Source organism: Clytia hemisphaerica, unplaced genomic scaffold (genome assembly GCF_902728285.1).
Source record: "Clytia hemisphaerica strain Z4C2 unplaced genomic scaffold, Clytia hemisphaerica genome assembly, whole genome shotgun sequence".
NCBI classification, from domain to species: Eukaryota; Metazoa; Cnidaria; class Hydrozoa; order Leptothecata; family Clytiidae; genus Clytia; species Clytia hemisphaerica.
The window spans coordinates 109,435-253,613 of record NW_027103793.1 but is presented as its reverse complement, the minus strand read 5'-3'; the positions used below and the strand labels follow the sequence as shown (position 1 = coordinate 253,613).

Sequence of the window (144,179 nt, the reverse complement as noted above, 5' to 3'; positions counted from 1 at the left end):
GTTGTGACTGTAACATCAGTCTGATTGTGTGCTGTGGCTGTAGCAGCAGTTTGATTGTGTGTTGTAGCTGTAGCATCAGTCTGAGTGTTGCGTGTGATATTTTTGTCTATTTCAATTTCATCAAGTCTAAATTCGATAAGCCATGGTTTGTTGGTACTTTAATGGGATAAATTTTCGCGGGGATTAAATTTCGCGGTTGAGCTCATCCGCGAAATTTTAAGATTTCGCGGGGATTAATTTTCGCGGATGGCACTATTGGGGGGCATTATTTTCTCAATTTTGTGACTTTTACTGTCAAATCATGCATATTGGTTGTTGAAATACACATTATTTGCGCCTCTTTGACGCAAGTAACCATTCAAATAGTATCTATTTGACATATTTTGAGTTTTGTTTAGAAATATTTCGCGGATGGGCCTTTTTCAAATTTCCAATGGGACTTATTTTCGCGGATGACACCCAAATCCGCGAAATCCGCGAAAATTAATCCCCGCGAAAATTTATCCCATTAAAGTAGACGTGCCTGAATAAGTATCTTGAACATTCATGATGTCAAAGAATTTATCAATCATTCTGATGAATTTTTCAAGCTCCTTAGTGGTGCTAAATCCTTGTTTCTTTAAAGCATTTGCCATGCTGGTGCTGAGTACCTGAAAAGAGAACATAAAAAAAGCTCACAATTATAAGTATTGAAAGAAAATTAACAAATAACTAAAATAAGACCAGAATAAAGGGTCCAACAGGGAGGGGAGGTCAGTGCAAAACTTTTCAGCAAATTTCTTTTTGCAATTTTTTGGACACCATAATTTTCAAATTTTCAAAATCTTTCTCTGAAAATGGCAAAAATGTGCAAACTTAAAAATAAATGTAGTAAAAAATAGGCACCTGAGCAGCAAGATTAACTCTCATGCGTGTTCGAGGACCAAGTCGAATGTGATCATTAGTTAATCGTGGTAGTCTCCGCAAACCAGGTGACAGGGAATTCTTATTAAGATCAAGCTCATAGACAAAACGAATCTGATTCCATGATAAATGCTGGCCATTGACCTGAAATGCAAAATACAATAACTCATCTTGAGATCTTCTTGATCTGACAAAGGAGTGGACTTTCAAGCCAATAGCTTCAGTTACATGCGTTGCCTCCCAGATAATTGTGAAAAGCTGTTCAGAATCAACACTGTTAGTTGGGTAAAGACCAATTGGCAGGTTGAAATGCTTAAAGTAACCTCTGATCATGATGAAAAGCATGTGTGTTGCTAGGGGTTTTTCTTTTAGAGCACCATCCAAACTTCTCTCCAAAACATATATCTCTTCACTAATCTGACCAAGCTCTGTGAATCCAACCAGTTGTCCAGTATTTCGACTAAAAACAAGACCTGATTTGATTTTCATTTCGTCAAAAAAGATTCCACAGCTTCGTTCGAAAGGTTTAAGTTCTGAAACCTTTAAATCAGTTGCATGTTTACGAATGATATCTGGGTTGTATAGGACGATCTGATATCAGTAAAACCAGTATACAGATTCAAAGTAGATTAACATGGTAGTTGCAAAAATCCACTACTCCGTAGTTGTTCGTATGTACCTGAAAAAAAGTAAAATGATTAAATTATTTGCCTGGTTTGGTCTGGTATCTAACCCTACTTGTAGATCTGGAGGGGGAAATTTGGGTAATTTTTGAAACTTTTTTCTCCAGTGCTCCAAAACTTATTATTATTAGTTGCCCATAGAATTTTCCTTCTTTAAAAGTATTCCTAAAATCATATTACTGTAGCATCATAAAATATAAAATTTGGTTAACAATTTTTTTCCACTCACCCAAGGTATCTGGATAGTCAGGGGTATAATAATTGAAAAATCGTAAACACCATAAAACTTGAAATGGTCGTATAAAAATGAGAAACTAACTTTGAGAGTCTGGGCTGGAATTCAATCAGTGACAGACTATAGTCGATTTCAAGATGGTGTCTGGCAGTTGGCCGATAAGTTTTGACATTTTGGGCCACAGAGGTCCAATTTGCTTATAAAATAGGTTTTGAAGTTTTAAGTTTCTTGTATATTGGCTACCCCAGAGTTTTGTACTATTTTGTGTCTAATTGTAGGGGGTCTATTAGCTAATAAGTGGAGGGGGTGGGTATTCTGGGAAAAAATCCACAAAATGGGGCAGGGTCACGAATGCAGAAAGATAGAAAATATAACCTAAAATACCTGAAAAAATAAGAACAGAAGGCTGAAAGTGCTAAAGGTTTTAAGAACAGCTTGAGCCTCTACTCAAATTTCATGGTTCTTATAAAAAAAAAGAAGAGTGTGAGTGGTGAGTGGGGGTGAAAAATCAGAAAAATTGCCAAGTGACCCCCCCCTACAATTAGGGACGAAGAAGTACATGGACACAAACAAGCTGCTAGACATTCTATATACCTTTTTTGTACTAATTTTAGCAGATTTGACAAAACTGTCAAATGTTCCAGACTTATTCAATTTTTTTCATTTCTAATCCAATTTTTCATAATTTTGGCCCTAAAAGGATGAGAAATCTTGAATTTTTTTAGAACTTTTGATGGTAGAGGAGATAAGCCCCTTTTAAAAGAAGCAGACCAACTTTCACTGGGTCAGTAACATATCAAATTGCATCAGATTTATAAAATTGCTCCGAATTGTGATTTAAAATATTTCAGTAAATATAATACCAAATAACAGATTTTCATATGTATACCTGGACTTCGTAGATATAGGCTCAAAGCCCAACGTATCATAACAGGATGCCATCTCATTGACGTCGATTTTTTCAGCTTTGATGCTTTCAATTGCTGTACCCAAAGCAGCTTCATGGGTGAGCCATCTGTAAATTCAAAATCAGGCTTAGATTCAACCATTTTATGCATAATTAATTCGGGTTATTTTAAAAAGCATGGTACTACCAATTGGGGTACTTGTTGGGGTACCACTTTCTCTCCTTAATTTTGTTAAATGACACTTAATTTCATTATAATATGGTGCTACAATCTTTCATTGATGATTTAATAAAGTTAGATTTAAGATTGTCACAAAACTTTTGTCACAATTGCCGTTTTCCGACACGAAGTGAAAATCTACTGCTTTTTAATTAAATCAGCCGCCATCTTGCTTTTCTCCTTTCCTACTTCAAAAATTTACAGACCAGAATAAGTAAGACCAGAATAAATTCAGTAACCAAACCAAACAGTATTCCAATCCAGTAACCAACATCTTATTATAGCTTAAAATCAGGAGAATTGTAAGGTACTGGCTAGTAACATCTTGTTAATATCTTTTCTTTTTACATGTCAGAATGCTGACAAAAAATGACACTTTCTTGCAAAAATATTTAAAAAATATTGAAATATAATAATCGTAAGTCAAATTCCTCCAAAAAGATTTATTATAATGAAAGTGATGCTCATTGTACAAAAGGATACAAATTGACAGTCATTTTAGCCTTGGAAAATCTGTAGAGATGCTTTTAGAGCAAGAAAAGCAGTAACATTTTCTTTTGTCATTTTTATCACTAAATTGACACTTTCTACCAAAATTTTTGATGACATCATAAAATACAATAGTTCTAAGGTTGCCTTGATTAAGAATTACATATATACTCTTGTATTACATGTTATTATTACATGTATTAATTATATCACTCTACATTTATTTTTCAAAGCGTATGCTATTCTTTTTCACACGATTTAATTCTGGTCAGTAAATTAAATGGGTACCCCAATGAGTACCCCAATTGGTGCACCAATTGGGGTACCATGATTTTTAAAATAACCCCATAAATTCTGAAGTTGCCTGGTCTTTGATAAAAACACCATCTCTTTTCACCAACGTTTTAATCTTTTTTTCCAATCGTTTGATGCTCAACTTAAGTTTGGCATTCTCTTGAGAGACATCACTTAACCTTATTTTCAATTGTTTCTTGGACAGTGAAGAATGGGGTCTTTTCGGTTTAGGCTTGGTTGACGTTAATGATGGTCGTTTTTCAATTATCAACAGCGATTTTCTTGCTACTGAGCATTTCTCACATCGTTCACTTGTAGCAGGTCCAAAAATCAGCCCAGGACAATCCTTGTGACGTATGGTTTGCTGGAGCTTTTCAAATGGTGTAAAATCATTACACTCTAGCCGAGTGTTATCACGTTGGTCACTGTGACCTTCTTTACGTTTCTCTATAACCTTTGGAACATCATAATTTCCTTCACAGATCCGAAATTCCCCAACAGTTTGAAAAAAGATTTCCACAGTGTTAACGATGAGAGCTTTTGGTACATCAATATTTAAAGAGGCTATATCAATGTTTTGTTCAAAAATGGATATGGTCCATGAAAATTCACCCATCTTGTTTTTCTGCTGCTCAATAAATATTGTCAAGTGAACAAATGCAGGTGAAATAACTGATTCGTCTTTACCACCACAACGATCACATATACGTACAAATGTATGTTGTTTTAATTTTTCTGCATAAGAAAAGTTGAATTTTTTCCCAACTTCTATCATCTTTGCAAGAGTCAAAAATTCAATTGTGATTAATTTGAACTCACATGGCTCCATACCAGTAGCGGTCTGGCTTAATTTTCTTGGTGGTGCAAACTATGAAATTGGCGCCCCTGGTATTTTTGTCCTTATTTGCGCCCTCCAGCATTAAGTGAAATATTAAACTGTAAGAGCAGTGACTGGTTGAAAGTAACGCCCGGAATATCTGAGTTAACAAACTTTTATTTATACGAAGGTGGTGGTAATGATAACTTGATATCTATTTCCTTGTTATTTCCTGGTCTTACTTTACTCTCCATTAAAGATCAATGGTGGAAAGAGGCCCCAAAAATTCGAAAGTTGGCAGGAATAAGGGTTCTTTGTAATTATGGCGCCGCAGGCAAAAAATTTGGTGTAAGAAAGGTCAAACAGCTTAAAAGATATTTTAAAAAGGAGAAAATTACAGTTAGTCTGCATTGGACCACAAAAACCACAGCGAGCAGTTTCGATCAATCTCTCATTTTGGGGGCGAGCATCCTTTTTAACCCCTGGTGGATACACAACACTTCTCTTGCTTAGACTTTCCGCAATTCAATGTTGATAGTACTTTTGAAAAAATTCGTAAAAAAAAACGAAGCGCCGCAGGCGAAAAAAAATTTACATTGCACTTTATATAGAAGGCGCTAAAAACGTGTCAAAGGGTGCCAAATCGCCCAACCAAACATCAAAAAAAATTTGGGCGCCCCCTTGAAAAGCTTTTTTGGCGCCCCTCTCAAATCTTTCTGGGTGGTGCACTGCACACCCTGCACCCCCTGCCAGGCCGCCACTGCTCCATACTAAAACTGCAAACTTTGCAATCTGTGTCCGAATGATTTTCAAACATAGCTATATACTTTGCAGATGGTGGTGGATTGGATTTTCGATGTTAATTTTCCTCATTTTACGTACACATTTACTGCAAAGATTTGGTGGATGCAATTCTCTCATATCCATTCCAATATCATAATTAAAAAAAGATTGTATTTCTCCTTTGAATTTGTGTGCAGGTAAAACATTCTTGTAGCCATATCCTGTCTTTACTTTACCACAACAAAGTCTACGTGTCTCTTCAAGGTTTTTTATATGTTTTTCCATGTTTTTAAATCAACCCTAAACCAAATAATTCAACAAATAATTCATTAAACGACCATATACAAGCACAGGTGCGTTAGATTTGACTCGTGATGGTTTGATTGCAGGTTTATCATTACGCAACTGAATTTTCAAACCACGTGACTCTTTCAGGATTCTGCACGGCATTGGAGCAAACAACGTGATAATAAAAATTTCAAAAGATGCGACGTTGATGAAAGCAGAATTTCCTACATCTTTTCAAGATGGCGCTGGTAGAATTTTAATATTGCAAGGTGCAGTCAGAAAACTGCCAAGCCGCGTTGAGCCGCGACTCATACATTGCTATTTTTTACAAAAATTGAAAGAAGAATAGTTCAGTTTTATATATTTGGAAGGGCATTGCAAATGGGTCCATATATCTCAACAGCTCAAAGGTTCTGATGAAAAAAAATGCACTATTTTGATGAAATTTTCCTATAAAAGAGCTTTCTTATATTAAAATTTGAACTAAACAAGCCTATAGACCTACCCTCTTTACTCAATAAAAAGATTTAAAGTGCGGGAGCTAATAGCAGCAAAAATATTAAGGGAAAGGGTATCTGTCATCCGTCATTTTTAATATCCGGTACAACACAGATCTGACGCTATTATTATGTTCGCAAATAAATAATTAGAACTAGGTCATAGTTTGCACTAACTGCCACCGCTCTCATAAAGGTCATGTATTTAAAACAAAGCTTAACAAGACGATTTAAGGTCGAAAATTTCGCCAATTGTATGATGAGTTTTGAGATGAAATAAATGTCTTCGAATCTCCGAAAAAAAAAATAAAAAAAAAATAGATATACCTTTTTTAATTCATTAATTCTAATAATCATAGAATCTTTCGTAAATCTTTTCTAAAGAAGTACAAGCAATACATTGGAGAGACTGTCGATATTGAGTAAGTTACGGATTACGCATTTTGATTTTGACTGGTTGAAAAATTTTAAGTTCATAAATAAGAATTGAAACCTTAGCTTACAGTACAAGATTTGCAAAATCGCAACTAAAAGTTTCCTTATTTTAACAGAGTCTTGTAAAGTAGAAATAAATATAATCATCTTCTTTGCCATCCATTGTTTACTTTGTAAGAACTAATTACCGAAAGATATATTACCTTCAATAAAGAGTTATTGATTTGATTCTTATAAAGTAGATGCTTATAAGAAAAATAAATATGATCATCTTCTTCGCCATCCATTGTTTACTTTGTAAGAACTAATTACCGAAAGATATATTACCTTCAATGAAGAGTTATTGATTTGATTCTTATAAAGTAGATGCTTATAAGAAAAATAAATATGCTCATCTTCTTTGCCATCCATTGTTTACTTTGTAAGAACTAATTACCGAAAGAATAAAGTTATTGATTTGATTCTTATAAAGTAGATGCTTATAAGAAAAATAAATATGATCATCTTCTTCGCCATCCATTGTTTACTTTGTAAGAACTAATTACCGAAAGATATATTACCTTCAATAAAGAGTTATTGATTTGATTCTTATAAAGTAGATGCTTAAAAGGAAAATAAATATAATCATCTTCTTTGCCATCCATTGTTTACTTTGTAAGAACTAATTACCGAAAGATGTATTACCTTCAATAAAGAGTTATTGATTTGATTCTTATAAAGCAAATGCATATAAGAAAAATAAATATGCTCATCTCCTTCGCCATCCATTGTTTACTTTGTAAGAACTAATTACCGAAAGATATATTACCTTCAATAAAGAGTTATTGATTTGATTCTTATAAAGTAGATGCTTATAAGAAAAATAAACATGCTCATCTTCTTCGCCATCCATAGTTTACTTTGTAAGAACTAATTACCGAAAGATATACTACCTTCAATAAAGAGTTATTGATTTGATTCTTATAAAGTAGATGCTTATAAGAAAAATAAATATGATCATCTTCTTCGCCATCCATTGTTTACTTTGTAAGAACTAATTACCGAAAGTTAACAGTTAAATTGTCCAATTGTCTGGTATAGTTAAAGCAAGGAAAAGCGTCCGCCGCGCATGCTAAAAGGGAAAAGCTATGAAACTTTACCGGGAGGCCAACTTTACGGGATATCAATTAAGCCGGAACATACGATACTAACAAACGCAAACAAACAAAAAAAAAGGCGCGCGCAAAAATTCGAGATGCGTGTCCAATATCCTAGCGTGAAGCAATGACTGCCATCCTCGCTCGCCCTCAGGCTCGCTCCGGTGGCAACAATAGAAAAATTGGGCGCGGCCACTTTCCCGGCCTTCCAGTTCACTCTATCATTTCCCTGTTAGAGCAAATATACCCTTTGTTTTAGTTCTTTATCAGGATTTTAGTGCAAAAATTCTTTGGTTCAACGACGAAAATTGCATTGAAAACTGCTCTGGTTACAAGAAATGACTAAAATCTTCCTTTTCAAACCCAGTGTCAACACTGGTATCAAACAGTCAACAACTGGTATCGAAGTATTAAAGTCAAACGTTTCTAATAAACGCCCCTTTCCTAAAGGGGGTGATTATTCGAAGGGGGCGTTTAAAAGAAGGGGACGTTTATTCGAAGTAATACGGTATAACTGTTTTTCGACGGAAACATCGTCATCAGTTGGACTCAAAGTCCCGCAAGACGTCCATAAACTGCTTATAAGAGAAAGCCGCCATTTTGGTTTGTTGTCGAAAGACTGTTGATTCTGCACAAAACAAAGAAATGCTGACTCTGCAGAAATTTATATATATGATACTTCCGACCGTCGAGATAAGATACTTCCGACCGTTGAAAACTGCGAAAACAAAGTTTAAGATACTCCCAGTCGTCGAGATGGGATACTACCGGTCGCCGAGGTGGGATACTACCGGCCGTCGAGGTGGGATACTACCGCCCGAGGTGGGATACTACCGGCCGTCGAGGTGGGATACTACCGGCCGTCGAGGTGGGATACTACCGGCCGTCGAAGATGCTTCTTACCATTTACGGAAAAGAAAATCGCCTCGGCGTCTGCTTTGGACAGATCATTATTGCTAAACGGAAGATGAACGAACAAAAGCGAAGTCCCATGAATCGGTAAATCATTGATGCGGTTTTTATTAGTGTTATTGTCCTGGATACATATTTCCAAAAGATGCCTTCAGAAAACAATCAACACAGCAAAAGAACTTTTTGGTAAAACAGCTATGACAGAAATGATTGTACAGCCCCTAAATCTGAGTATCAAGAAAGAATCCAGAAAACAAAATGGATTGTAAAATGAAAGAAAATTAAGAAATATATAAAGTTGATTGTATTTTGCAGTGGAAGGAAAATTGGACATCTTGTTTTACAAATAGTGCAACAGTGCGTCCTACGCGAGTACTCTGTTTTGGCAGGAAAACAAAAAAGTAATAATAAACGAAGTCTCGAAATTTGTTTAGAATCATGTCCTTTATATTCACTTTTTGAGAGTATACATTTAAAAGTGCAAGAGGACGAGTGCACTTTTTTGGCAAGAAAACAAAAAAGTACAAATCAAAGAAGTCTCGAAATCTGTTTAGAATCATGTCCTTCATATTCACTTTTTGAGAGTATACATTTAGAGAAGCCTTATTATAGGAGCATTACAGGTTCCGGTTTAAACCATAAAATTGGCTGAAGTCAGCACAGGTAAACGTTGATCGGTGCAAACTGTGGAATTTCAAATAATAATTTAGTTTTATTAAACAAAAATAAAATTATGCAATAAAAAAGAAACAAAGGACACTCATAGAAGCAACTTGGTTGGATTTTCCAAATATGTTTTCAACAAACCTAACAAAGTGTGACCAATCTCTTCTGGTAAAACATTCCCATCCATGGTCAAACACACTACACCATTTTGTATTTTTGTGAGAGTTTGTGGATTCAATGACGTTTGACCACAACTGTATGAAATGTGAAGGATTTGGTATGGCTTTAGAATAGATGATAGCTGGATGACGTCACTTTTGGATATTCTGATGCCAATGTTTGGGGTGGTGGTTTGTTGATCATTCAAAGTATCCTACAATAGGCAATAATATTAAACAGATGGAATTCCTTTACTTAACAATCAATATCAAACGACTTTTTATGCCTTTTGAGCCACTAAAATTGTACTATTTTTGGAAAAAAAGCACTCCAGCAGACACTGCCCTTCCTTTTTAAAATAAGGCCCGATCTTTGATCTTAATCTTTTATTGAAATAATTAAAGTTGTGAATCGCAGTCGCCGTTTGCTAGTAAACTGTGTTCGGCCGTTTTTTAATCACATCCGTGGTTGCAGGAAACCTTTAAGATAAAAAGATTTCATACCTCCACAACTATTTGATGCATATCTTCCATGGTTTTACGAGACCAGTTGCTTTTAATTTTACAAGTCTGACCCTCAATGTCAAGTTCCACATCCAGACTTTCAAATTGTATACCAGCTTTTAGGATGCACTTAACTATCAGGTCAGTGAAGAGGATATCGAAAGCCTTGTCACTGTAACTTTCTTGAAACGAATCGCTAAATTTTATGAAAGGTTCAATATTGCATTTGCTTGTCATTGATAGATGAGGTGAATGAAATTTGCGATGGACATTATTCGATGCTTGTTCTTTGAGTTGGTCTGAAACTTGATGATCAATAAAGTTCTGTTCGTATGATTCTTTTACGGTTGTTTTTGTTGGTTGATCTGGTTTCATTTTCTGTGTATGTGAAACGTCTGAAAAGAAGAAGATAGAGGTACAAGTTTACATTATAAAGTAATCAGAAATATATTAGAGGAATTATAACATTTTATCAAAAGAATGAGCTGTCTACTAATAAAATTGATAATGTTTAGGCGAGGTTTGAGATCCAAGAAACCACAAAAGAAACATTAAAGTTTTAAAATTATCTTTTTCCCATCATTTTTAAAGAAAAGAAAGAACAACTTTCTCCTCTTTAGGCAGCGTTCGAGCACAAATTTTGAGAAATTATTTTCTGTATTCTGCTTTTTCAGCATAGAGACATTCCTTCTTATATAATACCTATATCTTTCACATTATTAGTGCTGCCTTTCAATCTGCAATCAGTGATATTTAATTCTACCATGAAAGCCAGTACATCTCCTTTTAAAACACGTCCTTGTGGCCCAGTACCATCCACATCAAAAAAGTTTAATCCATAAGTGTCTACTAAATGCTTGACAGATGGAGAGAGGGATGTCGTATGGCGTACATTGACTTTTGGAATTTCGTTTACAAAAGTGTGCTGTAAATCAGATGTGATAATCTCATTATCTTGCAATGATTGAGCTATTTGAGGTTCATATTGATTTGTTTCCAGCATGATTTCATCATCATCTTGTTCTAAAATGCAAACGATTCATTCAGATGTTTCACTCTTGTGTAATCATTATTAATAGGGTTTAGAACTTTTATTTTAGACCGAGGTCCAAATTGAAGTTTCTTGAAAACCATTATTTTCAAGCTGGATTTTAAAATGGCTAGATATAAGACACAGACAGTACATAAGTGCAACATAAATGGTGTGCAGACCTCACCCAAAATTTAATCAACGGTATGAAATAATTAACGATCAATGAGCAAAAACCTCTTGTTGGTACATATTTTGGGGATACACCCCTCAATAAAACATAATATTAACAATCAAAGCACTATCAACATCTAGCTGGACCATATTCAAGAAAATATAAAAATCACACAAAGAATAATTTCATGATACACAAAAGAGAATAATGCTTTTTCATGCAAAAGTCATGATTATTACTTCTCTCATTTGACCGAAATTCAATCCCACAATCCTCCTTTTCGTCTTAATTCAAAAGTCGTGAAAGTTATTACTTGTTCTTTGTAATTGAGTGTAATTTGCGTGCAAGCGTAATAAACACAAAGGGTGATGGGATTGAATTTCAGACAAACATAAAAATCAATATCTATTTTTAGATTCGCGACGGTATGCTATTAGGTATGCTATTAGGTATTACCTTTTTGGGGTTCGATCTCTTCGAAAAATTCATCAAAATTTACAAGGCTGAGAGCAACCTGTTCTAATGATTCATCTGGTGCATATTCTTCTTGTTCTTTCTTCTTCCATGTTCTAAAAAAATCTTTTAAATATGAGATTTGAACTTGATCTTTAACAGAATTCAATAATTGCCCTTAATAAAGCACATCTTGCTCAATATGGTGACATCAAGATACAAGAGAATTTTTTCTCCCTTACACATTTGAATAAGTGCAAAATAAAGAAGCCATGCTGAAAAGAGAATAATTTTCATTTCTAGAACATTGCACTGTAAATTGGTCTAATGTCAACATCCGTTATCTAATTCTGACCCTTCTTTAAAGATAGAATAATAGGATGGTCAGAATCACTTATTGAAGAAATGCTAAACAAAGAAAAGATTTGAAATTAGTGATTCTGACCTTCCTATAATTCCCACAGCTTTAAAAGAGAGTGTCTAGGATGAGATGAGGGTTGTCAATATTAAATCAACTCACATTAAGGTCTTTATGTCAGCTATGGGATATACCCTAACTGACACAAAAAATGTTTCCTGCCTTAATTCTTACGTCATTATGCCAGAGCCCTCCAATTTGTTTTAACCAGTGGACACCACGAGGAGGAGAGGGTTGACTTTTGAGTGAGAGGCTTTTTGAGACGCCAGACCTTTGTACCCTCCATATGTACTCTAAGACAGGTCTATTCACTCAACTTGACCACCAAAAGACAAACAGGTTTTTATAAGAAACAGTCATGAATTGAGAAGTGATTTTATTTAAATTTCGATTTTTGCTTGATCCAGACACCAGCATTAATTGCAGAGGAATTTTCAATACCAGCAGTTTGCACCAAAACTACACATCAAAGTTTTGGCTCTTTCATTAAGAAAGAAGATAAAGCTTTAAGTTATTTCACTAAAGAGATTTGTGCGAAACAGCTTCCCTGGATGTAAAAAATGTTGATAAGAATTTAATCAATCCAAATTTTTCTCTAAAATTCTACAAAAGTACCGGGTGCGCCACAAAAAAGTTTCTCTCTTTGAAACTGATTTTTTCAAAATCGAAAATTTTTAAAAGAATCATTCCTATTCCATTGGAAAGAAGAAAGATAAACTTAAATTTTGAGGTGTAATTTAATAAATTCACTTCATTAGATCAAAAGTTATGCTCAATTGAAAAACAAAGTTACTTTCAGAAAGTGCCCGAAAACGTTAAAAATCGACCTATCAAAGTTTTATTTTAAAACTAGCAATCGCAATAGGCTTTACGTGATTAAGAACATTTTTCAGTAATCAAAAACATAAATTTTGAAACTAATGGGTCAAAAGGGTTTAGAGTCTTCATCAAAATCATTTTAATTTACTTTTACCGAGATTTTCTTCAGATTTTCTTCAGATTTTTGGTTGTAGACTGGATAAAGTCTATGAAGGCTGGATGTACCTCGAAACCAATATTTGATGTATTTTTCTGAATTTTACAAGATCTTTTGGCTTTTTTCGACAAATTTTCTTCCTTTTCATGTACTTCAATCATCCTTTATATAACAAAAGGTCATTTAGACAACTAATTATAATTTTTGATGACTAAAACGAAATTACTGATGCATCATGTAATTATGCTTCTTTTTGATTTGATAGGTCAATTTTTAACGTTTTTGAGCACATTCAGAAAGTAAATTCTTTATTCGATTGAGCATAACTTTCGATCTAATGAACCAAATTTAATAAATGATCCATCAAAATTTAAGTTTATCTTTCTTCTTTCCAATGGGATAGGAATGGTTCTTTTAGAATTTTTAGATTTCGAGAAAATTAGTTTTAAAGAGAGAAACTTTTTTGTGGCGCACCCGGTATTAAAATTAGAATATCAAAAATGTTTATTGCCTTTCGACTTTTGGTTCGTCTGTTTTTAACAAAACTATTGGGTTTGTAGCTCCTTCCTTCACTAACCATGTGTTACAATCAAACTTGAAATTTCGACCTCTGTTGTCAGTGATATTTACCTAAAGAAAATGAAAATTTTACTGCTTGATAAAAGCTTGTTGCCATATTTGAGTTAAGAAATCGAAGTAGAAACTCACCAACCCAAATACAACTTTGTTTGGTGATGAACACTTTAAAAGCAATATTATCTTTCCATACCTTATTTAAAAGCCAAGCAGGACCTAGACCAGTGTTATCATGTCTTACAATAACTTTCTTCAGTATTCCAATGTCCTCGTCAAGAGAAATTTGATAATGGTTTGTCCTGAAATGCATTTTAATCAACTCATTAAAAAATCAACTTTGAAGACATCAATGATATAAATCTATTGAAGAGTTCCTGCTGTTGAGGAACAATAGTTCCTCATGTTGAGGAACAATAGTCTTTGATTTTAAAATTCTAGATGTATACGTGAGAGAGAGGCAAAGTAATTCAAATCATACTCACATTCCCTTCTCAAGTTCAGACTTTTTAGTTTGAATGGACAGTTCATCTGAGGACCCACGTTCACCAATCAGTCTAATAAAAATGTTTGCATCCGTCCCAGCTCCGAAAGCTTTGCCAGTTGTTAACGAAACATCGTAAATGTAAGAAACTGTATAGAAGAAGAAGAATGTGAAGTTGCAATGTCAATCTTAGTGACAGAATAACCTGATAACAGGTGGTCATAATTTTTTCATATCAACAGTAAACCTCTGAATGCATTTGAAAATAAACCATCTGAGGAAAATAGTCACTTTATAACAATCATATTGTTACGTGCCTTTTAATGTCAAAAATTGAACTTTTTCCAGTATTTCTATATAAAAAACAAAGTAAGATAAAAATTATAAAGTTGATCAAATTGATCTATCATCAGGTTGTCATTGTCACAATTTTTTGGAGTCATTACCTAATGTTTAATAAAGTCAAACTGGATTTGTTGTTTTTACAATTTTTAAATGGTAGCTTTAGCTGTGGCAGATCATTGCAATGAAATTTGTTTGAAAGTTTTACATGTTTGACAGAAAATATCTTGTTTGATTGTCAAAGAATGATATTGCTGTTATTATTTTGTTATAGTACGGTCTAATTGTGTAAAAATTGTGCACAAAGGCGTACAAGCATGAGACTTTGCACAATTGTAGTTTAGGGGTTAAAAATGGATTTAAATCTCAGACCCAACAAATTGGCACCTGTTTGTGTATTTTACATACCAGAACAGGTTCCCAGGCTAAATTGAATTTCTTTTTCTCCAAAGTATGTCATGTTACATACCGTTGGAAAGCACTTTTCATGCTCGTTTAGAAAAACATTACAACCCATATCTGAAAATGAAGCCAAAAAAAGTTATTGAGGAAGGTTTTTTAAAAAATGACGTAATTGCTGACATCAGCAAAAATTCAAGGACCACCCGAAAAAGTTTATTCCTATCAAATTAAATATGACCTGTATTTCGTAGTCAGTTTTAGTGCAGTGGTAGAGCAACTGGCTATGGTGCAAAAGGTTGTGAGTACTTGATGCCTTTCCGCTTGATATTCAGCAATTATGAGAAGGATCAAAGGTAAGTGGAGCAATCCAGGAGGAAAGAGTGGGACCCTCCCCTAACTTCTGGTATGTAGCTATCAAAAGAGGAGCCTTTGGGTTGCCTCTGACTGCAGTCGCAGACTTACTTACGAGGGGGAGAAAATGCCTACTTCGCAACATTAAAAAGAACTTAACAAATTTCACAATCCACAACCCTGACCAAAAGTGACTGTACCACCCCTACGTATTCATTCCTGTTTGCGTATTGCGTATAATGACGATTAACCGTTTTATAAATACGCGTGTGTGTTAACTTTGTTTTGAGAAAATGAAACAATAGATGCGAAGTAGACATTTTCTCTATGTGTTACTATACTGCTTAATATTTTAATCTCCAAAACCAATTCAATTATCTTTGGAATACTCGTTTAGGAGAATGTAACCTGAGATCAGATTGTGAATGTTTTATGCACACCACGCTATAAAGCTCTAAAGGGATGTGTAAAAACATAACAATCTGACAAATATGTAATCTCGAAATTGTAAAGACTGCATTCGTCTAAAAGGACTAGGAACGACAACAAAGTTGTGTGATTGTGTTTATGAATAGGGCGCCATATCAGTTTTTAACTTTCCAGCGCACAACAAGATTCTTGTTGTATAATTTTCAACCGGAGGACTATTTTCCTCGGATGTATAATTTTCAAGCGCCTTCAGAGGTTTACCGTAGGTTGTGTTGTAAAATCATGATGTTACCATTAACAAAAATTTATGTTTGAGTAATTAGTTATTCAACTATTGATTAGTGTATTGCGTGAATGCCTACGTGTGTTTCTTGTTTGGGAGAGTGGGAGTACTGTCAACTGCTCTAACTTGGGACTATCTGACAAAACATGGGACGGCAATTCGGCCACCATTTCACCGAACCTCCAAAGTCATTTGATTTGAATTAATGAACGGCATATTAAAAAATACACGATTTCTCTTTTGCACCGAGTAGGCTTTTAAATCGAAAAATTAAAAAAATCTGTAGCGGAACACACGCAAGTGTATGGAACGAAGAAGAACAAATTAGTGGCAAAACATTGGAGCGTTTGACGTCACTTGCGCTGCAAGTTACACACTCGTTATTATTTAATCCCATCTAGCAATAGGTGGTTAGGTGCGGGCATTTTCTAATTCTCTAATCGACGTCCGGTCATTTTGAATGAAAACAAAAAGTTAAAAAGGGCGCGCTATCAGAAAGTGTGGTTGATAAACTTGGTGGAAGTTGTATCAAAACAAATTTGTTGTCAAAGAGATTTAACAGTTAGTGAAAAAACAGGCCAGATATCAACAGTTCAATGTTTCAACCAATCATCCCAAGTTAGAACAGTTAATTATATTATTAATTAGAAGTACTTCCACATGCATTTTGATACATTCAATGCGCAAGCAAAATTTATGGAAAAAGCTGACTCAGCAGAGACAAGAAAAACAAATGAAAATGAAAACAAATTTATTTATGAATAAATTGGCTGTTCACTGGAAGTTTCAATTGGTGACCATTCGAAAGCTCTCAAAAAACTATATAGAAGACTTCTGCATGAATTATTTTGAGTTAGGTAATGAAATCGGCTATACCCGTTCAAAAGTCTTCTATATAGTTTTTTTGAGAGCTTTCGAATGGTATACATGATATTGTCTGTTTGAACGAGTTTGAAATTTTCAAAAATTTTTGACTTTAGGGTTTTGCCTGGGGAAAAAAGAAATTGCCCAAAAAAGGGATGTTCCACCAGTGCGATTTTAGGGGATTTTTACCTGAGGCATAATCATCCTATAGAGAAGGTCTGGAGAAAGTTTCAGCTATAGATATTATTTTTTTCCTACAAACAGCCTGTACTTTTGTAAAACGACCACATACATGGCCCAGTCAGTTAGGGAAGCCATCCAAGATCCTACGATCGTATCAGCCAGCAAAAATTAAATGACACTTGTAAACTTAAGTTTCTTACCACTCCCCAAAGCCAAAGACCAAGACAAATTATCTTTCTTAATGAGGGCGTTCGGAATTGCAGAAAGATAAAGGCACCTGCTGCCAAAACAGCCAATATCATTTTTGAGTTTATTGCTCGGTAGTTACACCATAGACCTTTTCGCCTTTCCATCCGCCATCTTGAATTGTACTGTATGCAAAAATAGAGGAACGAAAAAGCCGTGGTTGGATTTAGTTGGAAAATATGCAAAACATATGCAAGTTTACACAAAGATTAAAAAGACAACAAAGCATCTTATAAAGAAATATTATCATCATTAGAACATTAAAAGATGGAATTTCTTAATCCAAAAAGAAATGTTTACAGAACAACAAAAGCCTTTTAGAAATTTGTTCTTAAAGACATTGCGTATTCTGTTTTCCTGCCATTAAAAAATTCCACCAAGACGGAGTACACACATCAAACTTTAAAAACACGCAAACAGAAAGCAGTGATTATGACGTCACACATTCAGAGGGTTCAGATCAATGTTTTGATTTGATCGTCTGACGGTTCTATTCCCAGGTGAATAATTTACTGTCAGCCGAATAAGGATATTTCTGTACCTTCGCCGGTGATTTTTCAGCTTGAGTTTATGTCTGTTATGGTTTTTGAAGTGCTTGTTCTAAGAGATGAGCGAATTTGATTATTTCTAGTTTTCAAAAGAAGCAAATTTAATCTTTCTTCTACAACAGCAAGATTACACTTTAATATAATGCCAATTATGCATGTAAGTTTTATATTAATGCTTTCTTTTTTCATATGTTTTGCATACTTTCTAAGGGAATTTCACCACAGCAATTCTGCCACCATAATTTTTGCATACAATTCAATATGGCGGATGGAAAGGCGAAAAGGTCTACGCACTCCACCAAAAAGCAAAAGCGCTGACAGCATTTTATGGTTATAAGAATATCTTATGTGCTTAATTCTATTTGAGTTTGAGTACTTCACATTGCTGGATAATTTTGTTAAAAAACGTTTGCTCTATCGTTGTTGAAAGTTTGAGAATTTGACAGGTCATTAATTTGAGGGCTATGCATCATGTTAGCCTCCATGTTTTAGAGCTTGTTAAAAAATGGGCGCTAAGTAAAAACCATTGGCCATTTCCATCTAACTAAGCAAAAGGTGTCCCTCATACATCTAGAAAAAACCTTTCCAATCTTCAGCCTACTATCCTAGAAAAACCAGCGGAAAAATCCCAGTCGAAAGTCATTTGGTATCGGGGGAATTGAATCTTAACTTTGCCCTGGATTAATTCACATTGATTCTCACCATATCTGACATTTCCAAATGTTTTCATTAAGCCATGCCATTTTCTGCTGTTCTTCAGACAAGCTGTACATAATGTAGATGACATCTCTGCAAATTAACTTTAGTTTCCCAGTTGAAAGCAATCAGTGGACTGAAGACTAAATGGAGTAAACAGACGTAAACAGTCCAGCTCACCCAGGTCCGTCTGTTTCGAGTGGAAAGAGTTATATCGGATCACCCAAAGTTACCTTCATTTTTTTATTTTTCATTTTTTTATTTTTTTATCCACGGATCGCTGATAGTCACCTTTCCGGGGGTTTTGTTGTTTGGAATTGATTAACTAACAGTTAGGTAGGGTCAGGGTTGCTAGTAACGGCTTGTCACTGTGCCGGGTGCATACTCGGTGCCTTGGGCCCCGCAGGGTTGCTAGTAACGGCTCGAATTTCAGTCAGGTTTAAAAGAGGGGTACTTTTACCCATATTATAATAACATTACCCCCGTCTTTTGCCAGTTCGGTATAATATGTTATGAATTGCTTGATTCTGTTGTGCGGCGATGGCTCAACTGATAGAGCGCTGGCTTCCGAATCAGAAGGTCTTTCTTTGGTGGTGGTTCGAATCCCACTCGGTGCGAAAATTAGGTTGGTCGAAATTGATGGACAAATGATTGACAGGTATGAAAACTCAGTCAGAAATGAGAAACTAAGTCTCAGAAACTCAGACAGTCAGAAAAGAGAAAGACAGGATCAGAGATAAGAAAATAAAATAAAAACATGAAGGTAGTTTAGGCGATCCGATGTAGCTCTTTCCGTTTCGAGTCTGCAATCTACTTTGAAGATTGTTTTTTAGACAAACTTTCACTTTCATCACATATGTGGGACATGGCGGTATTTGGGCGGAGAATATGGGCGCAGCGGTTAAATACGATCCCATCCCAGATGAGCGCCGATCTTGCCCAAGCGAAAGGAGCCTCGAATTGGCTGACTGCTCTACCCCTTCAAAATGAGAACTTTACGTTGACCAAAAGAGAATTTTACGATGTCTGCAATTCTACAATTCGATACCGCTGGAAATTAAAACACCTACCAACCCATTGTGCATGCGCTAGGGTATTTAATGCCTACGCTCAGCGGTACTCTAGGAAGAGCCTCGAAAGCGAGTGTGATAAATTGCGTGGGTTGCGTGCCTTCGTGGGTCGGGAAAAAATTCGTGGGTCAACAAAAAAAAATTCGTGGGTCCATGAAAAAAATTCGTGGGTCCAAAAAAAAAATTCGTGGGTCTATGAAAAAAATTCGTGGGTCAAGAAAAAAAATTCGTGGGTCCAAAAAAAAAATTCGTGGGTTCACAAAAAGAAAATTCGTGGGTCCATGAAAAAAATTCGTGGGTCCAAAAAAAAATTCGTGGGTCCATGAAAAAAATTCGTGGGTCCAAAAAAAATATTCGTGGGTCCATGAAAAAAATTCGTGGGTTTTGGTAAATAAAAATTTTATGTATTGCATTTAAGCATTTTTTTCGCGTAAAATTTCAACATCAAGATCAAGAATCGATCAAGAACAAAAAAGAATTTGAAGAAAAGAAGAAAGACAGATAAAATGATTTCTCGTGTTTTTGTACACAAAATATTTAGGTATGTGATTTTTTTTTTTCGACTTCTTTGACTTTAAGAAAATTCTTATTCATAAAAAAATGTCGTGCACTTTGTATTTTAAACTGTATATATAAAGAAACTATCAAAGCAGTAGCGGCCTGGCTTAATTTTCTTGGTGGTGCAAACTATGAAATTGGCGCCCCTGGTATTTTTGTCCTTATTTGCGCCCTCCACCATTAAGTGAAAATATTAAACTGTAAGAGCAGTTGAAAGTAACACCCGGAATCTCTGAGTTAACCAATTTATACGAAGGTGGTGGTAATGATAGCTTGATATCTATTTCCTTCTGTTATTTCCTGGTGTTACTTTACTCTCCATTAAAGATCAATGGCTGAAACAGGCCCTAAAATTTCGAAAGTTGGCAGGAATAAGGGCTCTTAGTAATTGTGGCGCCGCAGGCAAAAAAATTTGGTGTAAGAAAGGTCAAACAGCTTAAAAGATATTCAAAAAAGGAGAAAGTTAGTCCGCATAAGACCACAAAAACCACAGCGAGCAGTTTCGATCAATCTCTCATTTTGGGGGGTGAGCATCCTCTTTAACCCCTGGTGGATACACAACACTTCTCTTGCTTTGACTTTTCGCAATTCAATGTTGATATTAGTTTTGAAAAAATTCGTAAATAAAACGAAGCGCCGCAGGCGAAAAAAAATCACACTATACTACATTGCACTTATAGAAAGACGCTAAAAACGTGTCAAAGGGCGCCAAATCGCCCAACCAAACATCAAAAAAAATTTTGGCGCCCCCTTGAAAAGCTTTTTTGGCGCCCCTCTCAGGTCTTTCTGGGTGGTGCACTGCACACCCTGCCAGGCCGCCACTGATCAAAGTAAAGGAAATATTTTTAGATAAACACGAGGTTGAAGGAATTTACTTTAGTTAAAAGTTAACAAAAGAAGAAATTTTATGGAAATGACATAGACGACAAGACACGAGCCATAAGGAGTCAAAATATTAATCTTTTTATAATAATACAGTTTACGCTTTAGATTTAATACAATAGAATAGAAACTTGGGCTCTATTCAAAAGATTTATTCCCGGGGGGGCACTGGGTTTGCGGACTGACGGTATGTGCGGGCCAAAAATTGGCTTTTAAAATTGCACCCTTACAGTGCAGCAAAAATCAGTGAAAATCATACCCTTAGAGTGCATTTTCCCCCAAATTTTCGATCCCTTTCGTGCAAAAAATGGTCAAAATTCTAGCATTTTTGGTCAAAATATCTAGATTTTTCAAGAATTTTCTGAAATTTCTACCCTTACAGTGCATCTCTAGTTTTTCCGACCCTTACAGTGCATTTGAGGTGCCTTGAAAAAGACACCCTTAGTGCCCGCACATACCCGTCGGTCCTTTTGCCCAGCTGCCCCCCCCGGGGATTTATTACGAAATCCTAGCTAGCAAAGAGGTAGACTGGAGTCGTTTATAATGCGTGTAATACTAATAATACCAATACTAATAATAATAATAATATGTACGGGATTTAGTTTGTATAAACGACTGGAAGAATCCGGTGTTCCAGCCTTATAGATACAGGGGCTAGCTACGCAGAAACTTGCGTAGCGAGAAAACAATTTATCAAGCAACAACAAACTCTCAAAACGAAATCAACTCAAATGAAAAACTTTCAATACACAAATCCACACATATTTTTTTTTTCAAGAATTACTTTGAGCAGGAAAAAATTATAATTGCAATATTGACACTTTTCTTTTGTTTGGAGTTAGTGCACAAAGGTTTCTAGACGACTAAAATTGTTCCATTCATTACTTTTTGCTTTATTTCTACTATGTATAAATTAGTCGTCTAGCTTGCTAGACTAGCAAAGAGGGAAATTTTTTTCAAAAATAATGCAATTTTTACTATTAAACTTATTTCATGCAATTGAAAAAAAAGATTTCTTCCCATTCCTTTCACCAACTTAGGGCTCAAATTACGGATTAATTTAATGGGACAAATCGCGCGAAATTGGTGTTGCGATTTTTGTCATCTCAGAGAAGAAGTCATTGCATTGTTTTTTCGCGCGCGTTCTATTTTGTGCCAATCAAATTGCGTCACGCATTCGAAAGATTCGAAAATGTTACAATCAAAATCAAAACAAAAACTTTCATTTGAGACTTTGGCTTTTGAAAAGAACACATTGAGCTTTTCAAAAAATAAAACCTTATCGTGCTTTAATTATTACTCTCATTCTCAAAAATAAAACTTGAGAATGAAGGAAAGTTGTAGAATTAATTAAATTGAGATTCGATTGAAAGAGGTATGTATAGAAATGGAATGCTTTGTTTGCTTCAGTTTTCACAGTAGACTTTCCTGCCTTCGAAATTCTGTTATCGAAGGCAGCCTTTATTTATCTAAAATTTATTCTTATCAAATGGTGATTCAATTTTGGATATCAAAAACTACCAAGGATGACCAGTAAGTTTTTATTTAATTTGGAGATGAAAAATGGCAAAAAAGAATGAGTAGCTAGAAACAACTGCCGGCCATTTGTGCGAAAAAGGGATTTTTTTTTCGAAGTTCTTCATCCAGACTATTTTCCAGACTATTTTCCAGTAATATTTGAAAATTTTAGGCTGTTAGTTTGAAAATCAAACCCAGCTCGATGTTTAATTTACTTTTGTTGATCAATGTAAAATATGTTTTGGATTTTTAAATGCTTTGAACTCTTTATAAAACTAAAAACTAAATACTCATGCCAAATTCCTTTGCCCTATGCCCTTTACGTCAAAATCTAGATTTTAGAAAAGTTTTTATTATGCCATCTCTTCTTGTTCGAAAATCACCACATTCTTCAAAAGGAGACCCCATAACATTATACATATTTGGAAAGCCCTTTGATTATACTTTTCGAATGTTTTGACCTCCAAATTTTTTGCTATTGTTAAATGCGGGTTTTCCCTGACAAACATTAGGGGAATTCAAGGAAAAATGTCTCTGTTTTTCAAAGTGAAAAATCACCACATCGCATACCTGAAATTTTGTATTTGTTATACATTTTTGGAAAGGTCTAAGATTGGATTTCAAAGAAAGATTGACCTTAGCAAGATAAAGAAATGCCCACGACTTTCTACGAACCCTGAAACACAGGAAGGTTTAAGAATTTTGTTCGAAAAAGCACTGAAGTTCAACGGCTGACAAAATGAGAAATCCTTAGAGTAAAGAGCTCAAAAAAAAAGTAAATGATAGACGAAGTATTTTACTTTTTAAAAATATATACTTCTTTCATCAAAGAAGTATGAAAAATGAATAAATAAGCGTTGTTACTTAGGAATATCATGACACCCCTGTTTCACAGACCCGGTGGGACCCCTACCCACTGGAAATTCAGGCCCAAAAAATCTTCCCTGGTGAACTAAAGCATAGCAACTGAAAAAAGGCTCATATCCCCATTGAAAAACGTAAAAAATCTTTAAATCCCCACTAAGCTTTGATCGACTTAAATGTCTCACCCCCAAAGAACAATAGAAAAAAAAGAAAAAAAATCCGTTTTGGATAACCCCGTTGAATTTTATGTCTCTTTATTTTCAACCACAAATTATGTCACATTATTACGGCGTTTCTCATTTCGTTGAATTTTTTTGTTAACCCACGAATTTTTTTTTTGGACCCACGAATTTTTTTTGTGAACCCACGAATTTTTTTTTTGGACCCAGGAATTTTTTTCATGGACCCAGGAATTTTTTTCATGGACCCACGAATTTTTTTCATGGACCCACGAATTTTTTTCATGGACCCACGAATTTTTTTTTTGGACCCACGAATTTTTTTTCTTGACCCACGAATTTTTTTTCTGGACCCACGAATTTTTTTTGTGAACCCACGAATTTTTTTTTGGACCCACGAATTTTTTTCATGGACCCACGAATTTTTTTTGTGAACCCACGAATTTTTTTTTTTGGACCCACGAATTTTTTTCATGGACCCACGAATTTTTTTTTCGGACCCACGAATTTTTTTCATGGACCCACGAATTTTTTTTGTGAACCCACGAATTTTTTTTTTGGACCCACGAATTTTTTTCATGGACCCACGAATTTTTTTTTCGGACCCAAGAATTTTTTTCCGACCCACGAAGGCACGCAACCCACGCAATTTATCACACTCCTCGAAAGCGCTTTTGAAGCAAAAGAAAGAGAAAATAAAGCACACTACAACCACCGAATCATCGAAGTCGATAGGGGATCCTTCACTCCACTTATCTTTACCACGAAGAACAGTGGCACAGGAAGAGAAGCGGCAAACTTTATCAACGCTATTGGCCGCCCTACTAGCTGAGAAAAAAGACGATCTGAACTCTCAGACCCTAAATTGGATTAGAACTAAACTTGCCTTCGCTTTAATTCGATCCACTGTGCTTTGCATCAGGGGGAATCGTGTTGTAAAGAGGAAAATCTACAGTGATAACATTCAGATCACCGAGGCCACTTGCTATGTGACCTAAATTGAACTTGTCATGTTTTTCCTACTTACACTCTAGGGTAGTTCATTCATTTTCTAGGTTTTCATTTTGTCTAGTTTATTTCACTACTTTTGTTTAAATACTTTATAAATTGGCGCGAAAAAGTAAAAGGCGGCGTTACGCCGCTGGCTTGTATGAAATCATAGCAAGATGGGCTCTTCCAGAAAATGTTCGTACATGGGGATGGAGGATATAGTGTCCGCGGGTAGTGAAGAATGTAGAAAATTTGCCATGTCCGGGGGAAAACTTGTTTTGGGGGTAATCTTGCTTTGTTTGAGGGTAATTTTGAGTGTCTGGCGCCAGCTAATGCTTGTCCATAGATAGACTAGCACGCCAATCTTACCAGATAAACGCTAGTAGGGCTGGAACGGTATCACGCGGGAAAAGAAAGCGTAAGAGTTAGGTAAGCGTAGGAAGAAATTTTGTCGGCGGCAAGGCAAGGGTTGAAAGCTGTTAATCAGCAGCCTCTCACCAACTTTTGCTCGCTCTCCTACGCAGTTTATGTTCCCGCCCTCTGACATGATTAATTAACAGAATAGTTTGCTAGTCAAGTCCATAGAGAGTTAGACCTGCTGTCCGGGGCGAAAGTCACAACGTCCGGGGATAAGTTTCCAAAAAATGTTAAATCCTCCAGCCCTCATATATTCAAATGTTTTTCTGGAAAAGCCCAATGGTGGATTTTATAAGGTTTTTCTAAATCATTTGATGATGATGATCTAAGATTGAAGAATCACTCCTGTGAAAATGTGGTAATTATACCACATTTCTACAAGAAATTGATTTTTTTCTTCTTCATTTTTCATTTTCCTTTTTTTTCTCAAAATTTTTACTTGATAATATTCCACTCACGAATATTTTTTTAACCAGCGCAAAATCGCAACTTGATTTGAATTTTAATTCACAAGCTTTTTCACATTGGATTGACACAGACGTGGAACAAGATATTGGCCAGAAAGAGGAAAAGAAAAACAATTTTTTGCTTATATCAGCAAAGTATAACAATAGGAAGACACTGTCCTGATATGTGTCTGATATGAAACGGAAACACTTGTAGTACTATAAAATTAAAACCTTTAATACAGCACCTGACCCCGAGAATGTAGGTGAAATTTGAATCAGACCTGAGAGATGTAGATTTGCATTTAAAAAAATATTGAATGTTTTAAACGAAATTTTGAACTCCCAAAATCCTTTCCTAGGGGTTAGTTTCATTACTTTTGATAGATAGGCTATTTTTTTTGGTCCTTGAAGTTGACTCCCATTTTCATTATAACCCCCAGAATGTAGGTTTGGTTTTATGGCTTTAAATCTAGTAATAGTAAAAATGTTGATATTTTTTCGATTGAATTAATTATAACAGGAAATTTTAGAAATATTTGATGCCAAAACAATATTCTAAAGAGCTTTTTTGTTATTCTGAAAATTTTTTTTTTCTCGCTTTTTAACCCCCAGAATGTAGGTGAAAAGATTCGGTTGCTAAGAGCGAAATTTCAGTATTCATCGGAAATTTTTTTGTTCTATAAGTGAAATTCATACTTTAGAAATATACTCTGACAAAAAATTAACAAAGATATTACTTTTATCGTGCTACAAATGATGAAAAGTAAAAGAAAGGACGAAAAGAAGAGACAAGAAAGTTTTATTTTATAGGTTGAAGATTCTTGAAAATATGTGAATAATGTAACAACACCCCTGCCTCACAGCCCCGGTGGAACTTTTCCCACATCGGGTCAAAAAATTTATACTAAATTCCCAATGGGGATAGAAATTCTATTGTTCCAAACTTAGACAAATTTTCTGATTGGGCTGGGGTCCCAGCGGGTCTGGGACACGTCGTAAAAGCTTAAAATGCCAACATTAATTATCTCTCAGGTATGAAAGTACAACAGAAAATATTTGTATAATTTGACAGACTTTTTAAGTCGGGTTATGAAGGCTCCCAAATTGTAGGTCAACTAACCCCAAAAGGTAGGTCAAACATTTTCGTTAAAATATCTAACTTAGAACAATAAGTATTGAAATGGACTACTGTATTTTCCACACTTCCTTAGTTCATTGGTTCATTAGGAATAAGAAAATACCCTATCATCATAACTTAATTCCAATAGATTTCGATTTAGAGAGGATTTATTTAAAAAATGTCTCAATTCGAGTAGTATCCAATCAACTTCGATTCAGATTTTCGCCTGAAAAATTCAATTAAAGTTAAAATTTTATTTCTAGAAATAATCAGTAATATGTAATAGTATGCTCTGAAACAACTTTTTATGAAGTTGAACTATCGTTAGGGCTACCATGCTAAAAAATGAGAAACCTACATTCTCGGGGTTTACTACATTCTCGGGGTCAGGTTTTTTTGTTTTTTTTTGACAGAAAAAAATTAAGTATGATAATTCAACATGATAATTCATAATGATAATTTTAAAGACTGAAGAGAACAAATTTGATAGAAAAGTGCGAGAAGCATTGGAAATCCAATTCCGTCAGACGGCGCCACATAGTGACCATGGTCTTAATTTAGACGATGGTCAGTATGTGACATCTAAGTTTTGGAAGCCAATGCTCTGTCACATTAGGGAGAAGACACTACATTGACTTTTTTGACGTCAAAAAAAGTCAAGGTAGCGCCTTCAACCGTTTGTATTAGAGACTTTCCGCAGTCACAACGAGAACGGCAACGACAACGGCAAAACTTGTGAAATAACATATAGGTGTGAAAAAATAGAGAAGTTGCCGTTGTGGTTCATTTTTGATTCCGCAATTATTTTTCACAACGACAACGTCTATCATTTTTTTAAAGTAACAAAAAACGCAAAATCCTGCAGAAAATCTCTAAGCTTTTCTTTTTCAATGCAAACTAAAAATACTGTAATGATCAGAATTATTTTGTAATGTTATTAGTAACGAAATTAACAAACTGAACAAATTTAAAATCAGGATTTCAAAAATTCAATACTTGAAACTTACACATCTAGCACAAGAAAAAAAGCTAAAAAATGATAAAAAGTTTAAAGATTCTGAAAAATAATTTTCAAAATTGTCTTACTTTTTGCTTGATATTGATTTTTATGTTCTCGTTGTCGTACTCGTTGTGATTGCGGAAAGTGCCTATTGTTTAGACCTGACGAAGACCTGCACCAAGCAGGTCGAAATATTGTTTACACGAAAAAAATAAAAAAAAAAAAAAATATATATATATAAGAATGACCATTAAAATGTTATTTAAATTAATTATGATACCTTTATGCCCATAATGTCAATGTCTATGCGCTTCTAAGCATCAGACCACTGTGACCAATATTTTTTCAAACTTTGTATAAAGATAATTTTATGTTTTTATTTGAGTTTGGCTATCTTTAATTATATTTTATTGTTTTGGAAACGAAATTGAACAATATTCTAAGATGGCGGAATTTTCTACTTAACTAAACTCAGCCCATCAATCACCAGGATTTAAAGTTATGACTCATGAAAATGAAAATGCTTATGTTAAGAGAGGGAATGAAACAGGGACACGTTTGGTTTTTGTATACTCTATTATCTTTTGTTTTTCTGTGGTTAGATAGACAATAAATAAACGAGTTACAAATTCAATAAAAAAACATGCAGACAATATTAAGAGATGTCATAAAATATCTCCAAATATTATGAGCAGGACATGTAACACAGGACTTAAAATCTACTGACGTGGAAATTAAGCCTTAACACGCATGGACAAGGATAATTTCAACAAAGAAATTGAAAATTTATGGGTTTTCAAATGTAGAAAAAAGGACTATGAAATAAATCTTTCAAAAGGAACCAACGAAATAAAACGCTTCAGCTAAAGATTTTAAAAGGAATGAATCTCGATAGCGCGTTTATACAGAAATGAAGACCTGATGACATCAGATCAAAACTAAACCTAGACATTAAAATAGTTTCGTTTTAACAACACAGAAGACAATACACGAACATTAAAATAGACAACTAGACAAACACGAACATTAATTCAACTATGGAACACAATAAAAACATGACAAACACATAAACATATACATATACAATAAACAAGCTACACGAACAGCAATATAAGGGACGGGGTACACAAACAATGAATATTCTTTTTGGGGAACTAACAAGTTCTAAAACGTCAGAATTTTTAAAAACAAGACACATAAACATGGTAAGAACAACAAAATGTCAACATAAAAACAGAAGCAATTCCTAAAACTGAATGCTATTTTCCTGGAATAAGAATATAACATAAATTAAAATATTATCGGAACGTTGAGAAGTGAAAATGGTTGAAAGAAGGAATACAATTAACACAACAAAAATCGATCAACTTCTACTCGAGGATGAGTTAAAAGAAATGAATATGAACAAGACCTTCTCAGTAAGTCCCAGTATACTAAGAAGAAGAAGAGTCTCGAGTAGATGAGAGTCAGTTAGCTGGTGTTCAATACTTTCGAATATCTTTCCAACTACGACAACCCCCAGCGTTGAACTGATTTAATATAAGAATGAGGTTATGAGTAGCAACGAAGTACATCTTTATTTCTGTCCTCTCTCCAGCTCTTCCACCGAGAGAAATTTTCCACTGGGCGGTCCACTTTCAGACTTGGGTTGTGTCTGTTGGAGCACATCATTACTAAACCATTTTGATAAGACGTTTTTGTCATCGCCTAAAACAAAAAAGAACAAATTTGAAAATCATTTCACTCCATTACGAGAAGCTGAAATACAGTTTAAAAACAAAACAAAAAAACTCGTTCGAGGGAGGCTAAACTTTCATGAAATTAAAATTTAAGACCTCGTATGGTACAGGTGTTGCAGATATCCATAAGGCGAATTAAAAAAGTCTAGAGTATTAAGAGAATAACACAGGTCACTCAAGAAATGGAATCAAATTCTTACCATTCTCTGGCGATCCTCCCATTTGGGAGGTTGGAGTTGTAGCATTCGAACCCTGTTTACGTGCACCCTGCTTGTTGGCGTTGTAAGGTTGACGCAGCCCCATATGTTCTGCCATGGCGTTTATGTTTCGGGGGTTCAACATCATAGCAGCCTGTGCTTGTGCTTGACCACGAACCAAAGCAGCTTGAGCCATCAATGCCGCCTGTACCACCTGAAAATGAAACGAGAAAAACGACTAGTATATTACTCTTAGGTTCCAAATAAACGGGCCCCCGAAAATTTTCCAGCCCCCCCAGACCTTATTAGGACCCCCCGTTTATTAATCTCTAAGAAGATTTTCAGCTTTCAAAGAGAAGGCCCCTTATTTTGCTCTAAATAGCCTGATTTTAGCCTATTTTTACCTTATTTTTTGGTTTCAGAAGTACAATTTCCAACCCCCCCGGCAATTAGGTTCCCCCCGTTTATCAAAATCTAGAAAATTTTCCAACCCCCCCGTTTATTCGAACCCCCCCCCGTTTATTTGGAACCTAAGAGTATGTGAAGTTAATAAGTGGAATTCTCATAAGCCAAGTAATCCCTTTTTAAATCGGACTCGTAACCGCATTCCTAAAAGTTCTGCCTTAGCTCAATACCTTGGTTCCATTAATTTCCTTTCAGACTTGGCATATTCTATCATCTCCTATTTGATTCTGCTATTTATTTTTTGTATGCTTGTTCAATCTCCTTATAGAAAATAAGTTGATTCTTACCTGAGGTTGTTGTTGAAGCAGTGAAGCCTGTGCGAAAAGTCGTGCACGTGCGGCTTGATTTAACATTTGCTGTTGAACAAGAGCTTGAGCAGCAAGGTTCACATTGAAAGGAGTTTGAGTGTTAGGCATTTGTGGTTGCACGCCAGGGTTCATTGGCCAACGTGGACGAGGCATACGAGGTTGATTCATTTGGGCAGCTCTTTGTTGATTCAGCAATTGTTGTTGTTGGAAAGCGAGTATTTGCTGTTGTTGCTGCTGTTGTTGTTGGAGATATGGAGATCTTCTAGTATCTGCTGGATGCTGCATTTGAGGATTGTCGTTCTGTTCAGGGTCAGGTAGAAGCTGGCGAATGTTAGAAACAGGCCCTGAAAGATGATAGGTTGTAGGTATGAAGAAGATTCCAAAATTTTAGTTTCAGTAATTTGGGTGTAATTCTAAATTTTACTAAACTTTGAATAGAAAAAGCATACAGAATATTCCATGAATTCCACTATGATTCCAACCTATGCTGAACGTTAAATGAACAAATCGTACCTTGACTTTGTGGAAGGTTACTTCCTTGTTTGCCAAGTTTGGCAATCTCTTGAAGTTTCTGTTGTTGTAAGAGTTGAGCTTGTTGGATTTGTGCCATTCGTTGAGCTTGTAATAGCTGTTGCTGCTGTGATGGGGGTCTTGCACGAGGGGGTATCATTCCACCATGAGGCACCTCATTCTGTCTCGTCTCGAGTTCTCTGTGAGAAAATGATCTGTTTCCCGGGGCAAGTTTAGGATCTGCTGGCAGCTGCCTTGGTGATGTTCTATCCAATTGGATCTTGCCAAGCTGATCAACAAAAGTGTTGTATGCACTCTTGTCTTTGTCTGATGGAGTTGGTGCACCGGACCCAATAGCCCCCAGATCATTGTTGGAAGATGAGTTTGAGCCAACAGCTTTGAATGCTGAAGGTGCCAGTAGGCCTTTGTCTGATAAACCAGGCGGATGAGCAGACATGCGCTTCACTTGTGGAGGGTTTAAGGGGTGACGATCGGGAGTTCCAGGAGCACTTGCACTTACAACATTTGTTTGTGCAACAGTAGGGAAATGGTTTTTGGGCGTTACAGGAGCACTATGGAATGGCATTAACCTAGAAACTTCAGTGTCGTTTTGCCATTTAAAGCGGTCTGGTGTGGTCACTATAGCCTCAAGAAACTGGTCCTCCAAATTGACTTTCTCACTCTGACGATCTTGCTTTTTAACCTGATCTGGTAGTACATCAGGATATTTTCCATTGTTTTGAACACTGACAATTGAAACATCTGGATTTTGAGATTCAAATTCACCATCACCCTATAAAGGTAAGGCATACTTTCAGTTTTTTGCATGGAATATGCTTGAATATAACTTACAGAAAATTTGCTAAACTATAGAAAATGCTTCAGCTATTTGCTGTGTGGAACAATAACCTTGGTATACATTATCTTGTCATCTGGATAAGGCTGTCATTATGTCTCACTAACATTCTGCTGATTAGTAATGTGAAGGTTTTCACAGTCTCGCACCACAATGAGCTGTGTTTAAATTCTAAGAACTTCTAGGCAGGGTGTTAGGGACGCATGGTGAGACTCTCCTCCACCTTCACTAATATTCATTGTTTAGAAATTAATAATCTTTACCTTCTTTTCTTTGTGCATCTTTTTGAGAACAGACGTTGGCGTGAAAGGATTCAATGGCTTCTTTGTTTGAATAGAAGGACTAGCAGTTGTTTCGCGCACTTGTGATTGAATGCTTTGGGATTTGGGTGTCTTTGCAATAGTGTTGATACCTACTGGTTCAGAAATGGATTCCGCTGCCTTGAGAATTGCTAAAAAGATGATGAACAGGTAAATGTCAAATAGAAGGTTTCATAACTAAAAGTTAGAGGCATCATTATACACAGAAAAATAACTTATACAACTGACTAATTTCAAAGAGAGGTCAAAAACCTCACCTAACTCTTGATTGATTGATGGGTGTGTTGAAATTATGGAAGCCACAGTTGATACAGCTTTTGCAAAATCCTTTGGAGAAGGTGATCTGCTCAATGTTCTTTTCAATTTTTCAAACACAGGAGACGTCCTGGATGGTGGTTGTGGCAAAAGGTGAGCAGGCAATCCAGACACCTGAGAAAAATCAAAAGTTTCATTATCAATCATTAATCACTTTAATTTACCTTTTGCATTTTGCAATGAGGCAAATGACTTCTGGCTTTTCTGAGCATACTTGTCTGAGATTATCAGTTCGAAAGAACTCCTTTCTTTGACAGCAGAAAATTTTGCAGCCGGGTGACTCTCAAAAACGTTTACCTGGCCGATATCTGGTGATAAATTATTTTTTATTGTGGCCCTATAAAAGCATCCATATTAGTAAAACTGACAAGGAAAAGTACAACTTCGTTTGTAACTTACAGCAGGACTTGGCTTGTCAGGTAGTTGGCCAGAATTTTTCATACTTTGCAAAAGCATATTGAATGCATTGTTATCATGTTGCTGGTGTTGGTGAGGCTTCTGACTGGGTATGTCGTGTTGTGTCAATAAAGGTTGAGGTTTGGTTGACCGCCCTTCTAATTCATCAACACTCAAACTACCTCGAACTTCACGTTTGGTCTGAAATCAGATTGAAACATACAATAAATATAAATAGAAATACAGCTTTTGGGAGCCACTTTAATCTTCTTTAAGATGATTGACAGTTCTGAAAGGAGAGGACATGCTCAGAGGATGACACAGTGAGCTTTTTGTTATCAAATTAAATGTCTTACCTTATTGATGTTTTCAAGAAGTTTCTCCTGTCTATTCTTCTCAACAATACTGGCAATATTTGATGTTTGACGTGCATGCGCGTTGGCTGCAGCATTAAGCAAAGCAGGCGCTGGTTGAATGGGTGCAAATAAAGCTTGCGAAACTTTTGGACTGACAGGATGAGGTCCTGTAATGTAAAAAATAAAATATGAAAGGGTGATATAATTAGTGATGATCACTAAAAGACAGGCTTGGAGAATGATGCCAGGCAAAAAGAGTTGTTGAAAAAATGTGCAAGTTGCTCTACCATTGATGACATTATCTGGAATAAGTACTCCATCTTGAGACATGACAGTGTTGGTATTTCTTTGAGTGAAGAATTGAGTGAATCTGCTCTTTGTGCCAGTGTTGTCCTTTGGAAACTAAAGAAAAAAAATTAATGAAATAGTCTTTACCCAGGGGTGCAAATATATAATCTTTGTCCTTCAGACAATGTCTGACTGGAATAAAACCAGACGATCAAACTCAAAATCCTCTTAGTCATTCAGTTGTCATCATAATCTTTGAACCAGCAGTATATATTTTCTAACAAGAAGCTAGCTAATAAGCTTCTAATAAGAAGCTAGCTTTTGAAAGTTACCTAAAGTCAAGTTGATAAAAGTGACCTGAGAAATACTCTTGAAAGATTTGTTCACAAATCAAGTTAATGGCTTTTATTCTTAATTTCAAATTGCTTTTCCAGCCAGACATTGACTGATGACTGATGCATATTTGCAGCCCTGTTCACTTATTACTTTAACGGGAATTCAATTTTGCTGGGACTTAATTTCTTTATCTTGGGGATAGCAATATAGGGAGACAATATTTCAACAATTTCTGCCTTTTTACGCCGAATTAGGCAGGTTGGTTGTCATGATATGCATTATTAGCACTTCTTTGTTGCCAGTAAACATTTTAAAAGTAGTTATTTAAAACTTTTCTAGTTTTTATTAAAAAGGCCTTTCCAAATTTCCATTGGGACTTAACTTCGCAGATGACACCATTTATACCATTAAAGTATGCAGTGGTGAAATATTTTAACAAATCTTTCTCTAATTTAAACTCAAATGGTATTAAGAGAGGATTCAAGATCTATTTCAAAAGTCACATACTCACACTTACCTGCTCAGGAGGGAAATATTCCACTTCACCCATAAATTCATTGATATCAAAATTGCCGGTTTTATAAGTAGATTTACCACCATTTTGAACAATTTTGGGAGAAGGAACTCTAGTTTTTCTCTCCTTTTTGGTGACTTGTTGTGTATTGACATCAGGACTTATTCTGACCTTTTTCTTCTTGGATTGAGCAGCCCAAGCTATAATGAATCAGAATCCCAAAAATCCATTATTTTATAATTTTTGTCTTAGAAGGAAGAAGAGCTTAGAACATCGGTTAGCAAAAACTAGGTTAATTAACTAAATTTATCATACTGTAAACAAAGGAGTCAGTCGTTGTATAAAGATAAGTTAAGTCTAGATATGTACAAACATCTAACCTTTCTTATCCTCCTCAAGGTTGATATTGAAGAAGTTGAGTGAGTCTTCAGCATTAATAGGTTCATCTGACATCCATTCAGGTTGTGACTCTGAGTGTGCTATGATAACAAAATATCCTAAACCTTACAGCACACAACCTAACCAGACCAGACAGGGAACAGCTGGTCACAGGTATCTCATTTTAATTTAATAACTTGATTGATTCCCCATTTGGACCAACTTTTGTCTACTCTTTGCCATCAAATCAACGAGGAGAGTTTTTGTCTAATGGTTGATGAATTTTGAAGACATTTTTTGTTTCAGCAATCTATTGGTTTACAACTTCTTTTCATTTTTTTGAGCTGGGCCCACAAGCAATGTTTTCAAAATGAAACTTTTGGCCAAATTGTTTCTATTAGATGAAAAATGTATGTTTAAAATGACCCCAGACCTTTACCATTGCAAAATAAAAGGATTGTCAATGATGAATTTTTTTCCAGAAAAGGACTTCAATGACAGGCATTTCAGTAATCGTATTCCCTATTCTATTTCTTGATCAATTTTAATTCAATGCCAAAAAAGTCCACTTTAACATATCTTACGTTTTCTGGGCTTGTCTTCAAATTTTTCCCTTTCCTGATTCTAAAAGAAGAAGTTATAATATTTATGACACTATTCTATGGAAGCTTGTTTATCATGCTGTTCTACCATTTCCCTCGAAAGAATCTTTAAAATACATCATTATTCCAAAATATTTGAAAGATTGTAATCTTTTTTCTCTCTTTACGAGAGATGCCCTATTTTTGCAGATTACTATGCACAAAACAACCCACTGGCACTATGTTTCTTCCAATAACCCAAGGTTAGACAACAAAACCAGCAATTCTTTAGATGTCCTGCAAGAATGAAAATTAAACTTACATGTTTTGAATATTTATCATGTCGATCATTTGAATAAGACCTGTCTCTTGATTGAAAATCAAGATTTTTGCGCATCCTCTCAAAATCGTGTGAAGCAGCACTTATGGAATCACTTTCTCTTTCAAAGTTACGCCTTTGATTGCTTGCTCTACCAGTCAATCTCCTTGTTTTGTCAGCTGGGAACCTTTCACCAGGTCCAGTTGTTTGAGCCTTCACTTGACATCCTTGCTTGAAACTTTGTCTCTTTGGCGCCAATTCAATATCATCCATCCTGGGCAATTAGAGGGGGAAGTATGTATTTAGATGATAGAATAGCAATCAACTTTTTACTCCAGCCCTGAGATCTGCTTAGATCAACATGTCTATCTAGAACCAACTCAACTTGTAAAACAGTGTTTATAAATTAATTTGACCAATAAAACTTACAGTTCAATCTTTTTGCCTTCAGCAAGGACAGTTTTTCCATTGATGACTTGAGGAGAAGCTGATCGAGAATCATCAGAACGATGCCAAGCCTCTGGATCCCACTTACCATCTCTATAAAACCAAAATTTTATATTTGTATTGGAGTGAAACCATATGTATAAAATTTCACGCTTGTTGCAGCTTGTTGAAGGAAGTCAATTTTTGCACATTTCAAAATTTTTAGTCTTTTTTCAAAATATCTTTCTGTCACAATTTTATTTAATATGATCCTTATCGAGAAGATAAAATCCATATACAATTGATCCATATCAGGCAATCTAAACTCTGCAAATAAACAGGTGACGAAGCATAGAAAAATTACTTGAAATGCTGTTCTTGAAGGTAGGATGGTTTTTTCATGCATTCTTCTTTGATCTTTATCTCCAGCAGTTGTTCCTAAAGTTTAAAAGTAAAAAGAGAATGACAGTTTACCGTCTTGAGTCTTAGCATAAGAGGGCATTTTTATTGGCTTGATAAAAAAGGACATTTTGATTGATTCAAAAGTAGTAATGTTTATTTCAATAACCCCCCTTTAATGGGAATTTGTGTGGAAATATCTGTTCAACCAATCAATGGTTAATGTTATATAATTGGATGAGGTTATAAAAAGAGAATTTCTAATTCTGAGTGTTCTGAACCAAACTTACAATAGTGTAGATGATTCGTTTGAGTTCCTTGTTTTCATCTTCTAAAAAGGACAAAAAGCTGTTGCAATTAATAATGGCTTTAAACAATTGACTTTAATGTTAGAAAGGCAAAGCATATAAAATTATTCCATCTCATACCAAAAGAGTAAGTCCAAGAAGAAGACCTCATAACAAACCTTTCATGATGACAGCTTTCTTCAATTCCGAAACAGGACTTGTTGTAATTGGTGCTAAATTCAATAGAGATAATCTGGTTAAACCTCAATTTCTATACTAGAGTTGTTTAATTTGAAAGACATTTTTCACTCTTTTTGGGCTGGACAAGAATGTATTTTTCATGCAGGTATGGTTTAGAGGTCGCTCACAAATCGATTTTAGGTTAGAAAAACGTCAATTGGCGTTAGTGGGTGGTTTAAAGGCTGTTGACATTTTTTTAATCCAGAAATATTGATTTTCCATGTCAAATGTTACCTTGCCATGTTTATGAGGATGTTTATGCCTCAGGCTCTCTTCATTTGACGGCCTGCACGTGGCCCTGACTTTTTGTTGCTATTGTATAAGTAGATACTTAATTTGAGTGGAATTTGGTGAAAAAGTTCAAAAATTATCTGTTATTTTTCAAATGTAAACTAGACAAGTGGTTTCGTAGCAAAAATAAAGATGGCTGACAAAACAGCAACAAATATCTTAAACACTTAAAATTTCATTGATTTTCAGGGATTTTGGGATTGGGATTTTGGGGTGTGGGTCAGCTTTTAAATGTCAATTGACGTTTTTCTAACCAATCAATTTATGACTGACCCCTTAAGTTTCACTAGAACTCTCAAGGAAAATTTTTGTCAGAAGTGCGGTGTCTTTTTATGAGCCTTCTGGGCCATTGACCCAAAGACAACCCAGTTCTATAAAATTTGAGAACTGGAAATATGCCGTGAGCCTTATTATGGGCCATTATTGGGGGGGGGGGGGGCACATATCCATTCTTCCCACTGCAAACGTCAAATTGGCACTAATTTGAACCCCCCACCTCTTAACATCAAAGTTTAAAAATTATCACAAAATTGATGAAACTCTAAATTTTCTATTTTCACTTTCATCGTTGTTTCGTCAGCCATCTTTGATTTCGCTACGACTTGCTTAGTTTATAAACATTAAAAAATAATGGAGATAATTTCCAAATTTTTCAAAAAATTGCTGGAATTAATTATCTCTGTTATCATAATCAACAGAATAGTAAAGTCAGGGCTGCAAATAAATATTTTTAGTCAATCGGACATCATGTCCGACAGAAATGAAATCCTGTCGGTCAAACTCAAAATCCTATCGGTCATTCAGTGTATATATATTTTTTTAAAGTTATGTAGGAAAAATAAAAGTTACCTTTGAACAGTTTGTTACTGTATATAACAGAGAAATTGATTCGATAAAAGTGATCTTAGAAACACCCTTGGAAGTTACGAAGAAAGCAAGTTGATAAAAGTTAACTTAGAAACACCCTGAAAGCTACAAAGGAAGCGAGTTGATAAAAGTTAACTTAGAAACACTTATGAAAGTTACGAAGAAAGCGAGTCGATAAAAGTTAACTTTGAAACACTCTTGAAAGTTACGAAGAAAGCGAGTCGATAAAAGTTAACTTTGAAACACCCTTGAAAGTTACAGAGAAAGCAAATTGATAAAAGTGACCTTAAAGAAACAAAGAAGGTTACGAAGAAAGCAAGTTGACAAAAGTAATTTAGAAACACCCTTAAAAGAGTTACAAAGAAAGCAGGTTGATAAAAGTGATCTTAGAAACAAAGAAAGTAACGAAGAAAGCAAGTCGATAAAAGTTAACTTAGAAACACCCTGAAAGCTACAAAGGAAGGAGTATTAAAAGAATAGGCTAAGTAAGAGACAGGGGTGTAAGAGATTTATTTTCAACTCTCCAGTTAATGGTTTATTCCTTTTTTCATTCGGACATCATGACCGACACAAAAGATTTTCAGTCGGTCAAATAGCTTTTTCAGTCGGACATTGACCGATGACCGACGCTTATTTGCAGCCCTGTAAAGTAATAGTAGGGCCGCACAGACCGTCTAAACAAAAGATGTCACGGAATTAACTTCTCAAAAATCAATATTTCTGCTGAAATTTCTTAACGTAGCAGACTCTAACCCCCCCCCCCACCGGTAAAGTAGCGAAAAAATGGACACAAAAATTGCAAAATACAATCTTTTTTATGTTTAATTTTTCTATTTTTTCTGCTTGTTGGCCCAGTGCTAGCGAGGGGGCCTTTCAAGAGGAACTTTCTGTGTGTCTGTCCTGTCTGTCCGCAGTCCGTGCCGTGTTCTCTTTTTCTGTCCTCTCTCACTCCTGTCCGTGCCATGGTTGCTCTTTTGGTACGATTCAATCGGGGGAATTCGCATAAAATTTAATCGATTTGCTCGGGTCGTCTTAGGCTACGTGCTGTAAAGAATATCGATTCTACTGCGGCCGTGGGTTTCTTTGCTCCAAACGGAATCCGAGATGGCGCCTGAGAATCGCGTTACCTATGGCTAAATCTTCATGATGCACCGACAAGCACGGAGACTTAGAAATGTTTTTGAAACCTTTCAATACTTTACCCCGATTTGAACCTACATGTTTCCGATTACGAAACACATAGTCTATACCACTGGGCCACGACGGCTGCTAAATTTCCGAAATTCAAGGTTATTTATAGAGTGACATATATAGTATATACGGGTGAACAGACCTCACAAGTTAGGCTAACTGTTATGATCGCCATTCCTCCAGGAAGACCCCACACACGGGTGCACCACCGGGAGGGTGCACAGCCGTCTGGGTGCATGTTAGGGATGAGCAGCTGCTGTCTATCCCTAACAAAACGCTGTGCTCGCCTGTGCGCTTACGCGCACCTTGCATCATGAAGATTTAGCCATCGGTATCACGTTTTGGTTGTCGGTCAATGTTTTGATTTCTTTATGGATCTTGAGACTTATAAAGGAAAGTTTACTGTTTCAAATGTTTTTCAATTTGTTAAGTGTAGCTCTGACTTGCACCCACAGAAGTGGATGCTCATACTTATTGACCAAAAACCTTTAAAAGACTATTTTGAAAGTTGCATTTTTTACACTGATTTTGCTTGAGGGTTTTCATCGATGTTTTATTATTATTGTTCAAAATGAAGGCTCAAACACCAACCAGATTATTACAGGTATATTCTCTTATGTAATGTTTACTACTCTCTTGCTGTCTCCTTGATGATTACTCTCGGGTACCTAATAGCCGCCCCCCCGCTAATTAATTTTTTGAAAATTTTCCACCCATAGGACATTCTTATTCCACCCCCCCCTGCTTATTAATTTTTGGGAAAATGTTCCCTGTTTGCTGGACAAATAACATTTTTTTGTTAGTCTTCGTTTTGTTAGTCCTCTAAACTTCTAAACTGTTTTCAAAGCTATACCACATAAGGGTAAACAAATTAAAAAATACAATTTATTTGTTCAAACAGCTTTACAAAAAATGATATGGGCATATCAAATAAAATTGTTATGTACCGGACAAAAAACCTTGACCGTGAGTAAATTCTGCCCCAACGCTTATTCGTACCAGTTATGAATGATTAGGTATTCAAAATAAAAAATGACACATAGACATAACGTTGCTGTAATGATAGCTTCAAAATTAAGATTTTCCCAAAACTGTCCCGTATGTAACGCAAAATGTCCCGTACGTAACGCCATATCTCCTGAACCGCTTGCATTCTGGAAAAAGAACTGTTCTGTTCTCCATTAAGGGCACCTTCTAGGAACGAAAAAACTATAGTTTAAACCATCTGAGTAATCCCTGTGGCTCAAACCATGTCAAATTTGACATTAGTCGTGGGAAGAATCGATATGAGTGACCCCTAACCAGAAACTATACCATATCTTGAAAATTAGTATTTTTGGCTGGGACCCCTCTGTCAGATATCTTCAGAGCCTAAAAAAGGGACCCTGACCAGCGCAGCAGCACGTCCCGTACTTAATTTTGCCTACTCTCGGGTACCTAATAGCCGGGGGGCCCGCTAATTAATTTTTCGGAAATTTTCCACCCAGGACATTCTTATTCCAACCCCCCCGCTTATTGATTTTTGGGAAATTTTTTTTTGAAAGTTCCCTCTTTTGCCCTAATTCTGCTGTATCAGCCTCCTTTTCGAACATTTTCCACCCAGGACATTTTTATTCTAACCCCCCCGCTTATTAAATTTTGAGATTTTTTCCAACCCCCCTGCTTATTCCAAACCCCCCGGCTATTAGGTACCCGAGAGTAAGTGCACCCCGCCCAGGGCTCTTCATCCCCGCCCAGGGCTCTTCATCCCCCTCCAGTTTTCTAAAAAATGTCCCTGAAAATTACTTGTATGAACAACACTCATTGTAAAAAATTAAGGCCTTGTGTTGTTTAAGAAATCACCTTGAGATCTTTCTGTAAATTAAAAATTATATTTATAGAAAGCAGTAAGGAGCCATACCAAGAAGAGGAGATATCCATACCTTTTTCATCTGATGGGATAGAAACTTTGTCTTTTAGATCTTGCACGACTTCTTGTACGATTTTTTCGTTGCTACTCATATTTGTGTGTATATGAAGTATAAGATAAATTGAACTGGAAGAAATCGTTGTAAATTCGGGCAGACCTTTCCTGGTTTTTCTTTCTGATTCTTGCAAACGACCTCTTCACAGTTCTGATGCTGGTTGTGTTGAATGAAAGCAGGGAAGAAAATTATTTTTGAACGTTTGTGAAAATGGTCTGGGAACGACAATGTGAAAAATGGCGCGTGAAAAAGTTTAAACTTTCACGGCGAGCGGAAAAAATTATAAAGTAAAGAAATTGAATGATTTATCCCGCGTACCATGATCTTAAAAAATGCTCTTGTACTAGGTAGCATTTCGCGCTATTTTTCTTGGAATTCTTTGAATGGCGGCGTGCACCTCCCGCCCAAGGCGTCACGCGAAGTGTGCGTTTTCACTACCCACACGGCCCCCACCTCTACCAAAAACACACATGGCACTAGGCTTCTGCTCATCCTCTCTAGCGAAAAAAAGTTTCTTATACCACGCATAGGTTTGTATTCCCTCACTCTGAACTATCTGAGGACAAAATTATCTTTCGCTCTAACACGCTTGACAGTTTTTTGCATTAGAGAGGCAGTAGACCCCACCCAAAGTGGAACAGGAATAGCCCGAAAAGCTACAGGACATTAATATAACTGAAGCTACTGTACTATCGGGTACATTTGAATTTTCTAATTTTTTTGAATTATTTTTCATTCAAGTTTGTCCACTTATTATTTCGCGTAAAGAATACTTTTGTATTTTATTATAAGATCAATCTTTTAAATTAAAGAAACAACAAAAAACACCACGCATAGGTGCTGAACAAGGTATCCACTCCACTCTGCGATGACCCTGAAAATCAAACCCAGTCCCCCCCCCTGAGCTTTCGCTCACATACACAACAACATAAAACTTGATACTTGGAGTTAGTTCATCTAATGTTTCCAGTTCACCCAAATAGAGACTTACACGCATGCGTAATCTATCGTTTTTCAAACCACTTTGTTAAATACCCGTAAATTACAAAAAGTATTGAATATGAAGGGTGGAAGAATATGTCGTTCTTTAAAAGTAAGGGCTAGGGTTTGTCGTTCTTTTTGTCACTATTTAATAGTTATTTGTCGTTCTTTTGAGATAATCTGGAAACCTTAGATGAACAGTCTCCTAGATGTCGTTTTCTGGCGTGACAAAGGACTTTTCGCAGGACACCCTGTATTATAATAAGCTTAAATTGGAACCCTCCCATTCTCGCATAAAGTATTTTCGCTAACAAAAAGCACGAATCCATGGATTTATTACTGTTCTTTCGACGCTTTATAGTCACGTGATATCAAGCTTTAAAAAGGGTGGCCTGCGAAACTAATCACAGCAGGAAGTTCGAATACTCTTAGGTTCGAATAAACGGGGGGGGGGGGGTTGGAAAATTTTCTAGATTTAAAAAAACCGGGGGGGGCCTAATTGCCGGGGGGTTGGAAATTGTACTTCTGAAACCCAAAAATAAGGTAAAAATAGGCCAAAATCAGGCTATTTAGAGCAAAATAAGGGGCCTTCTTTTTGACAGCTGAAAATATTCTTACAGATTAATAAACGGGGGGGGGGGGTCCTAATAAGGTCCGGGGAGGTTGGAAAATTTTCGAAAAATTAACAAGCGGGGGGGGGGGGGGCGTTTATTTGGAACCTAAGAGTAAGCGAGAGTTTGCTGTACTAAATTATGGTGCAAAAAACGGCAACCATTCCCGAAAATATGTTCTTATTTTCCAATTATCATTCAGGCTGTTTCAAAACTCGCGGTGAGCGAATCTTTAATTTCGCGCACATTTCAGAATGTAAACAACAGTGCAATGACTTCATTCGAAAACAGGCGGCTGTCACGCCAACTGACCCCCTACTTTAGTGGAGTGGAAAAAAGGCTAGAAACTTAATTAAAATCAAGTGTTTTCTGTTTCTTCTCATAGGCGTGGAAATGCACAATAATACACCTCTGTCGTCTCAAATTTCCCTTCAAAAAAAAGCGAGGTCAACGAATCTGGGAAACCAAGATAATTTACTGTCAATAAATTAATAGATTAATATTAAAATTCAACGTTCATTTAACGTTATATGGACGTTGTGAACGTTAGATAAACATTGAAACAACGTTGTGTGCCAGCTGGGAGCTGACACTTTGGTTAAACATACAAACTTTTTTATTTATACCATGGAAATCTTTCTTCTTCTATTGAGAAGTGCTGAAAAGAATTAAATCAAGTTATGTTAGCTTTGTTTGGCAAAAGCTAAATAAGTCAAGTCTGGGTTCCTTAAGAAGCTATTTTCAAAACCTGTCTTTTTAATAATAGAGGATTTTCGAATTATATTCTTAAATAATCAAAACTAAAACACCCCATTCTCACAGACCCACTGGGACCTCTTCCCACTGGAAAAATTGGCCAAAATATCGTCCCCAGTAGAAAATTATTCTCCAATTTTTGTCCCCCTGAAATAAGCAAATAAACCAATCCTCGCTGCAAAGTATTATGCCATTTTTTCACATCTCCAAACAATGAAATTTAAATCCCCAGCCATAGAAAATATGGTAATATCAATCCCCATCGAGTTTCAGTCTGTTATTTCAATCCCCACTGTAGACGATGTTATCGTCCGTTTACAGTGATAATAAAGGCGGGAAAAATGGCGGTATGGCGTTATGGCGGTATACGGAAAAAAATCGGCGGGAGAGTTTCGAAGAAACACAGTTTACACTGTAAACATCTCCGCCACTGCTTACTCCACCCGAATTTATCACGCCTCTCCTAAACTATTCCCTTTTTTAGTGATCTTGTGTAGACGATAGGATCGTCTATCCCCACTGGCTTAAAAAGTCCTACCGGGTCTGTGAGAAGTGGGTGTACTAAAACAGTCGAAAAAACTTCCAATACACAAAACATGCAAAGTGTCAAACGAAGGAGCAGTCAGTTTCTTCAAGATTGATACAATCTGGATCAACAACCAGGGTGGTGATTTGTGCAAGCTCAATTTGATTCTGTAAAGTAAGAGTGTTTCTACTGTAATTGTTATTGTGAATGTCTTCTAACTGACTCGCTACAACGTCAGTTGAGATTGTTGTATCATCAACGGAATGCCGACTACCGTTTGACGAAAACGAAGACTTTCTCATTTGGTAAGCAAAATTATCTTGCGATGTTGTGAATTTCCATGTCTCATTTTTGGTGAACGCTTGAGAGCTGACGTCTGCAGAAATCCTTCTTATTCGATAATTAGGTTTATCTTGTGGTAAGTCTCTTATGGAAGTGTCAATTGAATCTTGACTTTGTTCTGAAAGTTTTCTTTTTTTGAATGATACTATGTCTTGAGGGAGATCACTCATCTCATCTATAGATTGAGTTGAAATTTTCCTCATTTTATAGCCCTGTGTTAACTCTTTTCTGCTGTCCGGTAAATCGCTAATACTGTCCGGAGATTCATCACGGTCTACAGAAACAACGGGTTGTACACGAGTGAAAGAGTTGATAACTGTTATGTTTTTATCACCTTTCATTTGAGAATGTCCTTGATGACAACCGTGTGTTTGAAAGCGTGACTTTAAAACGAAAAATAAATGTTTTGCAGCGTATATGGTCATGAAACAGATTGGAACTAAAATTTTCTCTAGCCATAAAAGCGTGTATAGCAAAATTGAAGGTATTTCGAGACCCAGATGATACGAAATGTACGGTAACGACGAGACAGCGAAAATGATCGTTGTTAAGATTGTCATTGTAACGTTTTTCCGGTTGACGGCAAAGTGGATAAGGTTGTCTAAATCGATTCTGATCCATGTTCTGTAAGCAATATAAACGTTGCCAATTAAATTCAAAACCAAGATAAGTAATGTGATTAAAAGTACAGCTTGAAAATACGTCTGTAGTTGTTTGGAGTCATTGTTTTTCTCCACTTGCATTAAAAGAAGAGGGAGAGTCAAAACGATTGGAATTATCCAGCACAATAATACAGCTACAACCGTGATATTGAGTAACCGGTTCTCGATAACGTTCCGTATTGCTTTAGTTGCCTTGACAATACATTGAAGCGCCAAAATGGTCAAATTTAAACAATACACAAGTAATAAGAAGGCAGTCAAGTCTTTTGATCCAGCAACGATTTTGTCGGATTCAGCGCTTAATAGGACAGAAGTGACTATATTGGTAGCTGACAAGACATGTAGCAGTAATAAATTGAAAAACACAATCTTGATGACCCGGTGTTTACGTCTCTGGTAAAAGAACAATACCACTAAGCATAAAATGTTGACCAAAATGGTAACAATGAAAAAACTAAGATTGAAGCGATCGACATACTCCATTTCTTAATCTGTAAATTAGAGCTTTTGTTGATGTGGATCCGAGTGACGATTTATTCTGAAAATAAAGAATGAAAAACATGTTCAGTGAAAACTGAAATGAAAATGCAAAACATATAATACATCAACTTTATTGTCATCTACAACCAAAGTTTTTACAATGATAATGTTACTCCAGTTATTACGAAATAGAACCAAAACTTTCATCCATCTTCCATTTCAATGACGTGTTAAAATACCCATTTTTTTTTTTTGCTTCTCTCAGCCATTTTCCTACCATGCACAAAGTTTTATAAACTGTCGAAAATAACAGACCAGACAAAACTACCCAATAGGGGATAATTTTGAAATTTAGAAGAGAAAAGAAATAAACCAACTATATTTCTTGAGATGATAATTAATTATCACTTTGAAAATTTCATAATTAAAAGCTTTCGAAACCTGTTGTTACTCATTATTTTTCCGAACATCGCGCGGTTTTTTACTTCATTTCGAGTTAATAAACGTATCTGAAGATATCTTCAAGAGAAAAAAAATGCAGTAAGAAGTAAGGCAATAAAAACTTGAGTCACCTCATTCAAAGAAGTCTTCATCTGTGACCCATTTGGAAAATTAAGTCTTGATTCCTCGTTTTTTCTTTACTGTCTCAAAACTTTTGAATACGGTGTCTAGCTATAAAGTAGAAAGGAAAAACATATTTCAAGCATATATCTTTATATAGAAATTTCATACATTTTTGACAAGTTTTTCCATTTGCAAATAGATTATCTGAAGAATTTTTTTTAAATATTTGATTAGTATAAAAATACAAAAATATCAAACAAGTTGATGAATATTAATGTACTACAGGAAAAATACATAAATGGTATTGAACATTTATTTCGGAACATTCATCCGTTATCTATATATATATACGTACTCGCTTCTTGTAAAAATGTTGAAGCTACACGTTTTTTCTCAAAAGAACATCCAAAATTTTTTAGGCCTTCAGACGTTCTTAACATTTTGAATTTTAAGCCTAAAAAAGTTCTTGACTTCATCACTTTATGAGTATTATTTGTAATTTCCTAAGTTATTCGGTGTTCTAGAGTCCATAAACCCTTACATTGCTCTTAGCTTATTCTTAATATTTTGGCCAATCGAAGCCTTCAAATACGTTCTTATAAAAAAATGTGTGAACTTCGAAAATCCTAAAAAATGGATAGTTTTATAGTTTTATGATTTGACTTGACTGTCTCTATTATGAATACGCAGAATATCGATGAGTGAAAATGAGATTTAGTAGCTAACCGCAAGTATAGATCACTTCAACAAGGTTCAAATTCACAATTTACTATTTCAGGCATTTCAGAGGTATAAAAGCTTGATAACAACGCATTTAGCCAATCTACAAAACATTGACAGTTAAACTTTAAGGTATCCTGAAAAAAAAAAACTTTTCCAATTCCTACTTTGATTTGGTAAATCTTATTTCATTCAATAGAAAATTTAGTACAAAAAATATGTCACTGTTATGATCTTTCTTGAGAAACGCAACCTGATTGGGTGGATCGTATCACGTGCTCTCAGAGACGCGTTCTAATTGGACAATAAGCTCACAGTGAGGTGTCTGAGGGAACAGATCAACTGGCACAGCACGTATGGTTTGAAACGGTTTTCCACGGTATTTCTTGCTTTCTGGGCGACATAAGCTGAAAACAGAGAAAATGATTAATTTTTTTATTGGTCTATAGTCAGAGGGTCAGAGGTGTTAAGATTAAAGGCTCCATTAAATAGCTAAATCAGTTATGGCCCTAAAACTAGTAAAGTGGTCATATTTACCCTATAAAATTATCAGCAGCTTGTTTGGGACTGCACGAAACGTAAACGATCTTTTGAATGGCTTCACATGAGCGCAATAAGTGCAAAACGTCTTTATCTGAAAAAATAACTTTCAATTAGGTATCAATTATGTAAACAATGATCTGGAATTGGTTTACAAGAACTCCGGTCAGCTCTGCCGTCACCCGGCGTCGGCGGCGATGAGATGGATAATAGTCCCAATTCTAGTAATATCATGATATTTTTAACATTATTTTTGTGAAAAAGACTGGGAGGTTGCTACTGGTTCTATAATTTAAATTTGACACTAGAGACAGAAACCCTGGTTACTTCCGTTGTTTTTCTTCCGTTCTTTTCACATTCAGTAAAAGAACTTTTCAATACTAACGTAGTCCAGCTCGTGGAGGGTCAACAACTGCAATGACGTTCTTCTTGTTTAGAGCTCTGATTTCTTTGCTCAAAACTTTCTCCGCTGGTCCACAGACGAATTTATTGTTCTCTACACCTGAAAGAGTGTCAGAGAAAAGAAAAATAGTTAAGGATATTCGTCTTTTTATGATATATAGGAACGAGGCCAGACGAGGCTGGCCTCTTGTTCTGACAAAACAGAATCTACAAAAGACTCCCTCTAAATGTGTCCTTTCGCAGTGCAGAAGGGGAGAAAGTTGTCCTTTCTTTTAAAAAAATACTGTGTATGCAACTGGTAGGAGGCTCGTCAAATCATGTCCAAATCATGTTGATTTGGTAGAAATGGTAAAGTAGGCTGTTTCAAATATTACAGCTAATTTCAAAACGATAAAGCAATGCTTCGCCTTATATTAGAAAATTATCTCAATGATATACGTGATGCAATTTCAGAGTGTTTGTTCCTTAACATAGGTGGGAGTCGTTTATATACCGTGTAATACAGCATATATATTGGACGGAGGATCGAGAGGATCGGAGGATGCTAGAAATTTCGTGTAATACAGAAATATGTTTAAACGTGAGTGTTGCATGGTAATACGATAATTGTTACGGGATAATATCAGTTTGTATATTTTGTAACTGAATTTCTGCCTTCCTTATTTTTAGCTTATCTTTTAATTAATCGTACTCTTTTCATATTCCATATCTAGATGAAAAGGAATGAAACAAACCGTTCAGTATAGCATTGTGTTTGGCATCTTTGACAGCTTGTTCAGAAATCTCAATACCAACAACTGGAATGTCCGAATCCTAAAATATAGAAATTTTATAATCCGAACTTACTCTATAGTCTTCGGGGGGGGGGGGGGGTAATAGGGTTGGCGAATGAGGGGTATGTGCGAACGTGACTCGAAAACTGACCCTTAGAGAGACCAAATCTTTAGTGAAAAAGTGACCCTTAGAGAGAATTTGGATGGTGAAAAAACTGACCCTTATCGTCTACACATACCAAGGACCTATTTTTGCCTTAACAACCAAGGACCTATTTTTGCCTAAGTAACCCCCCCCCGAGTATAGTCCTTGACAAGGTGAAAAGATTTTCATGAAATAAAAGCTTCTTCAATTCAAATATTAATGTAAATAGAAACATTGGATAAGCCGTTCAAGTTCCAGTTAGCCTTTGCACTCAACTGTAATTCTATTCATATTCACCTTTGCAATGAACAGACCAATGGTGCCCGTTCCACAGCATACGTCTAAAAGAAAGGAAAAATCGCGTAAGAAAGGAAGTCATGCAATTGCAATCAGGAGCGCCGAAGGCCCCTCTACCCGAAGGTAGGAGAGGGCGCAACTTTTTCCCTGGATTTCTCCACGTACACTTGATCCTTCTCTATACTTGCTGAGCATTAACCCCCGAGCATCTTCCTGTTTCTTTTCGGGGAATCTTTGGGAGCCTCCTCCTTCTTATAATCTTAAGATTAACAACTGCTACAACTTTTGATCTGTTGTGGATATGGTTAATTGGAGATGATTTGCACAATTGTGTATTGTATTGTATGTTATGTTCGGCCACGTGACTGATTGGTATTTTACAGACCGGAATGTAAATTTGGCTAAAATCACATATATGTTTTCATATATATGCTGAAATTTGTTCCTGTGGCAGAGCAAGAATAACATACCCAATACACATGAATCCTCCTGGTCTTTATCGCACCAATCTTTGACTCGACTATACAGAAGCTCTGCACCTGGAGTATTTACTGTAAGGACAAATGTAGATTGAAAACTGAAAATCTGGAACAGAAACATCTATATTTTATAGTCTTTTATCGGATCGTAAGTTAAGTCGAGTTGTTCAGCCCAGGAGAGCATTGGGCTGTTACGCTTGATATTCGTACAGAGTGGGTCGAAGAACCTTTTCAAGCCAAAAAAAATTCTTGAAATGTGTGGATATGACAAAATTTGCACAAAAAACGCTTGGTAAAACTCTTCTTCATCCTTTAAAATGGGAGTGGACGAACCAAAATCAGTCTTATACCTCTGGAAGTTTTAGTTTAGCAATCCTATGGTAATGTGGGACAATCTGCAGACTAGAACCTATATAAATTAACGACTAGAAATGGTTGAAGTTGATGAAAGTTAGAGAGAGAGTACCTATATAAAGTTTAATATAATTGGAACGCACCTTGAAAGAAAGCGTCGGGAGAAATTCTGAACTTCAAACCATTCAACGTCTCATGAATATGCTGAAGAGAAAGTTCTTAGAGTCAACATTTGATCTGATGCTTATAAAGAGAGTTATATTCCTCTATATACCGAATGAAGGCCCCAGTGTCTCGTATGTTTAAAGGTTATAATACTCTTATTGACCTACCCGGATATCAAAATAAAAACGAAGAGGGATAAATGCACTGAAAATTAAGAAGTCAGGACTTGATTCGGTAATTAAATCTTCATGTCACCAATATTGATGGTTTTGGTTTTTGGAAAGTCTCCGTTAAAAAAAATGTAGATGGAGTCAAATATTTGCATTACCTGCTCGCCATGAAGATGAACAAATGTATCAATATTATTGTTTCTGAAAAAGAGAGGAAGAAATAAAACCACCTGTATTAACGTCAACTTCAACAAATTTCCCTCGAGGCTTTTGTTAATGCGTAGAACTGTACTAACAAGAGTTGGTACCTCTCAGAACCGAAGGCTACCCAAAGTATTGGCCAAAACTAGACTAGTCTAGCAAGCTAGACGACTTAATTAAATATTAGAAATAAAGCAAAAGTAATGGAGGAGGGAACAAACAAAAGAAAGGTGTCAATATTGAAATTATATTTTTTCCCGCTCAAAAAGATTCTTGAAAAAAAAATGTGCGTGGATTTGTGTTGATTTTGTTTTGAGTTTGTTATTGCTTGATAAATTATTTTCTCGCTACGCAAGTTTCTACGTAGCTAGCCGGGGATTCTATTATAAGTCCGGAACACCGGATTCTTCCAGTCATTTATACAAACTGAATCTCATAACATTAATCGTATTATCGTATAGCGCCTATACTACTTTATCACACGCATTATAAACGACTCCAGTCTAAAACTAGACCAAAATTAAGCGAACTAAATAAAAAATTACTTTTGTGTCGACCATGAAAGATAAAGTGACGTCACTTTGACAATCCTTTCTTCCGATGAAAAATATTCGATCAGCTTTTTCTTTAACTCCTCCATTTTATCGTCTTCCGAAGAGTTGGTCTAGAAAAAAATATTACATTCTAGAGACACTTTACAATCACTAAACCAAAAAAAAGTGACGAAGCAATGAAGCTGAAAAGAAACGAGATACTTAAAAGCCAGCGATTGTGGATGAAACATTAGTCACAAGATTAAGTCTTCCAAAGGAGCAAAAGTATCATCACTATTATAGAGAACAGATACATACTTATAGAATATTCGATATTCGATAACAAAAAAGTATTACAGACAAAGTCATTTGAAGTGTACCTCAGTGATATGCGATGCGTTGATTTGAAGTATGACCATGACATCACCGGTTGAACAAGTCCGTACTGTACATTGTTGCCACAACCTGAAATCAAATGAAGGTGTGAAGATTAAAATTTTACGAGGTCTCAAAAGCTATGACTGGGAAAACTGTTTCTTAAAAACGTAAGTGTACATAGGACGGCTTTATGGTGAGTGATGAAAGTAAAGGGAAAAGCCACTCATGATTGGCCCTGCCAGCAATTACTACGAAGACTTTCATAATACTGAGATGTTAGGTTCATACCCTTGGTGATTTGTGAGATTAAACGATGGATAAGATTGCGATTGTAAAAATGTTTCCAATTCCTACATAGAAAAAAGAGAATAATTGCTGGGGATAAATTGCGCTCCTTCGTTCTCCTTTTGAAAGAAAAGGGTCAACAAATAACCATTTTGATCACATTGATGGTCAATAACATTATAAGGATTTGATTTGAAAGGGCTTCAGTTTCTTGGGCAGAGAGGGAGTATTTCTAAATCTACAGAACAAGCTAGAAAATATAGTACAAAATATTTCTATAATAGTTTCTAATTTAAGTCAATGTTGGCACTTTTTACTTCTCCGTGCTTATGCTTCATCCTTCTCTTGTTATTGGCAATTTTTCAATAAACTGTTAGCCAAGATTTTTACATTTTAAGGGAAAATATATTCAGTTTTTCCTTAAAAGATTACCTTAGACACGTCTATGGATTTTTGTGTGCAATTTATACATTTTGTTGGCCGTACTATCGATAAATTGCCATCTGAGAGAAAAATAGAGAGAATTCAAAAAAATTCCCGCTGTTTACACTACTAGGCCTGAAAACATCAATTGTGGACACGGTTGATGTTTTTTATCCACAGTCAATCATTTTTATGGACAGTCAATCATTTTTATGGACAGTCAATATCCAAACATCGACTGACAATACTTTTCATCAACTGTCAATATCCAGATATCAACAGTCAATATCCAGACATCAGCAGTCAATTAAATAATCTCAACAGTCGATCAAAAGTATTGACAGTCAATGTTTGGATATTGACAGTCGATGTTTGGATATTGACTGCTGATGTCTGGATATTGACTGTTGATATCTGGATATTGACAGTTGATGAAAAGTATTGACAGTCGATGTTTGGATATTGACTGTCCATGTTTGGATATTGACTGTCCATAAAAATGATTGACTGTGGATAAAAAACATCAACCGTGTCCACAATTGATGTTTTAAGACCTAGTAGTGTTATCTGGAGAATAAGTTCCTCCTCGTGAATTCCATGCCCGAAAACTACAATATACATACACAAAAACGAAGAAAAAGAAGAAAATGAATATAATTACCTCTGTAAGAGCCAAGTCGAAAACCAACCGCGTTATCTAAATCAAGAAAGATTTTTGTGAATGGCTGGCTGAAGAATTATGTTATCAACAAAACAAAGTATATGTGCTTTAATAAACTTTTACTCGACCTTGGCACCTTGTAAACATTATAAGAAACCCTGGACTAAAGTCTGTCTCGAAATAATTTGCAGCTGGAGAAAAAAATGGCTGTAACTTTTGATAGAATTCGAATCAAGTTGCGATTTTGTGCTCGTTAAAAAGATATTCGTGAGTGGAATATTATCAAGTAAAAAAATTGAGAAAAAAAAGGAAAATGAAAATGAAAAATGAAGAAGAAAAAAATCAACTTTTTGTAGAAATGTGGTATAATTACCATTTTCACAGGAGTGACTCTTCAATCTTAGATCATCATCAAAGTGAAAAAAGTTTTCAAAAATATTCATTCAATCAAAAGATATCAAACAAAGTTTATTGCTGGTTGATCGACAAAAGGCTGTTTTTTGTCGTTTTTTACCAGTTTTTACTATTTTATAGAGTCAACCAGCAATAAACTTTCTTTGATATCTTTTGATTGAATGAATATTTTTGAAATTTTTTTTGACAGTGATGATGATCTAAGATTGAAGAATCACTCCTGTGAAAATGGTAATTATACCACATTTCTACAAAAAGTTGATTTTTTTCTTCTTCATTTTTCATTTTCATTTTCCTTTTTTTTCTCAATTTTTTTACTTGATAATATTCCACTCACGAATATCATTTTAACAAGCACTTAATCGCAACTTGATTCGAACTCTATCAAAAGTTACAGCCATTTTTGTCTCCAGCTGCAAATTATTTCGAGACAGACTTTAACTTATTTTCGCTATCTTTGATGGAACTTTTAGAAAAGTGGTAACCGGTGGATGTGGGTATGGTTAAGTATAGGTACAGGTAAGTTAGGCGATACTATGATTGAGTTAGAAAAATACCTAATATTTCGAAATTCCTGACAAAAAGATTTTGGTTAGCCGGGATGGAAAAATCTAGGGTTAATACATCATATGAAGGTCAGTGGTTGAGACAGAGAGGAAATCTTACCTTTTCCATCTGATCCAAAACCAATGGTGAGCTCTACCTTATTTCTGTAGTTCGTTTGTACTGGCTGGAAAGAAAATAAAAAATTATTACTTCGAAATTACAAAGGCTAAACAGCTACAAAGGCTGCCTCTCTCTCATCGACCTAAGCAATATTTCTGTAGTTCGTTTGTACTGGCTGGAAAGAAAATAAAAAATTATTACTTGAAAATTACAAAGGCTACCTCTCTCTCATCGACTTAAGTAATGCGTTGCTTTATTAGTAATTTATTGATTGAAGGTTTGTAAAAAGACTTTGATTTTCATAAAGCTAATACTTACAGAAGTAATGATGGGAAGCATCTCAAGACACATTTTATCACTGGAAAAAAAAACCGTGAAAAAAGGTATGGTATAAACGATAAAATATTAGGGTTCAAATTTACGATTCAATTCGATATTCATAACTTAAGTAGGACTATAACGACTATTTGAAGATGTAAAGATTAAAACAGCCATTTGTGAAACTTAACGAATCATTTTACAAAAATCAGTCTTACTCTCTTTCGTTGATCCATTTTCTACCCTAAAAAGAAAAAAAAACTAGATGATGGGAAATCTTCCACTATAATTTCTTCGAGTTATGGAAAGTGTTTCCTCGAGTGCATCACTAAAAACTAATAATTTTACCGCACAAGAAAAAAGCCATGAACATCTAGCTTAGACTAAATCAATATTGTTCTCTAAGGAGGATTCAAACTAAACCCAGGGGGGGGGGCAGTCAGGCAAATTGACCGACGGGTCATAGTGTGCACCCCCCCCCCAGAATAGTGGGGGGGGTTTGCTGATTTGGGTCGAAAATTTTCAGGTGGGATTTGGGGTTTTCCAGGTTTTAGGTGGGAGAAACAAGTTAAGGTGGGAGTTAATTTCTTTAGGTGGGACTTTGGGTGTTTTGGAAAAAGTTAAAGTAAAATTTCTTATTTTTTTTATATATTTCATAAATGTATATAATAGACATATTAATATATTTTGGATTTAACACAGGTTAAATTGCGGTTTAACTTTTGTTTGAAAAGCGCTATATACAGTATTCGAATGGCTGGGTGGCCGCCCCCCGCCAACTGAGTCTACTTTGCTAATAGCCATGTGACGTCATGTTCAAAATGGCCATCACATCTCTAACTGAAAGCTGACAGGATGAGATATTTTACCTCCCTCCCTCCCTGCAGTTATGGTTGTAGGCGAATCCTCACTTATTTATACTAATATTGTAGTTATCGGGACAAATTTTCCCCAAAACTTCTTATTCGAGGATTAGCCATAATTAATTTCATGCCAAACTTATATCTAACGACTCACACTTACTTCTAAGCCGTCTGACTACTTGATTGGTTTCTACCCAGGGGAGGGTCCATGTACAAAAAAGCGGCATGCATCATGGGGTGGGTGGGTGTTTTCAAAAAAGTTTTGCTGTTTAGTACTTGTGCACTATACATGGTGGTATCAGGGTCAAATTTCTGATTTGCTGTTTAGTATACATGTACTATACAGGGGTGTCAGGGTCAAATTTCGGATTTTCTGCTTAGTATTTGTGTACTAAAAAGCCAAAATCAAATCAAATTGTAATTTATTTTAGATTTTCGCCGGAAATCTTTCAAAATTCTCAATTGTTTTTGTCAATTTTCGAGAAAATTTTTTGAAATTTTTTTTATGGGAAAGAATAAAGAACTTGCCCCAAAGTTTCAATTTTTTTGGCTTAAAATTTTTATTTTATGAAGAGGTGTAAGGGTATATTTGTTAGTTTTCTGGATATTATATTGTACTATGTAAGTGTGTGTTGGGGTATATTTGGCAGTTTGCTTGATAGTATATTGTATTATACAGGGGGTGTCAGGGTGTATTTGTGAGTTTGCTGGATAGTACTGGATAGTATATTGTAAAATATAGGGGGTGTTGGGGTGTTTTTGGGAGTTTGCTGGCTAGTATTTTGTACATTTTGTACTATAGGGGTGGGGGGGTGTTTAAAATCGAAATTTGCTACAAAGTACTGATACATGCCGCTGTATTGTACATGGACCCCCCCTGTTCTACCCCTAATGTAGGTCATAGGCAAATGGAAAGTTAAACATATGTAATATATTGCATCTTCATATTATGGTAAAGAAGTTTTGTTTTGTTCCTCGAATTAGTATATTTTTTTTGTTTTTAGCTGGGATCTGGGAGTCTGAGCTGAAGGTGGGAATTTTAGGATAAGGTGGGACCTGAATTTTCAGGTGGGACCTGGAACCCCCTTGCACACTATGCGGGTATGTTCGGCGGTTAAGGGTATGTTTTTCAAAATAGCAGAAATGTACTGTAAGGGTGGACTTTTGATAAATGTACTGTAAGGGTGGAAATTTTAGTAAATATAGGAAAATCTTGATTTTTTTTTTGCTCTAAAAGAGTTTAAAATTTGAAAAAAATGCATTATAGGGTATGAATTTCACTGATTTTTTTTGCACTGTAAGGGTGCAATTCTAAAAGCCTTTTTTTTTCGCCGCACATACCGTCAGTTGGCAAACCCACTACCCCCCCCCCGGGGGAAACTAAGCTTCCTCGATGCACGAGAGTCCTTTCCAACTGTCAGTAAGCCCGTAATGATAACGATAAGATTTCTTACCACGCCAGTTCTTCTCATATTTTCGGTCAACCTTTGAACATATGATTTCATCTCTTGTTCTTTCAACTGAAAACGAAAGAAATTTTCATCTCGGGGATAGCAATATCTGGGAATAGGACTTTCGTTTCAGAAGAACAAACTGCTCTCTGAAACACTTAAAACCGCCTAAACATCTCTTAACTTAAGATGTGTACTATAGTACATATTACCCTGCAGAATGGCTGTATGAAATAAGGTTGGGTTCGAATTTGATATTTTCTAGAGACTACGAATGTTTGAAGTCATTAAATTAAACATCGCTCGCCATAGCTACTTAAGGGTCGAAATGAATCATGGGTAATCAGTACTGATCGCGCCTTTATAACAGCTTCCTGTCAAAAAGCATCCAAAATTTAAGACCAATAGAAAGTTGTTAACAGAGCACGAAGGTCCTGGTTACCAATATAATGCTTTATTTCGACCGTGAGCTAGCCAATTATGAATATTTGACATCAATGGAGCCTATAAACTAATACCCATCCACTTTTGATATTTGGGTCAATGGGTAAAAATATATCAATTGAAGTAAATCTGATAAAGTGATAAGAATAAATAAACATCAAAACAAAATACCTTAACTTGCTCTTCATATTCATATTTTGCGTAAGGACAAACCACATGTAAAATCCTGAAATATCAATGACCCAAAATTTATTTACCGCAGAGAACAGTAGAGAATGCCTAGGAAAAATTAAGTAGTTGCTATCAATCTCGCAATGATTATTGCGACTTTAGGGATATTTATCCTGATTCTGTTTATAAGCTACCGTGGATCCAGGTTTCGTCCATTAGTTACAAAAGATTACTTTGATCAACTCCTTCACCTTAACATTTTCTGGTTCACAGTTTATGAGAGCCGGGAATCATGACATGGAGTTTTAGCTTAAAGATGCCTAGCCTTACTAAAAAAGTAGCGCAAATTTGCAGTACCTTCCGTCAAAAAATACAAGAATAATGAAATGAAAATGAAGCGACGTGAAAACAGGAGTATAAAAATGAAACTTTTACTTTTCTTCGGGTGTATCTCCGGGAATTTCTTCAAGTTTTTGTTTCTTTGATTCTACAAAAGGAAAACCGAAACGCCTCTTTTATATCGAATCCCAAAAACATGGTCTATTTTAGAGTGCTATTTTATACACCTGTCCCAGAATGACCTGATATGAATCTCGTATTCGACGGGGATTAAAAAAAGGAAGCAAAGTTTGATAGAAAATTGCCTGGTTCTAATAGATGAGTATTTCAAATTCCATTGTTCAGAGCTCAAAAAGTTAGCCGAAAATAGTGGATGTAACGCAGTTTGATAATAAGAAAGGTTAAGATATATACTGTAGTCTGAGTCGTTGGCTCGTCGTTTGTTTTCACGGATAAAGGGATCCTTAGCCGGTCCAGCTTTCTAAATATTAAGTGAAATGATTTGCAAAGAAGTTTATTTTAGTTGGGGCTTGATTATTTATGACTGGGAGTTGGCATCCAATATCACGGCAACTTGTTACTAACTCAAATCTTTCTCTAACGTGTGGAATATTTTCGGACTTCTTTTTTGAGTGTCGAGTTATAGGGAGCGGCGGATATAATATCTTAAAAGTTTTTCGATTTTTCAAACAGTATCTAATAGCTAACCACAGTTATGAACAATCAAATCATATAAAACATCCAGGCTAAATCTTTCTTGAATCTCACTCAACAGTAAATATTCTTTTCAGAGATAATTTCGTCACTACCTTGCAAAAGAATGTCTTCCCTTTCCACTCGTAACCATTCAATGTTTCCATAGCTTTCTGAAACGAAAGATTTAAGAGAAAACGCTGGATAAATGAGTAAAGTTCAAGAACTTTGGCCAGAAGGAGAAAATCGAACAAATAGTACATTTAAAGCGACATAATGTGAACACGTCTCCATAAACTATCGGATTGTAGAAGCTTTCAAAAGATATACGAAAAACACTTACTAGCCTCTGTTCTTCATCTCTGTTTGATGAAATATAATAAGAAAACGATTTAATGATTGATGGTGGTACAAATCACGCGAAAAAAAAATGAAAGAAACGAAACGCCATCTTGTATTTCGCTCTAGATCTGCGGAGATGGCAACTTTCTCGGCCATTTTTGACGAGGCGCAAAGATAGAAATCCTGAAAATTTTACTTTCGTCACCATAATTTTTCTGAGTGAGAGGGTAAGATACCACACCCTGCTGATCCTTAGAAAAAATAAATAGCTCTTAAAAGCCCTATGCCATAAAAAAAAAAGTATTATTCTAGAATCATTCTGAATGAGAGCTTACTGAAAGTTGACGAAAGCGTAGTTATTGTTGCTGTTGAATTTCAACTTCTTGGGAAGGAAGCCCACGATTTCTTTGATCTTCTGTCTGCATTGCTATGGAAAAAAATAAACATTAACATAGCTGACAGCAAGGTTATGAAATTGCACAATAACTCGAATGCCTGTTTTTACCTTAGATTTATAAAGCCCAACTGAAGTGTGCCGTGGTTAGGTAGGAAATGCTACCTAGGTCACGTGACATTACAATAGAATTTCAGCGCTTGACCAATCAGAAGCTTTGCGGGTTTTCGAAAACAATAGCAACAATATTTTTTCCGATATTCACTTTTTTTGCCTGAGATGGCTTAAAGTACGACATCTAACCCTTCGGGCTTTATAAATCTATGGTTTTTACTTGAGTTACAGACTTTGTTTAACCATTGTCCGAAGTTTCTTATTTCCATTCCCTTACTTGCAACATTTACGTAACTAAATTGCAGGGTGTCCTGTAAAAAAGGTATTTTCAAATAAAATTGAAATAAAATACATAAAGCAATGCACCGCCTGAAGATTGCACCAGCATGAAACACCGTGTAGCAACTGTGAATTGATTCTTTACTTCTCGATACTTAAAGGACCATTAAAGTACTTGCGAAATTTGTAAACAAACTGTATGCAGCGGATACAAAATCAAAACAAATGTCACATGTCAAAATAAAAAATCAAACCAAATATGGCTAATTTTGATTGATCAATTGTTTTACAAGTTTGTTTTGGACACGTGATTTTAATTGTTCTCTCTAATGACACGTGGTCTACGCAATGTTTACATTTTACTACTTTTATGTCCCTTAAAAGAAGTGACCAGAAAAACCCTGTACATTAAAAAAGAGAATTACAGTCGTCAAAGAGAACTCTTACACCATAAGTGACTTTCGAAGGGATGTTCTGCACAACAACTTTAAACATTTCTGAGGTGTATTCACCAGTTTTCGTGTACAGATATTCGTCAGTTGTGTTCTGAGCCTCATTAGTCGAGGCTGTCTCTTCTTTGACCTGATTGGTCAAATTTCCATTTGTTTCTTCAGTTTCCATAGCAACTGTTTTTTGATTGGTTGCGGAGTTTGTTTCTTCATCGATTTTACTGTCTACATTTCCGATCGAATCTTTGGTTATCATGGGGACCGTTCCATCATTAGATTCTGTTTTCACTTCTGATTTGATAGTAGTATCTTCCATAATGTTTCACTGATCTTATTTAAATTTTCCGTATTTTTGCTTTTTACACTGAAAATAAAAGATGAGAAAGGACAGTAATATTTATCGAATCAAAATGAAACACAATTTCCATTTTCTAATTTGTAGTAATTTTCAAGACACATAATACTTTTGTTCTGCTCGTTAAAAACAAGAAGTTTAAATTTGCTGATGAAACAAAATTGAGACTTCTATTCCTAATGGGTGAGAAAGAAATTGTCAACTATCTCTAGTATAGCAAAATAAAATTAAAGATTTCCTTATCCAGATTTGTCGAGAATACAAAGGTTATAAAATTAAAGTCTTTAAGATAAATCGAGCTTTTACTCGAAATTTTATGAGCTTGTTACATGACATTTATTTCTGATTGGTTCGAATTTATTGACACTAATAAAGTTATCAGCTGTAAGTTGTAAAGCAAGTAACATGGGAATAAAATCACGTTAACTTTTTCAAGTAAGCACATGTTTTGACGTGTATTGTTCAAAGTATGGGTGAAAATAAATAGAAACAATTTCATGATATTACTGTTATGTTTTGATCTCTTTTTAAATGAAATACTGTAATGGTAGCTTGTAAATGACAAAAATATATAAATGTACAACTGAGTCCTTCTAAACCTGTTTCTGTATCATAAGACAATATATCGTAAACAGAAATCTCAGGGGCCTAGCTCTACTCAGAACGTGCTATATCTTTCATATTCGATACTAGGCTAATTTCAATATGAAAAGATCTCTATTTCGAAAATTGGGTATGATCAGGACCTTACTTCATATGAGCCTCGATGTGAAATATAATGATATATAGTAGAGCTTGGCCAAAAATAGTTTCTTAAAAAATCTTTTAAAAGCAATAAGTGTAATAAACACAAGTATTTAACAACACAACACCTTAAAAATAAACAGATTATGACTTGTGAAGGTTGGAATACATTTTTAGAGCAGTGTTTCTAATCCAGCAGAACACGAGGTGATAAGAAAGGAGATTTCCGAAAAAAAATGTAAAAAGTCTTTTATTTAGGAACAATTGCAAGACAAAATTTGTGTCTTATTTTCGTCTTTTAATTATGTCTTTTGTATTGGACCTTTCATAATAAGCAAGTCATAAAAACCAAAGAAAACACCACATCAACAAAATGAAAAGCATCAAATACTTAATCTCTATCAATATAAAATTCTGTACCTTTTAAACATTATTATAAACTTTGGATTTTTGATAAAATTTCTTATAAAAAAGTTTGCTGTGATTTGACGTTGATCAAGTAGGAGGTATATGGTCTGTAACGGAGAATATCCTTACCAAGGATTCTATGCAATTGCCAGGGATAATCAAACCTAAAACGCAGGTATCAAAAGGTTAAGTATAAAAAATGGGAGTTTCGAGTGTCAACTCATTTTGTTCTACAATATTGTCCCCCAATATTGTGAACAAAGAATGAAATTCTTCTTGGACTAAAACACTACTCACCCACAAGTTTCGCTCCACTATCCAGCTTTGCACGAATGATCTGCATTTTAGAGTAGGGTCCAGGCTGCGCAGACAACAGCGTCTCAATTTTAGTCCACACGCTAAGTACTGAACCACACAAAATGTGACAAGTTCTCTTACGAGTGCCAACTTCGCATTGGAGACCAACTATTTTCCTTTTGCAGTAACCACGCCTGCAAAGCAAAACAAATGAAACTTAAATGAAAGAAAAATTAAAAAGAAAAGGTTTGAAGCTCAATTATATGACAGCCTAGGATGTATACATCAATGACCATCCTGTTATTCCCAAAAAAAGGTTAACAGAGCCAAAAAGTTACTCTCGGATACCTAATAGCCGTCCCCCCGCTAAATAAATTAATAAATAATAAATTTTCACCCAGGACATTCTTATTCTAGCCCCCCCCCCGTTCCCTCTTTTGTCCGAATTCTGCTGTTTTAGCCTCCTTTAAACCCTATTAGCCCCAGGGGGGGGGGGGTAGAATCTACCACGCTGGAGTTCTTTTATGAATATCTCTGAGAAAAATTTTTCAAACGACTTGAAACTTTCTGACTTTTAACGAAATCTTATTAAGAGTACTTGTGCAAAATTTTAGGGTCATAGGTTGTTCAAATCAGGTTTTATGACTTTATTGTGAAACATGACATAAAACCCAGCTAAAACCGCTTAAAACTCCAAATTTAAAAGTGCTGATAACTTCTGAACAATTTATTCAATCATTTTCAAATTTTGACAAGTGATAGGCATTGACAATATAAATTTGAAAAATTGAAAAAAAAAAATTGAAAATGATGACGTCATCATTTATGACGTCATCAAATTTTGAAAATTTTACTCATCTTCAGCATAGATTTTAAGAAAAAGTCTTCATGGAAATTTCAAAACCGGCAATTATGTTAAAGAACAACCTTTTATCTTTTTGAATCTTTAAACAGAATCTAAATATCTTTATTGGTTCGATTGTAATAGACAGTTTAGTAAACCATATATTTGGGCTTTTTTCCGACAGGTGGAAATTTTGTGATGACGTCATCGGCTTTTGAATGACGTCATTAATTTTTTTTTTCTTCCTGGAAATTTGTTTTATGATGGAGAACATCTGTACCAAATTTCATGACCATAGCTCTTCTAGATCAAAAATAATCGAGGGTGGTAGATTCTACCCCCCCCTGGGGATACCAAAGTCAAAAAAGCTTGGGGCCAATAGGGTTAAAAAAAAATTTCCACCCAGGACATTTTTATTCCAGCCCCCCCCCCGGCTATTTTAGAGAGTACATAGCTCTACAGTACTTACCAGTAGGCATGAGTGCAATTATTTTCAGAGTATTCATATTGATCCATCCAAAGAGGTTCTGCGTCCACTGGTGTGCCCTGAATCGAATGGAGAATATATGATAATATCATAATTAACAAGTGATACTTTAATGGACCTACCTGGTTATGCATTTAACACATATGTGATTGATATCTACGTGAGCGTGACCATTAAACAATCATTCAGAACACAAATAGTGACGATCTATTAAAATTAGTCGTTTGTTTCTTATAAAAAAAACGTTTAGAAACCAAAATTTCATGCTCTTGAAATATTCTTTCATATCGTCGCAGTAGAATAAGAGTGCCTTATGTCCATTTTTTGAAAAAAAATTTTTTTACTTACATTTTTTGGGACACAAGGCTGTGCTCTTTTGAATGGTGACTTTAGATTTCTTGGATTTTATCTCATTTGGGAGAAAGCTGTCCAAATTTGGACATAAGGCTTTTTACTTTTACATGTGCTAGAATAAAGTGGACTTAAGCTAATTTAAATGTTATGAATTGATAGATTAAGAATAGATTCTTGATATAAAACGACTAGAAACTTATTATACCTACCTGCTTTTTGTTTATCAGTTTCTTAATTGAAATTGTGGGATTGTTTTCATCACTTTTATTAAGCAATTTATACTTAAGTCCATTTTCCAGTGAAATTTATAGAAGAAAAATGCCTTATGTCCATTTCTGTTGACGAATGCGCGCCATTATGGTACACTCAATGGCGCACTCATTGATTTTTTTTTTCAAAAAATGTGATACACAACTACCAAAAAGGCAGAATTAGTGAAAACAATAAGTCTTCGTCATTAGGCTCAAGCAAATAATGAAAACTTTAAACTCGATTTCTGCAAAACAGTGATTTTGGACATAAAGCACTCTTATTTTACTGCGACGATATTCAAGACTTCGTGAGCAAAAAACATATCTCATCAAAAAATTCAGTAATTTTAAGAACATTGATGTATGCTTGTTATTATTCATAGAATTATATTTCACAGGTCTATCGACCTCTACGAAATAATTTTAGATTTATAAATTGTCTAATTCTTCATCTGTCGTCCAGTCGTCAGAAGATATGGACAGAAGAGAAGACGTTGTTTTGGTCTTTGTCCTAGATTTTCGAACTAGGCGAAGGTTTGTTCTAGGGCTTCCTCTTACATGCCAAACTAATTATTATAATTATTATTAATAGTGGTTCTTATACTTTTTTAGCTGAAAAATTATTTTTTTACCAAAATCTGCTTCAGCCATCTTTTACCTACTTTCATGCAAAAAGTCAGAAAAGAAAAAACAATAATCCAATATTTCAGCATAGTGTCCTCCCCCCCCTGGATTCAGGGGGGAATGGGTTTTGAGGTCAAAAAGACGTATAGGGGGGAAAGAATTTTTTTTGAAGCCAGGGGGGGGGGAAACGAGGGAGGGGGGAATGGAAAATTTTCATTCTAGGCATGGGGGGGAACTCACCAAAATCAATTCAAAATTGAAAAACATCTGGTTTTATGAGATGATATAGCATAATGCTTAGTTTTATTAATATTATGGTTTAGAAACAACCATCCTTTCCATATATTCTTGAATTAGAACTACCTTAGGGAAAACAATAAGCGTTAAGTTCATCAAATTACAGCTTTTTAATTTTATGCTTGAGGGGGGGGGGGACAGAACAGAAAATTTTTGGAGGCAGGGTGGGGAAAAATGAGGGGGGGGAATGGAAAATTTTCATTCTAGGCATGGGGGGGGAAGAGACCCTGAAGGACACTATGTTCAGTCCAAAATACCCTTTTTTTGCTGTTTTTAGCTAAAACGTACCCCAAAGTTTTTTTCCCAAAAATCAGGCTCCGTCACATTCGAGGGTTTATAGTTATGCATCTTTATGCAAAAAATCATAAAGAATGAAAGAGCCAATCTCGAGAAAAGCTAATACCTAAGTTATTGATGATGTGCTTAAAAAAATATCGAATACGGCCAGTTTTTCTATAAAAACACGCCAGCCAAGCAACCAAAATTTCATGTGACTAAACACACATATTCTTTAAAAGTAAGCCCTCGTGAGCAAAAAAAACATCTACCTCATCATCATCATCATCATCCTTCGACCTAGGTCCGAATGGACCTAGGTCGGAAACAAACAATAACCATCCCTCCACAGCTCTCGATCAGCCATTGCAGTGCCCAGTTCCTCAATCTCTAGCCCTGTTTCTCGTTTCAAAGTATCAAGAAAAGTGCGCTTTCTCGAGCGCCTAGTGCCCGCAGGACACCAAAGTAAGATCTCAGACACCATTTCGTTTTTCGCACGGAAACAGTGACCTGATAAAGAGAGCATCCTGCTAGTCAGGACAGAGGAAATTCTTGGGAGTCCATGATATATCTCTTGAAGGGTTGGGTGGTTGCGCCAATCAAGATTCTGGACTCTTTTCAAAAGATTTGTATAGCAGCCATCAAGGCTCTTCAGCATGGTTTTTGTCATGGTCCAAGTCTCCGAGCCATATAGAAGAATGGGCTCGACAAGACTTCTAAAAGTTTGAAGTTTAAGAGCGTTAGACAAATTAGAGTGCCATATCTTGTTTAACTTATTACAAGCTTTCCAAGCTAGACCTTTCCTAATTTTAAAATCGTTTTCAGAGCTGTTAATATGAGAGCCAAGATATTTAAAATCCTTCACAAGTTTGATTGACACCATTCTTGGAAGTTAAAGGGAGAACAATCCCAGAGGAGCTGATAAATTCAGTTTTTCCAGCATTGCAATAAAGACCGACTTGACTGGCCGAAGTTTCAAGTGAGTGAAGAAGACTTTCAAGATTTTGAAATACTCTCAGAAACTAAGGCAAGATCGTCAGCAAAGTCAGATCGGTCAGAAAAAAAGGCCGCGGTTACGCTTGCGCAGGGAACTTTAATTTTGATTCCCTTGTCATTAGATAAGTCAACAGAAATTCTTAAAACATAATCTAAAACAATGATAAAAAGAAGGGAGCTAAGGTGTCACCTTGTAGAACTCCAGCATGAATGTCAAAAATATCAGTGTCTCCGTCAGCTGTAATGACCTTTGCTTTGGTGGACACGTAGAGTGCCCTGATGGCTGAAATGAGTTTCTCTGGAATGCCGTACAATTTGAGAATTTCAAACATTTTTACACGAGATATGGAATCAAAGGCTTTTTTAAAGTCAACAAAGCAAATAAAAGCATCTTTGTTAAGTTTTCGCATTTCTTCCAAAATACGCCTGATGGCTAAAATCTGTGTAAGAGTACTTCTTCCCTTCCGAAAACCATTTTGGTTTTTTTCTTAGAAAGGATCAAGAACTGGAACGATACGTTGTAAAAGAAGTTTGTTGAAGATTTTGGCGGCGATAGGCATATAAGAGTGATGCCTCTGTAGTTGGATGCTAAGGTCAAATCACCCTTTTTTGGAACAGGAATGATACCGCCAGTTAACCAAGCAGAAGGGGGAGTTAGAAACTCAAATGTGTGATTACAAAAAATCGAGAAGCATTTCCATAAAGACGGGATCTTTCCAAAGCAGAGTTGGAATATCATCAAGGCCTGAAGATTTATTATTTGAAAAAAGTTTAACGCAATTTGAAAGTTCAGCAATTGTAAAAGGAGAAGTTGATATGTCAAGCTCATCAAAAATTTGAGTTAAAGGGAGAGCATTAGTATTTAAAATAGGTTGGTTTCCAAGTAAAGTCTTAAAGTGGTTGAGCCAGTTTTCTCTTCTTTTATCTGGTGAGCCACCTTTGAGCTGAATAGAAGGGTGGTCTTTTCGACCTGTTAGATCATTGATCGTTTTCCAAGCGGCCGATTGCTGATGGCTAACATGAAGATTGGAAATTGAGTTTATCTTACCCTGAATAAACATCGATTCAGCGTTAAGGTAGGCATCATCCAGAGCTTTTTGAGCATCAGAGAGGATTTTTGATGTTCTTCTTGTAGGGCGTCGCTGATGTTTTAGTTTGGCCTCTACAAGTGCATTCCGTGCATCAGAAACAAGGTTGTTTTCAAAGAGATATTTCTTTTTTGACTTTTTGTTTCTTTGGTAGAAGAGCAAGACTAACTTCTTTATTAGCTTTAATCAGATTTTTGGTAACTTTTTCTCAATGTCGTCGTCTGCTTGAGCCAATGTATCAAATCTATTTTTCACTTCAATAGTGTAAGTAGTTCGGAGGTCGTGGTTACAATAAACCTGTTGCCAATCGATGGATTTCATTGGGTCAGGTTTAGACTTTTTAGATGATCTAAGGCTAAGAGAAATGCGACAGGAAACAATTCTGTGGTCAGAACCAACAGAAGAAAAAGAAGAATAGGACTGAGCATTGCGAACACTGTTCCTCCATTTGTTTCTTACAATCACATAATCTAACTGAGAGAGGCTTCCTGAAGGGTGTTGGAATGACCAGAGTTTGGAAGCCTTTTTCATAAACATTGTATTTGTTGCTAGTAATTGAAACCGTTGCATGAAGTCAAAGAGTTTGTTACCGTTCCGATTAGTTAATGGGTGGAAAGAGAAGTTAACGTTGTCTAGGCCAAGCTGAGCATTAAAATCACCAGATATCACCAAGAAGTTGTGGGCAGGGGTGTTAAGGACAGCCCTAGAAAGAGAAGAGTAGAATTCATCAACTTCAGATTAATCAGAAACGTTATTGGTGGGGCTATAGCAAGAAATGAATGTTGTTTTCGGATTGCTATTAAATTCGGCGACAATAATACGGCTTGATACTTTTGAAAGTGAAATTAGGTTGTTCGCTGCCTTAGGAGAGAGTAGTAAACCTATGCCCCTATCTACCTCATAAAAAAATTGAGTAATTTGACTAAGAACATTGATGAATGCTTTTTAATAGTGATTATTATAGATAAACATGCGTTTTTTGAGCCAACAAATGTTTTTTGCAAAAATCTGCTTCAGCCATCTTTTACCTATGATGGTACCCTAACTTTCATGCAAAAAATCAGAAAAAATTAATGATCCAATTTTTCAATGTCCAAAAAAACCGTTTTTTAGCCGTTTTTTGGCCCAAATTTGCCCAAAAATCGGGCTCCGTCACATTCGGGGGTTTATTTGTGCAAAAAATCAGAAAAAACTAATTACCCAATATTGAGAAAAGCTAGTAACTAACGAACGAACGAACGAACGAACGAACGAACGAACGAACGAACGAACGAACGAACGAACGAACGAACGAACGAACGAACGAACGAACGAACGAACGAACGAACGAACAACGGTTAAGTTATAGGACCTCCACCGGGGTAGGTCCAAAAAGTACTTCAATAAATTTATTCCGGAAGTCATACCTTAATGGACTTGTCCATTTTAAATATGTTCAGGGGGTGGACGAACCTTTTCAAGCCAAAATATTTCTTGAAAATAAGAGGATACCACTGGAAAGTTGCAAAATTTTGAAAATATGCCCTTGGAAACATTCCTCTTTATACTTTGAACTGAGGATAGACGAGTCTTTTACCCCCTGCAAGTTTCTAAATAACTCTAAACCCCATGGAAATTCTTCTAAGGAGAAACCTAGCGTTTGCATCAGTAACTTGTAAAGAAATATCATCATCGAGTTTACAGAGAGATTCCCACAAGTTTGACTCATCATTATGCATTAAACGACATTTTATTCGTTTGTTTTTGTGCAAAACAAAGCTTTCAAGACCTACCTGGATTCTTTCAGATAGGCACTGTTTTTTATTAAACTCAATCTCCTATTTAAATAAGACTGACCAATCATAAGAAACATATCCTAGTTATAAGGGGTCGTGCGTTTGCATTAGTTACTTGTAAAAAATCATCATCATTGTGTTGCAGAGATATTCCCAAAAGTTTGACTCATCATTGCACATCAAGACAAAAAGTTTTTCTTTCTATCGAAGAGATTTTCAGCTTTAAAATTTGACTTTGTGCATCAGTAACTTGTAAAAAATCATCATCATTGTGTTGCAGAGATATTCCCACAAGTTTGACTCATCATTGAACATCAAGACAAAAACTTTTTCTTTCTATCGAAGAGATTTTCAGCTTTAAAATTTGACTTTGTGCATCAGTAACTTGTAAAATATTATCATCATCAATTTGCAGAGAGATTCCCACAAGTTTGACTCATCATTGCACATCAAGACATAAATTTTTTCTTTCTATCAAAGAGATTTTCAGCTTTAAACTTTGACTTTGTGCATCAGTAACTTGTAAAATATTATCATCATCAATTTGCAGAGAGATTCCCACACGTTTGACTCATCATTGCAAATCAAGACAAAAACTTTTTCTTTCTATCAAAGAGATTTTCAGCTTTAAACTTTGACTTTGTGCATCAGTAACTTGTAAAATATTATCATCATCAATTTGCAGAGAGATTCCCACAAGTTTGACTCATCATCGCACATCAAGACAAAAACTTTTTCTTTCTATCGAAGAGATTTTCAGCTTTAAAATTTGACTTTGTGCATCTGTAACTTGTAAAATATTATCATCATCAATTTGCAGAGAGATTCCCACAAGTTTGACTCATCATTGCACAACAAGACAAAAACTTTTTCTTTCTATCGAAGAGATTTTCAGCTTTAAACTTTGACTTTGTGCATCAGTAACTTGTAAAATATTATCATCATCAATTTGCAGAGAGATTATCACAAGTTTGACTCATCATTGCACATCAAGACAAAAACTTTTTCTTTCTATCGAAGAGATTTTCAGCTTTAAAATTTGACTTTGTGCATCTGTAACTTGTAAAATATTATCATCATCAATTTGCAGAGAGATTCCCACAAGTTTGACTCATCATTGCACATCAAGATGAAAACTTTTTCTTTCTATCAAAGAGATTTTCATCTTTAAAATTTGACTTTGTGCATCAGTAACTTGTAAAATATTATCATCATCAATTTGCAGAGAGATTCCCACAAGTTTGACTCATCATTGCAAATCAAGACAAAAACTTTTTCTTTCTATCAAAGAGATTTTCAGCTTTAAACTTTGACTTTGTGCATCAGTAACTTGTAAAATATTATCATCATCAATTTGCAGAGAGATTCCCACAAGTTTGACTCATCATTGCACATCAAGACAAAAACTTTTTCTTTCTATCGAAGAGATTTTCAGCTTTAAAATTTGACTTTGTGCATCTGTAACTTGTAAAATATTATCATCATCAATTTGCAGAGAGATTCCCACAAGTTTGACTCATCATTGCACATCAAGACAAAAACTTTTTCTTTCTATCAAAGAGATTTTCATCTTTAAAATTTGACTTTGTGCATCAGTAACTTGTAAAATATTATCATCATCAATTTGCAGAGAGATTCCCACACGTTTGACTCATCATTGCAAATCAAGAGAATAACTTTTTCTTTCTATGAAAGAGATTTCAGCTTTAAAATTTGACTTTGTGCATCAGTAACTTGTAAAATATTATCATCATCAATTTGCAGAGAGATTCCCACAAGTTTGACTCATCATTGCAAATCAAGACATAAACTTTTTCTTTCTATCAAAGAGATTTTCAGCTTTAAACTTTGACTTTGTGCATCAGTAACTTGTAAAATATTATCATCATCAATTTGCAGAGAGATTCCCACAAGTTTGACTCATCATTGCACAACCACAAGCAAATATTTCACTTCCATAATACTTCAGACTTTGAAAGTATCTATTGGACTATCTTTATAGGCTTTTGCATACCTTTTTATATTTCTTGTGGATTTCAGATAACGGTTCTGGCTTGGGAATGAGCCCGATGTTTGGTCGATAAATACTGTACCAGCCACTACGTGAACTATTCTTTAGTACAAGTACTGTCGTGTTCTTCCCATTTCGAAGCTGCAAATAAAAGAAACAAAGTAATAATTCCGAAAAGAAACGCGTCATAAAAAAAGGAAAAGCGACAAAAAAGAAAACAGGTCAAAAAGAGAAAATAAAACGAGCTGTCTCTCCAAGCGGCCGTTCAAATCACCTTAATAATATTTTTACCGTCTTGAAACAACGTTCGATCACAGAACTTCCACTGCACTAGGCTTTGTTCAAACTCCAAACGATTTCAGGCAGGGTGTTAGAGAATCATAGCGATAGACTATCACTGATATTACATTCTCACTTGAAAAAATGTGTTTCACTTAACTTAGCAACAGAAGATTTACAGGGTTCAATTTGAATATGAAATGAATTAAGTAAGAAAGATTTATAGGAGTGAAAATCAAAAGGAACTTACTTGGTTTGAAATATAAAATCCTTCGTTTTCATCTTTGGAAAATGCTATCATTTGTTTTGCTTTGTCGAAAGATAATCCACGTTCTATGCTTACCTATAAAAAGAAAATAGTCGGTCCCGTAACGGAGGAACCTGTAACCAAGGAAAGCCGTGACCCTGTCCAAATAAAAAAGTCCAAATGGATATTTTTTTTTAATTGGGGGTGTATGCGCATTTGAAATCCAAAAATAAACAAACATACGGTATGTAGTTCAGCAGTAACTTGACCACTAGATGATGGTACAGTGAACACTTGCGAGTTCGTTTCGCTTACACATTCACCTTGTGCACCAAGATCTAAAATAGGAAGAATATTCAACCAATAAAGCTAAAATGGATGGCATTGGATCTGGTAAAAGTAAGATCTACGATTATCAATATACTTAAGATCTTGCTCAGTACGGGAAGGTTACGAAAGAGGTTATTCAAGTTAAATCAAACGTTCCAGAGCATTTCGCAAAAAAAATATAGAAAATTCTTGATTAAAAAATATTTTTCCTTTGGAAAGAATAGACCTTTTCATAAATTACGTTACGAGCATCACTTGTTTCGTTTTGAAATTATTGGTGATTAACTCCCAGCGGAATTTATTCAAACTACTTCTTATTCATAACAAAAATCATAATCACCCTGGTAATTGCTTGAATCCGAGGCAAGTGATGTTTGTGAAATGAAAAGGTCTTATTTAGCTAGTATTAAATTTAAGTAATGGTTTATATGGTTAGTCTAAAGACAAACCTAAGATTCCTTCATCGAAGCGACCACTTCGTTTAGCTTCTTTGACAATAGTAGATAGAGTTTCGGTGAAATATTGGAATAAGCCATTCTGTAATTCGACCGTCATCCCCAAGATGCGATTCAAAAATCGTGAGATATTCGTATAATCTAGAGAGAAGGTATAACAAATGATACATCGATTAAAATTTATCATTTCAAATAATGTAGGGATAAAAGTTTGGTTGTGTAGAAATCTGATCACTTTTACAAAAACGATGACTGGGCAAAGCCTTGAATTTTTGAAATCCGTTGTCGTGGTAAATTTGGCCACTTTACCTCGTTTTTCTTATCCCTCATAGAATCCCAAAAACGTTTTGTTTACAAACTAGGCTACTTTAAGAAAGAATTTAAACTTTTCGTGTAGGGAATTGAATTGTCACCTTTATCAGCGATTGTATGGATTCCGTTGCTATCTTGGCTGACGAGTCCGATCCCGATAAGGCAACTCTTCACATCTGAATATAGAAGTAACATTGTAGAAATCGAGACCTTATAGGCTTAAAAAACTAAATTGCTAAAATATGCCTAATAAAGGACAGATGAAGATTGTGTACAAAGCTAAGTGTGGATGAGAGAGAAATTTTGAAAAAAAAAATATCTAAATATTAACAAACCGTCCAAGAAATTTCCAGTTTTAGAGTTTTTGATTGTTGGAAGTGGAACAATGGGTTTTTCATGTCCAATCACAGACTTCAGTACAACATCAAGCGCTTGTCTGCCATACTGTAAAATAAGATGTTACCATTTTATTGTCACTAGTAGCTGTAAAAATAAGAGGCAGTCTTTCCATGATTTTAGAAATTATACGTATTTTCTTAACCAGGTCAGTTAGAAGATCAGACGTTATAATTTTACTTGAGTGTCTTTTCCTCAAGAAGGAAGTTAAAAACGTACAATTAATTTAATAAGAATGATGGTACAATGATAAATCATTTAGTGCAAATCAGTTTTGTATTTAATACAAAATTTACCTTTGTATCGAAGTTATATCTACTCAAGTCTCTTGTTTCTGTTGCTCTCCTGTCACCGTGTGTCAATGCACCCTAACGAAAGAAGAAAAAATTACAGTCCATTCATCTGAAACTTCCTATACTTGTAAACTATTCGTAATTGTAAGTAATTAAATTTAGTTAAAGTTAACGGAAAAGACTAAGTCAAAGATGCAAGAAAAATATTTTCAGAAAAGATCATAAAAATATTAAACAATGCAAACAATGAATGGGTTATAGCTTACCAAACTTTCAAGACGTTTTGCAACGATAGAAGCGAACCTTTGCTCTCCAGCTAGCTCAGATATAAGAAACAAGTATTCCGGAGCTGATACTTGATTTGAACGATGACTTCGACCTAATAGTGATACGGAATATTATGTCAATTTGCATTTTCATATCATCAGAACAAACTGATCAGAAGCAAAGTTTGCGTTTATCCAGATTATAAAACGTCATGTGCATAAAAAGTAGCAGTATTGAGTACAACTGAAATTGAAATGAAAATGATGAGACAGGTTGTCTCCTTCGTTTTGGTCAGCCAAAAAGTGAAGCTTACCAAACTGTTGGATGGCTTTATCAGCACTCCACGGTAGCTCAAGTGTGATATGAACACGCCGACGTTGATTCTAAATCAAGTCAACGAGCATTTTTAGACATAGCAAACAAGAAACATTAGATTCTCTGAAATAAATAGTATTGTAAATAAGTCTTTTTAGAGATTCTAAAAAATATATTGACTGGTAATATGAGTCTAAAGAGAGGATTGCACTCCAACTTGAAGAACAATTGCAATTAAAGTATCTAAGGTGTCTAAAAATTCAATTAAAAGCTTTAAAACCTTTTCTCTTCTGTCAGCTTGTAATGAAATACCAGAACTTGCTGCCTCAGATATGACTGCCACAAGCTGAAATGAAAAATATTAAAATAATTTACATTTTCTTGGGTATATTTTTTTCTGATGCATTTTTTATTCTAAAAATTTGAAAGACTGTGATATTGTCTTAAGTGTTAGAACTTAACACAGTTCAGTTATTTTATATTTCGAAATTCGGCCAACTGATTGATCGTTATACCTTTTCAGCGTTCATGAACCTTTTCTTTTCGGCAACATTTAGGACTTCTAAGGGAACATCATCTTTCGTTCTTGCTTCGTATGCATAAGATCCATCTGTTTTTGCCACCACTCGACCCTTTCTACCTGTCATCTGAAACAAGTAAGAGTTTCATTAATTTGAAATGTTCAAAGTTTCAACCTTAAGGCAGCTTAAGGAAAAGAGTTTGTACAGGTTTATCGAAAGCAAATAGATGGGTACCGGGTTGGTCTAAAAAGCAGGGTAGCCAATTGGGGTAGCCAATTGGGCTAGGTTGTGGGGTACCTAAATATTTTACAGACCAGAATAGAAATACCGAAAATGAATGCATAGAACCACATTTTACTGACCAGGGAGCATGAATCTGACTGATACTTAGATTGATCATGTATGATTCCAAAGATAAACAAAGATATAAATTACCACGTGTTAATGCACGAGGAGTAAGAAATAGAGCTTCATTATAATAGAGCTATTTCAAAAGACTTTTTGTACCTATTATAAGCTGCCATATATAAAAATTTTGAAAGGAATTAATTGTTGAAACATCTAAACATGATTTAAATTAAACAATAGATTCAATAACAAAGGATTGTTAATATATGACAAGATTAGAGATCATTTTGCCCAAAAGTCATTCCAAAGCTATTATAATCGAATTGCAGCTTCACGGAAATAACAATTAAAAACATAAATAAAATCTAAATCTAAAATATTAAAAACTGTTTTTGTATATATTTTTTATTCGGGTCTGTAAATTTTCAAACGTAGCCAAGAAGGAAGACAAAATGGCGCCAGGTCTCTTGAGAAGTAACAAAGTTCAGTACCTTTAGAAAAAAGGCTATTATGGCTGAAGTTCGAAAGGAATCTTAAATTTTATTACGTGGCATCATTAACAAGATGTTGTAATAGTTATTTCCACATGAAAACAGGTTTCAGATTTCAAAAGTTTAGGCAAAAAGAGGTACCTCATAACCTAGCCCAATTGGCTACCCTGCTTTTTAGACCAACCCATGGGTACCTCGTGAGGTTTTGCTTTAATTTGCTAGAGTTTGATAGATAAGAGCTTGCTCAAAGCTGCATAAAGTGCAGTGATAAAAATAAGTAAGAAAACGAAACAAACCTCTGCAACATTTTCTGGTCCACCGAGCTCATCAATTAATTCATCAAGGGTGTTTGGGGGAAGATAAGGTGATAGAACCTCCAATTGGTCAATTAAACTATCTTTCATATTTCGACATTTTTCTACTGCACTCATAGTTGACTGTGACCTTCGCAGATTTCCCATGCTGATCATTCGTTGAGAGAGATCCTGCGGTGCACTAACTTTGTTTTGACGGTTTCCTTTCATATGTTCGGTAGATACTGTGAGAGAAGAAGGAATTACAAAAGTGTTTTAAAAGTAATAAAAACAACACTTTATTAAAGCAAGATTTGAAATTATGTTAAATATTCTATAGTATTAAAATTTGGCTTTAGTTAACAGTCAACTTACACGGAATTCCTTTTGGCACACGAAGAGGGCAAGCCATATACACAGTTTTAACGGTTTCAAGTCAGCATATAGCAGTACTAACCAAAAAGCTTAACCAAAACAGGCAAAACTTGACTTTTTCATTACTTCTTTTACAGAACTGTCTTTAACTTAATCAAATTCACAGAGACGTGAAAATCATGTTTATATAGGCTTGTTAAATTTAATTTACCTCCAGGTTGAGAAGAGGAGGGTGGAGTGGGTGTTGCGTTAGCCCATGAGTATTGTCGTCCAAGATTTAAACCTGCTGCTGCTAGGGCATTCGCACTAGGGTCATCTGGAGTTCCTATTCGAGTGAGTTTCAGTTTGTTGATGTTATTGCTTTTCTTTGGCTTCTTTTCTGATGCTGCTTTAAGCCATGATTCTGAGAAGTAAAAATAAGGTTAAGATTTCACCATGAGTGGTTACTCTAAAGACAAGCCTAGTAAAACCTAATGATATTGGCATCTTTTTTCATTATGAAGCAGCCTTACGCTTTCTGAAATTTCTAGTTAAATTAAGTAGAAAAATGTACCTTCATCATCTGAATCTTCTGATGAGTCAGCAAAAGGATTTCGTTCCTCCTGGTCACTATCTTCATTTTCACTGTCTTTATCAGTTGTCGTAAAACGGTCCTCTTTTTCACTGTTATCCTCTGTGCTTGTTTGTGAACCTTCATCAGAATCCGTTGAATCGTCATCTACAATGGGGAAGATGTACAAAATGACTTTTATTTTTTATTTTCTGTGTTTAAACATTAAAACCTTTCTAGGCCTAATAATATATCAGACTATTTTTTATAAGCAGTAATCAGAAGCTGCCTTCTTGAATTATGGTATTCTTATTAGTATTGGGCTATATACAGAAAACAGATAGTCTTCCTTCAGAAAATTAAAGAAAAAAATCTTCCTTCCACAACGTAATCAAAACGTTTCAAATTCCAAGTAAAGTCAAAAATAGAATTGAGTCATCAAAAGGAATTTCCCCTACAGAATCGTAGTTGAAACGTTTTGAGCAACGTATCTGCAACAATAACAAATACTTTCCCTGCAAAAAAAGTAGAGAAAACGTTTTGGACTTCGACTGATATTCACACTTTGGAAAACACCTGCCGCAAGTACTTCATCATCAAGAAATCGTAGCGAAAACGTGACCAAATCGTAGCCAACACGTTTAGAAAAGTGATGAATTAACAAATCTCAAAAAATTAAAAATACCGAAGAAAATCGAGGAAAGGCAGATCACAATCAGAAGGGAAACTGCAAGATGGAGATCTCAATGGGTGGAGCAAGGACCAAGGACGTTTCAAACGAGTCAAGGATTGGAATAGGATGGAAATAAATTAAAAGCAGAAAAAGACAAAATATATTATGTAATTAAATTAATTAAAGAGTTTGAAAAATCAAGAAAAGAATCTAGGAAAAAATAGTAAAAAGTATAAAGCGAACCCCAAAAGTATTCACTTCTCAAGTTATTGTCTGGAACCCTGAAATGTTTGGAAGTTTGGATAGGGTATTTGTTACAGTACTCTTGGAAAATGAGCACTTTTCACCTCAACATCCTCTAGCAGACGGTGTATTGCCTTCTAGAATTTGGTCTGTATCAATAATATTTGTTTTACTTCTACACTAATAGAGAATAAATGAAATCAAATCTTATTAACGTCTTTAAATCTTTTTAAATGATTTTAGATGTAATGGTACCTGAGCTCATGAATTCGACACCGTCGTTTCCTTTCTTCTTTTTGCTTCGTTTTGTTTTCTTCCTCCATTCTGAAAATGAAGTTTGATAATCATGTTTCAAAATCTTATAAAATAATATTACAGACAATATTCATTTATGGAACAAGACACAATGTACAAATTGATTTCTTAATTCAAATTTGTATCCATAGAAATATCCTATCAATGTATTCTATTCTAACCTCTTTTTCTTTTACGTTCTTCATCATTTATGACCTGCTGAGTAGCAAAATGGTTGGGGTTGTTAGTGGTTGGAAAATGTTTGTCAACTAGTGTGCTGAAAACACCCCTAAAAGAATAGATAAATATCAAGGTGTCAATAGAAAATTTTGCGGAGAACAAAACATTATTTTCTGAAAACACTTTAAAACTGATGCTTTGATAGTCAAGTCCGGTGTAAATATTTTCCCTTACTTTGTGGTTGATATGAAGTCATTAAGCTCTCCTCCCAATTCGTCCAATTGATCAAGTGTTCTTGCTTCACCAGTTGATTGCAAACCAAAAATTACACACTAAATTTAAAGTAGAAAATGCATTGTATATATTGATAAAAACGCATTGTGAAAGCCAAAGGCGGCAGACGACAGCTTTCACTACTTTTTTCGTCAAAAAGTCGGACTCAATTTCAAATCGTTAATTTGATCCCTGGCACAATAACAAAGAAAATATACCTTTCCAGTTTGTAATGAATGTTTTGCAATATCCACAGCAGTTTTCACCTTAGCAGCAATGCATAAATACTTGAAGAATCTCTGAAAAGGAAAATCATTGATTTCAAGATTTAGATTAATTGTTGTGTGGGGGTTCTTGTTAAAATTGTAGCATTCAGAGACAGTTTAGACAAAATAGAAAACAATAATTTAGAGGAAAATATTTTGATAATATTGTTCATGTTTTAATGGTAGGATGAAATCTGATAAGACTGACCTGATGTGCAGACCAAAACTGACCCCACATTGTCTTTTTGCCTTTCCCATCCAAGCCAACGAGATCTGAAGCTTTCTCAAACTTCCCTCTTGCATCCAGCCACTAAAAAGATTTAGAACATCAATAAAACAACAAAGTAAATTGTAGTACCCCAGTACTTCTTTGATAATGGCCTTTGTTTATTAAAACTGCAAAACTTGAAATCAACTTTTGAGTTTAACTTGCAGGACAATAATCCTTGCTTGGTAAACAAAAACATCCAACTTTAAAGCTCTGTATTCTGGCACTGTCAGCCTTTTCAATTCAAACGCATTAAATTATGAGTCCTTATCATTACATACCAGTTTTACAGCTGCGTCATACATTTCAATAAAAGAAGCACATAATTTTACTTCTTTGACATCAAAAGTCACTCCTGTAAAGCTCAGCTGTCTTGCTATATACATTCCACGCAACTGAAAAAAAAACAAAAACGTTTCAAGAAAATAATTCAAACCATACCACAGTGACTAAAAGACTTTAACGCAAACAAATCTTAGTTTCAACAAGTCTTATTGGAGATAAACAAACCTTCATATCCATGGCAACCATTTCCATAGCTCCAACACCTCTGAAAACACAAAATGAAGTACTTATAGATACACTAAATAAATCTTAAAACTTGAAGCAATTTGTTCTGATGACACCGTTTTTTTATTATTGACAATACTTTTTACTGCAAAAGAATGACTGAATAAACCAGGAATGAGGATAAGGTTAGAATTTGGAGGAAAATAAATAAAAATGAACAATTTTGAACCTTTTTTCTACAGATAGTAGGAATTCACTGAAATCTCTGAAAGCTGTTCCAGGGCCCCATAAACCCAGTCGATTCATGTAGGCCATATTCTTTGGCTCAGAAGCACCTGTAAGAAAAAGTGCAAAATTGAGTAGGGTGAAAGAAAGCTCAAAGATAACTCAACCTAATACAGACCGAGTTCAGACAAAGTTTCTTAGAAAATCTCCAAAAGTAGAGACTGGGTTTTATATTTGATTATGTTTGTTTCATTGATAAATCAATAGCCAATGGCTGATTCTGAGAAAATTTATTTACCTGTAGCAGAACAATAGACAACTCTAGCTTTGGGGAGTTTATCTTGTAATTTCAAGACTGTTATTCCTGTTTTTGTTGGCTTGGATGAGCCTACAGGCATCAAATTCTTTGCTTTGTGGCATTCATCAAGAATGATTACACCATCAAAGTCTTCTCCACACCAGTGCAATAGCTGTTCAAGTCTTGATTTGAATCTTGCTTTCACTGTGGTTTCACCAATTAAGGCTGAGTAAGTGGAGAATATACAGCCTTTCTTGAATTTTCCATTTGTTTTAGAGGTGATTTTCTCATCGTACTTGAACTGAAAAACAAAATTACAAATAAAAGAAACTTTTATTGAAAACTCCCTTTATGAAAAACAATCATAATATAATAATTATCTTTAAAAACAAGTTTCTTGATACCTTTTACCTTAATCCCATTAATTTCCAAGTGCCTTTTATTTTCAACCCTAGTCATTATTTTCAGGACTGCTGCTAACTAAGAGCCAGTATGTAGACATGCTTAAAACAAAATAAATTTTTAACCTAAAAGTGAATTTAGTTTTAAACATTTACTTAGATTAGAAACACTTACATAGATTACAACTAGAAATTTATCCAAGATATAAAAAATGAATTATGCCTTACTTTATTAAGAGCAACAACTTTGGCGTGACATCCAACATCTTGTAAATCTCTAATTGCATCAAATCTCAAATCGTTTGACACACTCAACCTAAGTTGTCCAAAATTATATACATTAAAACAACATTGGGCAATTAATAGAAAATTTGTATCATGGTAAGTTGCTGGTAAGAAAATAGAAAATGGTAAAGGAGATAAACTATCTTCCTTAGATAATTGGATAGTCAGTCCAAGGTGCTGACAGGGTGCTCATAGAAAGTGTCTACTGTATAGCTGTACGAATGGGCAAAATAAAAATAGAAACAGGCAACCTTACCATATTGAGCGTTTTCTTCCTCTGAGATAATTTTCATAGATAATTCCTGCAACTGTTCTTCCTTTTCCCACACCAGCACCATCACCTACACAAAAAATGTTTCAAATAAAAAGAAGATAGGTAGAGATGTTGTTAGTATTCACGCCTTTGCCTTATCACAGAGAAAGTTTTAAGGTAAAAGTGGCTTCGAGTCATTTGAATCTGCATACTTTAATTAGAAAAAGATAGAGAAATAAGAAGTCTTACCAATCAAAAACCCAGCTCTTTTTCCATCAGGGAAAAGTTTCTCATGTTGCTGAGATGAGTAGACAATAGACTCAAGTTGAAGCGCAGAAAGTTTTCTTTCATCAATTATATCTGTTGGTAACATCAGGCTGTACCACACATCAGGGGGAGCAACACTTGCCATGGAGCTAAAGTCAATAAAATAATATTATATTCAATTTTGATCAGTGAGAAGGGCTCTACAGTAGTATCTAAATAACAGAGAAGAGACTAAAGGATATGTATTGTAAATAAGTTTAACAAAGCTAGAGAAGACTGTCAAATCAATATAATTACTGTCGTACAGCTAACCTCACTGGGCTCAACTTCAGTGTTTTTAAATAATTTGTCGGCCCAATTGTAAAATTGTAACCAATTTCAACCAAATCAGACCATTTTTGAAGTTTCTAGCCTGCCCCAAAGTTGTGAGGCTAAAAATTATGACCACACCTTCAAAAGTTTTAAAATATTTTGAAAATATAAAAAAACCCTTTGTCAAAGGATCAAGTGTGCAAAATTATAATTCTGATCAAATCCAATCATTTTTTATTAAGTCTCCAGCCTTCCCCAAAGTTTTTAGCCTTGTTTTGGTGCTAAATGCTCATGGCCACGCCCTTAAAAATGGAAATTTTCAAAAAATGAAAAAAATATCCCCAGGAACAATGTGCTAAAATTCAGCCAAATCCGACCATTTTTGTACATACATACATTGTCAGATTCTAGCTCAACTGGAGTTGAGAATACATACCTAGTTTCAACAACAGGATCGGGATGTGTGTAGCCAACATGAACTTTCAAAGGCATGTAATCTGCAAATGTATCTGTATGAATCAACTGCTGGTCTGGATCGTCATCATCATCTTCGTAATCATTGCTTGATGAAATCTGTTTAAAGAATTTTTCAAACAAATATATGTTTCAAAGAAAATGCAGTGCTTCTTCTCATATTTTGATTTACCTGTGAGTGATATCTGTACTCTATTATTTGAATTTCAGTCATATGTTTTGTTTGCAAAGAAGTTGTAAACTTTTTAATAAAAAAATTAACTTACAATATTTGGAGAAAGGCTTCGTTTGTTTAAAGTGGACAGCTCTCTATGAAAAGAAGAAATAATATTTTAATACAGGGTGCGCCACAAAAAAGTTTCTCTCTTTAAAACTAATTTTCTAGAAATCCAAAAATTTTAAAAGAAAAATTTCTATTTCATTGGAAAGAAGAAAGATAAACTTAGATTTTGATGGGTCATTTATTAAATTTGATTCATTAGATCAAAATGTTATCCTCAATTGAATAAAAAATTTAAAACACATAAATTTTGAAACTGAAAGGCCGAAAGGGTTTAAAATCGTCATCGAAATCACTTTAATTTACTTTTACCGAAATTTTCCTCCGATTTTTGGTTTTAGATTGGATAAAGTCTATGTAAGGCCGGATATATCTCGAAAGCCATATTTGATGGATTTTTATGAATTTTGCCAGATTTTTTGGCCTTTTTGAGCAAATGTTCCTCCTTGTATTGAAATTCAACCTTCCTTTACATAACAAAAGGTCATTTAGACAGCTAATTATCATTTTTAATGACTGAAACGAAAATACTGATGTATCATGTAATCATGCTTCTGTTTAATTTGATAGGTCGATTTTTAACGTTTTTGAGCACTTTCTGAAGGTAAATTTTCTATTCAATTGAGCATAACTTTTGATCTAATGAATCGAATTTAATAAATGACCCATCAAAATTTAAATTTATTTTTCTTCTTTCCAATGAAATAGGAATGGTTCTTCAAAAATTTTTAGATTTCTAGAAAATTAGTTTTAAAGAGAGAAACTTTTTTGTGGCGCACCCGGTATAGGTTGGAATTTTTATTAGAAAAGTGTAATGGCTGTCTTGGATCTCCCTCTCACTGTGAGAGGTCAAATCTTTGCATCACCCACCTATACTGGTGCAGCCTTGGATAGGCTACCGTAACTCAGTCTAATGCCAACATCCATCTTCTAATTTTGACACCCTTCTTTGCATATAGGTAATGGAAAGGTATAATTCAAATGAAACATAAAAAAATTGAAGGATTCAAAAACGAAATCAAAGCCTGCACTACTGGGTCAGAAACCGTTCGATTCGGACACACAAACGCTTTTCCATGCGTGACGAACGGGTTAACCGTACGCAAAGAGTGCTTTTCTGTTTGCCGCGAATGCTTTTAAAGAATTATTCAAAAAACCTTAACTACCGTAACTAGGTCTAATGCCAACATCCATCTTCTAATTTTGACACCCTTCTTTGCATATAGGTAATGGAAAGGTATAATTCAAATGAAACATAAAAAATTGAAGGATTCAAAAACGAAATCAAAGCCTCTGTGAGTGAGAATATAACGAAAAGGCAGGACGAAGAAATAAACCATTTGAAAGCACTCCACAAGACGTCAATGTTATGGTCAACGAAATGAAAGAAACTATCAACACCAGAATAACCACGCTTGAAAAGAAGATTGAAAGCATCATTGAAAAGAAAGAAGAGGAAAGACCACCAATGAGCTACGCTAAAATCACATCCAAACACATCGAGAAAAACATTGGAGATGCGATTCGAAAAGAAAAGCAGGATGAGCAGCTGATTCAATCGACAGCACGCAACCTATTTTTCATGGGATTGATGAATCGACAGATGAATCTGAAGCAGAAACAAAAATCGAGGATGAAGAATTTATCCATGACAAAATTATCGGTCAGCGGCTCCATTGAGGAATATAAAGATTACCGAGACGCAGCGGATCGGGAAATTTGCGAAAGAAAGAGAAGATAAAACGAAATACCGACCGATCAAAGTCACTTTTATGAACGAAGAGGAAAAGAGCACAGTGTTGCAAGCAATAACAAAAGAAAAAGGCTTTCCTTACTGAGTGACAGAGGATTTGACCAAAAATGAAAGAAAAATAATCAAAGAATGGTGTAAGGAAGCTGAAAAAATGAATGCTAAAATCAAGGAGACAACACAAAATGGAAAGTCTGGGGGAGCCCGCGAAAAAAAAATTTTTTTTATTTAAAAAAGATCATTGTAAAAAGTACAAATAGTTTATAGAAGCCCATTGTGTCTTCACGGTGGCCTGCAAACCTGTAAAGCAATATTGTTATTATTATATATTTTTTTATATTTGATTTATTAATAGTAAGATAGATCTTTTGAAATTACTTTAGGCGTACAAACTTTCGCGATTTTCGCGAATTTTGGCCCTTTTCGCAAAAGTAAATGTCTTTAAAAATTCTAGGAAGGGCCATTCGCGAAAGTTTATGGTCGCGAAAAATTCTTGACAAAATAGAAAATCTGTAGAACTTCAAACTTTGAATAAAATGTAACTTTTATGGCACCTTTTAGCCTGCTAAAAGACTAATAAGTCAAAGGACAAATGTTTCAATCCAATACGAGAAGTATTTGTCCCTCTAAGCCATTTTTTCACGTGAAAATTCTCAATTTTACGTCTTAATTCGCGAAAGTTTATGCCCGCGAAAAATATTTTTCCGTTAAGTTCGCGAAAGTAAATGTCTTGAATTTCGCGATCTTTCGTCCTCGCGAAAGTTTCTGCTCGCGAAAGTTTGTACGCCTTAAGTAGCTGAACAACCGGCCCCAGAGTCTCAGTCAGATCATCTAGGCCCCCTCCATTAATCTAGGTCCCCCAAATATTTTGGTAATTTTAGCCCCCAGGTTTTTGAATGCCAAAATATTTCTTAGCCCCCCCCCCCCAAAGTAAAGGGGGAGGCTGAAGCTATGAGTATCAAAACAAATTTGTTGTCAAAGTGATTTAAAAGTAAGTGAAAATACAGTCCAGATAATATCAACAATCCCATGTTTTGACCAATCATTCCAAGTTAAACCTGTTGACAGCAAATATGCATTTCTTGTCTGTTTTAGTCTATTTTACAATAGGCCCAATTCATAGTCGTTAGGATGATGTGGCAGTCTATTAAATACTGTAGATTCATCCAATATTGACACCCCTCCTTTAAAGTTGACACCGGATCTGTAAAATAATCAAAACAAACCTTGAATGAAATTCTTGGTATCATTCTTATCAAACAAGTTCATCCATCAAACTAGAAGTTCCAGGAAGTTCAGTAAACATTGCAATCCTTTCAATCAAAAAACAGCCAAATTATAAGCAATTTTTACGCAACACATGAAACGCATGCAAACTTTCTCGTAACTTTCTTGTGTCCATCATTAAAATTTTACAACTTTATTATGCTTCAAGTCACGTGATTAAAAAATAATTCACGCGCTTAACCTGGTTTCCCCTTCCTTATTTATAAAAAACACACACTCTAGGGGCTAAGAGACTGCATGCCGTGATGGCCAGTATGGTGGTCACATTAAGTTCAAAAGGAAACCGGGTTCTTTTCATTATTTTCGGTTTATGGTAAATAAAAAGGTCTACTAAAAAATTCCTCGCGTGGATAACGTTGTTTTGATTTGGCTATCTTCGTTGAAAGCATGCTAATTAGTTTTTTAGTGACTAAATTGTTAAAGTTTTCCTTTCGAAAAAAACCCACTTCACATTTCTTTCATATCAACAATCTGTGACGTGATAGGGAGAGTACAATTTAGTGATTGATTGATAACTTTGGTATGTATTTGTTTATGTTAGATTTTTTATTTCGAAGACCAGCCTACAGCTATGTCGAAATAACAAGATGCATGTCAACATTAGACGACTCTACGGTAACAAATTACCCCATGATATCAGGGTGATTAAAAAAAACCGCACCCTTAGATTTTTTGACGTAACTTTATTTTCATTCATCCTATTAGTATTGCTTTGAAGTTTCACAGGCTTTTTCCTTCGTAAATAAAAAAGTTTTTGTGTGAGATTTGAATGTTATAGCTTGTATATTTATTAAGAATCAGAAGTTTGAAGAAAAAGTACCAGTTTGACAAGTGAACAGGGATTTTTATTTTGACGTCAAAAATGGAGAAGTTCAAGTCTTTCAGTTGAATGGGAAATGAATGAAAATGAATGAAAGTGAACCATAACATCAAATCAAAAAGCTAAAGAATACTTGGTCTTTATAATGGTTTTTCTCACATGTAGCCTCTTGTAACATCTGCAATGCATCGAGATTTATTCTTTCACGATGTCATGCCAATCCTCTCTTAAAAACCAATTGATTGCGTTGTCCAAGATTAAATAAAGGAATTTTTATCTGGAGTCTAGGTTTGCTAACAAAAGGCATGTGAAGCCAAAAATTGGCTTTGAACACCCGCCTCTTTCCAGATCAGTACTCTAGGGTGCCTAATAAATGTACAGACCAAAATAAACGTACAGGGGGTAAATAAAATTTGAATTAATAAACGTAAAGGCTGAATAAACGTACAGGCGAGAAATCAATCTACCAATTTTTCAAAAGTAGAGTTCGAATCAAACGCTCAAATTTATAGCAAAACTTTGAATTTACTCGTGTAACATTAGAAATCTCCCACAATACGTTTGAATGTAGTTAACAGCTGTTCTACACGTCTTACTTGAACAAAAAATAACAAATTTTTTCCAGTATGAATGGGGCGATATTGGGTCAAAATAAATAAACGTACAGGAGGAAATAAACGTACAGGCAGGAAAATTCATCAAAATAAATAAACGTACAGGTCCTAATAAGGTGCGTACAGGTGGGAAATTTGACACAAAAAAATAAACATACATGTACGTTTATTAGCCACCCAAGAGTAAATAATCAGTAAAGATCGCTGTTAACGTGTTTCCACCCACTTCTGGTAGAGTACAAAATTTGATCTTTTTAGCCAAAAATCTTGATTTTTCCTGTACTAACTTAAATATATAGGCTTACAGTAGCTCTCTGTCATTGTAAAACCTTTCAGGGCACCCCTGGGGACTCTATAAACACATTATTATGCTCCAATCATAAACGTACAGGGGGTAAATAAAATTTGAATTAATAAACGTACAGGCTGAATAAACGTACAGGCGAGAAATCAATCTACCAATTTTTCAAAAGTAGAGTTCGAATCAAACGCTCAAATTTATAGCAAAACTTTGAATTTACTCGTGTAACATTAGAAATCTCCCACAATACGTTTGAATTACAAGAATTGTATTTTCTTTTTTGACGTCAGAAAAGGAAGGGTTTGTTCATTTATGAAAACTGTACTTTTTCTTCAAACTGTCATATTTTAAGAAATATCTGAGCTATAAACCTCAAATTTCACATGCAGGCTTCAAATCTACTAGGGTATGAGTGTTGAAGATTTCATGGTGATAAACAGGATTTAATTATCTTATCCCTAGGTTAAAAAGGCGTAAAAGACAAATCAATTATATGACATTATCATTGACAAAATTCATGCTGGAGTATACTTAGGGATCTTTGACAAAAAACTTTTGAATTTTTTATCGGCATTGGGCCGATAAGGGGGTGAGGGGTCCAACTACATACTGATAAAAAAACAAGTATTGAGACAAAAATCCTTTCAGCCAATTTCTTTTTTCAAAATAGCTTTGATAAAAAACTCTTTTTTCATTGGCCAGCGAGCTGCCTTTTCCTTCAAAATGTTGCGACTTCATCCCGTCATTTTAACTTTCGTTTTGACTAACAATATCAATGCGGGTATGAACAAACTCAATGCTGGTGCACAAATAGACAAAAATTCAACGATGACGGGTGGGAAAGCGATGGCAGATTGGAGGAAATTGTGTTTTTGAAGATGTAAAAGTTGGATTTGAAAAATTTTGGCCGATAAGCCGATAAGAGCAAGGGAGGGGAGGGAGTCTGAAGCTTATCGGCCCAATGCCCCTTAATCAAAAGACCGTCACATTCTCCCAAATGACCATTGGGTCTGGAACTGACAGAAATCATGAGTTTCTTACTTAACTGTGCTGGACAAAGTTGGATGAGATGGTTTGATATTTGCTGATAGAGCTTTCTTCATCAAGAATTGCTTCTCACGGTAAGTCAAATTAGGAGAAGCAAGAACATGCTGTATTGATAATTTCTTTTTTTCGTCTTCACTTAGGACTTTGCTGGTTGTTACTTTAGCTTTTAAACCTGTATTGATTAGTGTTCCTTGGATACTCTTTTCTGGTAGATTCTTAATAATAGAAGAGCAAGTTTTTCCTTTTGTTGTTCCTCCAATTGAGGTTGTTTTGACAACTATTTGTTTAGCTGGTGTGGGGTTTGCCAGAGTCACTGAATTAGCATTACTTTTTACGAGTTTCCGAACAACATTAATGCTTGAGAGTTTCGTCTTTGTTCCATTTGCATTTTTAATACTTATAACTGGTTGAGTTGAGTTTATTTTAGGAAATTTTGAAGTTATACTGATTAACTTTCTGCTTTCTAAAGTTGAAGTTATCTTTCCTCCGGCAGGAGATTTCTTTGCATTATTGTGTTCAGAAAATGATGATGTTAATATACTAAGAGGTGAGGGAACAGGAGCTGGAGAGCTGGGTCTTGAATCCTCATCATCCGACTGAAATTTTAGCAAAAAATCAAGAACATCTTCCTGCTTTTTACTATTATCAGCAAGTTTCCCAGAATCTGTCGAAGAAGATGCACTATTATTTGCTGGCCCGGGATCTTGAAGAAGATTAAGAAGTTCAGTTACATCTTCAGTATCATCTTTCAAAAAATCATTCGTCTCTAAGCTACCAGTAGGTATGTCAACGGAAATAGTTTCATTGTTTGTTGCAGGTTCCACAGATCTTGCACTTGGGGCACTTTCAACATCTTGATCCTCCAAAAAAGAAAGGTTTAAACCACTTTGACCAAGTGCAGCTGATAGAATATCGTCCATAGTAACTATACATCTAAAAATTATAACCTCAACCGTAATCAAAACACTGCCAAATAAATTTGATTTGAAAGCAATTTTGCTTTCCTACTTTCGGTGGCTCACTCACGTTGTATTTCATTTTGTAATGTCAGGCCTTCGATCTCGCTCGGATTTTAACGCATGCGCTTTGAAAATTTGCAAAGCTCATCAATTTTTGTTGTGATGGCGTGACGAAGCTTTTTTCTCGGAAATATCGAAACGAAAGTGAAAGTTGAAAACACAAAAACGGCGGTTTTTGTCAATTGTCAGATTATATATCCTGAATATCCTTGTTCCCAGACCCTTTTATCGTATACTCATTTCCTCCTTAAACTATATTTCTTACTCTTTCCCAAACCATCAGTGTGCCCAAGGATCATAAAGAGAATACCCCCCAGTGGTTTTTGTACGTTTTTGTATGGCCGTTTTTTCAACTTCGTGACGATTTCGTGATTTAAGATTTTAAAGTGCGTAATTGCGTGATCGGAAGGACCAACGTGATCAACATGATCGTGATAGAAAGGAAATTCAACTCTTGATAACGTGATTTGGAAATTTTTTTGCGTGATTGCGTGATTTGGATGATGAAAGGTGACTGGTGACTGAATTCGTTTTGGATGCCAACAACCTATATGAACACAGACCGTCAAATGTGTTAACCGCACTGGCTCAACTTCAGTATCTTTTCAAATTACTCGTAGGTCCAATAGTAAACATAAAATGTAAAAATAAAAACACTGAAAAATAAAATTTTCGATAAAAGAAAAGTTTTAGCCTCGATTTGGGCTAAACATTGTGACCACGCCCTACTGGCCTTTTTCAACAACCTTTTGTAAGATATTAAAATGTCTGTCTTAAGCGTCTGTCTTTCCTTGGACACAAGAACGTGGGAATAGTGCTTATAATAAAGAGCTCTTATAAAAAATAGAAATTGCCGCCGGAAAGTGGTTTGGAAAGACAGTATTCAGTGAACATATAGACATATAGAGCCAATTGCAATTTTAATCTGCAGCGAAATACAACGACGTGGTTTACACGTCGTTATCTGCAGTGGTTTTAGAAATACTGATCGGATTCTTCAAAGAATAGGTTTTTCAGTTTTCTGTTGAGGCTCTTGGATCTACATAAAATTGATAAATATTTTGTTTTAATTATGAGCTGGTAAACCAAACAGGTTTAGTGAAAAGCACAGGCCAATCGAGATTCTTTTCAGCGCGCAATCAACGCAGAGAAAAGTAACCATGACGACCATCCAGGATCTTGGATGAAGTTCAAAGTTGATATTTTTTTTCCCGTCGTTGAAAACACAACTAAAGATGTCATTAATGCTTTTTAAAACGAGTCAGTGATAGAGAATCATAACATAAAGTCAGCCTTTTATTTCGATTCAATTAATGTGACATCTCCATAATTAAAAGTTTAGTAATTACTGTTATTAATTTGGGGATCATATAAAAGATTTCTCTGGAAATAACCTCATTTCAATTACACTTGGAGGTATCTGGGGAATTCGTAAATAGTAAACTGCATACTGATACAGTCTGCTAGACATTAATAGGGGGGGTTTGTACTTTTACGGTGTGACGGGATTGGCTTTTTTTAGTACGGTATTACGGGATTTGACGAAAAAAGAGACGGAAAATGGTATTTTCAGACGGTGACGGTATTTAGGTACATTTTTGCCCTGTACAAGCCGGTGTGACGGTGTTATCATTTTTCCAATTTTCGGGATTCCGGGATTCAGTAAAAATTTTGACGGGAAAACGGTATTTCGAACCCCTACAAACCCCCCCCCCTTAATCTATATATTAATAGCGGTGCTTTGTGTGTCTGTGTGTCACCACTTTCGTTTTGTTTGTGTTTTAAAATTATGACTTTTAGTCTCTTGCTCCACAAATTTGTTTTATTGGATTCGCGCCATTTGCAAAAGATCGGATAGAGCTTGGTTTAGACTTTATTAAGCCTTTGTTTTGAGATTTAAGGCCCATGTACATTTAGTAATTTTAACTTCTGCCCGACTTGCCTTTTTCTCTCTTCTTTTGTTTTAAATGTTTTCGAATGTATTTAACGATCGTATTTATTAATGACATTCGAATTCTTTTCAAAACAAAACAATTTCATTTCATAGAAAAGAATATTTCAAAAGTAAATCAAAACATAAAAAGGTTTGTGGACAACAACAGCATTCAAAAGGCGATATAAAGCATACCAAAATGAAGCCAGCGTCAGTTTCGCAGCGTCAGCGTCAGCGTCAGCGTCAATGCGAATCAGATTCAAATCGAAAGTGGTTATAAAAAGTGTTCTAGCCAACTTGGATCGAATGGTATGGCTCCCATTTATAGATATGATGCAACCTAGACCTATCAGTGACCTTTTACAAAAAAAATGAAGTTCATAGCTCCTTCCAATTTTTCAGTTAGTCGAGGAACGTGTCCCTGACTGACTTTAACCAAAGTGTGAAAAAGTGGAATTCGGGCTTTCTGGCCAACTTGGATCGAACGGTATGGCTCCCATTTATAGATATGATGCAACCTACACCCATTAGTGACCTTTTACAAAAAAAATGAAGTTCATAGCTCCTTCCAATTTTTCAGTTAGTCGAGGAACGTGTCCCTGACTGACTTTAACCAAAATGTGAAAAAGTGAAATTCGGGCTTTCTGGCCAACTTGGATCGAACGGTATGGCTCCCATTTATAGATATGATGCAACCTAGACCTATTAGTGACCTTTTAGAAAAAAAATGAAGTACATAGCTCCTTCCAATTTTTCAGTTGGTCGAGGAACGTGTCCCTGACTGACTTTAACGAAAATGTGAAAAAGAGGAATTTGGGCTTTCTGGCCTACTTGGATCGAACGTTATGGCTTCCATTTATAGATATGATGCAACCTACACCCATTAGTGACCTTTTAAAAAAGAAATGAAGTTCATAGCTCCTTCCAATTTTTCAGTTAGTCGAGGAACGTGTCCCTAACTGACTTTAACCAAAATGTGAAAAAGTGGAATTCGGGCTTTTTGGCCAACTTGGATCGAACGGTATGGCTCCCATTTATAGATATGATGCAACCTACACCCATTAGTGACCTTTTACAAAAGAAATGAAGTTCATAGTTCCTTCCAATTTTTCAGTTAGTCGAGGAACGTGTCCCTGACTGACTTTAACCAAAATGTGAAAAAGTGGAATTCGGGCTTTCTGGCCAACTTGGATCGAACGGTATGGCTCCCATTTATAGATATGATGCAACCTACACCCATTAGTGACCTTTTACAAAAGAAATGAAGTTCGTAGCTCCATCCAATTTTTCAGTTAGTCGAGGAACGTGTCCCTGACTGACTTTAACCAAAATGTGAAAAAGTGGAATTCGGGTTTTTTGGCCTACTTGGATCGAACGGTATGGCTCCCATTTATAGATATGATGCAACCTAGACCTATCAGTGACCCTTTACAAAAAAAATGAAGTTCATAGCTCCTTCCAATTTTTCAGTTAGTCGAGGAACGTGTCCCTGTTCCTTATATTCATTTCTATGTTTTTTACACAAAAACATTATTGATAACAACAATGCTCACTATCAAGCATGATTCAATTGTCAATAAAACTGATTTTTGCCACCAGAATTTTCTATTTAGTTTTTCTCTACAACCTTTCCCTTTCCCCCCATCAACAATCAATGATGAATTTATTGCCTTATGCATTTTCACTAAACGCTATATTTTCTGACTGATTTTTTTTTCATTTTTCTCCTCGCATTTGCTATCTAACTTTCATCATCAGGTAGGTCCATTCAGCATCTAGCTTGTTTCTTGATTAGAGTAACAAAAAAAAATCTGAGCTTTTAAAACTAACAAAAGCTCAGTTTTATTACTTAACGGAAAAATCATCAGCAATAATCAAAATGAAAAAAGCAGGACTATACCGGGTGCACCAAAAAAGGTGTCAAAAAGGTGTAATGATTCAAAATGTTAAACTTTTTGTGGTGGACCCGGTATATCGCTATTTAAGCTACCTTATTTTACCACAATACAAAAATTGGTTTCCTGCTGGATACTTTTTTATTTAAAAAATTGATGCAAAGTATCAAAAGGTTTCAAAATTTTATACCCATTCAAGATTTTTATGAGCAAAGAAAGTGAAATTGTTCTTACAATGTTCAGCTATTTTTAGTTATTTTGATTTGGTAAATATATGACATATTTAATTTTTTTAGCAACCGAACAAGATATTTTTAGGCAACACAGATGCTATTGTCGTTCTAACGCATAGTAACACGACTCCAATAAACTTGGCGAGTAATTGTTTTAGGATTCATAACTTGCCTATGTTTAAACTTTTTAGTTAGGGACCATTCAAAAAGTACGTACGCTCAAAATCGCTTTGGCATTACCCCCCCCCCCCTTTCGCGTACGGACGCTTTTGAAATGACCCCCCCCCCTCTTAAAAAAATTTTAGATGGTATTAAACAGTCTATACAAAGGTAAATTAGGGGATTTTGAGAAAAATTAAAATAAGTTCAACTTCTGTTTGTCTTTGTTGATGATTATAATCAGAAGATCTAAACTTTGACTGAAATTTCGTTGTATTGAAAAATGTCAAAGCGTACGTACCTTTCTACCTGACCTCCTCCTCCCCCTCGTACGCTCTTGTACGCTTTTGGTAGTACCCTCTCCCTCCCCCTCAGAGCGTATCTACTTTTTGAATTGTCCATTAGTATATTATCGTGTAAAACTTGCGGTCCCAGAACGTCGTCACAGACGACTCATTACTGTTTCATTAGCATTTTATTAGCTTTTTCAGAGGAAAGACAACATAGTTATAGAAGTGGCATATACCAGTCAGCTCACCCGTGCACTGGAAGACGACTACATTAAGTTTTAGCATAATCATTGTTTAATTTTGCAATGTAACAATTATGTAGCGAGGTTGATGAGCAAAAAAATAAATCAACATAAAAGAGGTTGCGGAACGACCGGGGATGTCGACGAGAAGAAAAGTTTGGTCATATTTTTTAAGTTGACGATAAACCAGTTATCACCCTTTATCAGCCATTTGTTAGATAATGGCAAGCAAAACAAAACATCTAATTATCTTTTCAACGAGCACAGGATTTAAATCTTTATAATTCCATCTAATTATTATTGGTTTTAGCTTCATATCGAACAAACGAAGAAGACCTCTCAAATTTGGCAAAACGAATTTTCAACCGAGCAGAGGAGATGCGTTATCGAACAATTTGCATCAGAATAGAAAAATTCAAATTTGTCACGAAAAGTAGAACGCTAGAAGTCTTTCTGGAACAATAGACGATATCGGCTTTATGAATTCTCCCCGAATGATTACCCATGATGCATTGCGCAAAAAAATTCACGGACAATATTGACTTTCCGCGCAATGCATCATTGGTAATCATTCGGGGAGAGTTCGGAAAGCCGATATCGTCTATTGAGACATACCAGCTGTCAGTATTCGAAACTTGTTCGGTTTCAAGCCGACCAGAAAACCCTTGGCGCTGTTTACAGAGAACTAAACAAATTTATGAACAAATTCAATTATTGTCCTAAATAAAAGAGATTAACTTGTTGTCAATATTTGTTGTATCAATGTTATGTTTAACATTTAACATTCTCTAAAAATCAACTTTTCCTCCTCGTTGAATCTAAGGTCGGCTTGTATAAAGTATGATTGACCATGCTACAAGTTGGCGAGAAAGGCTAGAATTCCACTTTTCCACTTATTGGAAAATATCAGCCGGGGAAACGTTCCTCGACTAACTGATACAACGGAAAGAGCTATTGACCTTCATTTTTTTCTGTAAAAGGTAACTATTGGATATAGCTTGCGTCCTTTCTACAATTGGAACCCATTCCGTCCGATCCAAGTTAATTCTTTGAGAAAAGGGTAGCAAAATAATGTGCACTTTACTTTTGAAGTCCATTCATTTCCATCCAAGTTGTCAATAATACTTAAAAGTGCAATTTTTCGTTTTCCGGAAATGTCATCAGACATCGAGTTGCCGTTAACAAGTTCAAGGGATAAGTGGGTATAAACTCATTTTTTTTTTTAAAAGGTAGCAAAATAGTTTATCCAATGTGCACTTTACTTTTGAAGTCAATTCGATTCGATCCAAGCTATCAATAATATTAAAATGTGCAATCTTGCGTTTTCCGAATATTTCACCGGACACTGAGTTGCCATGAACTAGTCCAAGGCATAAATAGGTATGAACTTTATTTCTTTTGTAAAAGGTTACTAATGAGTGTAGGTTGCATCATATTTATAAATGGGAGCCATACCGTTTGATCCAAGTTGGCCAGAAAGCCTAAATTCTACTTTTTCACATTTTGGTTAAAGTCAGTCAGGGACATGTTCCTCGACTAACTGAAAAATTGGAAGGAGCTATGAACTTCATTTCTTTTGTAAAAGGTCACTAATGGGTGTAGGTTGCATCATATCTATAAATGGGAGCCATACCATTCGATCCAAGTTGGCCAGAAAGTCCGAATTCCACTTTTTCACACTTTGGTTAAAGTCAGTCAGGGACACGTTCCTCGACTAACTGAAAAATTGGAAGGAGCTATGAACTTCATTTTTTTTGTAAAAGGTCACTGATAGGTCTAGGTTGCATCATATCTATAAATGGGAGCCATACCGTTCGATCCAAGTTGGCCAGAAAGCCCGAATTCCACTATTCACATTTTGGTTAAAGTCAATTAGGGACACGTTCCTCGACTAACTGAAAAATTGGAAGGAGCTATGAACTTCATTTCTTTTGTAAAAGGTCACTAATGGGTGTAGGTTGCATCATATCTATAAATGGAAGCCATAACGTTCGATCCAAGTAGGCCAGAAAGCCCAAATTCCTCTTTTTCACATTTTCGTTAAAGTCAGTCAGGGACACGTTCCTCGACTAACTGAAAAATTGGAAGGAGCTATGTACTTCATTTTTTTTCTAAAAGGTCACTAATAGGTCTAGGTTGCATCATATCTATAAATGGGAGCCATACCGTTCGATCCAAGTTGGCCAGAAAGCCCGAATTCCACTATTCACATTTTGGTTAAAGTCAGTTAGGGACACGTTCCTCGACTAACTGAAAAATTGGAAGGAGCTATGAACTTCATTTCTTTTGTAAAAGGTCACTAATGGGTGTAGGTTGCATCATATCTATAAATGGAAGCCATAACGTTCGATCCAAGTAGGCCAGAAAGCCCAAATTTCTCTTTTTCACATTTTCGTTAAAGTCAGTCAGGGACACGTTCCTCGACTAACTGAAAAATTGGAAGGAGCTATGTACTTCATTTTTTTTCTAAAGGTCACTATAGGTCTAGGTTGCATCATATCTATAAATGGGAGCCAACCGTTCGATCCAAGTTGGCCAGAAAGCCCGAATTTCACTTTTCACATTTTGGTTAAAGTCAGTCGGGACACGTTCCTCGACTAACGGAAAAATTGGAAGGAGCTAGAACTTCCTTTTTTTTGTAAAAGGTCACTAATGGGTGTAGGTTGCATCATATCTATAAATGGGAGCCATACCGTTCGATCCAAGTTGGCCAGAAAGCCCGAATTCCACTTTTTCACACTTTGGTTAAAGTCAGTCAGGGACACGTTCCTCGACTAACTGAAAAATTGGAAGGAGCTATGAACTTCATTTTTTTTGTAAAAGGTCACTGATAGGTCTAGGTTGCATCATATCTATAAATGGGAGCCATACCATTCGATCCAAGTTGGCTAGACCACTTTTTATAACCACTTTCGATTTGAATCTGATTCGCATTGACGCTGACGCTGACGCTGACGCTGCGAAACTGACGCTGGCTTCATTTTGGTATAAAGCATAACCTTTCTCAGGCAAGAAAAAGTGAAACCTTAAAAAATGCGCCGCATTTTTGACGACAGATTGAATCTAGCAGTTCCTTTGTTTACGATTGATATTTTTTTCGAAATTTAGAGGTAAATTTTAGTTGCAATCTGTCATTTGTGTAAAAACCAGGCGAGCCGCTCAAGGCCTCGCAACTTTGGTAGGATTTGTTGGCTTCAAATCCTACACCAAGGAGATTGACTTCTAGCCATTCGGGCTTATACTTCATTGGTCGTTACTGCTAAAAAGTGTGTATGTCATTTTTTATGTTTAAATTTGAAAAGTTATGACAAGGGTTTAAAAAAGCAACTTAGAATTTTATATTTTTTCGATCTGATAAAGTTACACTATTCTTTTTGACCTTCCCACTTTTTCCTGAAAAATTGTCATTTAATCTGGACGGCTACCTGCAGAGTCGTTTCAAAACGACACTGATACAGTAAACGATGCTCTTTCTGATATCTTTTGACTTAAACAAAACATTATGTCTCGGGAGAGGGGGCAGTAAACGATCCAAATATGGTTAAAAGATAAGACACCCGGGGAAGGTTAGAGTTAAACCTTGTACAGATTTCTTTTTTTTATTTGATCGCATTTTTAAGCCAGCTTCAACATCCAAAGGACTTTTAGTGCGTTCAGCTACAGCTTAAACGGCGTGCGACGCCGGGTAACGGCTAGTATGGTAATATTTGCTCTTCATCTTTGATTCTTTCTGCAGTGCTTTTATTAACACATGCGCGATAAAATTTCTATTATTGGTCTTCAGAGGTTAATATTTTCTTGAAAACTTAACCTCTGATACTCAGGGTAAAACAGGTTCGATTAGAGTTTTGAAAGAGGTCGTGTGAAATCTTTTAAAGCGCTGTCCATTACAGTTAATAAACCATCCACCCTTTTTTAACCGGCCCCTTTTACATCGACCCTGATTCCCCATTTACAAATGACTCTCAAAAAGGCTAACACAGGGGGAGTCGGATTTTGGACTGACGGTATGTGCGGGCTAAAAATTGGCGTTCAAAATCGCACCCTCACAGTGCAGTGGTTTTTCCCGAAAAATACACCCTTACAGTGCATTTTCCCAAGTTGAATACCCTTACAGTGCAGTCTAGTTTTTTCCCTGAAGTGATTGAAATGGATCAAACAAAGATTTCGTTTGTGAATTTAAGTGTGATTCTTCTTCTATACAGTATATATTTATGTAATTTTGCATCTAAAAAGGAATCCAATACGTACTTGATCCAATATTTGAAAAGAATTAGGTATTGAATTAAAAAAATTTGTTTAAGGGATTGAATCGAATTGAATTTGACAGGACAATTTAATTTTTTTTAGAATTTAGAAATTCGTACCCTTACAGTACAGGTTGTAAAAAACCCACCCTTACAGTGCATTTCAGATGCCTTGAAAAACACACCCTCAAGTGCCCGCGCATACCCGTCAGCCATTTTGCTTGGCTGCCCCCCCCCCCCCCCGGCACAAAGACCAAACAAAGATAAACAATTTGAAAATCGTATTTTCTCTCTATGTACAGATTTTTAAAGAAGTTTCTTTCTATAGCCAGGAGAGCATTAATCGAATTTTGATGAATGTGACGTCAAAACTAAGTGCAATTTTTCTTATTTTGTATGTATTTTGATTCGCCAAGTTTATCCGACCGTTAAATAGAATCTTTTGTTTGGGCATCTTCAATCTCGATTTCTGCAATCCTCTTGACAGCAGCCTCATATTTCGTTTGATATTCCTGATGAAATTATACAAGATGCAGTCAGGGCAGCTGTTTGAGCAAAGGTCCCGCCGCAGTAGCGAAGATTACAGAGCGCAAATTTTGTGTACAAGGGCAGATATTTATGGCGCTGCAATTATCCATTCATAATTGCCATCCAGCGCAGCGAACTTCAGGGAAAGTGAGGAGTCAGCATAGTCTCACGAAAGATATTGGACAGGAATCTCAAATTCTTGCAAATTTGTTGTCAGTATTTTTGTTCCGGTTGAAATAATATATTCCGTAATGTTTGCTGCCCAGTTATATTTCATAGTGTAAAATCTATCGCTAGATTCCAAAAAATGCAGTCCTCAAAAATAAAGGAACCACTAGATACAATCCGTCGTCATGATTGCAGTGCGTTCTAGATGGGAAATAAGTAGCCTTACTTTTTCCTGCCTGGGAAAGGTTAATCTACTCTATCCTTTCGGGCTTTAAACTCAATTCTGACGACGTAAATGTTTACAATCTTGACAACATTTACATATATTTTACACTATGAAATCTAACCCGGCATCAAACATTACGGGATGTATTATTTCAACCGGAACAAAAATACTGACAAAAAATTCGCAAGAATTTGAGAATCCTGTCCAATATTTTGCGTGAAGCTATGCTGCCTCCTCGGTCGCCCTGAAATTCGCTGCAGTGGCAAGTATGAATGGTTAATTACAGCACCATATTATCTGTATTATCAAACAGCAGCCCTGACTGCTTTAATTTTTCGCGAGAAATAAACGAAATATCACTTACATTGGAAAACAATACATCTCGTTTGCATGATAATGAGACAGCAACGTGTCGTAATATAACCTTCTCCAAATAAGGTTAACGACAATCCCCAAAAACAAAACCTTTTAACGACCCAAAGTTAGACTTCGACACAACAATAGCTAGTCTAGCTAATTGATGTGTGCAAGAAAATACAAATAGTTGTGTATGAATAGAATAAGCATCCTTAAAAATAATCCAATGTACAGTCGTCACCATAGTTGTGTTGTGACAAGAAATGTGTTCGATAAATTGTGAAGAATAATCTAATATTTTCTTAAATTGCCATAGATGTGTATTAGTTGGACATGTGGTTTTTCAAAATAGTCGAATGTATATATGTATATATGCATCCCCATGGTTGTGTTTTAATAAAAAATCGAATGATAATATTTCTGTCTATTACAGTATAAAACCAATCTTCCTATATTTAACGTGGAGACCAGTAATTAAAATACTTTTCTATCCTAAAGTTTTTATAGCAAGGAACTTTAGCAATTGTCAAAGATCGTCTGCCTCATAAAAACTTTGTCTTTTTATTTTATAATCAAGAAATCCAGTATGAAATCAAATATTTTAACCTACTTGGTTGGCTAAATCATTATCCTTTTTGAAACAATTTCTTGCACCTATACACAAAGTAAGATGTGAAAAAGGATGTTTTCCAAACTTTAATATGATTTTAAAAAATCAGTCCCGCAAAATTTGTTTAAAATTTTCAAAATAAAGTAGGCTTTCTCTATAATTCGTCTTTCAAGTGCGGACTGATAAAAAATTTTCAAATGAGAGAAAGATTCAAATTACACTCCCAGCTGGGACACAACATTGTTTCAACGCTCACCTAACATTTTATGGACGTTGTGAACATTAGATAAACGGAGAAAAAACGTTGTGTGCCAGCTGAGCTACGATTAACTTATACCACTTTCCAAGCTGAAGGGACCGATGTTTAAGTTCGAATTTGAAAAGTTCAAATTAGACAGAGAGTTGGCTGTAGATTATGTTAAGCTACAGTGGGTTGTTCCATGTAAAATTCATACAGGGGTGTGAACAAACTTTCTTAAGCAAAAATAATAATTCTTGAAAATGTATGTTTACCCCCTGGAAAATGGCAAAATTTGCAAAAAGGCCTTGGAAAAATGTTTCTTCATACCTTAAAGGCCTTAAAGATTAGGTTGGACGAACTAAAACCAGTCTTTTATCCCCTGGAAATTTAGATTAATTTATACCCCTTATTAGAATAATAAAACAACTTTCCTTTTCCCACACTTACGCCCCATAGAAATTCTTTTCTAGGGTTACCCCTGGAAAAATACGTCCATCCCCTTGTGTGGATATGAGATGGAATGGCCCAATTAGTGATTGGACTAACTGGACTAAGCACAAATTTCAAGTTTAAATTTAAATTTTTTTGGCAAGAAAATTCGCGAATCACAAAGATATAGTAAAATTTTTCCGTCTCGAAACGGCCAATATCGCCTGTTTTTTGAATATATGTAATAAGTTACACGAGTAATATTATTTTTGAACGCATTTCTTGTCACAACACAACTATGGTGACGAGTATACATTAGATTATTTTTACGGATGCTTGTTCTATTAATACACAACTATTTGGATTTTCTTGCACACCTCAATCAGCTAGACCAGCTATTGTTGTTTCGACGTCTGACTTTGTGTCGTTAAAGTCTATTGTTCATCAAAATCTTCGTTATAACCTTATTTGGAGAAAGTTATATCATGACAACATAGGAAAGAAAGCCGCGGCTGGAATGATAACATTTGAATTGCTACTGTTCTATCTCTGTCGTATTTAATGACTATTTGTTGATCAAGAAATAAGTAGTGTAGCATCTTTAATGGTAAACTTTATTAGTTCGTAGTTAATACTTACTTCGCAGTGCGTTTTAGATATTACTGATATGCCCTTGATAATACACTTGCATTATAATATCATTGTGCAGGAAAGATCAACAATAAGAAATTTAAACAAGCACAAAATGGCTGGACTGAAAGAACTCAAAAAAAAATGAGGTGCCTCGAAATGCCTTCGCAATATTTCAGTGAAATCTTTTAAGAAATCAATGAAAAAGTACATCAAGATAATACTGTGAAAATTTCAGGCCAGCACCTTCAAAATTTATCATTTAAACTGGCAGGAAAGTTGTCATCTTGAATATAGCTCTTATAATTTCAATTTTAGCAAAAAACTATTGTTTCCACAAAATACCCATAAAATATGTCCAAAATTAGTTCAAGTGTTCTATTGGGTATAGATTCAAAAATATCTAGCAACAAAAAAACTTTTTGTGAAGGAAAATAAGAGAAAAATTTCAAAAACTATCTACCACTAATAAACTGAGCATCTTTATGTTCTTATAAAGCTCCGAAAGCTCGGAGACAGAGATGGAACAGCAATTAACTGAAAAGACAATGCGGTACATATTCCAGCCGCGGCTTTCTTATACTATGATGACAAGTTGCTTTCTCTATATCATGCAAATGAAGTCTATTGTTTTCCAATGCCAGTGATTTTTCGAATTTTTAATATTTTAAAATCACTCATCACCAGAACTCACCAGCATCAGCACTTACTCAAAGCATATTTGGTATGTAATTTTTTTTCAAACACCTTTCTTTGTTTAGGGGCTTAATCAGAGATTTATAAAGCCCAAAGGCCTAGACTTCGTGTGCTTTAAGCTCCTTGAAGCAAAAAAAAGAATATTGCAAAAAATTATTGTTGCTATTGTTTTTGAAAATCCGGGAGGTTTATGATTATTCATGTGCTGAAATTCTATTGTAATGTCACATAACCTAGGTAGGATTTCTTATCAAGATATGGCACATCTGACCTGTCGGGGGCATAATCTTTGGGAGGTGTGAGAGGTGAGTTAAGCCTTAGTTATAATTAGCTTTACCAGCTGAAAAGTGTCTCATAATTAGTTGACTTTTTAGTTGAAAAAATTTACTAAATTTTACTTTGATTTTTAATTTTAATACGAAAAGTTCTGCACCACAATTCGTGACTTAAGTCACTGTTCGAATATTGTTAAAATTGTTGAAAACTTGGGACTGACTTTAATTTTCTTTCAGGTTGCAAGCAGAAATGATGAATATGAAATTTGCATTTGCCGTCTTCTTGATGGTTGCATTTATTAATACAGAAGTTGAAGGTAAGAGATTTTGTAAATTTTTATAATTATTAATTAGAGTCTATTCGCTTTATTAAATGTGTAATAACTAATAATGTAATCAACTTGAAGGAACCCTTGAATTGAAATTTTTTCGAAATACCATTTTTACTAAAGTTTATAATGTACAGTACTCGGAAACATCTTTTAAACAATAGCGAGGTACCAAAATTGAATCATATTGGTTGAGTAATATTACGTAAAAAAAGTGCCCACTTAAAGTAAAAGAACTTTTTCATTGGTTTATCTACCAAAAATTTCGACCTGCTTTCAGAATATTAAGCATAAGTCTTTCGGTAAAAAAAATATAACAAACTGATAGAAAAAAATTCTAACAATGCCTCTTGGCTTAAATTTTTCACGTTTTTTTTTTATAAGAACAAACTATATAAGAACATAAGGCTTCGAGGCCCAAAAGTTTAAGAACATTCTAAGAACATTCTAAGGCTTTGGAGACTTAAAAACATGCATTTTTTTAAGAAATTACATCAAAATGCTCAAAAAATGCTGAAAATAAGAACATTTTAAGAACATTTTTAGGCTTCAAATCCAAAAAACTAAGAACATCCGAAGGCTTCGAAAATTTTTGACGTTCTTATAAAAAAAAAACGTGTATAATTAAATCAAACACTCTTTTTAATTTTTAATAATTACTTTAATGATTTATATTAAGGCAAATCAAAAGCAGATAAAAAAGCTGCAGGAGAGGAGATCGAACGCCTCGTCACAATTGGACAACGCAATGATGTCGAGATGGGAAGAATTTCCAAACAAAAAGATTCTTTGGACAGCCAATTGCAACGAATGAATGCAAAGAGAGATTCCATCAAAGCTCAAATAGCAAGAATTCTTGATGACAATCTTCCAATAAACCAGCTGCGCTGGAAGCTCCGGCTTAATAAAAGATGTGAAAGATGAGTTTGCTGAGTTAGTTGTGTTAGAACGTTGCCCACAAACTAGTAATCAGAACAGATCAGAAAGCAAAGTAATAATTCTATTGCAGAGCGAGTATGAGAAATAATCTTAACGAATAAATAAACCAGCTGGAAGTTTAGCTCTTCTAAGTGATTACACATGCACTTTCTTGCCTCAAGAACCAATCCCACCCCTCGCCCACTCATCCTCCACTAAAAAATTGGAGCTAAAGGAGATAAACATTTAGAAGTCAATATTTCCAAGTTCTTATAAATTTATTTTTCTAAACTTGCCAATAGCGAAGCTATGATGCGCCGTTGATTTGTTTGTCCGGATAAAATTTTGGGGAGAAAAATAGCCTAAATTACCGGGTGACCCACGAAAAAGTTCAGACGTTTCTCGACGTCTTGAGGCCGAACAAATGTCCCAAAGTGCTTGGAATTTTGATATTTAGAAAGTAGATATCCTAACTTAAAATTTGAGCCATCACTTCTTAAATTTGACCAATTTGTTCTCTACTTATGAGCTTTTAAAGTCAAAATTCACTTTTCAGAAAGTGTAAAAAACACGTAAAAAAGGGCTTATTGTAATTTACGGAATCAGATTCCGCCTTTTAATTTGCGGAATCTCATTCCGCAAATTACTAATCTACGGAATTTGCTCATATCTTTCCAACCAATGAATATTTTTCAACTAAATTTAGCATACATATTACCAACTAACAGATGCACCTTCACAAAAAAAATCAACTCTAATAACCTACGTAAACGGATGTTACGACAGAAAAACTTTTAGTTCCGAACTGATTCCGCAAATTACAAATATACGGAATCTGCTTATAACTCTCGAAGGAATTGGTAATTTCAAACCAAACTTTGCACACGTCTCGACATCCATAAGACGCTGTTCTGTGCCAAATTTGAACATTTGAAAAGGTCGTTAACGGCAGCTATTACGGAATAACGTAAAATCACGTAAGGAACTCTAACAGCCCTTGTTGAAAAAAACTCTAAATCGTTGTATCTCCCGAACCAATATGTTTTACAAGCCCAAATTTTGCACAAAGAAGCCCTCCACAAATATGAAAATGCGCGCCAAAAATCAAGTCTGACACATGATGTAAGCGAGACTTACGGTGGAAAAAAATAAGACTACGTAATACACTCCTGCCTAGGCTGGTTAAGGCAAAACTCGAAGTACTCGTAACTCACAAACCAATGAGTTTCAGAACCCTAAATTCGACACAAAACAGCCCCTCATAGATACAAACTTGTATGGAAAATTTGAAGCTTATACCATAACGCCGTCGGGAGTTATTACAAGATTCCGTAGATTAGTAATCTGCGGAATGAGATTCCGCAAATTACAAATCTACGGAATCTGCTAATAACTCTCGAAGGAATTGATTATTTCAAACCAAACTTTGCACACGTCTCGAAATCCATAAGATGCTGTTCTGTGCCAAATTTGAGCATTTGAAAAGGTCGTTAACGGCAGCTATTACGGAATAACGTAAAATCACGTAAGGAACTCTAACAGCCCTTGTTGAAAAAAACTCAAAATCGTTGTATCTCCCGAACCAATATGTTTTACAAGCCCAAATTTTGCACAAAGAAGCCCTCAACAAATATGGAAATGCGTGCCAAAAATCAAGTCTGACACATGATGTAAGCGAGACTTACGGTGGAAAAACATAAGACTACGTAATACACTCCTGCCTAGGCTGGTCAAGGCAAAACTCGAAGTACTCGTAACTCACAAACCAATGAGTTTCAGAACCCCAAACGTGGCACAAAACAGCCCCTAATTGATACAAACTTGCATGGAAAATTTGAAGCTTATACCATAACGCCGTCGGGAGTTATTACAAGATTCCGTAGATTAGTAATCTGCGGAATGAGATTCCGCAAATTACAAATCTACGGAATCTGCTAATAACTCTCGAAGGAATTGGTTACTTCAAACCAAACTTTGCACACGTCTCATAATCCATAAGATGCTGTTCTGTGCCAAATTTGAGCATTTGAAAAGGTCGTTAACGGCAGCTATTACGGAATAACGTAAAATCACGTAAGGAACTCTAACAGCCCTTGTTGAAAAAAACTCTAAATCGTTGTATCTCCCGAACCAATATGTTTTACAAGCCCAAATTTTGCACAAAGAAGCCCTCCACATATATGGAAATGCGTGCCGAAAATCAAGTCTGACACATGATGTAAGCGAGACTTACGGTGGAAAAACATAAGACTACGTAATACACTCCTGCCTAGGCTGGTCAAGGCAAAACTCGAAGTACTCGTAACTCACAAACCAATGAGTTTCAGAACCCCAAATTTGCCACAAAACAGCCCCTCATTGATACGAACTTGCATAGAAAATTTGAAGCTTATACCATAACGTCGTCGGGAGTTATTACAAGATTCCGTAGATTAGTAATCTGCGGAATGAGATTCCGCAAATTACAAATCTACGGAATCTGCTAATAACTCTCGAAGGAATTGGTTATTTCAAACCAAACTTTGCACACGTCTCGAAATCCATAAGATGCTGTTCTGTGCCAAATTTGAGCATTTGAAAAGGTCGTTAACGGCAGCTATTACGGAATAACGTAAAATCACGTAAGGAACTCTAACAGCCCTTGTTGAAAAAAACTCAAAATCGTTGTATCTCCCGTACCAATATGTTTTACAAGCCCAAATTTTGCACAAAGAAGCCCTCAACAAATATGGAAATGCGTGCCAAAAATCAAGTCTGACACATGATATAAGCGAGACTTACGGTGGAAAAACATAAGACTACGTAATACACTCTTGCCTAGGCTGGTCAAGGCAAAACTCGAAGTACTCGTAACTCACAAACCAATGAGTTTCAGAACCCCAAATTTGCTACAAAACAGCCCCTCATTGATACGAACGTGCTTCGAAAATTTGAAGCTTATACCATAACGCCGTCGGGAGTTATTACAAGATTCCGTAGATTAGTAATCTGCGGAATGAGATTCCGCAAATTACAAATCTACGGAATCTGCTAATAACTCTCGAAGAAATTGGTTATTTCAAACCAAACTTTGCACACTTCTCGACATCCATAAGACGCTGTTCTGTGCCAAATTTGAGCATTTGAAAAGGTCGTTAACGGCAGCTATTACGGAATAACGTAAAATCACGTAAGGAACTCTAACAGCCCTTGTTGAAAAAAACTCAAAATCGTTGTATCTCCCGAACCAATATGTTTTACAAGTACAAATTTTGCACAAAGAAGCCCTCCACAAATATGAAAATGCGTGCCAAAATCAAGTCTGACACATGATGTAAGGGAGACTAATGGTGGAAAAACGTAAGACTACGTAATACACCCCTGCCTAGGCTGGTTAAGGCAAAACTCGAAGTACTCGTAACTCACCAACCAATGAGTCTCAGAACCCCAAACTAGACCCACAACAGTGTTTAATGAGTACAAACTTGCATTTTCCTCATTAATGCCGTAGTATAGGGAGTTTTTTCTAGGTTCCTTAGATTTGTAATCTCTGGAATGAGATTCCGAGCCAAATAATGGCTCTAAAATAGACGGAAATTTGATAAGTGATTGTGAATATTTTTGGTGGTTCTATGACCCACAAGGGACCTGTCCTAAATTTCAGACAGTTACTTTAGGAGTACAAACTCTCGCGAGGATGAAACTTTGCAAATTTACTTTTGCAAATTTAGGGGAAAATATTTTTTGCGAGTATCAATTTTTGCGAATTTCATGATCAAAATGAAAAATTTCATACGAAAATGAATTAAAAGTGACAAATACGTCTTGAATTCGATTAAAACCGGTATATTATGACGTCAATAAGGCTTTTGCGGAATAAAAATTCTGTAATTAGTAGTTTTTTATTTTGGATTTGAAGCATGATTCGAAGGAATACAGGCAACTTTTTATAGAATTTTTGGCGAGTATATAAACGCGAATCACCTTATAATTATCAAAAGTATTTACTTTCGTGAAAACGGCCAAAATTCGCGAAAATCACGAAAGGTTCTACTTGCGAAAGTTTGTGCACCTAAAATACATGATGAAACGAATGCGATCGTAAACTTTTCAAAGCATTAGTTTTTTCTATTGCTCTTCACGTGAAGCTAAAACCCGCTTCATGCTTGGCTGGTTAATTTTATGACATTCGAATAAATGAAATAGGACCTGATATTAATTTCGTGTTATATGGTATCTTATTCTGAACATAATGACGTTTTCAAAATAACAATAAATGATACGTTTTTATATAATTGTAAAACATATACGTTTATCTTGTACATTGTTGAATACAGTAGTGAACTAATATATTGATGTAATCAAGGTAAAACTTTAACTTGAAAGGAATATCAATCACAAAAATAATGAACTAGATATAACGCAAAAAAGAGACTTTCGAGCGTTGCGTTGCTATCATTATTTTGAATTACCCAAAGACTGGTCTATGTGAGTATTGAGCTGTTGTATGTAAGAAACTGGGTAAAACATAAGCTTAAGCTATGTATTCTCTCTGGGTACCTAGGAGGGAGCTCTTTTCCTCGTCATTGATACATTTTAGTGTTTAGTGGAAATTATCTCTTTTTAGCCGAGAAAGGTGATCTGACGGTGATCTGACATCACAGACCGATCATACTTTCCGTGGTTCTAATAAATAACTTGAAAAAAGATTTTGATTCGATCCTGTATACAATAAATTCTCATATACTGACATGACTAAGGAAAACTATGTTACTCGATCGAGCAGTAAAATATAAATAATCTAAGTACCACGGTTTCTGCCCGGTTCTGTGTCTAAATAGACGAAAATAAGTAAACTTCATGGTTAAAAGGAAATATGAACGATAAAAATAATGATACATTTCTAAAGCTTTATTTGGGCAATGAAGGTCCATCCGATGCCTCATCTGACGATTCATCTGACGTTTTATCGGTATTTCCAATGCTTCCTAGAAAATCAAATTAGCAGCGGAGAATTATTCGTATGAAAGAAATGGAAAAATTAGGCTATCAGTTTATCAATAAAACATTACGCAAACGATCTTGAAGCCTTTCTCTGTAGCAATTCAATTTTCTCCAGCGACTTTGGAATCTTTTTATCTTTTTATGGGTGGTATGTTTTAAAGTCCATTCACGATAAGTGTGCGCTAATTTTTGTTTTTACTTGCAAACAAATGACTAAATATTTTAATACACCGTTGAAAAGATAATCGCGAGCACTATAATTTACGACAAAACAATCACCAAAATTTTTGAAAATGAAGAAGAAAAAGGAAGAATCCTTTGATGCTAAAAAATTCATTTTTGATACAAAGGTACTTTGAACCTTCCTGATTTTGAATGAATAATTATTTTTTCCATAACCAACGAGCTATCTTCTATGGGCTGTAACTTTTAAGGCAGTAAAGCTATGGAAAAAACATTTATATATCAGGAAGGTTCAAGGTACCTCTACTAAAAAGCATCAAAGAGTAATCTTCATTTTCATCTTCATTTTCAAAAGTTTTTGGAATTATTTTTGTTGCAAATTATAGTGCTTGCAATCATCTTTTCAACGATGTATCATTATTTTATTAAATTTGCGAAATTTGTTAGGAAATGGCAAGCAAAACAAAAATTAGTGCATACTTATCTTGAATAGACTTTAGATTCACATCAATATTTTTAGGCCGTCGGTAATAAGTCATCATTCCAGTGCAAATAAGACAATAAAAAGGAGATTATTTTTAATCACTAAATTTTACCAATGTCTTAGAAAGAAGAAAAACAAAACTCATGCGAGGCAATTACGTACTCTCAGGGGCCTAATAAACGCCCCACACTTGAAAATTTCGATTTTTCTAACCCCCTGGACCTTATTTGAACGCCCCCTCCCATTCATTAGCTTATAAATATTTTCAGCTGTCAAAAGGAAGGTCCCTTATTTTGCTCAAAATAGCCTGATTTTATAGCCTACATTTACCCTATTTTGGAGTTTTCATAAGCATAATTCAAACCAACCCCCTCCCCCCGCCAATTAGCCTTCCCTCTTGTTTATCAAAATTTGAAAGTTTTTCCGACCCGTTTATTCCATCATAACTTATCGGCCCTAATTTAACGCCGGCCCCTTTTACGCCACAACCTAATATTGGGCTTACGCAATTAGGACCATAAACAACGCCAAAACTTCTAAAAATCGCTATTTAGGCTTCAAAATAGTAAATATTGACTAAAGTTTACATCAAAATGTCATTCTTCGCTAGTAAATTGTTGACAATTCCATTGAAAGTCGCTGATTTTATTGAAGTTTTGGATATGGAGTAAAAGAATGGATAATTTTCTTCTCCTAATCATACCTAAATATCTTTCAGTTGAGAAAAATGGTCAAAAATTTACGCCGCTGTCAAGTAAAATTTTGACCCATTTTACGCCGGCCCTTTTAACGCCGGTAATTTTTACGCAAACAGCCCAAAAATAACGCCAATAAGGACCGGCGTAAAAAGGGCCGATAAGGTTTACAACAGTTTGTTTCTTGAAAATGGGTCACAAATTCAAAGACACTAACAGTACGGCACTTTTTTATTAACTTAGTTACGTAGCTAAGTAAAGAGACGTAGTTAAATCTAACTAGGCTCAGCACTAGCTCGTCGCGGCAAACCATTTAAACATGGCTCAAAAAGACGCAAAATTTGATTTGGGATAAGATATTTTGAGAATGCACTAATATTTTTCCCTACATTTTGTATGGAGATATGTGACATCACTCCCAGTAATTTGCTTTTTCAATAAGTTTTAAAATGGTATTTTAAAATGAAATCTTTAAATCAATTTGAAAAAAAAATGCCGTACCGCTCATCGCGGCTCTTTCAGCCAAAAACGAGTTTTAAGTTTATACGCATGTGCAATGTAAACTATTTTTCACCGCCCTGTTTGAATGTCGCGCTTTCGATGCATAAAAGTTATTATCGTAATCATGTTTAACTACGCTGTATTTAGATACATAACTAAATTAATGAAAAGGTCCGTACTGACAAATGATAAAAGGTGATTTTTTAGTTACCTTGACAATGAAATTCTTTGTAGAGGTGTTTAAAGTGCTCTGGTAAAAGCTTCTTCTCATCGTCAGCGTCAATTGACATCATTCCCTTCCAAAAGTAGGGAAAACGTTCTTTTACACATTTGCGTTTAGCACAATAAAACTTACGCCCAAGGATGCGTGTAAGGATGGGCGGGCCTTTTTCAGGATTTGGTCGAAGATAATATTCCTTATGCTTTACAACGATGTCTGATCCAATCTTTGTCTTGCCCTTTGGGAAAAACATATGACAGTGCTCACACTTTTTAGCACGTTCGCACTCCTTGTTAGATTGTAAATGCACAATAAATGGTTCATTGTTGTGCCAATGGTTTGTAAATTCTTTTTCATGTTCGACGTCTATGTTTGGATCAAAGTCAGGATTTGTCAGGTTGGTGATGGCGTGGGAGCGAATGTTGTTTTTCCCCTGTCTCTTTTTCTTTTCGTGTGTTTTCTTTCCGCCACGTGCAGGAGGGTTGACAATCTTAGCAGTGTTTATCTTGTAGTTCCGTAAAAAATTCTCTAGTGTGCCGTTGAAGTTGTGATACGCAATGATGTGACAACACAGACTTTTGTATTTGAATTCAGCACAATTGCATTTCTCATTTTGATTTACTATTGCATTGTGATCAAAGCCAGACACAGAAGTCACGCCCGATTGAAGCTTTTCCACTCTTCCCTCTGCAATGATAAACTCAGCATCTGTCCAAGGCTTTTCGAGGGTAGTGAATAGGACGTCAGCCATCTGACATGCTTGATTTAATTTAATCAGTATTGCACCATTGTAGTTGTTGGTTCTTTTAGATGCTACACCAGAGAGGACCTTTTTGATATGCAAATCTTGTTGTTCTTTCGTCATTTTGTTCCATTCAGATGGTCGAAACGACTTCTCGGGGTTTGCTAGGCGAAAATGACCCATATTATAAATAGCTTGTATCAAATCATCTTCCTGCTGTTTGAACACTCTCCTTTCGATATTATTGAGGAAGGAAATCAGGTCAGTTGCATTTTTGGAATCGCTTAAAACAACAAAATTCAAAAAAATACAGTTGACGCTCTCTACGTTCGACTTTGTACTATTTTATATGCTCCCTTATTCGATGGGTATTCGATAAAATTGAAACTCACAGTCAACAAGAAACTCTCATAAACGGGGCCAGGAATTCCTAGCTAGCGATGATCTTAAACTTCAGTCTTCTTTGGATAGAATTTAGAAGGTTAATCGTAAAATGATCTGCTTTGAATAAGTAGCTTGCCATTTCTCGTAAAATTACGATTTTTTAGGATGTTAACTTGAATCAAAATGCACATCTATTAATCAAAATTGTCTATAAGATAAGAAAGGTTGTACCTATTCGGGGAAAAATGTCGGGGAAAAGTGACGAAAAATTTTTAGGGGGTTACGAAATTTTTACCCAACGAAATCTTTACTCGTCATTTTATCACGCGGCTAAAACTTTGAGCAAGCTTTTTTTATCTCCGACCGAAACTTTTACCCGAAATTTTCATAACCAAAACCAAGTGACCTACTTAAAGGCATTTTCGTCACATTTTCCCGCTCAAATTTACAATGTAGACACTTCCAAAGAAAGAGAGTCCCTTACGTCATTCCAACATAACTCCCGTAAACGGACTATTCAAACAATCAAATTTGGCACAGAACAGCGTCTTATGGATGTCGAGACGTGTGCAAAGTTTGGTTTGAAATAACCAATTCCTTCGAGAGTTATTAGCAGATTCCGTAGATTTGTAATTTGCGGAATCTCATTCCGCAGATTACTAATCTACGGAATCTTGTAATAACTCCCGACAGCGTTATGGTATAAGCTTCAAATTTTCCATGCAAGTTTGTATCAATGAGGGGCTGTTTTGTGGCAAATTTGGGGTTCTGAAACTCATTGGTTTGTGAGTTACGAGTACTTCGAGTTTTGCCTTGACCAGCCTAGGCAGGAGTGTATTACGTAGTCTTATGTTTTTCCACCGTAAGTCTCGCTTACATCATGTGTCAGACTTGATTTTTGGCACGCATTTCCATATTTGTGAAGGGCTTCTTTGTGCAAAATTTGGGCTTGTAAAACATATTGGTTCGGGAGATACAACGATTTAGAGTTTTTTTCAACAAGGGCTGTTAGAGTTCCTTACGTGATTTTACGTTATTCCGTAATAGCTGCCGTTAGCGACCTTTTCAAATGCTCAAATTTGGCACAGAACAGGGTCTTATAGATGTCGAGACGTGTGCAAAGTTTGGTTTGAAATAACCAATTCCTTCGAGAGTTATTAGCAGATTCCGTAGATTTGTAATTTGCGGAATCTCATTCCGCAGATTACTAATCTACGGAATCTTGTAATAACTCCCGACGGCGTTATGGTATAAGCTTCAAATTTTCCATACAAGTTCGTATCAATGAGGGGCTGTTTTGTGGCAAATTTGGGGTTCTGAAACTCATTGGTTTGTGAGTTACGAGTACTTCGAGTTTTGCCTTGACCAGCCTAGGCAGGAGTGTATTACGTAGTCTTATGTTTTTCCACCGTAAGTCTCGCTTACATCATGTGTCAGACTTGATTTTTGGCACGCATTTCCATATTTGTTGAGGGCTTCTTTGTGCAAAATTTGGGCTTGTAAAACATATTGGTTCGGGAGATACAACGATTTTGAGTTTTTTTCAACAAGGGCTGTTAGAGTTCCTTACGTGATTTTACGTCATTCCGTAATAGCTGCCGTTAACGACCTTTTCAAATGCTCAAATTTGACACAGAACAGCGTCTTATGGATTTCGAGACGTGTGCAAAGTTTGGTTTGAAATAATCAATTCCTTCGAGAGTTATTAGCAGATTCCGTAGATTTGTAATTTGCGGAATCAGTTCGGAACTAAAAGTTTTTCTGTCGTAACATCCGTTTACGTAGGTTATTAGAGTTGATTTTTTTTGTGAAGGTGCATCTGTTAGTTGGTAATATGTATGCTAAATTTGGTAGAAAAATATTAATTGGTTGGAAAGATATGAGCAAATTCCGTAGATTAGTAATTTGCGGAATGGGATTCCGCAAATTAAAAGGCGGAATCTGATTCCGTAAATTACAATAAGCCGTAAAAAAGGGGTATCAAATTTGCGTTGTTACTAAAAGAGGTAACGAGTGGTAACGAGTGGTAACGAGTGGTAACGATGTGGTAACGAGTGGTAACGAGGTGGTAACGAGGTGGTAACGAGTGGTAACGATGTGGTAACGAGGTAACGAGTGGTAACCAGTTGAAAACGGTGGCCCTAAGTCTCCAAATTTGAATTTCTCGATTCTGGTGTTTTTGCAACAGATGCTGATGGCTCTTGAGGTTCTGCAGCAGGACCTGGCAGATCTGGTGAATGTGCAGTAGGAATTGGAGATTTAGGCGAATGTTATGGTGGAGTTGATGGATCTGGTGAATGTGATGGTAAAGCTTGTTGTTTGGTTGAATGAAATGGTGGAATTGATGGTTCTGGTGAATGTGAATCAAAGATTGATGGTTCTGGAGGTTCTGCATCAGGAGTTGGTGATTCTGGTGAATGTGCATCAGGAGTTGGTGGTTCTGGTGAATGTTATGGTGGAGTTGATGATTCTGGTGCATATAATGCTGGTGTTGATGGATCTGATGAATCCAATGGTGGAGTTGGTGATTTTGGTGAATGTGCATCAGGAGTTGATGCTTCTGGTTAATGTACAGCAGGAGTTGGTGGTTCTGGTGAATGTACATCAGGAGTTAGTGGTTCTGGTGAATGTACATCAGGAGTTGATGGTTCTGGAGGTTGTGCATCAGGAGTTGGTGGTTCTGGTGAATGTTATGGTGGAGTTGATGATTCTGGTGCATATAATGCTGGTGTTGATGGATCTGATGAATCCAATGGTGGAGTTGGTGATTTTGGTGAATGTGCATCAGGAGTTGATGCTTCTGGTTAATGTACAGCAGGAGTTGGTGATTCTGGTGAATGTGCAGCAGGAGTTGGTGGTTCTGTTGAATGCAATGGTGGAGTTGGTGGTTCTGGTGAATGTGCAACAGGAGTTGGTGGTTCTGATGAATCCAATGGTGGAGTTGGTGATTTTGGTGAATGTGCATCAGATGTCGATGTTTCTGGTGAATGTACAGCAGGAATTGGTGGTTCTGGTGAATGTGCAGCAGGAGTTGGTGGTTCTGGTGAATGTGCAGCAGGAGTTGGTGGTTCTGTTGAATGCAATGGTGGAGTTGGTGGTTCTGTTGAATGCAATGGTGGAGTTGGTGGTTCTGGTGAATGTGCAGCAGGAGTTGGTGGTTCTGGTGAATGTACAGCAGGAGTTGGTGGTTCTGGTGAATGTGCAGCAGGAGTTGATGCTTCTGGTGAATGTGCAGCAGGAGTTGGTGGTTCTGGTGAATGTGCAGCAGGAGTTGTTGATTCTGGTGAATGGGCAGCAAGAGTTGGTGGTTCTGGTGAATGTGCAGCAGGACTGGTGGTTCTGGTGAATGTGCAGCAGGAGTTGTTGATTCTGGTGAATGTGCAGCAGGAGTTGGTGGTTCTGGTGAATGTACAGCAGGAGTTGGTGATTCTGGTGAATGTGCAGCAGGAGTTGGTGGTTCTGGTGAATGTGCAGCAGGAGTTGGTGATTCTGGTGAATTTGCAGCAGGAGTTGGTGGTTCTGGTGAATGGTCATCAGGAGTTGATGGTTCTGGTTAATGTGCTGCAGGATTTGATGGTTCTGGTGAATTTGATGTTGGCATTGATGGTTCTGGCGAATTTGATGGTGGCATTGAAGGTTGTGATGAATGGTTGTAGGAGTTGATAGTTCTGCTGAATTTGCAGCAGGAGTTAATATTTTGATAAATTGTTATTGAGATGTCATTCATGGATGTAATGAAAATACAGTTATGGTGAATCTGAAATTTTTCTCTAGTTAATGAACGTGTTGTTATTGCCTCCATGAATAACATCTCAATAACAATTTATCAGTATATTAACTCCTCTTGCAAATTCACCAAAACTATCGACTCCTACAGCACGTTCACCACAACCATCAATGCCACCATCAAATTCACCAGAATCATCAACTTAACCATCACATTCACAAGAACTATCAAATCCTGCAGCACATTAACCAGAACCATCAATGCAACCATCAAATTCACCAGAATCATCAACTTAACCATCACATTCACCAGAACCATCAAATCCTGCTGCACATTCACCACAAGCATCAACTCCTGATGCACATTCACCAAAACTATCAACTCCACCATTGCATTCACCAAAACAACCAACTCCTGCTGCATAATTCACCAGAATCACTACTTCCTGCTGTACATTCACCAGAACTATCAACTCCTACTGCACATTCACCAGAAACACCAACTCCTGCTGCATATTCACCAGAATCACTACTTCCTGCTGCACATTCACCAGAACCACCAACTCCTGATGTACATTCACCAGAACCACTAACTCCTGATGTACATTCACCAGAACCACCAACTCCTGCTGTACATTAACCAGAAGCATCAACTCCTGATGCACATTCACCAAAATCACCAACTCCACCATTGGATTCATCAAATCCATCAACACCAGCATCATATGCACCAGAATCATCAACTCCACCACAACATTCACCAGAATCAACAACTCCTGCTGCACATTCACCAGAACCACCAACTCCTGCTGCACATTCACCAGAACCACCAACTCCTGCTGCACATTCACCAGAACCACCAACTCCTGCTGCACTTTCACCAGAAGCATCAACTCATGCTGCACATTCACCAGAACCACCAACTCCTGCTGTACATTCACCAGAACCACCAACTCCTGCTGCACATTCACCAGAAGCATCAACTCCTGCTGCACATTCACCAGAAGCATCAACTCCTGCTGCACATTCACCAGAACCACCAACTCCTGATGTACATTCACCAGAACCACTAACTCCTGATGTACATTCACCAGAACCACCAACTCCTGCTGTACATTAACCAGAAGCATCAACTCCTGATGCACATTTACCAAAATCACCAACTCCACCATTGGATTCATCAGATCCATCAACACCAGCATTATATGCACCAGAATCATCAACTCCACCATAACATTCACCAGAACCACCAACTCCTGATGCAGAACCTCCAGAACCATCAATCTTTGATTCACATTCACCAGAACCATCAATTCCACCATTTCATTCAACCAAACAACAAGCTTTACCATCACATTCACCAGATCCATCAACTCCACCATAACATTCGCCTAAATCTCCAATTCCTACTGCACATTCACCAGATCTGCCAGGTCCTGCTGCAGAACCTCAAGAGCCATCAGCATCTGTTGCAAAAACACCAGAATCGAGAAATTCAAATTTGGAGACTTAGGGCCACCGTTTTCAACTGGTTACCACTCGTTACCTCGTTACCACATCGTTACCACTCGTTACCACCTCGTTACCACCTCGTTACCACTCGTTACCACATCGTTACCACTCGTTACCACTCGTTACCACTCGTTACCTCTTTTAGTAACAACGCAAATTTGGTATTTTTAGACGTTTTTGATATACAGTTTTTGAAAAAAATCTGAAAAATCTACAAAAGCGCCAATTTTTATAAAAACTAGTCTTGTTTTAAACAAAAACTACTTTTAAAGGTGTTTTTATTTATTATCAATGTCATAAAACTCGTTAAATAAGTCAATTTGTAAGTGATTTTCTAAATAAGTCAATTTCTAAGTGATTTTCTAATTGATTGCATAAATTTAATACCTCTTTTTTACATGTTTTTTACACTTTCCGAAAAGTGAATTTTGACTTTAAAAGCTCATAAGTAGAGAACAAGTTGGTCAAATTTAAAAAGTGATAGCTCAAATTTTAAGTTAGGATATCTACTTTCTAAATATCAAAACTCCAAGCACTTTGGGACATTTGTTCGGCCTCAGGATGGCGGGAAACGTCTGAACTTTTTCGTGGGTCACCCGGTAGAGGCCACAGCTTTTAGCTAAGCGTTATTTTTTCTGTTGGGATAATACTTGGTGGAGGAGAGTAGGACAATCCAAATAAAATGGTACAATAGTGTGTATGTAATAAATAGTGGTATATTTGGAAAAAACCTGTTTCGGGTTTGAAAAATCTTCAAAAGGAACGGTCGCCCCAACCAATGAAATTACGACAAAGTCCAAAAAATATCATTTTCAGTTATAACACTGTGAAAATTTCTCCGATTTTGTTAAAATTTACACAGGAATTGTGTTTTAGTATCCTTTACTGAATTCTCATAGTGATATAATTTTAAAAAATCTGTGTCGGGTTTGAAAAATCAAAAGGAACGGTCGCCAGCCGCGATGAAATTACGACAAAGTCCAAAAACGATCATTTTCAGCCATAACACTGTGAAAATTTCTCCAATCTTGTTCAAATTTACACAGGAATTGTGTTTCAGTATCCTTTACTGAATTCTCATAGTGATATGTTTGTAAAAAATCTGTGTTGGGTTTGAAAAATCAAAAGGAACGGTCGCCAGCCGCGATGAAATTACGACAAAATCCAAATACGATCATTTTCAGCCATAACACTGTTCAAATTTCTCCAATCTTGTTCAAATTCACACAGGAATTGTGTTTTAGTATCCTTTACTGAATTCTCATAGTGATATGTTTGTAAAAAATCTGTGTCGGGTTTGAAAAATCAAAAGGAACGGTCGCCAGCCGCGATGAAATTACGATAAAGTCCAAAAACGATCATTTTCAGCCATAACAATGTGAAAATTTCTCCAATCTTGTTCAAATTTACACAGGAATTGTGTTTTAGTATTCTCTATTGAATTCTCATAGTGTTATGTTTGTAAAAAATCTGTGTCGGGTTTGAAAAATCAAAAGGAACGGGTCGCCAGTCAACAATGATGAATACACAAAACAGGATCATTTTACATCATTTTCAGCCATACACATAACACCACAAAAACTACTCAGATCGTTTTCAAATTTGCACTGTAATGTTGTAATTTTAGTATTTCCAATAGCTGTGTGTTTGGAAGTTTCATTGTCAAGTTAGAGTTTTATGATTTTCAGTGTCTAGAAGAGAAGTTAGCCATATGCGAGATTTAAGCACTCGATCAGCTGACGATTCATGGCCAAAATTTCTCCAAAGTCTTTCCACATTGTTAGAGAACCAGTATGCATCAAACTTCTCATAAATCATGTCCAAAACATCATGAATAATGATGAAAATGATCAATTTTTCACTGAGATTTGCCCATTCGCTACACAGTCAGCTAGCCCACTTTCGGCAGCCATCTTTTTCTAAATACTTTCGGCCAATCAAATCACAATATTATCAGAATCCAGATAATCCGTTTTTTAAAATCGGAATAGATCATCGGATTAGATAAACAAAAAAAAAAATGTCTTGACCGTTGTCGGAAGAGAGAATTAAAGGCTCCTAGGCCGGAGCAATTAAACGTAGGTCACCCCTTTAATTTGATAGAGGATGGAGCAATTCATGAGAAGAAAACTCTTACATGTTAATTGACTGAACTCAATTTCGAAGAAAGCACTTTGGTTGAATTTTTCAAGTCAAAAATACCAGTAAAACAATTCAGCCGTCTCTCATAAGAGTTAGCCAAAATTGTGAAATTTTCTAGATGTAAAAGTTTCCAACATTTCTTTCTGTGGTTCTTTTTTTGATTAATTTCCTCAGACGCAGTTTAAACATAGTTTTTAAATCTAACATGTCTCACTTTGTTTAAAATTCAAGATTTACATCTTGTTTATCGAATTAGGGACATTTCTTACTTTTCGCCAGGCCAACGTGATTGATAATAATCCAATACTTCTTGAAAATCGAATTAAATAGCATCAACTGTTATTAAATTTTAATTTTTTTTCTTTACAGGCATAAGCTCCCGTCGTGATTATTCATTTAGTGAAGATGAGAAGGAAAATTTATCAAAATGTTGTCAATGGGTGTGGTGGTGTTGCCTTCTATAATTGACTTCGTGAGGGAAGAAGGGAAAACCTTTGTCTTTTATTAAGACACTTTAGTTTTATCTTGTAGAAAAAAAGTATACTTTTGGGACTTGGAATATCGGATTATTTTGATTTACAGTATATTGAGGTTAATTAGGATTATAGTGATAAAGTGGAAATAAAGAAGGTTTAATTAAAAAAGACCGTTGATTTACTCATTCTATTTGCCTTTTTCCTGTTCTCACTCTTTTACATAAGATTTTGCAGATAATTTTCCGATCTGATTATTCTGTCCACGAAATAGTCAAATTCGAATCCAGTTCCTTAGTTCGCTTTTTATTATTCTGATAGTGCTAAATGTTTGATTTCATTAGTGGGGGGCGTACGGGAAAGCAGTTTTGCGCGGTTTGTTGGTTTCGGCCCCTTTTTTTGTCGGTTTATCGGTGAAGAGCTCGAAATATGTCGGTTTATCGGTGAAGGGAAAACATCACGGTTTCGGTGATTGAGCTGTTTTTGTTCGGTTTATCGGTGAAAAAATCAAAAAAATAGCGGTTTTTCGGTGATTATCACATACGTCGGTTTCTGAGAATTGATTCCTTGTGCATAAATAATCAAAAATCAAGAAGTAAAACATCAGGAGTGACCTAGTTAAATAACATATGTTCAGCATTAGCCCATACAGTAGCGTGGTGGCAGGGGGGCAACTTCCCCCTCCCAGTGGAGGCTTTTTGAAGGGGTGCCAAAAGAAGGAAGTTTTCTTTCGTATTTGCTCTTTAGTATGTAACTTTAGCGCCCTTTTCCCTTTAAGGCGCCCTTTTACTAAACTTTTGCTCAAATTTAAGCTCTATTTTGGAAAAAATTTTCCCTTGCTTTTGCTCACGTCAAACAGAGTCAACTTTTTGCATTGAATTTTTTAGAATAGGCATAACCAATGATAGTTCCTCAAGGATCGTATGGAATTTTTCATAAGATTTGTCATATATTATATGCCTGATTTTAAAGTTTTTATAATTCTATAAAGTTATTAAAATAATTTAACGTGGTTTTATTTTATTCCTTTTCTAGTCGAAAGTTTTGTGCTCGCTTCGCTCGCATTTCAGTATCATTATACTCTAATTGACTTTACGCAATTCATCTCGATAAACAATGTCGCAAATTTTTCTTGCTCGCTTCTCTCGCATTTATTAAATGTTTCTAAAATGACCAAAAGTTCAAGTTAAACAAATTTCGGTATACTAATGCGACCAAAAAGGGGGCGCCAGAATATGCCTAGGGGGCGCCTTCAGCAAAAATTCTACTTTTGCTTCCCCACCCTTGACCTACCCACCACTCTACTGTGTATATATGACCAGCAGAAAATAAAATAGTCTAGTCCAGTAAATACTTTTAGGGCCTCAAAAGATGCTTTTTCCAAACACGATTTTAGAGATTATAATTTTTGAGTTTCAAATCGTGGACAAGTAACTTGCACAAATCTCGGCACAAATAAGTCCATAAATTTTTTTCTCGCTCACTTCGCTCGCATGGAGGGTTGAGAAAATACAAAAGTTTTCTCCATCAAGGGCAACCAACATAATAAATGCAGAAACCTCCTAAACAACAATTTGAATTCCTGCCAGCATGCATTGGGGATTATGGGTTAGTTTTGCTACAAAAATTTCGGGGATACATGCAGTCTACTTTATTAAGAGCTACAGACCTTTTTTGAAGCAAGAGTAAAAAGTCGGTTTCGGTGAAGAGGATAAATTTTGTCGGTTTATCGGTGAAAGAGCTATTTTTGCGCGGTTTATCGGTTTTTGGAAGTCCCGTACGCCCCCCCCCCTTCATTACGTCCGTCAGTAAAGTTTTTCAGGTATTCAAATTGAAATTGTGTGAATATCATTGATGTAATATTATGCTGTGACAATAAATCTCGATTCTATTCAGCGGTTATTCAGCAACAACAAAAAATGATCTTGCCAGTATTGAGGATTTTGAATAAAGGAAAATACAGGCCATATCAACCAGTCCCATGTTTCGACCAATCGTCCCAAGTTAGAGCAGTTGACGGTACAAAATTAGTTCCATAAAAATCGATCTTAGCAAAAACTTAATCCAGATATTGTGTCAACGGAACCTTGTGAAACTTTTTGTAATCAAATTGTCGAACCTGAACGAACAAAATAATCGAACTATACGATTGACAACGCCCGGGTTAAGGTATGCCATTTAACATAGGAACTCACCAAATGTTCCTAAATGTATATATTTCCAGGTTCGGGTTTTTTAGTTCCCCAGCCATCCAATTCCACGATCCTGGTAGGAAAAATCCAGCGTCCAAAAAATGTCATTCAGGCGTGAAAAATACATTCTTCTATTCTGTTTAGTAGATTTTGACTGTGTCAGATATTTGTTAAATTTCTCTGACCTGTACCATACACAGTTCATAACAAGCCAAGAGTTCACATGTGTAACGTTGGGGTGACAAAATGTGACATGGCATGGGACATACATTTCGTGGATGGCGCTGGTCTTCTTATCGTATATTATGATACACAGACAATCTGAAAATTTCATGAACAATTTCATATTTATAACCTCAATCCAAAGGGTAAGTATTAATCAATCTCCCTTTGAGTTCTGGTACGAAAGGTGGCCGTTTGCAGATTGGTCCTGGAATATGATGACATCTTTCTTCTTCTTTTGTTAATTTCGCCTATTGAAAGTATTACGATAGCCTTTCGCGGCGGCGGCGGTGTTGGTGTCATCGGAAAAAAAATTAGAAAACGAAAGTACTCGATACGGTGTCTGAACTCACTAAGTTTAATTTAAAGTTGCACGTGCACGCTCCGTTTAACCACTGCAATTTTCGCGGGTTTTTGCCCCCGCAGGAGCGTAGCGACGAGGAGGCACTCATAGCTTCACGCATAGATATTGGACTGGAATCTCGAAATTTTGCGAATTGTTTTGTTGTTGTTGTTGTTGTCGCGTAAGCATATCCGTAGTTAGCCTATTCCGTAAATGTTCGGTTTTATCCGGGACGGTAGTATACATATATTATATGTTATATGCTATTACCATTATTACATATTACAATTTATAAGTTTCGATTTACCTTTGAAAAGCTGAAGCGAGTGTTATAAATGCAAATTATAACAGTGTATGATATAACACGAATTACAATATTACTTGTGCAAATCAAAACAAACAAAATGGCAGACTGGTTATGACGATGAGCTCATTATTTGACTGGAAAAGTGTTTTGTATGTCAAATTTTGTTTCTTGTCTTTGAAACTGAATACTAACTACTGTAATTTAGTCAGAAGTTCACTTCAGCAATGATTTCAATTTTCTTTCTGGAATCTTTAAAGAAATTTGCTCAATTTTTCAAATGTACATTTGATATTTTTGTTCAAATCAAACTGTGATTTTTTGTCTGTTATTTTATTAATAGCTACCTTTATTGTTTATAGAGCTTCTTGAGCTTTAAATACCATCATATGGTCGTAACTCGAGAAAGTCCTTCTTAACTTAGTAAAAAAAGATACCGCCAAAGTACAAAAAAGTTGAATACTGTATAAATAATGTAAAATTAAATGTAAACAAACTTTTTCTTTTGGTCTTCAAAATAGATTTACCTCACTTAGAGAGTGTTTTCACTGTTTTTTCAGTGTGGTAAATCTATTTCAAAAACCTGAAAAAAGTTTGTTTACATTCGTTTAACTTACGCTCCAGTGGTTTGGTGAAATAGCTCTTCTGGCTTTCCAAGTTAGGAGGGACCTTCCCGAAGGCATTTAACGGTGGTTAGACTAGGTACACAGACAGTCATACAGAAACACCATAAAGTGAAAGTATATAGCTATAAACTCAAAAAGTGTAGCTTCCTGAAGGCACGTCTCTTCATTGTCTGTACTGCGATCATCTTAATGGATTTAATCCTTTCAGCTTGGAGAAAAGATTGCATCATGAAAAAGTACTATGCACTTTAAAAAAAAACTAGGCGCATTTCAACTTTTCTCGACTGTACGTCTGAATGGACCACAATGGCATTCCTTTATTTTTCTTTTGACCAACAGCATAAAAGATTTTGCTTGAGAAGTGCAATCACAGCGTAGGCGAGTGGAGTCCGAGTCTTAGCTAGGATTGGTTTCTATTTCGCCCTATTTAAGATGGCGCAGAACTTTTTGATAAATTTTATCCGCAGTATCCTCTTGACTATTGTTTATTAGGCAAAGTAGCAATAGAGAATCAATCAATCAATCAATAATTAAATCAATTAATTATTCCTGATTATTTTTTATGTTTCAATCTTTAAAGCATTAAAAGCTTTATAAGTGCATGACATGACCTTTCAGTGGGGGCATTTAGTGAAAGCTATGACTAGTTTAAAGATTACGTCATATCTTTCATATTAGCTCATACTAGTTCGGCATCGTGGAGGTATTGAGATGATCAGGTTCATTTTCTCTATTGTGTCATTAGCTCCACAGTCTGACGCGTACCCATACTTCTGGAAGGCAAGGAGGAATTTCATTTTTAGAAGTGTTTGCAGGTTTGCATCCGTTTAAAGCACCTTTTTTGCCCCTTCACCTAAAAAGTGATTGAGGCATCTTTTCTTTTTTTTTTGCCACTTTTTTTATGGTTTTCCTCACTAAGATAAAAACATTATTTAAAGACAAACAATACGGCCATTTTATTTTTAATCAAACAACCACGGATATTGCAATTTTGAATTATTTTCAAAAGTTGACGCATGCGCCGACAGAAAACTGTCGAGGGGTTCCCTCTGACGTCCTATCGCAGCGCCATCTTTCAAATCAGAAAGCGAAGATAGTATAGGACAGATTTTCTGACTATGCACGATCCAACGATTCACGATGCGCGATGCACGATCCATGCATATATTACGTTAATTATTCTAATTATGCATTTATAGGTTTTAGTAATCACATATTTTAATTCCTTCTTTTGTATTCCTGGAGAATCAATGTAAAGTATGCGTGTATAAATTTTAACCTCGACAATCAAATCAAATCAAAACATAAACTTTTTTGCCCATGCTTTGAATTGAATATCTTGTAACCTTTTTGGCCTTTTTGCTCTCTTTCTTAAAAAAACAACGTTTCTCCGATTAAACCAACCAAATGCATTGGATTGAGACAGGGTTATATTATAAACAAAAATTTACAATGTTGTGGTAAAGTAGGGGAAGACGTTTAGCGCGTGTATAAACTCACCTTTTTTGAGAAAGATCAAATAAAATGGTAAAAGCCTTTTATAAGAACATGCCAAAAGTGATGGGCATACCGGATAAGTGGGATGGGGGAACCTGGGAACCTAAAGTGGGAACCTAAATGAACACCGGAAAAGTGGGATGGGGGAACCTAAAGTGGGAACCTAAATGAACACCGGAAAAGTGGGATGGGGGAACCTAAAGTGGGAACCTAAATGAACACCGGAAAAGTGGGATGGGGGAACCTAAAGTGGGAACCTAAATGAACACCTGAAAAGTGGGATGGGGGAACCTAAGTGGGAACCTAAACGACTACCGGAAAAGTGGGATGGCGGAACCTAAGTGGGAACCTAAGTTGTTTAATTATTAATAGAATTGAAATATTTTTCTTTAAAAACAAATACATAAAGATAAGAAAGATATTATATGCATATAGAAAGATATTATATTTTATCATAATAAGAACACCAGTTATTTACTTTTTACATTACGGTTCGCAAACAATAATGTTGAAAATAAAACAAAGGGAATTCATTTATTCAATTAGCTCAAAAAAGCATGTTTATTTATCAGCAGTTTTATAGTGCATCTTTTTGAAAGGTTCTTTTTAGTAAATTGACTTAATTGACTTAATTGACTTTAAACTTTAAACCGTCATATCTTCAAATCTAGAAGGAATTAGAAGTTCGTTCATAGCTCGATGGATAACTTAGAGCCTCTTCTTTCTTTTGCACGGATCTAATTTGCTTGAATACAGAATCTAGTAAAACATTATTTACGATCTAGTTTTTGTTCACTCTTGATGCAATACACATTGTTTTTTATTAGCAGCTCCAATTTTCGGGTCAGGGCTGGGGTCGCTTAGCATTTAACGGATTCTAGCTCGTTTTTCTTTCTGTACCAACCAAACAGTACAGCGTGTGAATACACTTCATTAATTAAAAATGTTTGATAGTAAAATAGAACATATTGCACGGCTTGCCACGTTTCAATACACATAGGCATATATCCACGGGGGGGGGGCACTCAAGGTAAACGACCTACCGTACGTGCGGCCCTTTTTTCCAAGCTTCCCAAAGTACACTGTAAGGGTGGAAATGAGCAAAAACGAGAATAAGTTCACTCTAAGGGTTTAAAATTTGGTCAAAGGACTGGCTTTTAGAATTTCATCCGAACAAGTGTCATGTCTTAACACTGGGTAAATTTTGGAACATCAAATATGTCCATCCCTATACCATAGCAGGATCTGTTCTAGAACATGTTGACCAAGAAAAAGATCTAGGAGTGATAATCGATAGTGACCTGACCTTTGAAGCCCATATATTTAGTGAAATCAAGAAAGCTAACTCTATCGTTAGCAGGAGCTTCGAATTTCTCTCACCGATGTTTCGAACGCTTTTCATTGCATTTGTCAGACCCCATTTGGAATATGCACATGTAGTATGGTCTCCAAGGTTAATCAAACATATCAAAGCAATTGAGGGCGTCCAACGAAGAGCTACAAGGCTAGTTAGTTGCTATAGAAACTACTCATACGAAGATCGGCTACGACTCATCAATCTACCTAGCCTAAAGACCAGGCGGCAAGTTGGTGATATGGTGGAAGTTTTCAAGAACCTCCACATTTATGACACTTTATAAAATGTAAAATCAAAAGTTCTGTTTCATAGAGGTCAATAGACCTGCGAAATATATTGCTATAAAAAAAGAAAAAAATAATGAAAAAAAAAAAAATAATAAAAATAAAAATTTAGGTTCCCACTTAAGGTTCCCCCATCCCACTTTTCAGGTGTTCATTTAGGTTCCCACTTAGGTTCCCCCATCCCACTTTTCAGCTGTTCATTTAGGTTCCCACTTAGGTTCCCCCATCCGACTTTTCCGGTGTTCATTTAGGTTCCCACTTTAGGTTCCCCCATCCCACTTTTCCGGTGTTCATTTAGGTTCCCACTTAGGTTCCCCCATCCCACTTTTCAGGTGTTCATTTAGGTTCCCACTTTAGGTTCCCAGGTTCCCCCATCCCACTTATCCGGTATGCCAAAGTAATGCAGCCAATGATTCCTTATTTACCTTATTCACTGTTCTTAAAAAAATTATAATAAACGTACAAAAATGAGTTTTCTTTTAATAAATTTTTCTATGACGTCAAGGCTTTTTCTTTCATTTTAAAAACTAGCAAGTAGCTTTCGCTATGATGCTCCCGATGACAGGCATTTGACAGTGATTGATCGAAATTCAGAAAAGGCGAAATGCCGTGTTTTTTTGTCAGAAATACAGTGATATTGCAAAGAATTCAATTTTTCCCAGCCATAGCTTGCATTTAACATGCCCCCTTTAATAGATACCTTATAAGCTTGAATTAAAAAGCTTTTCATGTTTTATTATAGGCAGGGTCTTGGAATAATCTTCAGGAAATATTTAGAATGACTTTCTTCTCAAAAGCATTTTCTTTGAAACAACAATAACAAAAATAAAAATAACAAACATATCAAAACATGAATTTATAATTTCCAAGACTTTATTTTGACAATGATATAATTTTCAGCTAAGTTGTTGTCTATATCGTAATGTAATATTGTTTTGTAAAGAATACTATACAGTGGATACATAAGCATTCCAAAACCAAAATGATTCAAAATACAACCAAACAACAGGAACATAACATGAAATATCCTTCAGGAATTTCTCCAACAAAAGGAGTGTTAATGTCAAGTTTGTGTATATACCGTCAACTGCTCTAAAATGGGATTACTTGAGAAAACATGGGACATACTGCTTTCTGGTCAGCTTTTGCTCTCTATCGTCACATCCTCTTCAACAACAAACAGATCCATGTTTCTTGGACAGTACAAAAAAGATGATTCTGTGGAGGTTCGGTTAAAATGGTTGCTGTTTTGGTGTCCCATTGCACAAACATTGCACAGCTCCATTAAAAACGCAGACAATTCATTCCAATTCTTGTTCAACATTTTGAAGTCAAAACTCTTGTCATTAAAATGTTATGTTAAAATGAAGTTTGATGATTGGTTGAACAACTGCTATCTTTGTGCAAACTCAGCGTATTTGAAGCAGCGATTCAGATCTCGTAAAAAAACATATAATGTCAATCTGGCTTTAAATCAGTTGACGGTACATCCAACGTGTAAAACTACTTTAATGGTTAATATGGTATTTGTCATGGTGAATGAACGAAGGCTGGAAGGCAAAACCATAAAGCTGAAATAGGAATAGAGAAGAAGAAACTATCAATAGATAACTTGTAATAAATATCCAGGTTATGTCAATCAGACTGTTTGATTACCGTGAAAAAAGGTAATCACTGGAGGGAAACTGGTATCGCCTCCAAATAGTAGAGCTTTCTGGTAATAAAATTGTAAAAATTCAAAAGTCAAAAACATTTAATTTATATTTTATATAGCTGCAGTTTGGAGGCAATGTAAAGTTTCCCTCAAATGTTGCAAATTACCCTTTTTCACGGGTACCGATCTAATCTAACACTATCAAACGATAGGTGTTAGATTACCGCAACCAAATCGAGCAGTCACGAAACTTAAAGATTCTGGTAAAATTGAATTATGTTCGAATGACCCTGCCAGCCGGCTGATTCCCCGGACTCCAGGGATTTTCTTGTTGCGTGTCCCAGGATTTTAACATTATTTTTTGAGACTTGCCCCAGACTGAACGCGTGGTCTGCGAGACGTACTTAAACAATTGGGCGATCACACATGGGCGTCAATTTCACCATCCCTATTCTGCCCGTCTTTCATGCGAACTTAGTCGACCATGCGCTAACTCGTGACAACACGTTCACTTATCCAGCCGCTTGGGGAAGCGCAATTTGTTTGTCTGGGGATAGAAATATTTCTTTCGTTCGACAGGGTCGTCTTCGATCACAGGTAACCAACATTAGTTTGATTCTGTTTGATAAAATTTGATAGTTCAATTACAAAAATTTGGATCAATTGAATTCAATTGACATCGCCTGGAGATAAACAGAAGGTTCGTTAATGGTGGTATGCAAAGTTTTTTCCAATTTCTGATAATAATTACCCAAAAGTAAACTGATAATGCCTGATTTATACAACAAGGATAAAGCAAAAAGAAATTCTTTAAAATAATTTTCAATCATACATCCTATCTGAAATATTACTTTTCCTATCTGAAACATTACTTTTGATAAAATAGTATTATACTTACTATCAAAGTTGCAGAACAGTGAGTCTATGGGATTATACCTTCTACATTCTGAAACCAACTGGTCTCAAGTTGCTTCGTTGCTTTTTGTTGTATTCCAAGCTATGACTTTGGAGCGCTAAAGACGCTAAATTTCCGTTCATGCGGTGTTGTCGTATTCCAAGCTATGACTTTGGAGCGCCAAAAACGCAAAATATCTGTTCGCGCGGTCGAGCTAGCTTAAAAGCTCACCACACGGCAATCTTTTAGATGCGGTCACTAGGTTACATCGTCCCTTTTTTTTTCTTGAACAATTTTTCGCCAACTCGATCCCCAGCACGGCCTCGTGAAGCAACATAAGCTCCCTTCGGGAGCAACAAACTCTCGCTATCAATTTTCGGTTTTTCTACACAGAAGATATAAGTTATTTTAATCATTCTGATTATGATAAATTATTTCCTCTTCTTTTTTTCTTCTTTTTTCGTTATTGTTATATGATGTTTGTAGCTAGCATTATGAAAACTTATTTGTGCACAATTAGAATAATTAACATAATTTATGCATGGATCGTGCATCGTGCATCGTGAATCGTTGGATCGCGCATCGTAAATTACACAAACCGGAATTTAAGTGGGGATTTTTAATTTGGTGCGCATTGGGATGTTTGAAGCACTACACGTTTTTTTTATAAGGAACCTTAACTTTGCTCTGAGCTTAGAGTTCCTTATTTTTACAGAGAATTTTAGCCTCAAAGTTCCTTATCGAGTTCCTTATTTAAATAGCTGCTAAGTTTGGAGAACCATCTCTTACTATTCCTTAAAACTTGTTTTCTTATTCTCAGCCTGAGCAGTTCCTAAACAATTCCTTATTTTTTGGTCCATTTTCAGCCTCGAGTTCCTTATTTATAAACGTGTTCCTTATAAAAAGAAACGTGTAAAACACATCAAAAAACTAAAACTATAATAACGCTATTACTATTATTATCCATATCGGACATTCAAACAACGTTTTTTTCTAGCGTCAACCAATTCTTTTCGCTTCAATGCAATGTCTTCAACAAATTTTTAGCACTTTGCGAGCGGGCCGCAAATGACCAAAAAGTCTTTTTTTTCTGACGTTAGTTTAGTCTCTTCGCTTCAATGCAACGACTTCAATCCAATTCCGAGCGGGCCGCAAATGACGTTATTGCCCTATACCCGGGCCGTTAATGATATTTTAGCCCTCTGAAGCCTGGCGCTTTAGTTTCCTCAGCGCAGGTATGACAATTTGAGTCACAAAATCTTTCAATACCGCCCGCCGATTGAACCTTTAATGGCTTACTTAATGACCGCTATATGGATAATAATATATGCTAAAAAGAGGCGATTTTTTCATTAATGTACTATTTTTTTTGAATTATTGTCCATTTACCGATATTTGAAATATTTCTGTGAATTAGTAGGAAAGCATTGTGCCACCGGGAGGTTGAAAAGTTCATTTGCTGGTGAACAGAGCAACGCGTGTCTAGCTTCTCAACTTCAAAATGTTGTTGAAAAATATGGTTATTAGCGTCTTGATAAAACTGCATTTGTGACTTTGGTGACAATCATCAGGCAACTCTGTAAAAATTCTCTTCTTGATTCAAAAGTTTGGCCTTTATTCAAAATCCTCAATTACTAGTAAGGTCATTTTTTGTTGTTGCTGAATAACCACTGAATAGAATCGAGATTTATTGTCACAGCATAATATTAGATCAATGATATTCACGCAATTTCAATTTGAATACGTGAAAAATTTTACTGACGGACGTAATAAAATCAAACCTATAGCACTATCAGAATCATTAAAAGCAAACTAAATAACTGGATTCGAACTTGACTATTTCGTGGACAGAATAATCAGATCGGAAAAAAATCTTATGTAAAAGTGTGAGAACAGGAAACAGGCGAATGGAATGAGTAAAACAACGGACTTTTTGAATTAAAACCTTCTTTATTTCCACTTTATCACTATAATCCTAATTAACCTCAATGTACTGTAAATAAAAATAATCCAATATTCCAAGTCCCAAAAGTATACTTTTTTTCTACAAGCAACACCAGATGACCCATGGACAACATTTTGGAATCATTTCCTTCTCATCTTCACTAAATGAATAATCTCGACGGGAGCTTATGCCTGTAAAGAAAGAAAATTAAAATTTAATAACAGTTGATAATATTTAATTTCATTGTCAAGAAGTATTGGATTATTATCAATCACGCTGGCCTAGTGAAAAGTAGGAAATATCCCTTATTCGATAAACAAGATGTAAATCTTGAATTTTACAGCTGACGAAGAAAGAACAAAGTGAGACATGTTTAAACTGCGTCTGTGGAAATTAATCAAAAAAAGAACCACAGAAAGAAATGCCAGAAAATTTTGCATCGAGAAAATTTTACAATTTCGGCGAACTACTATGAGAGGCAGCTGAATTATTTTACTGGTATTTTTGACCGGCAAAATTCAAAAATAGTTAAATGTGCAAAATTGAGTTCAGTCGCTTAGCAGGAAAGATTTTTCTTCTTGTGAATCGTTCTGTCCTCTATCAAATAAAAGGAGTGACCTACGTTTGATTGGAAGATTGTCATCAAGAATTCTTGTTATTTGAGCTTTGATGGAATCTCTCTTCGCATTCATTCGTTGCAATTGGCTGTCCAAAGAATCTTTTTGTTTGGAAATTCTTTCCATCTCGACATCATTGCTTTGGCCAATTGCGACGAGGCGTTCGATCTCCTCTCCTGCAGCTTTTTTATCTGCTTTTGATTTGCCTTAATATAAATCATTAAAGTAATTATTAAAAATCTAAAAGAGCGGTTGATTTGTGGAAGATTTACGCCAGGCGGCATCATTGAAATTTTTTTCTATATGATTGTATTTTTTATGCTTAATATTCTGAAACAGGTCAAAATCCTTGGTAGATAAACCAATGAAAAAGTTCTTTTACTTTAAGTGGGCACTTTTTTTACGTATTATTACTCAACCAATATGATTCAATTTTGTTACCTCGCTATTGTTTGAAAGATGTTTCCGAGTACTACATTATAAACTTTAGTAAAAATGGTATTTCGAAAAAATTTCAATTCAAGGGTTCCTTCAAGTTGATTACATTATTAGTTATTACACATTTAATAAAGCGAATAGAATTTAATAATTATAAAAATTTACAAAATCTCTCACCTTCAACTTCTGTATTAATAAATGCAACCATCAAGAAGACGGCAAATGCAAATTTCATATTCATCATTTCTGCTTGCAACCTGAAAGAAAATTAAAGTCAGTCCCAAGTTTTCAACAAATTTAACAATATTCGAACCTTGACTTAAGTCACGAATTGTGGTGCAGAACTTTTCGTATTAAAACAAGATTCGCAAATATGCGACAAAATATTTCCCAACAACAGCTTTTAAAATTGTAATTGAAATTATTTTCTAACGATGAAACAAAAATTCTTGTCCTTACTTCTTCTTATTCCTTAACTCTATCAATCACTGTAAATAAAGTTATCAAATAAATATACTATAGAAAAGAGAGTATTTTACAAATACACCCTGATAAGAATTTGTTTTCTTCGCACACGCACGCGGTGATAGGCGCGAGCGTTGCACGTATAGAGGTTGTTTACATCAAATTTCTCGAGCGATACTTTGTTAAATTAGTTTCCTTGTGGTAACATACACGGAACCGTCCGCGATAGATGATCTAGACATGTTCACGGACTTATATCCGGATGACGGACTTTTGGCTATCATCCATGTTTCTTGCCTTTATAAATATTGTGTATCATGATACTAGCTGGTCTCTCTGCCTGTTTTTTAGAGAAGTTCTAAGAAATTTTACTTCCCATCGACCGGGTCGTAGGTAAAATATCTTAAATTAATGAATGTGAAAATTTTGCTTCGTTTATCTTTTAGACCACCTCTCCATATCAAATATCTGCAATTAATTCAAGATTGAAGAATTCGCAGCGCTTTTTTGGTTGCGGTGGCCCCAAGGTGTACTGAGATCATTTTATCTACATCATTCATATATACTACTATAGCATGTTATCGTATTGAAATCTTGCCACGTGGGGCATACCCCCTAGATACCCAACAGTAGCCCAAATTCTTTAAGCACAAATTAACTTTTGGATTGGATACATTTTTCAGCATCTATTTAACTTTAATAATATGGTATTTATTTTAATGATTTAACTCAAATTTTCTCAATTGGCGCTTTATTAAATTTTTGTGAATTTACTTTAGGTGCGGCGCGATATTAAAAGTCCAATTCAGTTTTCATATAAAAATTTCTTTTTTGTCTAAATAATAAATGAAAAAGGAAGCAGCACAGAGAAGGGTTAATAAATTTGGATGTAAATACGGATTATAAACATTGAATATTAATATCAAAAGAAAGAAAAATAATATTAAAGTAACTATTTTTTCTTCGATAGCCAGTTAACTGTCTTGGCAAATATATTTTTGATGCCTTTTAAAAAAATTTATGCCCCAATGAATTTTTAACATTTTCACACTTGATTTTGAACTTTGAAATCCATCGTCCGTTCATAAAGACTGGAATGGAGATTTCCGTTAATTCTTCTCAATTCATGATGTAATCTTTTACATAGTGCCGTAGCCTGCAGATATTTAAATTGACTTTTATTCTAAAAGCCATTCCAGTCTAAATCGACATTCAGAGCTTAATTATACTACATAAGTAAATTGCTGAGTTTTAGTAGGAGTTGGTACTTAGGAAGTAGAGAATTGGCGTAAATCAAGCTGTGTTTGAGAAGTAACGTCGAAATCTTTTAGTGCTTTTTGCATCTAATTTTTGCGGTCGAAATAAAAATATTAGTAAAACAAAATTATAAAAAGGGGGGAATTTAGTTCCCTAAGGTATTGTATTGTATATTGGTGTCCCAGGTGACTTATGGCATGTGTCAAAATTTTCATGTTTTTGAGACATGCCATAACTTACCTCAGCTTTTTTTTTAAAGACAAGCCTACATAATGTTTGCAATGAAGAGTTTCTTTGAGCTATTTACAGTCAGGGGGGGGTCAGTACTAAAATGTAAGACATACATGAGTACTAAAAGGATTTTCGCTAATTTTTGACATACCCCCACCTATTTTTCGAAAATGTTATTTTAGTACACATGTACTAAAATTATTTTGAGCAATTTAACATAGATACCACCCATTTTTTTTGCCCTTTTACGGCTTTAAATTTACCAAAATGGGGTCATTGTTACAAACCTAGTCGAATTTAGTGCATCAATCTGCAAAATAATATAACTTTATTACTAAACTGTGCTGAACTGTACATAAAAATATTTTTAAAAAATTTTTAAAAAATATTTAAAAAATTGGAAAAATTCTGAAAGATTTCTGAAGATTTTTTCGAAAATTCCTGAAAAAAAAAATCTAACTTTTCCCAAAATTGTTAAAAAAATGCTCCATTTTGGCTGATTTTAGAACAAAACACTAAGATTTTTCAAAAATTTCTTTAAGGGACCACCATTTTTGGTATTTTAGTACACATGGTACTAAAATTATTCTTGAGCTTTTTTGCAGTACCACCACGTCACTAAATGTCATGATGTCTGAGATTTTAGTTTTAGTACCGACCCCCCCCCCTGTTACAGTATAAAATATAAAGTACTATGAAAATATATTTAAATCCACATAAATTCATAGAACATCAAATACAAAAGAGCAGGAAAAACTGAAGAGTTTCTTTTTTAAGTTATTATACAGTTTAAAATATGAAGTAGTATCCATGAAAATATATTAAAATCTATATACGCTTAGAATATGAAAATACAAATTAAGAACAGCAGAAGCAAAGTATATGATTGAGAAAGGCAAGTCAAGGAAGCTAAATACTGGTCTATTCTCAAAGCTGGCAAGTTAGATTGGCCAAAACAGTGCCACAGGATAGCTGAAATATAGGGCAGAACAAAATAGAAAAAACAACAAATTGACACACATTCACATTCCTTTCATAGCCCATACTTTTATAAGAACAATTATAATTTGATTTCAAAGTTTAGAAGATGGAATGAAGACATAGTGGGCAACACCCCTCCAACCCCCACCTGAAAAACGTCACCCCCACCTACATAGGGTTACCCCCACCTGAAATCTCATATCAGCCCAACCCCCACCTTTTTCAGCAACCCCCACCTAAATTTGTAAAATCTTCGAACCCCCACCTGAAAATTCAGTTTATCCTTTTTTCCTTTAGGAAACATATGTCGTGATAGGTAATGGATATAAAGAGATGTGCTTTGTTTGAACACTCACTCGTTAAAATTAGTTTTAGTTTTCTTTTAGGTTTTTGAAGTTGAAAAAGACAACAAAGTACAAAATCAAACAAAGTTAAATACAGAAAACTTGACAACCCCCACCTGAAAAATGTTACCCCCACCTACATAGGGTTACCCCCACCTGAAATTTCTCATCAACCCAACCCCCACCTATTTTTAAAAATCTGAAAATCCTCAATCCCCCCCTGAATCCAGGGGGGGTGCCCACTATGGAAGATGAAACCTTCAAATATCAAAAGAGAACAAAAAACAACAATGTTTTTTTTCTGCAGCTTTCTCAAATGCATGTTTTTTCAATGATGAGAGACACACAAGCTCACTGAAGGTATTTGTGTCCATCTGCAAAACAGCATTGAAATAATTACAGTTTTTAGCGGCAAAATATAAAAATATTAACATATGGACAAACATTCTCATCATAGCCCATACTCTTATAAGAATAATTATAAATTGATTCTTTTCAAAGTTCAGAAGACTGAGTGAAGATAAAACTTAATAACCACACCTTCAAACATTCAAACAAAAAATAACAATGTAACAGTAGAACGGAATGGTATTTAATTTACCTCCAAGTCATAAAAAGATCAAGATTAAAATTCAATTCTTTTTTCCAGCAAAATTCAAAAGACAGCTACTGTAAATGAAAACAAATATCAAAATAAATTTTCTCTTACTATAATAAAAGTCATCAATGACAGTTCTATAAATTTATACGTCTCACAGCAAGGGAGTAAGTTTACTTAAACCCAATACAATAATTTTGTGCATCATAAAGCTTGATAGAGTTACAGTCCTGCAGTAGGGCAATACTGATGTCATCAACATCACGGGGCACGGCAGAGCCAAATCTTTTAAAGTATTCCTCCACATGGCTTCCTCCAAACCTAACTTTGACCGATTCGTGATCATCCTCAAATTCTAATAGAGTACTAATTCTCTTTTTCATGCGTACGGTTGAGAGATTAGATTTACATGATGAGCAAGAAAATAAGTTTGGATTTGGTGATGTAAGAGTCTTTGAATTTATTACATGAAGTACAGTAATACCTGCGTTGCAAATTGATCACTCTGATGGGTGGAAACTTGACAGCTGATGTTTTCTGATTAGTTGGTAATGGGGATGGGGCTACAGCAGTGTCATCATTGTAAATTTTGGTTGAAGAATTAGTGGTTAGAGACAACTTGCCATACCCAGACTTCACTTTAGCGTTGATAACACGATAGGTTCCACTACTCTCCACATGATTTACTAAATCACCCCAAAGAGCCAATGGCATTGCACCAGCCAGTTGAGTCATTAAAGCCCAACAATCTTTTTTGTTGACAGGATCACTCTTGTAAGGAAGCTGCACACTTACAACTGGACGGTTATCAATATTAATGAATGCCTTAATTGATACAATGTCACAGATAAGGGTGATGTCGCTAATATTGATTATGGGTGCATCTGGCTGACCTTTTGGTTCAGGAACTGGCAGATACGGAAATTCTACAGCCGTCTTTGTTTCTTTTGAAGGGCTTCCAAATTTGATGACATCATTGTATTTCTTCAACTTACTTGGGCTTAGATAAACATTATCTAATTGAAGAGGGGTTTTTTCTTCTGCAGCTTCCTCAAATGCACGTTTTTTCGATGGCGATAGACACACAAGCTCACTGAAGGTATTTGTGTCTGTCTGGAAACTGGACTCTGGACGACACTTTCAACCAACTCTTTCAATCTAGAGCAACACAGAGCATAAAAACCAAACGTGAACGCAAAGCTTATTGGGTAATTAGTTTGACAATTAAAATGTGTCTCTCACTTCAAGAATACTAGGGAGATAAACTTCCACAGTTTTCCATATCCTTAATATTGTTTTTATCTCAATAGTAATAAAATAGCATACGCCAAAGCTTTGGAAAGACTAGCTACTGACACTTATTCATTCTATTATCACACGCTTTCAGATCGCGCGACCGCTTTCAAAAGTTTACATCGAACCTCCCTAAAAAGCCGATTTTAAAAACATTTCCCCCATAAAGCGGGAAATATTAATTACAAATCAAAGTAAAATTTAGTAATTTTTTTCAACTAAAAAGTCAACTACTTATGAGAAACTTTTCAGCTGGGGAAACTAATTGTAACCAAGGCTTAACTCACTTCTTACACCTCCCAAAGATTATGCCCCCGACAGGTCAGATGTGCCATATCTTGATAGGAAATCCTACTTAGGTTATGTGACATTACAATAGAATTTTAGCACTTGAATAATCAGAAGCTTCCTGGATTTTCAAAAACAATAGCAACAATAATTTTTTACAATATTCTTTTTTTTTGCTTCAAAGAGCTTAAAGCACACGAAGTCTAGTCCTTCGGTCTTTATAAATCTCTGATTAAGGGGATTAAGCCCCAAAACAAAGAAAGGTGTTTGAAAAAAAGAAAAATTAAATTACATACCAAATATGCTTTGAGTAAGTGCTGATGCTAGTGAGTTCTGGTGATGAGTGATTTAAAAAAATCAAAAATTCGCTTTAAATAATCGAAAAATCACTGGCATTGGAAAAACAATAGACATCATTTGCATGATATTGAGAAAGCAACGTTTCATAATATAACTTTCTCAAAATAAGGTTAACAAAGATTTTGATGAACAATAGAATTTAATGACCCAAAGTTAGACGTCCAGACAACAATAGCTGGTCAAGCTAATTGATGCGTGCAAGAAAATCTAAATAGTTGTGTATTAATAGAGCAAGCATCCGTAAAAATAATCTAATGTATACTCGTCACCATAGTTGTGTTTTGACAAGAAATGCGTTCGAAAAATATGGATTAAAAATAAACTTACTTGTGTAACTTATGGCATGTTCAAAAAGCACGCGATATTGGCCGTTTTTGAGACAGACCGATAAAAGAATGGCTAGGGGGCCTAAGGAAAGTTTTTTCTTTATTCTAATAAGGTGGCAAAAATTAATCTAAATTTCCAGGGGGTAAAAAATTGTTTTTTAGTTCGTCCACCCTAACCTTTAAGGTATGAGGAAGAATCTTTCCAAGGTTTTTTTACAAATTTGCCATTTTCCAGGGGATAATTACACATTTTCAAGAATTATTATTTTTGCTTAAAAAGGTTTGCCCACCCCCTGTATGAATTTAACATGGAACAACCCACTGTAGCTTAATATAATCTACAGTCAACTTTCTCTCTCTACTTTGAACGTAAACATCGGTCCCTTCAGCTGGGAAAGTGGTATAAGATAATCGTAGCCCAGCTGGCACACAATGATTTTTCTACGTTTATCTAATGTTCACAACGTCCAAAAAATGTTAGGTGAGCGTTGAAACAATATTGTGTCCCAGCTGGGAGTGTAATTTGAATCTTTCTCTCATTTGAAATTATTTTATGAGTCCGCACTCCTTGAAAGACGTATTATCGTATTATAGAGAAAGCCTACTTTATTTTGAAAATTTTAAACATATTTTGGGGGACTGATTTTTTAAATCATATTAAAATTTGGAAAACAACCTGCTCCACATCTTATTTTGGGTATAGGTGCATAATATTGTTTCTAAAAGGATAACGATATGAATTTCTTGATTATAAAATAAAAAGCCAAAATCTTTATGTGGCAGACGATCTTTGATAATTGTTAAAATTCCTTGCTATAAAAACTTTAGAAAAGAAAAGTATTTGAATCACTGGTCTCCACGTTAAATTAGGTTTCATAATAGGCAGAAATATTATCATTCGATTCTTTATTGCCCCCCGTAGCGAGCTTGCGAGCGTAGGGTGGCCTACATAGCTTCACGCAAGGATATTGGACAGGAATCTCGATTTTTGCGTTTGTTTTGTAATCGGTCTTCCGGTTAATTAGTGTTCCGTAATTATCCGGCAACGTTTATAGCTTACCAAACTAGCAAGTAGCTTTCGCTAAATGCGCGGCGGACGTTTTTCGTTATTTTTCCCTTTGGGGTTTTTTGTTTTTTTCTGTTGTGCGTTAATTTGTGGATTAAGTTTTCAAACGCAGGTAATTCTATGCACATTTTCGATGAACAATTATAGGCATCTACTTTTAAGAATCAAATCAATAACTCTTGATTGAAGGCAATATGCCTTTCGGTAATTATTTCTTACAAAGTAAACAAAGGATGGCGAAAAAGAAGAGCATATTTATTTTTATTATAAACATCTACTTTATAAGAATTAAATCAATAACTCTTGATTGAAGGCAATATATCTTTCGGTTAGTTATTAGAAAGTAAACAAAGGATGGATAAAAAGATTAGCATATTTATTTTTATAATAAGCGTCTACTTTATAAGAATCGAATCAATAACTCTTGATTGAAGGCAATATATCTTTCGGTAATTAGTTATTAGAAAGTAAACAAAGGATGGCGAAAAAGATGAGCATATTTATTTTTATCATAAGCATCTACTTTATAAGAATCAAATCAATAACTCTTGATTAAAGGCAATATACCTTTCGGTAATTAGTTCTTACAAAGTAAACAAAGGATGGCGAAAAAGATAAGCATATTTATTTTTATTATAAGCATCTACTTTATAAGAATCAAATCAATATCTCTTGATTAAAGGCAATATGCCTTTCGGTAATTAGTTATTAGAAAGTAAACAAAATATGGTGAAAAAGATGAGCATATTTATTTTTATTATAAGCATTTTCTTTATAAGAATCAAATCAATAACTCTTGATTGAAGGCAATATATCTTTCGGTAATTAGTTCTTACAAAGTAAATAAAAGATGGTGAAAAAGATGAGCATATTTATCTTTATTATAAGCATTTTCTTTATAAGAATCAAATCAATAACTCTTGATTGAAGGCAATATTTCTTTCGGTAATTAGTTCTTACAAAGTAAACAAAAGATGGTGAAAAAGATTAGCATATTTATCTTTATTATAAGCATTTTTTTCATAAGAATCAAATCAATAACTCTTGATTGAAGGCAATATATCTTTCGGTAATTAGTTATTAGAAAGTAAACAAAGGATGGCGAAAAAGATGAGCATATTTATTTTTATTATAGGCATGTGCTTTATAAGAATTAAATCAATAACTCTTGATTGAAGGCAATATATCTTTCGGTAATTAGTTCTTACAAAGTAAACAAAGGATGGCGAAAAAGATGAGCATATTTATTTTTATTATAAGTGTCTACTTTATAAGAATCAAATCAATTTCAGAATTTTTTGCGTTTTCACTGTGATTAATGTGAGCGATAACTTCTCTTTTTGAGATGTGAGCGGCCATCTATCCCATGTCATCTCAAAAGTAAAGTTGAAACCAAGCTTTCTTCCTCCAACTTAAATTTTATCGATAAAACGAATTTAAAATCTACACATGCGTAATTTTGCTTACTTAGGGATATTTCGATAGGAAGCTCTGCGGGGCATTCTTCATTTTTAAGGAAATATTTAGTCGCAATTTTGCGATTCTTGTTCCTAATAATTGTCGAAACTTTCACTATAAAGCATTAAAAAGCTTTAATCAGCATTTACACGTTTTTTTATAAGAACAAACTATATAAGAACATAAGGCTTCGAGGCCCAAAAATTTAAGAACATTCTAAGAACATTCTAAGGCTTTTGAGACTTAAAAACATGCAATTTCTTAAGAAATTACATCAAAGTGCTCAAAAAAGGCTGAAAATAAGAACATTTTAAGAACATTTTTAGGCTCCATCCAAAAAAATAAGAACATCCGAAGGCTTCGAAAATTTTTGAGGTTCTTATAAAAAAATGTGTAGTCGTTATAAGCATTTGTAGCGGGTGGCAGTTAGTGAAAGCTATGGCTAGTTTAATATACCACATGTTTTATTAAAACACAACCATGGGGATGCATATATACATTCGACTATTTTGAAAAACCGCATGTCCTACTAATACACATCTATAGCAATTTAAGAAGATATTAGATTATTCTTCACAATTTTTCGAACACATTTCTTGTCACAACACAACTATGGTGACGAGTATATATTTGATTATTTTTAACGATGCTTGCTCTATTAATACACAACTATTTGGGATGATCTTGCACGCATCAATCAGCTAGACCAGTTATTGTTTTAACGCTGCGTAGATTGACCTTGAGTCGTTCAAAGGTTTTGTTTTGGAAATTCTCGTTAACCTTATTTGGAAAAGGTTATATCATGACACGTTGCTTTCTAATTATCATGCAAATGAGATCTATTGTTTTCCGATATCAGTGATATTTCGTTTATTTTTAGCCAAAAATTAAAGCAGTCAGGGCAGCGTTTTGAGCAAAGGTTCCGCCACAGTAGCGTAGACAAGAGGGGCGCAAATTATGTGTAGGAGAACCACTAAAGGTCAGTAAGGAGGACAGATATTATGACGCTGTGTAATTATCGATTCATAGTTGCTACCGCAGCGAACTTCAGGGCGAGCGAAGAGGCAGCATAGCTTCACGCAATATATTGGACAGGATTCTCAAATTCTTACAAATTTTTGTCAGTATTTTTGTTCCGGTTGAAATAATACTTTCCATAATGTTTGATGCCCGGTTATATTTCATAGTGTAAAATCTATCGCTAGATTCCAAAAAATACCGAGCTCGAAAATAAAGGAACCACTAGATACAATCCGTCGTCATGATTGCAGTGCGTTCTAGATGGGAAATAAGTGGCCTTACTTTTTCCTGCCTGGGAAAGGTTAATCTACTCTATCCTTTCGGGCTTTAAACTCAATTTTGAGGACGTAAATGTTTACAATCTTGGCAACATTTACTCAAATGGCCAATTGCAATGCTAATCTTTAGAAGTTCGGAACGCTTTGATTCTGCGTAGGATGTCACGTGTTTGTGTCTAGCTTCTCAACTTCAAAATGTTGTTGAAAAATATGGTTATCAGCGTCTTGATAAATTGCATTTGTGACTTTGGTGACAATAGTCAGCCAACTCTGTAGAATTTCTCTTCTTGATTCCCAAGTTTGGTTTTATTCAAAATTTTCAATTATTGCATGGATGTTTAAGAGTGTGATTTTTTTCGTGCCTTGCGTGCCTTCGTGCCCTTCGTGCCTTTGAAAAAAAAGTTCGTGCCTTTCGAAAAAAAGTTCGTGCCTTTCGAAAAAAAGTTCGTGCCTTTTGAAAAAAAGTTCGTGCCTTTCGAAAAAAAGTTCGTGCCTTTTGAAAAAAAGTTCGTGCCTTGCGAAAAAAAGTTCGTGCCTTTGAAAAAAAAGTTCGTGCCTTTCGAAAAAAAGTTCGTGCCTTTGAAAAAAAAGTTCGTGCCTTTCGAAAAAAGTTCGTGCCTTTTGCAAAAAAGTTCGTGCCTTTCGAAAAAAGTTCGTGCCTTTTGAAAAAAGTTCGTGCCTTTTGAAAAAAGTTCGTGCCTTTTGAAAAAAAGTTCGTGCCTTTTGAAAATAGTTAATGACAAAAAAAATAACCAGAAGCTTCATGAGGTTAAAAAACTTAGAAGGGTGGTGATTTAAACTACATACACTTTTTTATTAGAACGCCTTTAAATCATATAAGTAGTTTTGGCGAGCAGGGTATACTTATTTTCTTAAACAAATTTCAGCTGCTTTTTGTCTTTGAAATTCATAATTCATAAAAACCCGGGGGGGGGGGGCACTCGATTTCGAAACGACGGTATGTGCCGCGCAAAATCTGCTTTTCAAAATCGTACCCTTACAGTGCAGTTCAATATGGTTGAAAAGGTTCCCTTTCAGTGCATTTTCTCTTGATTTACTCAACTCTTTTATAGTGCACTATATATTATTTCTCAGCTGTAAATCTCCGTGAAAGAAGAAGCTCGGGAAATTTTCTGTTTCAAAGAAAAACGGAGAGAATTATTCTTGTCAGCTGTAATTATCAGACAATAGAAACTTTTTCAAACAAACGAGAAGTAAAAAAAACCTTTCTTTTTAACAATTATTTTGAATTTGTTTTAAAATTCCACCCTTGCAGTGCTCACAGAATCTCACAGAAACACACCCTTACAGTGCATTTGGGATGCCGAAAAACCACACCCTTAAGCGCGGCACATGACGTAGGCCAGATTATATAAGTGCCCCCCCCCCCAGATAAAAATTCATAACTAACTTTTGATAATCAGAAAAATAATTACATGAATTACACAAATGAGAAAAAAAAGAAGACATTGCATATTAACGAATGTGCTTTCGAATGTTTATTTCAAGATTCGAATGTTTTGTTTTGAAAAGACAGGAAAGACAAAAAAGGATATACATGAATTGTCGGGTTTGAGAAGTCAACAAACGCGTGCAAATTAGCGCGGATGCAAAGAAGAAGTGAAAGAACTAGTAGACGATGCTATCGTCCGTATAATATACTATTTTGATACAATGATATAACATAGTTTCTATATTATAAAACATAATATGTTGAGTCTGTGTGCAAAAGGGACGAACTTTTTTTTCAAAGGCACGAACTTTTTTCAAAGGCATGAACTTTTTTCAAAACGCACGAACTTTTTTCAAAAGGCACGAACTTTTTTCAAAAGGCACGAACTTTTTTCAAAAGGCACGAACTTTTTTCGAAAGGCACGAACTTTTTTTTCAAAGGCACGAACTTTTTTTCGCAAGGCACGAACTTTTTTTCAAAAGGCACGAACTTTTTTTTCAAAGGCACGAACTTTTTTTCGAAAGGCACGAACTTTTTTTCAAAAGGCACGAACTTTTTTTCGAAAGGCACGAACTTTTTTTCAAAAGGCACGAACTTTTTTTCGAAAGGCACGAACTTTTTTTTCAAAGGCACGAAGGGCACGAAGGCACGCAAGGCACGAAAAAAATCACACTCGATGTATAAACAAACAAGAATCGCAAAATTGCGACTAAATATTTCCTTAAAAATGAAGGTCATTATTGACATATATAAAAAGGGATAATTAGCCTTAGTAAAAGAAAGCAAGGTGAGAGTTACAAGTTACAATTCCAAGTCTTAAGTTGTTCAACAACTCTACAAATGTCGTGTCACCCTATTGAGGGTGAGCTTTTATCGTGAGAAAATAATATTTTAATCCACGCAAGTGGTAAAAAATACTTAGAGAAAATGGTACTATGAAAGCCCATTCTATACTCCTAAATGATAGTTGAAAGATCAGCAGTTGAGAGGGTTGATTAAAATAGAAATCAAAGCACACATAATAAAGTATACATATATATTTGTCCAGAAAGAACTGGCATGTTGTTTGCTTTGTTTTGGTATTTAAAAATATGTACTCATCAGTCCTAAAAAAAATAAAAATTTGAATATAATGAGGGCAATAAGTCTGGTTAAATGTTACTTTATTCACAAGATTTAAGGATTACTGAAAAAATACTACTGCAGATGAACTAAACTCAAAAACTAAAACTTTACAATAAATTTACATTAGGACAAAGTAAAAATCTATCTTTAATAGCAACAAAGAAAAGAATATGCCTCAAAGTTTTAAAGCATTTAAATAGCTTTAAACAGAGCTAGTCAGAGCTTCAATTCAGTTCAGTAGGTATAGAGAATTCAAGATTTGAAAACAGACACTGCATTGGTTTACAAGACTAGAGAAAGATGTCAACCATCCACACGGTTCATGAAAAAAATAAAGTATTTATCAAAAAAAGGTTCTCTTTTTTTTGGTAATCAATTCCAACAAACAACAATCAAGATACCCTAACAGGATCCCACGGTGTAAACAACAACAAAACCCACACCACCAAAATTGTAAAAATAAGTCAATATAATTTCTATCAACAATTTCTCGTCGTTGTAAGATGTTTTTTTTCCAAAATTCTGATACCAATCATGGCTGGAGTCATCATGTGTAGGAAACAAAACTGTGTATAACAACAAAAGTTTATTGAAAATCATCCCACGGTCATGGTAAAGCTAAAGATTTATCAACCAAACAAAACTGACGCCAAGTCAAATCTGTCGATTAAAAATTTCCATGAAAATTACAATCACAATCGAAACTTATCTCATAAAATGCTTTTTTCAACATTCTGGAGGGTTCAAAGTTAGATGTATCATATGTAAAGCCAAGCAATACATGAAAAGTCATTTGCTATCCCATTTGCCATGAGATATATGAGTCAAGAAATCAAA

General features: G+C 35.4%; 8 protein-coding genes and 1 long non-coding RNA gene across 10 annotated transcripts; 1 reads left to right on the top strand and 8 right to left on the bottom strand.

Annotated features, from left to right (window-relative positions):
• Positions 1 to 445: 445 nt before the first annotated feature.
• On the bottom strand, positions 446 to 2,836 carry LOC136806266 (uncharacterized). 2 transcript variants are annotated; one of them, XR_010846544.1, is made up of 4 exons: positions 2,711 to 2,836; positions 1,227 to 1,582; positions 886 to 1,047; positions 524 to 650 (listed from the first exon to the last, which is right to left on the bottom strand). XR_010846544.1 is itself a non-coding variant. In XM_067062822.1 (2 exons), the coding sequence occupies exons 1-2, from the start codon at positions 1,390 to 1,392 to the stop codon at positions 501 to 503; spliced, it is 657 nt and encodes a 218-aa protein (XP_066918923.1). In that variant the 5' UTR covers positions 1,393 to 1,469; the 3' UTR covers positions 446 to 500. The 2 variants fall into 2 exon arrangements, 1 of the variants encoding a protein (XP_066918923.1); XM_067062822.1 differs by lacking the exon at positions 2,711 to 2,836 and having other exon boundaries at positions 446 to 650; positions 886 to 1,469.
• A 6,455-nt stretch (positions 2,837 to 9,291) lies between these two features.
• Positions 9,292 to 18,567, bottom strand: LOC136806265 (uncharacterized). Its single transcript, XM_067062821.1, has 8 exons — positions 18,387 to 18,567; positions 14,038 to 14,185; positions 13,749 to 13,854; positions 13,491 to 13,609; positions 11,589 to 11,701; positions 10,630 to 10,950; positions 9,928 to 10,322; positions 9,292 to 9,638 (listed from the first exon to the last, which is right to left on the bottom strand). The coding sequence occupies exons 1-8, from the start codon at positions 18,469 to 18,471 to the stop codon at positions 9,360 to 9,362; spliced, it is 1,566 nt and encodes a 521-aa protein (XP_066918922.1). The 5' UTR covers positions 18,472 to 18,567; the 3' UTR covers positions 9,292 to 9,359.
• Positions 18,568 to 28,285: 9,718 nt separating this feature from the next.
• On the bottom strand, positions 28,286 to 41,196 carry LOC136806264 (uncharacterized). The gene is made up of 18 exons (XM_067062820.1): positions 40,929 to 41,196; positions 36,597 to 36,650; positions 36,421 to 36,461; positions 36,096 to 36,169; positions 35,735 to 35,845; positions 35,309 to 35,579; positions 34,990 to 35,029; positions 34,408 to 34,506; positions 34,031 to 34,227; positions 33,177 to 33,291; positions 32,890 to 33,056; positions 32,537 to 32,734; positions 32,080 to 32,251; positions 31,766 to 31,953; positions 30,650 to 31,439; positions 30,116 to 30,480; positions 29,367 to 29,577; positions 28,286 to 29,134 (listed from the first exon to the last, which is right to left on the bottom strand). Exons 1-18 carry the CDS (start codon positions 41,005 to 41,007, stop codon positions 29,004 to 29,006), a joined length of 3,303 nt encoding a protein of 1,100 aa, XP_066918921.1. The 5' UTR covers positions 41,008 to 41,196; the 3' UTR covers positions 28,286 to 29,003.
• A 2,640-nt stretch (positions 41,197 to 43,836) lies between these two features.
• LOC136806263 (uncharacterized) lies at positions 43,837 to 45,981 on the bottom strand. The gene is made up of 2 exons (XM_067062819.1): positions 45,901 to 45,981; positions 43,837 to 45,386 (listed from the first exon to the last, which is right to left on the bottom strand). Exon 2 carries the CDS (start codon positions 45,329 to 45,331, stop codon positions 43,925 to 43,927), a length of 1,407 nt encoding a protein of 468 aa, XP_066918920.1. The 5' UTR covers positions 45,332 to 45,386; positions 45,901 to 45,981; the 3' UTR covers positions 43,837 to 43,924.
• Positions 45,982 to 46,776: 795 nt separating this feature from the next.
• LOC136806262 (tRNA (uracil-5-)-methyltransferase homolog A-like) lies at positions 46,777 to 59,725 on the bottom strand. Its single transcript, XM_067062817.1, has 24 exons — positions 59,354 to 59,725; positions 58,455 to 58,546; positions 58,121 to 58,139; positions 57,894 to 57,950; positions 57,499 to 57,565; positions 57,181 to 57,232; positions 56,746 to 56,800; positions 56,134 to 56,199; positions 54,035 to 54,060; positions 53,817 to 53,856; positions 53,499 to 53,562; positions 52,419 to 52,454; positions 51,767 to 51,837; positions 51,338 to 51,399; positions 51,052 to 51,136; positions 50,684 to 50,802; positions 50,096 to 50,138; positions 49,746 to 49,806; positions 49,240 to 49,320; positions 48,770 to 48,813; positions 48,289 to 48,367; positions 47,538 to 47,654; positions 47,150 to 47,246; positions 46,777 to 47,019 (listed from the first exon to the last, which is right to left on the bottom strand). The coding sequence occupies exons 1-24, from the start codon at positions 59,669 to 59,671 to the stop codon at positions 46,884 to 46,886; spliced, it is 1,887 nt and encodes a 628-aa protein (XP_066918918.1). The 5' UTR covers positions 59,672 to 59,725; the 3' UTR covers positions 46,777 to 46,883.
• Positions 59,726 to 60,213: 488 nt separating this feature from the next.
• LOC136806261 (protein strawberry notch homolog 1-like) lies at positions 60,214 to 88,001 on the bottom strand. Its single transcript, XM_067062816.1, has 32 exons — positions 86,950 to 88,001; positions 81,123 to 81,165; positions 80,819 to 80,955; positions 80,053 to 80,219; positions 79,807 to 79,891; positions 79,494 to 79,581; positions 78,865 to 79,165; positions 78,571 to 78,676; positions 78,342 to 78,381; positions 78,113 to 78,226; positions 77,772 to 77,873; positions 77,516 to 77,596; positions 77,259 to 77,356; positions 77,027 to 77,133; positions 76,806 to 76,874; positions 75,638 to 75,802; positions 75,296 to 75,487; positions 74,713 to 74,954; positions 73,572 to 73,703; positions 73,337 to 73,402; positions 73,055 to 73,124; positions 72,741 to 72,853; positions 72,478 to 72,549; positions 72,121 to 72,229; positions 71,887 to 71,961; positions 71,468 to 71,614; positions 70,932 to 71,026; positions 70,692 to 70,784; positions 70,166 to 70,303; positions 62,473 to 62,549; positions 61,160 to 61,353; positions 60,214 to 61,026 (listed from the first exon to the last, which is right to left on the bottom strand). Exons 1-32 carry the CDS (start codon positions 87,873 to 87,875, stop codon positions 60,950 to 60,952), a joined length of 4,521 nt encoding a protein of 1,506 aa, XP_066918917.1. The 5' UTR covers positions 87,876 to 88,001; the 3' UTR covers positions 60,214 to 60,949.
• Positions 88,002 to 100,851: 12,850 nt separating this feature from the next.
• LOC136806252 (uncharacterized) lies at positions 100,852 to 102,386 on the top strand. The gene is made up of 3 exons (XM_067062809.1): positions 100,852 to 100,886; positions 101,371 to 101,450; positions 102,142 to 102,386. The coding sequence occupies exons 2-3, from the start codon at positions 101,384 to 101,386 to the stop codon at positions 102,384 to 102,386; spliced, it is 312 nt and encodes a 103-aa protein (XP_066918910.1). The 5' UTR covers positions 100,852 to 100,886; positions 101,371 to 101,383.
• A 23,636-nt stretch (positions 102,387 to 126,022) lies between these two features.
• On the bottom strand, positions 126,023 to 128,143 carry LOC136806260 (uncharacterized). The gene is made up of 2 exons (XR_010846543.1): positions 127,803 to 128,143; positions 126,023 to 126,821 (listed from the first exon to the last, which is right to left on the bottom strand). It is a non-coding gene; the product is annotated as an uncharacterized lncRNA (long non-coding RNA).
• A 1,607-nt stretch (positions 128,144 to 129,750) lies between these two features.
• Positions 129,751 to 136,649, bottom strand: LOC136806269 (uncharacterized). The gene is made up of 4 exons (XM_067062825.1): positions 136,553 to 136,649; positions 130,977 to 131,056; positions 130,367 to 130,567; positions 129,751 to 129,935 (listed from the first exon to the last, which is right to left on the bottom strand). The coding sequence occupies exons 2-4, from the start codon at positions 131,041 to 131,043 to the stop codon at positions 129,844 to 129,846; spliced, it is 360 nt and encodes a 119-aa protein (XP_066918926.1). The 5' UTR covers positions 131,044 to 131,056; positions 136,553 to 136,649; the 3' UTR covers positions 129,751 to 129,843.
• Positions 136,650 to 144,179: the final 7,530 nt, after the last annotated feature.

Coding starts and splice junctions, on each gene's coding strand:
- LOC136806266 (XM_067062822.1), bottom strand. CDS start 1,392: ATGAAAATCAAATCAGGTCTTGTTTTTAGTCGAAATACTGGACAACTG. Junction 651..885: donor GAGTTAATCTTGCTGCTCAG/GTGCCTATTTTT, acceptor TTCTCTTTTCAG/GTACTCAGCACCAGCATGGC.
- LOC136806265 (XM_067062821.1), bottom strand. CDS start 18,471: ATGTCATCTACATTATGTACAGCTTGTCTGAAGAACAGCAGAAAATGG. Junction 13,610..13,748: donor CTGCTTGGCTTTTAAATAAG/GTATGGAAAGAT, acceptor CATTTTCTTTAG/GTAAATATCACTGACAACAG. Junction 11,702..13,490: donor GACGAACCAAAAGTCGAAAG/GCAATAAACATT, acceptor AGATTTTTTTAG/AACATGGAAGAAGAAAGAAC.
- LOC136806264 (XM_067062820.1), bottom strand. CDS start 41,007: ATGAGTAGCAACGAAAAAATCGTACAAGAAGTCGTGCAAGATCTAAAA. Junction 35,580..35,734: donor GAAGGCAAAAAGATTGAACT/GTAAGTTTTATT, acceptor CTAATTGCCCAG/GATGGATGATATTGAATTGG. Junction 32,252..32,536: donor CTGACAAGCCAAGTCCTGCT/GTAAGTTACAAA, acceptor GATTTTTCTCAG/GTGTCTGGATTGCCTGCTCA.
- LOC136806263 (XM_067062819.1), bottom strand. CDS start 45,331: ATGGAGTATGTCGATCGCTTCAATCTTAGTTTTTTCATTGTTACCATT.
- LOC136806262 (XM_067062817.1), bottom strand. CDS start 59,671: ATGGAAGATACTACTATCAAATCAGAAGTGAAAACAGAATCTAATGAT. Junction 56,801..57,180: donor GGAGATACACCCGAAGAAAA/GTAAAAGTTTCA, acceptor TTGATATTTCAG/GATTTTACATGTGGTTTGTC. Junction 50,139..50,683: donor CTTTCATGGTCGACACAAAA/GTAATTTTTTAT, acceptor TCTCTTTTTCAG/AAACAATAATATTGATACAT.
- LOC136806261 (XM_067062816.1), bottom strand. CDS start 87,875: ATGGACGATATTCTATCAGCTGCACTTGGTCAAAGTGGTTTAAACCTT. Junction 80,220..80,818: donor GATCCTGTTGTTGAAACTAG/GTATGTATTCTC, acceptor TATTGACTTTAG/CTCCATGGCAAGTGTTGCTC. Junction 79,166..79,493: donor AAGTTGTTGCTCTTAATAAA/GTAAGGCATAAT, acceptor TTTGTTTTTCAG/TTCAAGTACGATGAGAAAAT.
- LOC136806252 (XM_067062809.1), top strand. CDS start 101,384: ATGATGAATATGAAATTTGCATTTGCCGTCTTCTTGATGGTTGCATTT. Junction 101,451..102,141: donor TATTAATACAGAAGTTGAAG/GTAAGAGATTTT, acceptor ATTTATATTAAG/GCAAATCAAAAGCAGATAAA.
- LOC136806269 (XM_067062825.1), bottom strand. CDS start 131,043: ATGATGAATATGAAATTTGCATTTGCCGTCTTCTTGATGGTTGCATTT. Junction 130,568..130,976: donor TATTAATACAGAAGTTGAAG/GTGAGAGATTTT, acceptor ATTTATATTAAG/GCAAATCAAAAGCAGATAAA. Junction 129,936..130,366: donor TGACAATCTTCCAATCAAAC/GTAGGTCACTCC, acceptor CTTTCTTTACAG/GCATAAGCTCCCGTCGAGAT.